The sequence below is a fragment of the Phascolarctos cinereus genome, unplaced genomic scaffold (genome assembly GCF_003287225.1).
Source record: "Phascolarctos cinereus isolate Bilbo 61053 unplaced genomic scaffold, phaCin_HiC Scaffold_4;HRSCAF=312, whole genome shotgun sequence".
Taxonomy (NCBI): Eukaryota; Metazoa; Chordata; class Mammalia; order Diprotodontia; family Phascolarctidae; genus Phascolarctos; species Phascolarctos cinereus.
In genome coordinates this window covers 586,895,796-587,022,623 of record NW_027555847.1, presented here as the reverse complement: position 1 = coordinate 587,022,623, position 126,828 = coordinate 586,895,796, and the positions used below count along the sequence as shown (strand labels likewise).

Genomic DNA, 126,828 nt, shown 5'->3' with positions numbered 1-126,828 from the left:
TCCCGACGCCATTTTGGGCAGGGCTTGAGAATTTCGTCCTCTTCTGCCTTTCTTCCTGATCTAGGTGGTGTCACTGCCGCTTATTATCATCACTTCCACCCCTTTCTGGAAAGGCTTGATTAACTTTTAACGAAGTCAGATAGAGTGAAAAAAGCCTGGTATCACATTTTATGCGTGGAATGTAAAAGCAATGGAAGGCACTTGGTAGAATGTCACCTCGCTGAGGGCAGGGACTATTCCTTTGTGCTGAACAGCACCTGGCACATAGTAGGCACTTCATGGGGCAGTGCTGCACCTGGAGTCAAATCCTGCCTCAGTCACTTACCAGCTGTGTAATTCTGGGCACTTAAACTCTTCCTAAGTTTCCTCATCTGTAAAAAACTGGGATTAATAATAATAATAATAATAATAATAATCAAGACTGTGGAGAGGACAAAATGAGAAATATTAAAGTGCTATGAAAATGATGGTTATCACTAGTACAAATGTTGAATTGGGGCGAAAAGAAAAGAAAGCCTGCGCTCTGGACAATGTGCTGTGTGTGTGTTTAGAAGTGCCTGGCATGCAGTAGACGCTTTGTAAATATTTATTGGTTCATTGATTCTAATTCTGCCTCTGCTGTTTCCTAACCTGAGTGCCTTTTGGCAAGTCTTTTAACCTCTGCCTGGGCCCTAATTTGTCTGCAAAATTAGTTCCTTGGCTGTTGTTCAGTCCTGTTGTAACCCCATTTAGGGTTTTCTTGGCAAAGATACTGGCATAGTTTGCCATTTCCTTCTCCATCTAATTTTACAGATGAGGAAGCTGAGGCCAGGGTCACACGGCTAGTAAGTGTCTTTGCTGAATTTGAGCTCAAGTCTTCCTGACTCCAGGCCAGGTGCTCTATGGGCTGTGCTACCTCCTCTAGGCTTCCCCTCTGAATGAAAAATGTTGGCCAGCATAAGGAAAGGAAATCTATTGACTCCTACAGAGGTCTGAGTAGGCTTGTAGGAAAAGGTTTTAACACCTGTTGGTTATTTTCTTCTCTTTTCCCTACATTAATGGGGGATCCAATAATGGGAGCTGGCCCTTTTAGGGCCTTTTCCATTTGTTGGTTCAGTGAAATGGCAAAACCTTCAAATTAGAGTTAAGTGGAAAGTGGATTGGATGTGGAGGGAGAAAGACCTGAGTCCAAATTTAGACTCTGATACTTACCTGTGTGGCCTTAAGTAAGTTATTTAACCTGTTTCCTTATCTGTAAAATGAAGGGATTGGAGAAAAATCAGGCACTACATTTAAATAATTGACTTGTGCCTCCACCTTTAATTTTACTTGCATAGGGAGGGAACTCCTTGGGGGGGAAACTCCCTCTACCAATGCATATCAGCCCTTGTTCTTTAACATAAGTAGCTTGTCCATAGTCACACAGCAGCCAGAGTTGGTTTTGAACCCAGGTCTTCCTCCAATATGATCTCCATCCAGGACACAGCCACACTGCTTCGAAGTGCTTCATAAATCTTATAATTTACCTCTTTTCCCTATCTGAAAAATATAATGCCATTTATAGTATTCATTGTTAAACCATTTAGGAAGTGACTTGATTCATTCATCAAGCCTTTATTGAGCTTCACTGTAATGGGTAAATACCAAAGAAGTACATAAAAGTACCTCAAGGAATTTACTATTGAGTCAGGAGAAACTAAAATATACATAATTAATTTCATTAATTCATTCAGTAACATTTATTAGCATCTACTATGTGCCAGACTGTGCATATAAAGACAAAAATGGAACAGGACCTCACCTTGAAAGAGCTTATATTTTCTTGAACGAAAAGAAGTACTCAGAAATAAGTACAAAATTTGCTGCATTGCTGACTCACCACCACAGGATTTTCTCTACGGGGTGATAGAAACCTCTTCACACTGGAAGCTCCCTCCATCCCTCTGTCCTCATCTGCTGATTAGCTAGGTCAACCCAGAACCTCCAATTTAGGGAAGAGACCCAGGGCAAAAATGTCTTCATCCCCTCTTCAGGCTGCACTATTGACTCACATCCATGGGACCTTCTCTACCATGCACCCAAGGATACCTTCTTCTCCCCTCCCAGCTCTCTCTTCCTCCATTACAATGCTCCTTGAGGTGCAGGGACTCTGGTTTTATTTGCATTTCTATCATTCAGCACTGTGCCAGGCACTAAATGCTTGCTGACTGACTCATAAAGTAAATGCAAAGCAATTTGTGAGGAAGAGGGCAGTAGCACTTAGGGGGATCTGGATAGGCAGGCTAGGAGCTGGCACAGGTTTCACCTTTAAAGACAGTAAGGATTCTAGAGTTCACGGCATAAATAAAAGTGTTTGGGTAATGAGTAGGCCAGTCTGACCTGAATGTAAAGTGCACGAAGGGATTAATGCAACAGTGAGGGGTAGACTGGAACCAAACTAAAAAGGGCTCTACATTTTATCATAGATTCAGGAGGGAACCAAGAGAGTTTGTTTCTTAACCACTGTATTGAAACCGCGAGACCTGTGCTCTAGGAATATCAATTCGGCAGCTTTATGGCTAATGGGACAGTAACGGGGAGCTAGTGGAAGCAAGAAGACCCCTTAGGAGACTCAGACTATTCCATGGAACTGTGATAAGTGGAAGTGGAGAGGAGATACATGTCAGGAAGACATAACAATAACAATAATAACAAGAGATAATATTTATATAGCACTTACTATGTACCAGGCCCTGTGCTATGTGCTTTCCAATTATTATCTCCTTTGATCCTCACAACAGCCCTTGCAGTTAAGTGCTATTGTTATCCCCATTTTACAGATGAGGAATCTGAGGCAAGAAAAGGTTAAGTGATTTACCCAGGATCATATAAGCTTTTGAATTTAGTTCTTTCTGACTCCAGGATGGACCACACTGATGGGATATCAGGTGTAAACGAAACTGAAAAATCAAAGGTGCTTCCAGGTTTCAACCTGAGTAACCAGAAGGATAAAGGAACTATCAGAAGAACGAAGAAAGTTAGGAAGAGGGTTAAGCTTGGTGAGAATAATGAGTTTTGTTTTGGACTTAGAGTTTGAGATTCAATTCAATTCTGTAGATACTCTGCTAAGCACTAAGGACACAAATAAGGGGAAAAAACAGTTTTTTTACCCTCGAGGAGCTTACAATCTAATGGGGAAAGACAACACATAAAAAGGAAGGTGGAAAGGGGGCAAGGGGCCATCAGGGAGCATGATATTCCAGGAATTCAAACCAAGCAGAGCTGCTAATGGAAAGTGGAGAATGAGTTGGAAAGTTCAAATCCCAGCTTTGGGACCAGTTTAATGCTCTACCTTTCAGTCCTCTATTCAGAGGAAAGAGGAGCCTGAAAGAGTTGAGAAGGTGTTGAGTATCCAAAACTGAGCAGAGCAGCATAATGATGAGATTTCGGGGCATGATGTTCTGGTATTCAAACCTAGAAGACCTGCTGATGGAGAGTTAGCCTTCAGTATGCCTTCAGGACATCTGCTTAGAAACATGGATATAGATGGGTGAGGTATGGTTGATTTGCTCACAATCCAATTGTCAGCCTGAGATGTTAGAAAGAAAAAAAAGGAAGACAAAAAAGAATCATAGAATATTAGAGCTGGAAGGAAACTTAGAGATTATCTAGTCCAACTTCCTCATTTTACAAGAAAAAGTAGGCCCAAAGAGTTTGTGACTTACTCAAGATTGCATTGTAGCTGGATCAGGAAGTGAATCCTGGTCCCGTGTCTTTTGATCTAATACACTTCCCACTATACCATGCTGCCTAGTGATCTATGCATATGTGTATATACACTAATGAACTCTAAGTGCAAACTGAAGTACAATTTTCTTGTTGGTTTGTTTGGTTTGGTTGTTTTGCACTATGGCTAATATGGATGTGTATTTTACGTGATTTCACATGTATAATTGATATATTGTTTGCCTTCTCAGTGGTTAGGGGAGAGGAGGGAAGATGGGAGAGAATTTGGAACTAAAAAAAAAATTTAAGCATGTTATAAGTAAGTAAAATCCCTTTAAAAAAAAGTGATCCAAGACAATTTCAAAGGACCCATGATAAAAATGCTATCCGCCTCCAGAACAGAACTGATGAAGTGCAAATGTAGATTGAAGCATACTTTTTAAAAACTCTTTATTTTTCTCCTTTTTTTGTCTGTTTTCTTTTGCAACATGGCTAATATGGAAATATGTTTTGCATGACTTAACATGTATAATCAATATCAAATTTCTTGCCTTCTGAAAGAGTGGGGAAGGATGGGAAGGAGGGAGACAATTTGAAACTCAGAATTTTTTTAGATGAATGTTGTTGGGAAATAACATGTCATTGGGAAATAACAAAATAAAAGTATATTAAAAAATAAAGAAAGAAAGAAGTTATTAAGAAATTTGTGCTCACAAAAGAGAAAGAACCAAACCAAAGACACATGGTCAGACCTGTTATTTGGCTGGGTTTCATTTAGCTGGATCCTATGAGCCACAGGACTGTTGATTACTAGAAATTGATTTTTAAGCCCAATAATAGCTACTTAGCAGCAAATACAAGTTAATCAGAAGAGGCTACAGTGAATCAGTGAAAACAGAGAGTACGGTGGAAAAGGCACTGGCTTAGGAGTCAAAAGACCTGGGTTTAAATTCCTCTGTGACCTTGAACAAGTCACAGACTCACTGGGCCTCAATTTCCTCAATGGTAAATAAAATTAAGATATTGGACTAGATTTCTGATCTGTTGTCCCTTTCAGATTTAGCTGCATTATTCTAAAACCTAAATTAATATTAGGATTCCTCTCTTAAAAATCCACTCTCAAAAAAGGACCCAGTTTATAGATAAATATTCAACATAAAATATAATTTTTGTTGTTTTTATAGGCCCAGATGCTCAAATCTGTGATTAAAACTGAAACCTACCTAGTCTTGGAGGCAATAAGAAATGGGAGCTGTCCAAGGTCACTTGAATCCTTTAGAATATTTAAAAACAGAAAATTGTGGGTGTCTGCATTACAGTGTTCCACCAGGAACTTTGGCTCATCGAAATTTGCTAGAGCCCCCTGCATGCATAAGATATGGAACAGATGTTGTACATGTCAGAATACTTTTTGTAACAAGAATTATTTGAATAACAACCCCCCACCACCAAATGTAGCAGTATTCATTTTCCACTAAAATAATCATTTGAAGCAGGAAGCTACTGGTTTTCCTATGAAAATAAATTCTTGCCAAGTCCTGTCAAGGAGCCTTGTATTCAATTCTTAGACTTTTTGTGAAACATTTCCTGATATTGACTACAGAACGTAACTCTTGAGCACTGGGGATTCAAAGGTTAGAGGTCAATTGTTGAGTGGTTTGGGGGCAAAAACGTAAACCTATCTTTCTAAAGCATTATTTTATTTAAACTATATATCAAACTACTATTTTATTTGCTAAGCTGTCTTGCTTGAAATCAAATTACAATTTTTTAAATTTAGCAGTATATCTGTATAAAACTTAATTAAAGTTTCCTGGCAGAAATGAGACCCTTAGTCTTATGAAATTTCACCATATGAACCTGTGGGACATGCAAGAATCCCATTAATTGTTTCCAACCACTGCTCTGGCATTTGTCTTGTCTAAGTTCCATAAAATGAGGCACTGTAAATCCCAACAGAGATGTTATTAACATTTGTAGTGTTGAAACTCAGAAAAACTAAAATTTTTATGTTTATCTTACTTGTCAAAAGTATAAAGCTTATCAGTGTTAACTATAGTTCACTTTTTTTTTTTTTTGCTTTTAGGCAATTGGGGTTAAGTGACTTGCCCAGGGTCACACAGCTAGTAAGTGTCAAGTGTTTGGTCTGAGTCCGGATTTGTATAGTTCACTTTTAAATATAAAGTCTACTGGAATCAAAAAGGGCACTGAATGTTTGGTTTCTGCTACAGAATTCTTCTGAATTGTTTTTAAGTTACTGTTACAGCCAGTAGAAGAAGAAGAAGAAAGTAAAACTGAGATTATACAGAGCTCATAAACATAAAATAAAAAAGAGCACAATATTTTTTTAAATGATATCCATATTGAATTTAAAATTTAACCTTTTAATCCAAAGATACATTAATAGAAGACCTATTTGACAGAATTTTTAAATTTCAAAATTATTGGCATACATTTGCCATAAGAATACTCACTTTTTATATCTTGAAAACTTTGAGAATCTGTCTTTACCTTCTGGGCAATGTTGTCATTATCATAAATAGCACCTATCTTGAAGGACTGTTGTGAGGATCGATTGAGATAATATTTGTTTTAAAAAAAAGCATTTAGCACCTGGCAAATAGTAGGTGCTATATAAATGCTTATTCTCCCCCCTCAAAAATAAAAATATGTTTTATTTTTTAAAACCATAAGAGTGGGGGCAGCTAGGTGGCACAGTGGATAGAGTACTGGCCCTGAAGTCAGGGGGACCTGAGTTCAAATCCGGCCTCAGACCAAACACTTGACACTTACTAGCTGTGTGACCCTGGGCAAGTCATTTAACCCCGATTGCCCAAAAAACCATAAGGTTTATTTTATTCTTCAAATGAGAAGATGGTGAAAATGGAGTAACTACCATGCTACACCCCAATGAATTCCTGAGTTCATTCTTTTGTGTACATATGACTCCTATGATTATATAATCAGGTTTAATGAGAAGAAATAATAAAGGTTTTTCTAGATTCTAATAATATACCTTTAACTTTCAGCTTTTCTCACCTATTTTTTTTTAGGCAGTTGGGATTAAGTGACTTGCCCAGGGTCACATAGCTAGTAAGTGTCAAGTGTTTGGTCTGAGGCTGGATTTGAACTCAGGTCCTCCTGACTTCAGGGCCAGTGCTCTATCCACTCTGCCACGTAGCTGCCCCTTTCTCACCTATTTCTACCTGTGCCCCATCCTTACCATTTTATACTCCCCATCAGAATTTTTCAACTGTTAGTGTTCAACAAAGTGTGGAATAGTGGTGCATAATAAAGAACAGAGAATTAAGCAATTTAGACAAGGTAGCTGGAGTAAGACAGTTCAACTTGTATCTTGGAAAATCATTCTTGGTCCAATGGAGCTAACACAGAAAATATTCTTACGTTTATGTACCTTTCCCTGTCTGCTACATTACGATTCATATCAATCGGGTAAGTTATCCTTTAGGAAATGTATGCCAAAATTTGAAAAGCGAACTGACTGACTTGGAGGAGAAACCATGATTCACAGAAAGATGAGAAAAGTGAGCCTGTATTTAGGGAACACAGGAATAATATTTCTTACATTTTAGAGTAAAAATCCCTGAAGGGTAATGAAGGAAATCTCATGGGGTCATGGAAATTCGGTCTCAGAAGCTCTTAAGAGCCTTTTAATAGTGATAGCAGAAAAGTTTTAAATATGACCTCATACCTCCTTGAAGTGACTGTCTTTCCTCTTTTTTTTAGCCACTTAATTAGTTACTTATAGCCTTTTTCTCTTTTCATTTTCTCTCATAGAATCATATCATTGCCTGCTTATGCTTCCCTGCAACCTTTTTTAAATTCCTAAATAAGACAAAGAAAATACTATTATTGTTTTCTTTATCAATTCCTGCTAATGAGTCAGATGGCTTTATCAATCCCATGATCTCAGAATGCACATATCACCTTACATAGCTGTATCATAAAATGTTTATGAAAGGGAACATGCTAGAGTATGGATCCACCATTAATCCAAGCATATTATTAATGTTAATATCATTCATCTCTAATTGGTTCTGCAGAAACACAGAAGTAAATGAAATAATACTATAAATGGGCAGTTTCATAGGAAAAAACAATTGTATAAATGGGTGATCAAATAACGTTACAGTGGGATTAAGACTATGGTACAGGTTAGCAATAATATATTAATAATGTTATTCTTAAAATGTTGTTGGTCATGGCAAACTTATTCCTGTACTAGAAAAACAACTTAGGGTCTAGAGCTTTAAGGAACCTCAGAGATGATTTAGTCCAAGGATTCTTAACCTGGGGTCCACAGATTCCTAAGGGGATCATAGTTAGATTTTAGGGGTCCATGAAATTAGATGGGAATAAAATTACATCTTTATTTCAATAAAATAGCTTCCTTTGCAATTATATATACATTTGTGTATGTGTGTGTATAAAATACATTTAACAACATTATCTGAGAAGGGATCTGTAGGTTTCACCAAACTACCAGAAAGGTCTATAACACAAAAGAGGTTTAAGAACACCCTGATCTAAACCAACCCCTTCATTTTAATGATAAGGAAACAGGTCCAGAGAAGTTAAGTGTGTTCAAGGTCACACAGCCAGTAAACATCAGAGACAGTGTTTGAAGCATCCCAGGCCTTCTGAGTCCAGGGTCCATATTCTTTCCCTTGTACCCCCTCCTGATAGTAGGTTAATATTCTCATCATCACATACATAAAGGGCAAAATATGCTCAGTGGTAATCTTTCTGCTTTTTCTTTTAAGAGGAAAGGGATAGTAGTGGTGTTGGAAAACACAGAAGATGAGAATAGGAGTTGACCAGGTCATAGGAGGAAAAAGTCAAAGAACTGTCTTTTCCAAAAGTTAATTTCTTCAACACTTCAGACGGATGTGAGTTTGTTGCTGTACGTACTTCTTTCACCAACAAAGATGGGAACTTCTCTATTAATTAATAGATGACTTTTAAGACTTATTGTGACAGAAAAGTCCATCATCCTGTCACCAACTTTATGATGAGCCTATCTGAATTTAATTAGACTAATCCTCAGATGACAAAAATTAGCTCATCACTAATAGGCCTATGCTTGAAGCATTTCCAATTTGAATGAATGTGACTCACAGAGCTTGTACTCCTCTGATATAACTTTGAGAGATGAGAGGGTCACCTCCACACCATGATAAGGCATCAGAGTAGTTCTTGAGTTGAAGTTATTGGCTATTTCCAAAAATTATTGGCTAATGGGTATGGTCAGGTTTCCACCAACTACCAAGCCATAATTCAGTCCCTGAGCACTTGACTGTTGAGATAAATGATTATTTCTCTCTGATATTACTAACCAATTACTATTAGAGAAATCCAAGATTTTTTCCCTTCCACTTTCCTCATTCTCTACTAGGTCAAATCAACCCCTGAAGAATATAGGGCTGATAATGAGATTGGATTTAACATTAACCTCAGTCTTGTTTAGACCCCACTCAACTGGGGAAACTCATTGTGTTCCACTCAGGCTGGGGGTGGGAGGGATAAATCCTTTGTCTAGATTGCCTGGGGGTGGTCTGAGAGTATTAGTGACATAATGAAAGTTGCCTCCCCCACCTCCTCATTAGAGTAGGTCCACCTTTCATTATGATATTCATTCTCTCATTAATTGTTAACCAATCACAGTTGATTGCCACCTGTTGGGAATACCTACTTTTCCAAGGGCATATAAGCATCAAGAGGCTTTAATAAGCCATCTTTGGTTTATGAAAGACAGCCAAATGACCATCCTTTTATTTATTCTTTACTAGCCATAATTAATAAAATGATTAATTACCCAGAAATTATATCTCTTGGACTTTTCATTAATCACAGTTCTCTAGTTACTGCATAGAAAAGTTGTAATTCATGTCAGTAGGGCAAGCACCCATGCGAATTAAATTATGAATCTTTGAAATATTGAAATCAATATCTCTATTTGTGTATGTATAGTGGAAAGTGACTCTGTGTGTGTGTGTGTGTGTGTGTGTGTACACACATATGTAAGAGATTGATCAGAGGCATTCCTGAAGCCTGAGGTAGTTAGAATCTTTGACTCTTTTATTTGTGTTTATTATTATTAAATTTATTTATTATGAAATAAATATAAAATTTATTTATTATTTTATTTTCCCCCAGTTACATGAAAAAACAATTTTTAACATTTGTTTTTTAAATTTTGAGTTTCAAACTCTCTCCCTTCCTTCCTCCTCCCCCCACACTGAAAAGGCAAGCAATTTAATATAGGCTATACATGTGTAGTCATGTAAAACATATCCATAATAGTCATGCTATGAAAGAAAACAAAGACAAAAAAACTCAAGACAAAAAAACATAGACAATAGGGCTGTATCCCAACAAGATCTTAAAAATGGGGAAAGGATCCACATGTACAAAATATTTATTGTAGCTCTTTCGGTGGTGGCAAAGAATTGGAAACTGAGGAGATGCCCATCAATTAGGGAATGGCTGAACAAGTTGTGGTATATGAGTGTAATGAAATACTATTGTGCTATAAGAAATGAGGAGCAGGCAGACTTCAGAAAAACCTGGAAAGACTTGTATGGACTGAACCAGAAGAACATTGTACACAGTAACAGCTGCATTGTGCAATGACTAACTTTGATAGACTTAGCTTTTCTTAGCAATGCAAGGATCTAAGACATCTCTAAAAGACTCATGGTAGAAAATGCTATCCACATCCACAGAAAGAACTATGAAGTTTGAGTGCTGATCCAAGCATACTATTTGCTCCTTTTTTTTCTTGTTTTGTTTTGTTTCTTTCTCATGGTTCCTCCTTTTGGTTCTAATTCTTCTTTATAACATGACTAATGTGAAATTTTTTTTAAAAATTGACAAAAAACAAAACCAAAAACAAAACCCCAAGAAAAATAAAGAAAGTAAAAAAAGTATGCTTCAATCTGTATTCAGACAACCATCAGTTCTTCCTCTGGGGATGGATAGCATTTTTCATCATAAGTCCTTCAGAGTTGTTTTGGATCATTGTATTGCTGAGAATAGCTAAGTCATTCATAATTGATCATCTTACAATACTGCTGTTACTTTAAGCACAGCACATTTCACTTTGCATCAGCCCATGCAGATCTTTCCAGGTTTTTCTGGGAGTATCCTGCTCATCATTTCTCATAGTATGATAGTATTCCATCATAATCACATATCACAACTTGTTCAGCCATTCCCCAATTGATGGACATCCCTTCAACTTCTAATTTTTGTCCCCAGAAAAAAGCTGCTATAAATATTTTTGTATATATAGGTCCTTTTCCTTTTTGTTTTTTATCTCTTTTGGGAGACAGACCTAGTAGTGGTATTGCTAGGTCAAAGGGTATGCATGGTTTTGTAGGCCCTTAGGGCATAGTTCCAAATTGCTCTACAGAGTGGTTGAAGCAGTTCACAACTCTATGGACAATGCATTAATGTTTCATTTTTCCCACATCCCCTCCAACTTCTATAATTTTTTTCTGTCCTATTAGCTAATCTAATAGGTATGAGGCAATACTTCAGAATTGTTTTAATTTGCATTGCTCCAATCAATTGTAGTAACAGAGTTAGAGTATTTTTTCATATGCCTATGGATACCTTTGATTACTTCATCTGAAAATTGATCATATCATTTGATCATTTATCAGTTGGGGAATGGCTCTTATTATTATAAATTTGACTCAGCTCTCTATATGTTTAAGAAATGAGGCCTTTATCAGAGAAACTTACTTCAAATTTTTTTTCACAGTTACTATTGGTTGTTGTGTTTCTCTCCATCCTATCCCCCCAAACACACACATACTGTTTATTCTATTCTTGCTCTCCTTTTACCCTGTCCCTCCTCAAAAGTGTTTTGCTTCTCCCTCCCCCAATCTGCCCTCCTTTCTGTCACCCACCCCCTTGTCTTATCCCTTCCCCTCCTACTTTCCTGGAGGTTAAGATATATTTTCATACCCAATTGCATGTGTATAGAGCCAATTCTGATGAGAGTAAGGTTCACTTATTCTCCCTCACCTCCCCCCTCTTCCCTTTCACCATAAAATCTTTTTCTTGTAGGGCAGGAATTCTTAACCTGAAATCCAAGGGATCTGTACATAGATTTTAGAGGTTCCATGAACATGGATGGAAAAAATTACATCTTTATTTTCACTAACTTTCAACTGAAATTTAGCGTTTCATTTAATTGTGAATATAGTCATAAATATTCTGAGAAGGGCTTTACCAGACTGCCAAAGAGATGCATGACACAAAAAAGTTTAAGAACCCCTGTTATAATATAGTCCATGCCCATATACATCTTCACACCATATGCAAGTAAAGTCTTTACCCCTATTGAGTAACAATTATCTTTTTAACTTCCCAATGTGGTAATTTAAATGGAGAAGTGTGAGTCCCTCTTAGTTCAATCTTGTTCCAACCAACGTTGTAATTCAATTCAACATTTGCTAAGCTAAACCTGAGATTTTGTTCAATTTTAGTGAAAGTAGAATTGAGATTTCAGTCAATGTGACAATCTTTTCCTTCCTGCTCTTCAGAATTGACACTTGAGCTGTGATTGAACTCTAGCCTCCATTTTCTTCTCATTTCAGTGGACCCAAATAAAGCTACCAATGCAATATCCTTCAAATACATTTTGCCATATCACTGTAGCATTATTTCTTCTTGTAATGAAATCAGTGCAATTCATGTATTCTATATCTATTTGAATGTTTTATTAACAATTTTATATACAGATAGTTCTCATTTTACATGTAAGTGGACTGTTCCACAGAACTCTACATAAAGTGATTTTTCCATAATCCAGATTTGCCAGGATGTGGAGAGGGGAGGGAGGGAGGAAGGCAGGGAGCAAAGGGACCCTAAGGAGGGGGCTGGCACACCATTCAAGAACACATAGTGACAGAGAAGCAAGAGCAGAAGGAAAAAAACAGGCTAGCTACAGACACAGAGGGGAAAGCTGGACATGCTAACAGAATGCTGACAAAGGTCTCCTCTCTCCCAGCTGGAGGTCTCAAGCCAAGGCTCCCTCTGACTGTGGTGGCAGTAAGTGGTCTCTTTTCCTCTACTGTTTGGCTTTCACTTAGATGTTTGTTTTGTTTCTTGGTTGGTGGGGGAGGGTTGGGAGGCCACAGAGCAGGAGCAGAGAGAGAGAGAGAGAGAGAGAGAGAGAGAGAGAGAGAGAGAGAGAGAGAGAGCGCGCACAATACTGTATAGAAAAGTTAACAGGTGTTTTTTTTGAAATGCAAATTCTTTATGTAAAGTCAAGTTTGCAAACATATCACAAGAAACTCTCTATAGCTGTAGGCTCATCACAACTTGGGGTCCACCTATGTGCAATCCCTCCTGCTTCTCTTCCTTTCTGTCTGCCAAGGAAAGAAGCTCACTACACCAGCAGGAGGTGGGGAAGTCATCAAAGGAATTTTCCTTCTAAAACGTTAAAAATTAAAAAAAAGCTGTTCTTTTGCCTCTCCTTTCATGAAACAGCCAAGAAAAGGGATTTTCTCAACAGTTACTGAGGTTTTGCTTTGGTCCTTCTCTCTGTGAGAAGCCTTGAAGAAAAAAGCCTGTTACCACCAATGATAAAGAAAAAAAAAAAAGGTTTTGCTGTGGCCCTCCCCTTGGTGAAAGGAGTGAGGAAGGAAATGGTTTTTCCCTCACTACAAGATGGAAGAGTGTAATCAGAGTGCTGTGATGCTGGGTAAGGGAATCTAGGAGTGTTCTGCTAAGGAATTGCAAAATAGTACACCTTTCTCAAAATATCTCATTTTCTTGAATTCTTGTGGAGTTCCTAATCTTTCCCTGCTTATTATTTCTCCTGCTTATCACCTCAAACTGGCTAAGGAAAACCGTCACAGGCAGACCCCAAGCTTGTGATGTCCCAGAAAAAATCATGACTCTCACTCCTCTTACTAAGGAGGATGGATGTGTCTATGACTTTTTTCCAGCCTGTGCTTTTATTAAATTTCTATCACTGTAAAGAACATCCATTACAAACAAAGATCAGTCACTAACTTTTTTTTTATATAACAATGGCGTAAACAGTATAGAGAGAATGGACAGTATGTGTGGTAGGGGAAGGGGGGGAGGAGGGGAATGGTGGAAGGGGACCATGAATGGCTGACCAGTATAGTTCATTGGCATTGAACAGCATCAATGCAAAATGCTTCTCACTGCAACTGGGCAACTGTATTGGCTCAGTCTCCATGTACTTGTGGGGAAGATAGAAAGTGAATTTGGAGAAATAGGACAGTTCAATGAGTAATGTCGTTCCCAGCTCTGAAGCAAGAAGGAAAGGAGTTCAGCTCTCAATCTGCTATAGTCTGCAAGAAAGACTTTGGTAGCAGTTATAATGTGGGTTTAAATAGCAGTCTTTGGAGATATTTTTTATGGAAGTCTTTATGGAGCTATAAAGATAGCACAGCGGATAGAGCACTGGGCCTGAAGTCAATGGGGATAATACTAGCATCCATCTCCTGGGATTGCAGTGAGGATCAAATAAGACAATATTTGTAAAGTGCTTAGAACTGTGCCCGGCATGAGGTAGGTACCATATAAATGCTAGCTATTATAACTATTATCACGAAGAGAAGCTCCAGTACTTGACTCAGCCAAGCCTATATCGAGTCAAGATGGAAAGAGAACACAATTCTCAGCCTCTTGACCTGGCTTCCTCTCTTCTTCTTCACCCTTGAATACTTTGCAAACAATATCAGAGATTCAATAGTTCATTACATCAGTGGCTGGTGGAATCATGGGAAAAGTGCATTTCCAACTTTTCTTCAGGTCACTGAAGGGAGAGAAAGACTCTGAGAAGAAGCCAACATGGGAGAAGGTGGCTATCCCTATCGCGAACCTATCCCCAGCTTGCTAGCCTAGAGACTTTGGGGAATTTCCCTTTGGGTAAGATCAGAGACTCTTGATTGAGCTGACATGTCTTCTTCCCAATGAGAGAGCTTCTTCGCTCTGTATTATCTGGTAAATATTCTCCTATATATACTTTCTCTGATCTCTGTTTTGCTATTAACTTGGATAAATGGGTTTATTTGCTCTTTGCTATGTAGATTCTTTGTAGAACTGGCATTTGGTGGGAAAAGGGTCAAAGAGCTTGGGGCACCCTTTTTTTTAAACTAGCATTGGTCCAAGAAGAAGAAAAATCATTGTTCTACTCTTCTGCTCAGCTGATAAGAAAATACTCCCTTTTGATTAGGAAAAACCAAACCTGATGACTTTGTCTTGCCGGCGGTACATGCCACTACATGGTTATTTTTCTCACTCTTTTCCATTCCGTCTGTAGAGAAAAGAAGAAAGGCCTCTGACCCCGGGGATTTTGGGATTAACAAAAAAAGCTTTCTCTGTGCCCAATTCTACTAACCTAGCAAGGGTGAAGAGACCATTTGTAGTTGGGACAGTAAGATGATACCTACCAGCTCAGAGATAAGTGGTTTAGGGCACAGATTCCAAATAAGCCCAGAGTAAGAAGAAACAGCCAGGGAGAGCCTTTGACAACAATTCAAGATTTAGAAGTAGGAAATATAAAAGGGAGCCCAAAGCCCCTTAGACTGAACAAATCTACATATGAAAGGCCAGAAATGTAGCTAGACTAAAGAAGAGAGACAATGACCTGGTCCCCTGAGTTGAGTTTTGCCTCCCCTTTTCTCCCTCCCACTCAGCGGTCTGGGAGAGGGGCTGGGTTTGTAGTTGCGAAACTGAGGAACCTTAGAACCACAGGATGTCTGAAAGCTGCTGGGCAAGTAGCCTTTACATGGATAATAAACAATCAGGTGTAGTCTAGTCTTTTGGCTTCCCACACTTTAAATTTAGCTTGCTAATGTCAATTTTCATGCCATTGCTCATGTTATTACTTTAAACTTCTATTACTCAGCTAATTCTTGCTCTTCTTTCTCAACCAAGGCTTGGCTTCAAATCCCTGGCTTCTAGGAAGCCTCCCTGCATTGGCACTATTATATTCACTTACTAATAGGTTGGTTTGCATTTATTAATGTTGTTTGTTTTTTATTATTCAAATCAGCAGAGGAAATGATTGAATACATAGAAATTAGCATCATGAGAAATATACTTCCCAGTTGGGAAAGATTGAAGGCAAAAGGAAAAGGGGGTGGCAGAGGACGAGATGGATAGATAGTGGCATGGAAACAACAAACATGAATTTGGACAGACTTCTAGCAGTAGTGGAAGGCAGGAGGGACGGGCATGCCGTGGTCCATGAGGTAACAAAGTATCTGACATGACTAAGCAACAATTTCTTAGTGGGGGAGTTTGGTTGTATATACTATTACAAGAGAGTATTTAATGGTGGAGGAGGCATATTAGAAAATGACTGTGATATGTGAAAGCAAAAGGTGTCAGTAAAATTTTTGTTAAGGAAATTCACATCACCACTTAGCTTTTCCAGAAACATCTATCCTGTAAAGTGAAGAAAAGGCCACTTAGTGTAAAACATTTCCTTAGTATAGGACATTTTATGGCTTCCACTCCTGTCCTAAGTCCACTTCTGACTCTCTAGATTTTTTCACCATGTCCCATCTGCCTTCTCACCCTGGAAGACCCCTTTAACCCTACTATCCTTCCTCCCATTGGTGAATTCCTCTCCTAGAACCTTCATTTTGAGGAAGAGCCCAAGCTAACCATCCTTCACTCCTCTCCCAGTCCTACTTCTGACTCTCTGGATTTTACCACCATTGGAGAGTATCTTCTCTACCCCATCCTCCTTTCAGTTCTCTTCTATGTGTTATCTTCACCTATAGAATGTAAGCTACCTGAGGGCAGGGGCTGACTTTCTTCTTGCTTGTATTTGCATTCCCATCATTTAATACAGTGCCTAGCACTTTGTACATGTTTAATCAAAGTTTGTTGACTTGTTGACTATGTCCACAAACACTGAAAGATTTTATAGGGGAAGGAAAGGGAATAAGCATTTATATAGCACCTACTATATGCCAGGCATTGTGCCTTAGCACACTTGAGAAATATTATTTCATTTGATTTATAGGTGTTTCTAAACTGGCATTTATATGCTAAGCTTTGTCTTAGCTTAAGACTATTTTTGGGGATAGTGTTTTCATATTTTCCACTTCTGTGTTGCTCAATGTGCCACATTCCACCCATACCTAAGTATGGCTCGAGCCAGTTACATTTCCTCCAGGTCCTTTTGTCTAAGATACTATGGGACATGTTGTCTAGAACTTTGTAGATGAGTTATTCACTGAACTTTATGCCACCCCCTTGCAAACACTGTCAGAAGCTTGAATGTTCTAGGGCTAAAAGGGGAAAACAGAAACAAAAGTGTCCATTCCATAAGGTAATTTCCTCCTCAGCTCCTGTCACCAGTTTCCGATGGGGAACAATCAAGAATTTGCCACCGTGCTGGTATATGCCATTTGCTGAAGCCATCTGGAGGCTAGTCTGAGTGCTAAAAGCATAGGACGCTATGAAAGGAGAATGGTTTCAATGAATATGCAATAAGGGAGAGCAGATGAAAATGGAGCTTGGGAGCTTTGGTAGTGCCTTCTGGAACTTGGCAAGAAAGTGCTTGAGGGTGAATATGAGGCACAGAGCTTGAGCACTCTAGCCTTTAAGAGAAGCCTGAGTGTGGAGGGAGTGAGAGTAGAATAGGAATACAGACTGTGCTTGGTGGCCTGGTTGTTCATATCCTATGTGTAGTATGATGTATAAAGAGTCGGAGAGACATAGTTTCTGGGTAATTAATCATTTTAATAATTATCCTAGCGGAATAAGTAATGAAAGAGGTCAGTGGCACTTTCAAATGCCAAAGACCCCTCATGGAATCCACTCAATGCTTATATGCCCTTGGAAGAATGGATGTTCCTGAGGGTGGCAATCAAGTCTGATTGGTTAACAATTAATGAGAAGAATTAATATTATAATGAAAAGTGGGCTTATTCTAAGGAGGGACTGGGGGAAGTTACTCTGATCACTTAGTCTTGGACAAAGAGACTTCTCTCTTATCCAGACTACTCTCTCTAGGACAATCTAGACAATTTAGACCTGGCTGACTGAAACACAAATGGGCCAGATTTCAATGGACTAGAATCTCTTTGTAAGGTTTTTCTGGTTGGATAGGGCAACAATTCCACCAAATAAGATGGTCTTGGTGGGGTAAATTTTTGGGCAAAGTCAGAGATCTTCCCAATAATTTGTTATCTAATAATCATTTCTCTCAATAAGCATGTACAAATATAGAGCAAGTAATGATGAAAAGCTGTAAGATCATATTTTGTATAGTAAATATATATAGTAAAACTTACCTGAATCTTGTACTCCCATGTGTTCCCTCCCCCAGGTCTAGGTTCAAAATAAAAATGACTGGGATAGGGTAAAGTAGTATTATCATTTCCATCTTCTCCACATCTGTAACCATCCTGTCCTCTCCACTGACTCTAGTCCCTCATCGCCTCTCACCTGGACTATTGTGGTAGCCTCCTAACCAGTCTCCCTGTCTCAAGGCTCTCCTCTCTTCAATCCATCCTCCATACAGCCAACAAAGTGATTTTCCTAAAGCAGAGGTCTGACAATGTCATTCCGCTCCTCAACAAACTCTAGTGGCTCCCTATTACTTCTATGACAAACTATAAGCCCTCTCTGTTGGAATTTTGAAGTCCTATATGACCCAAACAGCCACATTACATATTACTCCCCTTCCTGCATTCTTAAGCTGAGCCAGAATGGCCTCTCTCTGCTCTTCACATACAATACTCCATCTCCAGGCTGCATGCTTTTGTGGTGGACTTCCCAGTGTTTGAAATGTCCTCCTTCTTCACCTGTGCTACCTAGAATCTCTCACTTTTTCAAGACTCAGCTCAAGTATCACCTTCTTTTTTCTTTTTCTTTATTAATTTTTTTATTTTTAGCTTCCAACATTCACTTCCATTTGAATTCCAAATTTTCTCCCCCTCCCTCTCTTCCCCCTACCCCGAGACTGGATGCAACCTGATATAGGCTCTACATGTACATTCCTATTAAACATATTTTCACATTAGTCATGTTGTAAAGAAGAATTAGAACCAATGGGAAGAACCACAAGATAGAAGAACAAAAAAAGAAAGCAAATAGTATGCTTCAATCTGCATTCAAACTCCATGGTTCTTTTTCTGGATGTGGATAGTATTTTCTATCATGAGTTTCAAGTACCACTTGAACTACATGAAACCTTTCCCAACCTCCCCCAACCGCAAGTACCTACCCTCTCAATTTTACTTGTATTTAGCTATCTTATACTTATCTTGAATTTATTCTTCTTTTTTTTTTAGGCAATTGGGATTAAGTGACTTGCCCAGGGTCACACAGCAAGTAAGTGTCAAGTGTTTGGTCTGAGGCTGGATTTGAACTCAGGTCCTCCTGACTTCAGGGCTAGTGCTCTATCCACAAGCTAGCTGCATCTCTCAGGATGACCAACACTCAAGAAGCAGCATAAGGCATCTCACTGAAGAAATGTCTGAGCGAAAAGGGAGGTAGACCAGTCACACAGAGAGAGTGTAGGACAATAGATGGAGAACCAGAATGTTCCACTGGTACCCAGGAAGAGTACACCCCCTAGAGTAAGGCTTCCAGAATGACAGACGATCATCTGTGGAAGAACATGGATGAACATGATTCACAAAGGATGGAAAGGCAAATTGTGCCACCTCTCTGAGTCTCTATTTCTTCTCTTTTGTAAGGGGGCCAGACTAGAGGATCCTTCCAGCTCTGAATCTATATGCTTTTAAGTCTATCAGCAAAGGGGCTTTTTGATCTATACCAGTGGGGAGAATCCTCACATCTATTAGATCTCAGGCCCATTAACTGTTAAAGTATGAAAAACTGAAGACTTTTGTGCTTTTGCTCCTGAAAAAAAAAAACGTAAGAAAAAGGGAAATATAATTATCACATTCAGGCTTGGTGTAGAAGAATGAAATTGTGGCATATTGGCAGCAAATACATACAAAAAATGGGCAAGATGACTCATGGCTATAATAACTTAAATAGAATAACTTTTATATCTGTTGTGACAGATCTGCCAACACCCAATTTAATAAGAAAATGAATCATTCAGGACTAGATGAAGTATGCCTACATATGTAGGGCTAAAAAAAGTCATGATAATGTAGCCATCACCTTCATCACCTTAACTTCTCTGGACCTCAATTCCTAATCTAAAAAATGAGGGGAGCGGCACTAAATGACTACTACCAGGTCCCAGCTTGCTCTGAAACTCTTACTCTGTGAGCTCGCAAGGGGAAAAAAGGCAAGAAAGCCAATTACGGCAAATTATGTGGCGGTGGTTAGATCCTTACTGTAATCTCTATTGCCACTTACTTACTTTGGGCTACTAGCTATTCTTTGATTTCATCTGATCTCACCTATCTCCCTAGATTCATAAAGATGACTAACAATGTCTGGAAACCCCTCCTTGAACATTTTCACGTTCTTGAAATCATCTTCTTTCAAGGGTCAGCTCCTGGGCCACTTCTGTGAAGCATTCCTAGCTTCCTTCATCTGAAAGCAACATCTCCCCTCCTCATATTTTTTGATAGCATTATGTCTAGACCCCTTCTTTGCCCTTGTCACATTCTGTGTAGTGGGTGGGTAGTGGGTCACCCAGGGCCAATAATTAAGGACACAATTGGTAGAGTGCAATGGGAATCCTCTTCTGGAAGAGGTTAAGCAAGATCCAAATTAGGAGGAAAACAGGGGCCTAGTCTGCTCAGTTACTGAAGTGTTTACAAGTACTGAAATCCAGATGCTCTGATGAGTTATTAAACTAATTGGTAGAGTCAAAGAATTCAGAACTAAAGGAATCTGCTAGCAATTAGGAAGACAAAAAAAATTTTTTTTTCAGTTAAGTGCCATGGAATTAACATTTTAATTCAAGTGACTCCTAAAACTCTATTTCAAGTGGTCTCTTATTTTGGAGGGTTTGAATACCTTACCTATGGCTAGTACTTTACAGCCCTGAGTAATATTTCGTGGGCCAACCACCTATTTCTGAGTCAGCCACTCCCCCTGCATCTTTCCCTGCTTACTTGGCCTGGGCCTGAACTGTCTACTCTGTGTAATGGAGATCTAGGCCAGATCACCTAAATTGGGGTTATCTACATGGAAGGCCCTAGGGAGCTGATTCCAGGAGAGCAGAAGACATGAGCATGTATGGACATTCTTATTGATTTACCATGTGGTTGGGAAGAATCTTTTCCCATTGGCCTAAATGAGCATCAGCCATAACTTTTGCTGCATTTGTGTTTGAGGGAGCAAGGTAAGGCCACTCATAGCCAAATGAGACCATGAAATAAGGGAGTGAGATCCTTGAGGAGCCTTCCTTCCTCCACTGAATCCTTGTGGTCCTAGGTCTTTGGCCTTCTTGTTCATTCTTTTCTGCCCTTAATGCATGGTGTGGTGTCTCTGATCTGGCCAAGAGTGTAAGCCACAGCAATCTGGGCATTCCTGAATCCAGACCAGGTGTTGCAGGTAGCCCAGATATGAAAAGCAAGGAAGCCAGCACTCCAGCCCAGCAGAAGCCAGCAGAGATGGGGGTTTGGACTTCAATTTGGTGTGACCAGTCCTTCATAAGAATTGAGTTAAGGTGTAAGCCTAATTATCATCTTCTACCAAGAGGCCTAGGTAGTTTAAAGAGCATTATGACCCTGAGGTATTGGAGGAAATATCTGTGTCTTTGTTCTTACTATGTCTGTAAAATAAATATTCCTTTGTAAAAGTCATCTGATATTAAGTGGTTAAATGTAATTGGATTGCCAGTCACTAGACACCTAAAAATGGACAGGTTTGGGGGGAATGATAGGGGAGAAGAATAAGACCACTGGTTGGGGAGATTGAGTCAATCAATGGCAGGGAAAAAAAGAGACAAGCTCCTCAGTGCCTCAGAAGGTGGGGAGTCGGGTTCGGGTAGTGGTGGAATGTAACAGGCCTAGCCCTGAGAGAGCAAAGGGTCAAAGTCAACCCTATTGCACTTGTAGCATAAATAGTTATGCACATGTCTTTCCTTTCCTGTTAAATAACAAATTCTTGATGAGCTTTCCTCTCCTCTGTGAAAAAAAATGCTATGATGCTTACACCCAGGATTCCTGTCATTGTACTTTGGCAACTTATTCCTCATGGATAGTCAGAATCAGGTACAGAATAAAAAGTTCCTCTTGTTATTTCCTCCTTACTTTGAAAGATGAAGTCCGACAAAGGCATCAGTCAACTAGCATTTATTAAGCACTTACTCTGTACCAGACTTTGTGCAAAGCACAAGGAATCAAATACAACCAAAAAGAAAAAACAGCCCCTGCCCTCAAGAAGCTGCCATTCCAATGAAGGAAAACAACCCATTGAAGTGAGCTGAAGGGGGTGGGAGGAAGGACAAAGGTACCTTGTGCACAGACATGGTGGAGAAAGTTCAGCGTGTAGCCTGGGGAAGAGAGATGTGGCTGGCCTGAGTACTCTTCTTAAATGGAGGTTCTGGGAGGAGCAGTCCAAGCAGGGAGAGGGACCTTCCAGCGTGTGAATTCCAGGGCTGGAGTGAACTTCCAGATTGAAGAGTTGAACCACAGTGGAAAAGGTCCTGAGTAGATCTGGGAAAGGAATACAAGTCATAAATGTATCCCCTATTACGCTTTTGGGAGAGAGTTTTAGCCAGGCAATGTCCACTGTGCTGACGTTCTCTATTATTACAATATCATACTTTCAAGCCAGGTTTTGTATCTGCTTACCAAACTTTTCATCTAATTCCTCCTGTCCTGATGGTATATGGTGTACCACCCCTACCTCTGCCCCCCCCACACAGTAGCGTTACTTCTCTATCTGCTTCCACTTCTCTTCACCCAAATGCTCTTTGCAATACTTCTGCCTTTGAGTTCCTGATTTCATCACAGAAGCATACTTTATAAAATACTTGATAGGACTTCAGTTTAATCTATTCTGTTTCTTTTGAATAAGGTAAAAACCACAGCCATATTTCAGGCCCATCAAGTCTCAGTAATACATTTCTCTCCTTGGTTAAATTTCCTTCCTTTCATTGGAACCTCTAGTTCAATCTATTTATTACTTATACCTTGTGCATTTGTATGGAAACATATGAGGCCAGGGGGTTTATTGTTAGATCTCTACTGAGATAGTGTCTCTTATGGACTATTGGTCCTTTCTTCTGCCATTCATCTCTTTCTTTTCTGTCTTTCCTTTTAGCATTCCTTTTATTTTCCTCTGTGCATTTTTTTATTTTTTTATTTTTAGGAGATTGGGGTTAAGGGACTTGCCCAGGGTCACACAGCTAGCAAGTGTTAAGTGTTTGGTCTGAGGCTGGATTTGGACTCAGGTCCTCCTGACTTTAGGGCCAGTGCTCTATCCACTGCACCATCTCTTTCTTAATATAGCCATCTGCACCTGTCTTTCACCATCACTGCACAGGACCATCAGATAGTGATCAGCTGCTGGTCCTTAACTGGGAATCCATGGCTAGATTTCAGATCATCCCTAAACTTGGATAGGGAAAAAAAAATTACATCTTTATTTTCACTAACTGAAATTTAGTATTTCTTTCAACAATTTAAAAACATTATTCTGAGAAGGGGTCTCTATCTAGCCTTCATCAGATGACCACAAGGGTTTGTGACTCAAAAAAGGTGAACAACCCTTGGACTAGAGGATACCAGCAAAATAGAGAAGGTACAGAGAAATGGGGAGAATGAGCAATGAAGCAGTAGACAACTTGGAAAAATATGGCAAAACCAGGAAATCAGTCGTGTCTGTTTGGTGACCTCACTATTTCCATTGATACTTAAAGAAAAAAGTATCAAAACTATGTGTCCCATTTCCTTTTTATAAGTGACCCCATGTAGTCTAACAGCATGTAGTCACCAGGTGGATTTGGTGCAAATATGTTAGCATGGAAAAAGATGGTATCACTTGCCTTGATGCTTCTGTAAATCTGTGATCTCATTTATGTGGAACTTCCTCCAGAAGCACAGGACACACAACCCATCCATGCCTTCTCATCCTGCCTAATTTTAGTCCACATGTTTCCATAAACCTGCTATTGGGAATCAATTTGGAATTAGAGGACCTGGGTTTAAATCAGCTTTGCCTGTGCAACTTTAGGTAACTGTAACTCCCTGGGCCTCGTGCCTCATCTATAAAATGAAAGGTTTGGAGTAGATGCCATCTAAGGTCCCTTCCAGTTCTAAGTATCTGACCCTGTCATCCAGTGCTTCCTTTTCTGACTCTTTTAAAATCTTGTGAATATCCATATGTCACTTGGGCGGTCCATTGGTTATCCCCTCCCTCCTACCTACTGTCCAGGCCATGTCCTTTTCTGATCACACATATGCTTAGTGTAACCACAAACTGACAGGTAGCACAACTGAGCAGTGGAGCAGGAAGACTGCAGGTAAGAACTCTGTGTGGCACCACAGGGGAGGACTGGGGAGTTTAATTATCTGGACAGCCTTTTCTGTGTAGCTATGTTCTCCCGTGTTACGTGTCCCCAAGGAGAGTCTCCTGGGGTAGCCTATACTGCAAGCTGCTGGAGGTTTTGAGGTATTACACACAGTAAAGGGATCAGGCAGTAATACTGCTGATAATAACAATAAGTAATAATCTTTAGTATTTTTTGAGCCCTTCCCTATTTGCTCAGGCATGATTGTACCAAAGTTCACAGAATACTTATAATCAGAGGCCACAGGACCTTCACACTTAATAATGGCAAGAGGAGAGCATTTCTTCTTGCAGTATTTATTCCATTGACATTGTATGACACCAAAGATAAAAACAACATCCAGGTGGATGCTATTTTCATGATTTTAAAGAGATGATATATTAAAGAAATATTCTCTGGAAGAATACTACTATTCATGATCATTTTCACACTTTTAAAATCATCCACTCTGAAATATCTTGAAAACTGATCCTCCAAAGCAATTAAAGAATTTTCAACCACACAGTAGCTGCAGAGAAGAGGGCTATGTGGTCAAATGGAAAGAGTTCCTAAGGGCGGTATTTTCAGTAGGACAAAGTTTGAGATCATTACTTTCTTGCTAGCGAAAAGGAAATTTCTTGAGAGTGCCTGCCTTGGGGATTGCCTCAAAAATAGCACCAAGTTTAAGAGCTTGGGGATCCTGCCTTCTACCTAAAGAGGGGGAATTTCCTGGATAGTGTGAGAGATATGGCTTGCAGAGCTGGAAGATGTGTCGAGGGACTAAAGTTACAAGATGAAGGGAACGAGAGATCTGGACTTTGTTATTTTTTATTACTGGAAGATACTTAGAATGGGTCTGACAGTTTCTAGTAGAGTACAAGCCCCCTGGAGATTTTAGGAACTAATGAGCATTACAACTTACTGGAGGGAGAAGAATATTGTGCTGATTGTTTATGGGCCACTGAGAGTCTTTCATATGCTTTCTGCATTCCCTATGAGCCCCTGTAAGCCCTTTACATTTTCTATATTTTCTGTGTTGTAAAATTAAGGTTGTCCTCTATCCAATAAACACATTGCTACCTTGCGCTTCTCTACCTTTACCCTTATCGATCATGTCCCAGACATGAGATATATGTATTTTAAAAAATAACAAACAAAAATGTTAATAAACAGCATTTATATAATGCTTTCTGGCTGCAAAATATCTTACGTACGTTATCTCATTTGATCCTCACAACATCACTGGGAAGTAGGTGCTGTTTCTATCCCCATTTTACAGATGAGGAAACTGGGCTGAAGAAGAGTAAGTGACTAAGTAGGTAAGTAAGCTAGTAAATGTGTGAGAAAGGAATTGAACTCATGTCTTTCTGACTTCAGAGTAAACTTTGCATAGGGATCTAATGAGCTATAGCACATATAGGCTCTGGGGCTTGATGAGGATGGGAGCTAGACCCCAAAAAAGGAAAAACCCTGGACTTTCCCATATGGCCTAATCTCTGGCATTCCCCTGAGGCTATAATCCCATCAACTGGCTTTCATTGTGGCTATGCCCAATCTGTTACCCTTAACCTAGCCTAGACCTTCCTAAATCCCCTGGCCACTTCCCACCCTTAATCCTATCTAGGCTCCATTCTCTCTTGACCACCTCTGGAGTTCTATTACTTCATAGACTACTTGGCCACTCCTAGATCCCTCCCATAGTTTTTCTGTATATAAGATCCATCTTGTCTCCATTAAGATGCTCAGATTCCTAAAATCTAGCCAGGGCTCTGATTCTTATAATCTAGCCACTGCTCAGATTTTCACAATCTAACCAATACCTCATAGATGCTCAGATTCCTTAAGAGTCTGGCTAATCTTCAATAAACCTTGTTTTTGAAAGAAGGCTTGGATTGAATTCTTTCAGACAGGACCCATGTGTCATGATTTTGGGATTCCAGGATCCCTAACCTCTAGACCTCATCAGGGCTCAGTCTCCCAACACTCACTTGAACTAATGGATAGATAGATGGTCCTTGCTATGGTGCTCACGTAGTAATGTGGTTTCACATTCAGCTTGGACAGTACACATGTGGCATTTGAGATGTCCCCGACAGCCTCAGTTTTCATGATACTGTGGGTGACAAACTTCTTGACTGCCTTGTCCTTGGACCTGTGGCAGGTGTGGTTGGTACACAAGATGTGTTACTTGTGGCTCTGGCCTTTTTCAGCATTTCTGTTTTTCCTCTTCATGTTGTAAGAAAAGCTCTTTGTAATCTCTAAAGACCTATATAAATGTGAGCTATTCTTCTTCCTGGCATAATTAGTTTATTAGACTTGGTTTTTTTATGTTTGGAAAACAAATAAGAAATAATTCACTAAATACTAAAAAGAGTGATTCACATAGAAAATGGGAAAAAAAACATCATTTTTTATGTTTTGGTTACAGATCTTATGAAATGTTCATAATGACCCTGAAACTTTAATTACAAAAGATATTTTATGGCATTTCCCCATTAGAAAGCAAATGTTTTATGTAGTGAAAAGATTTATTTCCATTATCATGAAATGAACCAAAAATAAAGTGGTCCTTGGTAATCTGATAAAAACCGTGGTTGGGGGCAGCTAGGTGGTGCAGTGGATAGAGTTCTGACCTTGAAGTCAGGAGGACCTGAGTTCAAATCTGACCTCAGACACTTGACACTAGCTGTGTGACCCTGGGCAAGTCACTTAACCCCGAAAAATCAAACAAATAAACATGGTTGCACCAAAGAGAGTCAAGCCTGTCTATATAGCATCGCATGGGCCTAATCACAGGAAAGACAAGCACAATTACTAGGAGAAAGAAGAACGTAAAGAAAAAGACACAGTGAACATGTTCAACTCAAGGAAAATCTAGCTTAAGATTTTAAAATTTTATTAAGTAGGAAATGTTGATATTAGCAAAACAGAATGAATAAAATTAGCAAAAGTGTTACAAGATAATGAAATTTTTAACAAATACACACACACACACATAATCATATTATGACAACTCACATATTATGACAACTCGATGAGATCTAGATGTTTAGGGATGCTGGGACCCCAAAATCACAACACATGGGTCCTGTCTAAAAGAATTCAACCCAAGCCTTCTTTTAGCCAAAGACAAGGTTTATTAGAACATCTGTCATATTGGCCAGACTCTTAAGGAGTCTGAACATTATTGAGCTATTCGCTAGATTGTAAGAATCTGAGAACCTTAATGGAGACAAGATGGACCTCATATACAGAAAAACCATGGGAGGGATCTAGATGTGGCCAAGTAATCTATGGGGACTGTGAGGTAATAGAACACCAGGGACCTGGATCACAAGGCCAAGGGAAAATGGAGCCTAGATAGGATTAAGAGTGGGAAATGGCCAGGGGTCATAGGGAGGTAAGACAATGGAGGGCTAGGCTAGGTTAAGGGTAACATAGAATTGGGAGATTGGGTGTAACCACAACAAAAGGCCAGTTCATAGGATTATGACCTCAGGGGAACACCAGAGACCTCCTATATCAAGTGAGAGAATTCAAGGACAATCTCTTAGACAAATGGGACCAAAATTCTTTTGGGGGTAAGGGGCAAAGGTCTAGGATTGGGCCCACACCCCATGAAGCCCCCCCAGACAAGACTGTGAGAGATGATCTCTCAAAAGTGAAGCCTCCTCAGGGGATCAATAGTTCTTGTTAATATTTCTTGATTGTTGCTTTCAAAACCCTGCCCCCAACCTGAACTGCTTGCCCTTAGCTTCCTGCCTTCTCTTGTCTCTGGGATAAAGAGGAAGGGGGTTAGGGAGGGGAAATTGCAGTAAATTTCAGTTACCTAGGAATTACCTAACTCATGGAAATTCGGCCCTAAACCCCCTCCTGATCACCACACCACTGCTATATCAGCATTAGGTTTACTAAATAAAGACATGTATGTTTGGATTGGCTATACCCTGTTTTCTTGTTCTTTGTCTTTGAATTTTCACACCTAGAATGTAAACCCGCCTCCCAGCTAATGGAATGGGAAGATTTTTCACACCTAGACTGTGAGCTCTGAAGCCCAGCCAATGGGAAGAAGAGCCAGTGGGGGGGGGGGGGAATTGCAGTTAGGATTTATATAATCTGCTGAGCTGAACATACTTTCCCTCTCTTTGGTCGGTGCCATCTTTTGAGTGCCCTGAGGGAGCCCTTTTCTTGAGAAAGCCAATAAACAAACTATTCTTTTTGCTAATATATCTGAGTCTCCAATTTATTGGTAAGGGCCTTTGTACCCACACAAGGCCATATCAAATTCAAGGTACTCTGGATCTGAATCTGCTTAATCAATCAACAAACATATATTAAATGTCTTCTACATTCCAAGCACTGTGCTCAAAACTATAGCTCACAAGGCACTCTTGATTTGTTTACTTTTCTAGGCAGCCAGAGGCCACAATTACTTCAGAGCAAAGGTTTTTAATGAAATATCATAGGAAGAAAGTGGTGTATGCTCTCTTATAAACATATACACCATCACTGGAAGGAATAGACATCCTTAGAATGGCACATGAGTAGAGAACAGAGGGGGTCAGGGCATGTGCATGGAAGGGAACATATAGGAAATGGCCTATACCCTAAGAATAGCCCTGTCCACAACCTGAACTGCTTGCCCTTTGAAAAGCTTCCCATTCTTGTTTCTGGGATAAGGGGGAAAGGGGTTAGGGAGGGGAAACTGCAGTACATTTCAGTTTCCTAGGAATTACCTAACTCATGGGAATTCGGCCCTAAACCCCTCCTGATCTCCACACCACTGTTACTTCAGCATTAGGTTTACTGAATAAGGACATCTATGTTTGGATTGGCTATACCCTGTTTCCTTGTTCTTTGTCTTTGAATTTTCGCACCTAAGAATGTAAGCCCACCTCCCCAGCCAATGGGAATAAGGGATAGTGGTGGGTGGCGGTTTGTTTGCATTAGGGTATATAATCTCATTTCACTTTCTGTACCTTGCCTTTCTCCTCCTTGAAGTATACTGGGGGAGCAGATGCCCCTTCTCACAAGATGAAGCAATACTCCACTGGGCACAAGTTTGCAGAGCTTTTCTGTGCTTCCAGCTCCTGGCTTCAGAGGTCATCCTCTGAATGGGATATACGTTCCTTGTTTTATCTCCCTTTTAGTGTAAATCCCAAACACATTTTGTCACAAATCTTTTCAAAAAACCAAAGCCCTCCCCACACACGCCCAGAGTTGTAGGGCCCCTTACACTCTGATTGTCATGATTCATTTCAGAGTCTCTGGTGTGTGGTTTCTATGACCTTTCCTTGTTATGTGTGTAAGAATATTTTTGCATTTCAGAACTTTGTAATTTTTGTAATGCAAGTTCAATTCTTTTTTCACTGGGAGATGAAGGTGAATTAATATTGCTTGCTATAGAATTGATAACACACATTTATACAAAGTTATACTAATAATTAAGGCCTTTTCCCCTGGTTAGGATCTTTGGGTATTGCAAGTTTATCCCTAACCTCCTATAGAATGAAGTTAGAGTTTATATGTAAAATCCTAAGGGGATACCCTTTGACCCAGAGATTCCATTACTAGGCTCATACCCCAAGGAGGCCATTGATAAGAAGAAAACTTCAAATACAGCAAAATATTTACAGCAGCACTTTCTGTGTTAGCAAACCACTGAGAACAAAGCAGATGTCCATTTATTGGGGAATGAGTGAATAAATTGTGCTATATAATGTAACAGAATATCCCTGTGCTGTAAGAAATGGCAAATATGATGAATGCAGAGAAGCATAGGAAGATTTACATGACTTGATGCAGAGAGAATTAAGTAGAGTCAAGAAAACAATATATACAATGACTGCAACAATGTAAATGGCAAGAACCACCACAACAAAATCAAAAAGTGAATATTACAAAACTTTAAAGATCAAGTATGGTTCTAAAGGAGATCTACAGTAAAATACCCCTGCCCTTCACTGTTGCTGAGATGGGAGGTCCAGGGAGATGGTACATTGAGTATATTTTCATGGTTTTTTTTCAATTTATTGATAATTTTTGCCAATTTTTTTTCTTTTCCTTTAAAAATATTATTTACTATGTTCAATGGCTCTCTGGGAAGGGGAGGAGGAAGGATAGTGGAGAAAATTTTGGTGACATAGAAAAATAAAAGATATCAATAAAAAACATATTTCTTAAATCCCAAAAGGAAAGCATCTTTGATCCTTACTCAGAGAAAAACCCAAGGCTATCCAGCTATCCTACTGGCTAGACAATTTAGAAGACTCCTCAAGATCACTTATGTTCATATTATTTGGCTACTATGCTGCATACCTGAGGGCAACTAGGTGGTGAAGTGGATAGAGTGCTAGACCTAGAGTCAGGAAGACTCATCTTTCTGAGTTCAAATCTGGCCTCAGACACTTATTAGTAGTGTAAACCCTGTTTACCTCAGTTTCCTCATCTGTAAAATGAGCTGGAGAAGGAAATGGCAAACCACTCCAGGATCTTTGCCAAGAAAACCCAAATGAGGTCACAAAGAATCAGACATATTGAAAAGAACTGCCCAACAACAACATGCTGCATAATTATGTAGTTTTTAATTGCCCCAAAAATCTTCCCTAGTTTCCCTAATTACAATTTCATAGACAATTATCCATCTGGGCCAAGCCCATTACATCTGGGGCCATAGATAAGATCCCCCACATTCCCCCCCAGCCAAGGATATTGAGAAAAATTCTAATCCTATACTCTCATTCTCCTCAACCAATTACTGTGTTCAAAGATCTCAAAACATAGATCTAGAAGTACCTTGTTCCCTACCAAGCATCTCCCTGAAATGCCTCAAAAGGAGGGAGCATTTCTAACACAAGTCAGAGATAAAAGCTCTTCTTATACAAAAGGGAAAGCTGGGAAGCCACCCTAGAGGAGCTGCCACATCATTGCCCAATTTGGACACAGGGTTGGAGGACCACAGCACCCTCTGCCCATTGCCAACTGACTTTAAAAATATCCTCTAGTCTGTTTGGGACACATTAATCTTGTGCATGAGCTTTTTCTTCTCCAGTGCACATTCTGGGTTACCACATGCCACATCACTGCTTTGGAGAAGCATTTACCAACCAAACAGAATTAAATGGGTAGAAGAAACTGATCAGGTTTCCTCATTTTAAAACACAGAGAGCTGTCATTCCAAGGCTAGGGGAAAATCCTCATCAGCTTTTCTTCCCATAACAAAAGTTGGTCTAATATCAAATCTCTGGCTGAAATGGGTGGTTTAATATGCATGTGTGACCATATATCTGGAGAGGAAGCAGATGTTAGCAAAGGAGCCTTTGGTACCTAAAGAGGAGTGTTCCCTGCTCCAGAGATCAGTCTGTCTCCAGTCCCCATCATGTCCACAGACACTCAGGGCATTCTATACTTCCTTCCTTTAGGGTATGAACTCTACTGTTGGGTATCCTCCCCCAAACCCTGATCAGACACTTTTTTTAAAATATAAATTTATTTATTTTTAGTTTTCAACATTCACTTCCACAAGTTTTTGAATTCCAAATTTTCACCCCATCTCCCCCTTCCCCCCACCCCAAGATGGCATGCATTCTGAATATCCCTTCCCCTAGTCTGTCCTCTCTTCTATCTCTCTCCCCTTCTCTTATCCCCTTCCCCTTCTATTTTCCTGTAGGGCAGGATAGACTTCTGTACCCCATTTCCTGTATTTCTTATTTCCCAGTAGCATGTGAAAACATTTTTTTAAACATATGTTTTTAAAACTTTAGGTTTCAAATTTTCTCTTCCTCCCTCCCCACCACCCTCATTGAAAAGGGAAGCAACTCAATATAGGTTGTACATGTGCAGTTATGCAAAACACGTCCATAGTAGACATGTGAAAAACTAACTCTATTTCCCTTAATCCTATCCTGCCCTCCCATTTATTCTATTCTTTCTTTTGACCCTGTCCCTCCTCAGAAGTATTTACTTCTGATTACCCCTTTCCCAATCTGCCCTCCTCTCTATCATCCCCCTGTTCTCTTGTCCCCTTCTCCCCCTATTTTCCTGTAGGGTAAGACAGATTTCCATACCCAATTGAATGTGTATGTTATTCCCTCCTTAAGCCAAATCCTATGAGAATAAGATTCACTCATTCCCTCTCACCTTCCCCTGTTTCCCCTCCACTGTAAGAGACTTTTCTTTTCTGTTTTTTTTTGTGAGATAATTTACCCCATTCTACCTCTCCCTTTCTTCTTCTCCGAGTACAATCCTCTCTCATTCCTTAATTTTATTCTCCAGATATGACCCCTTAATCTTCAACTCACCCTGTGCCCTCTACATCTCTATCTATCTACATATAATACATATAATTTTTTCCTTCCAACTACCCTAATACTGACAAAGGTCTCATGAGTTATAAATATCATCTTTCCATGCAGGAATGTAAACAGTTCAATCTTAATAAGTCTCTTATGATTTCTCTTTCCTGTTTACCTCTTCATGTTCCACTGGAGTCCTGTATTTGAAAGTCAAATTTTCTATTCAGCTCTGGTCTTTTCATCAAAAATGCTTGAAAGTCCTCTATTTCACTGAATGACCATTTTTTCCCCTGAAGGATTATACTCAGTTTTGCTGGGTAGGTGATTCTTGGTTGTAATCCTATCTCCTTTGCCCTCTGGAATATTATATTCCATGCCCTGCGGTCCTTTAATGTAGAAGCTGCTAAATCTTGTGTTATCCTGATTGTGTTTCCACAGTACTTGAACTGTTTCCTTCTGGCAGCTTGTAATATTTTCTCCTTGACCTGGGAACTCTGGAATTTGGCTAATATTCCTAGGAGTTTTCCTTTGGGGATCTCTTTCAGGAGGAGATCTGTGGATTCTTTCAATTTCTATTTTGCCCTCTGGTTCTAAAATATCAGGGCAGTTTTCCTTGATAATTTCTTGAAAGATGATGTCTAGGCTCTTTTTTTGATCATGGCTTTCAGATAGTCCAATAATTTTTAAATTCTCTCTCCTGGATCTATTTTCCAGGTCAGTTGTTTTTCCAATGAGATATTTCACATTGTTTTCTAATTTTTCATTCTTTTGGATTTGTTCACTGTGTCTTGATTTCTCATAAAGTCACTATCTTCCAATTGCTCTATTCTAATTTTTAAGGAAGTATTTTCTTCAGTAAGCTTTTGGACTTCCTTTTCCATTTGGCCAGTTTTGCTTTTAGGGCATTCTTCTCCTCATTGGCTTTTTGGACCTCTTTTGCCATTTGGGTTAGGCTATTTTTTAAGGTGTTATTTTCTTCAGTATTTTTTTGGGTCTCCTTTAGCAAGCTGTTGACTTGTTTTTCATGATTTTCTTGCATCACTCTCATTTCTCTTCCCAGTTTTTCCTCTACTTCCCTTACTTGCTTCTCAAAATCCCTTTTGAGCTCTTCCAAGGCCTGGGACTGATTCATATTTTTCTTGGAGGCTTTGGATGTAGGAGCTTTGACTTTGTTGTCTTCTTCTGGTTGTATATTTTGATCTTCTTTTTCACCAAAGTAAGATTTAATGGTCTGACTCTTTTTGCACTGCTTGCTCATGATCCCAGCCAATTACTTGAGTTTTAAACTCTTTGTTAAGGTAAGAGTCTGCTTCCAATGTGGAGAATGTATTGTCCCAAGCTTCAGGGGTTTGTATAGCTGTTTTCAGAGATACTTGTAGGGACCTGTAAGTTTTCAGTTCTTCCAAGGTGGTATGATAAGGGGCGAGGTGTTTACTGCTTTCCTGGCCTGTGACCACAAGTATTCCTTTCCGTCCTGTAACTGTGAGGAGGGGTTCCTCTCCACAGCCACTCCAAGCTCCACCACGCCAGCGTTCCTCCTCACCCCAGCACCGCAGCCCAGAACTGTGACCCAGATCCAAACAGGGGCAAAGCAAGAGATTCCTGCCTCAGCACTGGCAAAGAGATCCCTGCAATCCCTCTCTGATCAGCCACTGGATTCCCCCTCAGTCTGTGGGCCAGAAGCTTGGGAAGCAGCTGCCCCCCCAGGGCCTCGCTCTTGGGGAATGGAGCTGAAACCCCACCTTCCTGTCTCAGCACTGACAGAAACAGACTTTTCCCACTGACCTTCTAAGTTGTCTTTGGCATTAGTGGATTGAGGAGTCTGGAAACCATCACAGCTGCCCGAGATTCAGTCCTCTGAGGCCTGCTCCAGGTTCCCTGCAGCCTGTGCACCCACACCACGCTGCGCTGCACTCCCAGCCCGGCACGATACACCTTTCTGATCAATCATCCAGGTTGTCCTGGGCTGGAAATTTGTTTCACTCTGTCTTTTTGTGGGTTCTGCTGCTTTAGAATTTGTTTAGAGCCATTTTTATGAGTATTTGGAGGGGTTTGGAGGAGAGCTCAAGCAAGTCACTGCTTTCACTTTGCCATCTTGGCTCCGCCCCTGATCAGACACTTTTGGATAGCAGTTCTCAGACGTTTGTTCTCAGGACCCCTTTAACACTCTTGAAAAACTGAGGACTCCAAAAGAGCTTTTATTTATGTAGGTTATATCTATCAATATTTTACCACATTAGAAGTTAAAGTTGATTATTTATAAAAATATTTATTAGTTAATTTAAAATAATAACAAACTCATTATGTTTTAATATAAATGACATTTTTATGAAAAATATCAAAATAACATATTTTCCAAAACAAACAAGATATGTCAAGAAGAGTGGCCTTGTTTCATGTATTTTTGCAAGCTTCTGTGACTGGCTTAATAGAAGACAGCTGGATTCTCCTGTCTGCTTCTGCATTCAATCTATTGTGATATGTTGTTCTGGTTGACATATTTGAAGAAAATTCAGCCTCATGAAAATATTTAGTTGGAAAAGGAAGCAGTATTTTTATAGGCAAATAATGTCTTATTATTTTGACCTTATAATTTTGACCTTGTGGACCCCCTGAAAAGGATTCCCAAGAGTTCTGGGACCATACTTTGAGAACCGCTGGCACTAGAGTATCAGACATGGTACAGTAATACATGAATAAAAGCATGTACAAAGCACTATGAACATTCACAATGCTAAATACAGGAGATATAAATACAAAAGAGAAGACAGTCCACACTGCCCTTAGGGAGCCTACATTCTAATTGGAGGACACCTCATCAAGGAGAGTGGTGGCCTGGAGAAGGGTATTGCAGTTTGGAAAGTTACCCATGGTGCTGCGTAGAGCCACGGGAGAGTAGATCGACATACCTTTTCCAATAGCAATGTCCGTACTTATTGAATTGATTACATTTCATGTATATGTTCATGATCATGATAAGTGCATGTGTTTGCACTCCATATACTTCTGTTTTGGAATTAACAGATGACTGGATCAGAAGACTAGAAAAAGGAATGACCATCCTCTCTCCCAGTACTCTACAACCCAACCACACTGACTTCCTTGCTGTTCCTTAAACAGGACACTCCATTTCCCAACTCTGTCTCTACCTTTTTTTACTCTGTCTCCCATACTCACCTCTGCCTTCTGGCTTCCCTGGCTTCCTTCAAAACTCAACTCAAGTCCCATTTGCAAATATGCCTTTCCCAGTCTCCCTTCATGTGAGTGCCTTTCCTCTGAGATTACATCAATCTTGTATGTATATAGTTGTTTACCTGTTGCCTTCCCTAGTACAGCACGAACTCCTTGAAGGCAAGGACTATGTTTTTGTCTTTCTTTGCATTCCTAGTTCTTAACATACTGCTTCGAATACAGCAAGCACTTAATAAATGCTTGTTGATGACTGACAGAAAATACACCAAAGAATCATAGATTCATATAACCAAGTGGAAAAAAAAAACAAGATTGGTAACACTAAAATTATTTCTAAGCCCATTTAAAAAATCAAAATATAGATCATATTAGTTATATAGGAAAATAACACACATTTACATAGCACTTTAAGGTTTACAAAGCAGCTCTAGGTGGCACACCATATAGAGCACTGGACCTAGAGTTGGGAAGACCTGAGTTCAAATCCAGCCTCAGACACTTCCTAGATGCAAGTCACTTAATCTCTGTCTGCCTCAGTTTCCTCAACCATAAAATGGGGATAATAACAGTGCCTATCTCACAGGGTTATTGTGAGGACAAATGCAATTTGTAAAGCTCTTAGCATAGTGGCTGGTATATGTTAGGTAGATGCTTAATAAATTACTTGTTCCCTTCTCTTGCCCCATTACCCCAAGTCTATGACATATTATTATCCCTATTTTAAACATACAACTTGAAATGCCTTAGCCAGGTCACCCAACTAGTAAGTCTGGAAGCCCAGATTTAAAACCAGTTAGCCTAATTCCAATTCAATATTCTATTTCACCATGCTGTCTAAAACATCACCAACCAGAAATCATGTAATAGAAATAACATTTGGCCACAAGTATTTATTTAGTGCATATCAGGTACATAGCACTAGGCAAGGTGATTGAATTAACTGGGAATTTATTGAACCAAGAATATGAATAAAATGATATGAATTTATTTAGATTAAACTATTGGGACAGCATGCAAAAGAGTCATCACAAATGCTTTCACTGAAAAATAATTAGTTTTATACAAAAAAGCCTGAGATATCTTGTACCATTAGCTCTTCAAAATCAGGGACTACAACTTCTCAAATTATTCTCTCTAATACCAGTCTCAGCCCTATATGAAAACAAGTTCTTAATAAATGATTTTTTTATTATGATTAAACTATGCATAGGTAATCTTCAGTATTGAACATGAAGACATTTTAAGGAATCCCATGTAAGATAAGAAGATTAAAATGATTCTGGAGTTATCAGATCAGAGAAATGGCAGGATGGTTTTAAGTATCTCCATGTTGCCTAGCTCTCCATACCTGTTAACACCAAAACGTTTTCAACAGTACAGCTTTTAAGTCAAGGAGGCAGCATGGTGCAGGGGACATAGGGCTGGATTTGGAGCAAAGGGATCTGGGATTGAATCCCAGCTCTACCATTTACTACCTATGTGACATTGGGCAAATTGCTTAACCTTTCTAGGTCTCCGTTTACTTATCTATAAAATGAAGAGGTTGAACTAGATGTTTCTAACATACTTCTAGTCCTAAATCTGGATGATATGGCCTAAGTGACACATGTAAATGCTCATCAGGTCAATTTTTTTTTTTGAAGACTGGGTTCTCCTTATCTCATTTGGGCTGGACGTATAGTCATGAGTCAGCCTCATAGTCCCCTGAACCTCAGGGCTCATTGTATTAGTGCCAGACCCCTATTTTAATTTAATTTAATTTAATTAGTTCTGACCCCTAATCAGCTTTAACCTTCCTGTAACTCAGAAGTCCCAAATTCAAGTGATCCATCAGCCTCAACCCAGTAGCAAGGAGTTTAGGAATGTGCTACCATGCCTAGCCAGGTCATCCTAATACAGAGTTTTCCAAGAAGTCAGTTCCCAAGGTTAATTACTCATGTATTACATACAACATTTTTTTTTCTGTACAGTATTTTATCAGACCTCTGCAGCAACAAAAGTAGATCAGTTATAACTATTTGTGACTTGCCTTTAGTTAAAAAGTGATGCTATTCCAGACCTCGTGGCTCTCAAACAAAATACAAGCTGTAGTTCTGTTTTTAAATATGAAAGATACATCTAAGAAGGAAATTCACTACTACCTTGCTGGTCTGGAGAAAATGTGCTCACTCAACCAAAGCTATGAAAGCAATGTGTCGAAATGTCAGGGCAGAAGTGTGCTGATTAAAAAGTCCAAGAGATATAATTTCTGGATAATTTAGTCATTTTATTAATAAGGCTAGCATGTTTATTAATAAAAAGAGGACAGTGGCACTGTCAAATGCCGAAGACTCCTCATGGTGGTGGGCTCACAGTTTATATGCTCTAAGGATAGCAAGTATTCCTGAGGGTGGCAATCAGTTCTGATTGGTTAACAATTAACGAGAAAATGAATATTATAATGAGAGTTGGGCTATATTACAATGAAGGTCTTGAGATACTTGACTTGGATCACTCAAATCTTGGTCAAAGAGACGTATCAATTTCCATATCACCTGTCTGACAAAAGGCAAGATCCACATTTTCCCAGACCTGTCTGAGTAAACACAAGGAGCAGGAAGCCTCCCATCAGCCCAAACTTAGAATTTCTTTTATGCCTGGTTAGATATTAGCCTGAGTAATTCTTTGCCTATGATTTCCCACCCTGGCTGATTTCTGGAGGAGGAAGTAAAAAAGGGGAAAACCTTGGTTCTGATTTCAATAGTTAGTTATTAATACAAGAGAAAAATAATCATTTCTCTCAGAAGGCAGTGATACTGTGACAAGTTGGAAGATCAGAAAAAGCAAAGACTCCCTATAGTCATCCTGCACTATGAAAAAATGTTTGTGTGCTTAGGTGATCATGACAAGTTGTTTAAATTCAAGTGACAATTACTTTTCTTTCTTACAAGGTAAACATGCTTATAGAAAAACCCAAATGTATTAGATCACTGAATTCCTATTTTTCACTTATCTCCCTTTCTCGGGGAGACTGCCCATAATTCCAGAGTGATATCTGCTAATTAGCCAGCTACGATGAAGACATCAGCTCAGTTCGGATCTTAGCTGTGCCTAAATGGAACTCAAGTTTGTATCTTTATCAAATAACAGAATTTCTGGACAGATGAATTCCCTTGGGGATGAACAGGGTCAGCTTGCCCATTTTAAGCAACTTCTACAAAGCCCTGTTTTTCCCTTAGGGAATCAAATGGAATACTAACTCCTTAAAGTGGTATTCTTTGAAAGGAAATTATCTCTAATTCTAGGCTCTGAAGCCATATAACAACCTCAGAGTGGTGGTTTCAGAAAGAATGACAACTCTTCATTTCCATTGACAACTCGCCTTTCCATTCATGGAATTAAAGATCTAGAGTGCAAAAGGACACGTCTCACCCAGGTCATCTCTCTCATTTTCCAGGTTAGGATATGGAGGCCCAAGATGGTTAAGGGAATGCCCAATATCACCCCAGGAGTAACTACCAGAGGTAAGATTGGAGCCTGGGTCTTCTGACTCCAAACCTAGTGCTTCTTCTACTCTACTACACTGCCTCCCATTCCTTTCGAAGCTTTCTTTTCTCTTAAAAAAAATGTGACCACTTTTCTGGTTTAATTACTATAAATAGATTTCCTTCACCTCCAGGATTACCTCACTAAGCAAGATACTCACTGTGTTCTCTAGGTACTGTCAAAGCTGCGTTCTTAATTCATTTCCAATAAGAAGTGCAGCACACCCCTCCCCAAGTATCTATGATTAAAGTGTCAAAGCTTTACATTGTGATTAGTTTAAAATTAATTACCTCATTGCCTGTTAATTAGTCTGCCCACTTCCATCTGTCAGACCAGTAAAAATAATCTATCACATTCTCCTGAGGGAAGCTCACAAATACTTTTTTTTTAAACCAACTCTTCATTTTTAAAAAATTTATTTTATTTTCAATTCACAGAACAAAATAAGCATTTCCATAACACAGTACAACAAAAAATGATGATTGCACATGAAACTGCAAATCTCTCATGTACAACTTGCTATTCCCTCCAAACATCCAACAGTTATCATGTAATTTTTTTCTTTTTTTCTTCCTTCCTTACCCCCTAGAGATGGCTACCATTAGACACAAATACATATATACATATATATACATGTAAAATTATTTTATACATACTTCTATTTATCAGTTCTTTGGATGCAGATAGCGTCTTTCTTCATATGTCCTTTATTTTTAATTTCTGTATTTATAATAGGCAAAATAACTTAGTCACTCAAAGTTGTTCTTCAAACAATACTGCTGTCACTGTACATAACGTTCTTTTGGTTCTGCTCACTTCACTCTTCATCATTTCATGCAAGTCTTTCCATGTCTTTCTAAGATTATTGAGCTTATCATTTCTTATACCACAGTAGTTTTCCATCTCAAGCACACACCACAACTTTTTCCAGCCATTCCCCAATTGATAGGGATCCCTGCAATTTCCAGCCCTTTGCCACCACAAAGTGAGCTGCTACAAATATCCCATTCACATTCAAAGTTACAATTACTATTTGTGAATTTCCCTCCATCTTATTTTTATTCACTATTTTCTTTACCAGCCTTTCTTTTTACCCTACCTCTGTTACCTTAGCTTCTCCCCCCCATCTCCAGCCCCCCCACTTTACCCATTCCTCCAAGAGTCCCCCCAACACCTCCCCCACCCTCCCAAATCCCAATTCACACACCCCTGTAAAAGTCCCTCCCCAACCTTGTCCCCCAGTTTTCTCACCTCTCCATATGTTCAATATATACTTTTAAAAATGGAGGGTAGGGAATAGCTAGGTAGCACAATGAATAGAGCATCAGCCCTGGAGTCAGGAGGACCTGAGATCAAATCGAGCCTTAGACACTTGACACTTGCGAGCTGTATGACCCTAGGCAAGTCACTTAACTCCAATTGACTTGCAAAAAAAAAGAAAGAAAAAAAATTTTCCCCAAAGTGTTAGTTAAGTAGCTTCTATATATGGCAAGGTTTCCCTTAAAACATTCTCAGTATTCCTTGGAGTTTTCTAGAATATTTTCTCATGTCAAATTTTCCTCTCACCTTAAGAGTGGCACAAATCTGACTTTCATCTGGGATTTCTAAATACATGTTTTTCACATTTTAAAGAGGTGTGTTTCAAACAAGTGAACCATAAAAACTCCTAATTACTGTCTAAATGAAACACCTCGTTTTCAGGAAATTAACAGAAGAGCTATTCTCCAGTGGATAGGTGATCAAAAGACATGAAGAAATAGTTTCCAGAAAAGAATTGCAAATTATTAACAAGAAAGACTAATAAAAGAAATGCAAATAAAAACAACTCTGACATTTTTACCTCATATCTAGCAAATTGTCAGAAGTGACAAATATGGGAGTAATTAATGGTGGAAGGGTTGTGGAAAGATGGTACACTAATCTTTTGTTAGTGGAGTTTTGAATTTGTTCAACCAATTGGAAAGCAGTTTAGAATTAAGAGGGGGCAGTTAAGTGGCCCAGTGGATAGAGCACCAGTCTTGGAGTTAGGAGGACCTCCTGGGCAAGTCACTGAACCCCAATTGCAAAAAAAAAAAGAATTAAGTTAAGAAAGTTCATACCCTTCCACCTGGAAATTCCATTGCCAGGTATACACTCCAGGAAAGTCTATGACAAAAAAAAAGTTTCATGTACAACAAAATGGTTATCAGAGTTCTTTTTTGTAATAGCAAAGAACTGAAAACAAAGCAGATGACCATTTAGTGGGGAATGAAAAATTAAATTTGGGCACATGAATGTAATGTAATATTACTGTGCTAAAAGAAACAATGATTATGTAGAAAAGAGGGATCCATGGGAAGAGTTCTATAAAATGCTACAAAATGAAATAAGCAGGACTTGGAAAACTATGCACAATGACTACACTGAAAATGGAAAGAAAAAAGTGCAACTAAATACTTAGTAATTATAAAGACTAAGCTTGGTTCTGAAGAAAGGAGGCCAAGGTGGGGGACTACAGGTGTGAAACTCTGTATGTACTGCCTGACTTGAGTGATGTGATGGTTGGAACTACCTTTTTTTCCTCTTCATTTACATGATCAACACTCTGATTTAGGCCCTCCTTCACCTTTTACCTCTACTATTATTTTGTTGTTCAGTTGTTTTCAGTCATGTCCAATTCTTCGAGACCCCATCTTAGCAGAGATATTAGAGTGGTTTGCCATTTCCTTCTCTAGATCATTTGACAGATGAGGAAACTGAGGCAAACAGGGGTAAGTGACTTGCCCAGGGTCACTAGTGTCACCAGTAAACTAGTAAGTATTTGAGGCCAGATCTGAACTCAGGAAGATGAGTCTTCCTGACTCCAGGCCCTGCACTCTATCCACTGCACCACCTACCTACCCTCTACTATTTATAATAGCCTTTCCTCTCCAATCCATCCTCCATACTTTAGACCCTGGAGAGTTACCAAAACCAAATTTCTCCGGATCCATTTCTAAGAGAGGAACCAGTGTTCTTTTGATGTGCTCTACCACTAATTGCCCCTATCTTCTTGTAATGCCACTGTACGTCAAAATGTTCAAGTCTCAGCTTGCTGCTTAATCTATTTTGGTAATAACTCAAATAGACTGCAATTGGTTCCAAAACATTCGGACACCCAGAGGTATTTGGTGGGTCTGGACATAGCAAAATCATGATGTCTATCCTCTTGCTGACACCAATAACTTCCCTAATAAACTTCAGTCTTTCTCTAATGCAGCTCAGATATAGCCAGTCCTTGTCACTTGAATCACAGTCTTAGCCATTACACAAATTACAAAGATATTTTTCTCAGATGTCTTTTTCAGAGTGACCAGAATACAATGGTCACCAGGGATCCAAGTGATACACAACAAGATACTCCACATCTTCAACATCTTCACAGTAGGGGCAGCTAGGTGGTTCAGTGGATAGAGTACCGGCTCTGAAGTCAGAAAGACCTGAGTTTGAATCCGGCCTCAGACCAGACACTTGACACTAGCTATGTGACCCTGGGCAAGTCACTTAACCCCAACTGCCTAAAAACAAAAAGAAAAGAAAAAAAGGCATTGCCACGTGCACAGCAGACTATAAGAGAGGATTCAAAATATACAGCAATAAATTTCCATTTCAAGAAAGCCTATGTAATAACTAGGCATTGAGTTGAGAGCTGTCCACCTTTTCTTTGCTTCCTTATGAGTTTTCTTTTGTTCTCTGATGTGCATTTTTTACTGTGTTCTTTTTTTCCCCTTCCTTCCCCCCCACAAGGTTACAATTAAGCTCAGAGAATATATGTGTATGTATGTATATATGTATGTATGTACAAACATATATGTGTATGCACACATACATATGCACACTCATATAAATACATACATATATACATAAACATATACACATACATACATATGCTTATATACACATATATACGTAGATATCTATAATCATACTCATATATAGACACATACATTCATATGCATCTATATAAGACCTTACTATACCTGTTTGTCCTCTGTTTCTCTCAGGGTGGAGTCCATGTCCTTTCCTAGTTGCCTGACGGTGGGCTAGTGGATGGCAGCTTCTGTTGGACCAAGTTGAGTTTTCCTCTTGAGTATGGTCAGCATATGAATGGCTACCATTGTATCAGAAGAAAGTTTGGCCTCTTTGGCTGCCCTAAGCATTCCTGCTTTAGGCTGCTATAACTTCTAGCTTCCAATCCTTTAGCTTTTCAAGAAAAAGTTCTGCCTACTGTTCAGTTAGTAGGTTTTCTGTAAGCTCCTTTCTATAAGTTTCAGAAGCTAGTGGTCTCCCTTACCTTGGTTTTGTGGTACATGCATGAGGGAATGAGTCAATCAATGGATGCACAAGCTTTTACTAAGTGCCTACTATGTGTCAACTGTGCTAGGCACTGGCACACAAAGACAAAAATAAAACTCCCTGTTATCAAGGAGTTTACATTCTATCAGGGGCAACAACATATGTAAATATACATAGAATAAGAATATGCAGAATAAATACAAAATAAATATAATGTGCTAAAGACAGAGTAGTTTGGGGAAGGCACTAGCATTGGGGTACATCAGGAAAGGTATGGTGTAGAAAGGGTAAACAATAGCTTGTAGGAAGTTAGTAATTCCTTGAGGCAGAGGTGAAGAAGGAGTACATTCCAGACATGATGGATGACTGGTGCAAAGAGAGAGGGGGGCAGCAAAGTGATATGTTTGAGGAACAGGGACAGGTCCAGTTTGGCTGGACCAGAGATTACAAGAAGGAGGGTAATATACAATGAGGTTGCAAAGATAGCCCAATTTATGAGGGGCTCTCAAAACCAAATAGAAAGGTTTATAGTTTATTCTCTGTAGAATACAAGAGGCAAGGAGAGACGGATTCTGGCTTCTTCAGATGTAACTTTATTGTTGTGTTACAGTCAATGTCAATGTACAAGTTCCATACAGCAGCCACTGGTGTCATATGTCCTCTAGCAAGGGGTCAAAGCATGTCCTTTTCCCAAAACATACATGTTCAGTTCCATAGGCAGCACCTAGATCCAACAGATTAGGTGGTTCCCCAGATCACTATGTTACAATGTTATATTGGGGTCACAGCCAAGCCTGTGGAATAAAAACGAGCAATACAGTCCAGCTCCCCTCAAAACTATCAGACCAAGTAGTCATCAAGAAATTAAGGAGAAACTACAGTGGGTTATCTTTCCAGTCCCAAATCACAAATTTAACCTATGGGCAAGTGACCAGGGCAGGACTGCAGAACAGGGATTTCAGGGATCAAAGAATCAGTGCCTAGAGCTCCAAATTAGGCCAGTATGCAGGGATGCTCAAGCTTACCCTCAGATTCAATCCCAAACCTAGGAGAGTTGCATAGGGATTGCCCAAATGAGTCAGGAATACAGGCTCAGCGTCCAGAGCTCCAGGCTAGACTGGCAGCGCTGAAACACCCAGCCCGGATCATGGATTCTCTTTTGGGCCCAGACAGGCTAACAGCATGGATTCCATATCCAGGACCCCTAGTGAGGGTATCCCAGAGTAGACTGTGGACTCTACCAGAACTGGAGCATAAAGGGGGAGTGTTTCCCTGAGGGACCAGGACACCAGACTCAGTTCTCAGAGCAGCAATACTATCTGCTAGGTTGCCCAGATCAAATGACTGGAAAAATGACTTAAATAAATAAATAAAATAAAGAGGTATTATGAAGCCTGGGATGTCCAAAACACAAACCCAGAAAAAGGGAATAACTCCAAAATATCTATATGCAAAACTTCAAAAAAAAACACAGCTTGGTCACAAGATCAATTAGGATTCCTAGAAGAAATAAGACAAACATTAAAAATAGTATTATAAATGAAATGAGAGTGATAGAGGAAAGAAATGAAAAAGAATCAGATCTACAGAGAGATTTGGGAAGCCAATTTACTGCTTAATATAAGAGATACAAAACTTTTCCCAAGTAACAGACTCCCTGAAAATTAGAATGAACCAAACAGAAATTCATGATTCCATGAGACAACAAGAAATAATAAAACAAAGTCAAAAGATTGGGAAATTAGAAGAAAATGTAAAGCATCTCATAGCAAAAACAACTGATCTGGAATGCAGATAACAATGTAATAGACTAAGAATCATTGGACTATCTAAAAACAATGACCAAAAAAAAAAAGTCTGGATATCATATTTTAAGAAATCATGAAAAGAAACTTCCCAGATTTCTGAGAACCAGAGGGTAAAGCGAAAATAGAAAAAGTCCACTAGTCACCTCTTAAGAGAAACTCTAAAATAAAAACTCCTAGGAACATCCTAACCAAAATGCAGAACTTTCAGGTCAAAGAAAAGTATTGCAAGCAGCCAGAAAGAAATAGTTCAAGTACCAGTGAGCTACACTGAGGATCACACAAGATTTAGCAGCTACCATTTAGAGGAGTGGAAAGTGGGCAATAAGATATTCCAAAAGGCAAAAGATATAAGCTTACAACCAAGCTACTTAACTTCCCTGGGCCTCAGTTTCCTCATCTGTTAAATGAGGCGGAATGAACTAGATGGCCTCTGAGGTCCCTTCCAGCTCTGGATCTATAAACTTATATATATTTCATAAATTTGCTCATGTCCCCTACCTAGACATTCACAGAAACCTCCAGATACTGTATAGCTCATCTTTCTCATTAAGATTCACATCTCCCACCCAACTTCCCATGACCCCAAAAGAAAACACACTCAATGTTATCAAATATTTACTGCCTCAAGTGGAAAGAGAATAAAACAAAGAAATGAGATTCATAGGATCTTAGGTCTAGAGCTGAGAGTGGCCTCAGAGACCACCACATTCAATACCCTCATTTTGCAAATGAGGAATCTGAGGCTCAGGGAAATTAGGTGATTTGCCCAAGGTCACATAGGCAATAAGCATTGCAGGTGGGATTTCACCATGTCCTGACTCCATCTGGGATCTTTCTGCTGTACTGCCTTAGAATCAAGACAAGGTAGGTGGAGTGAGAGTTCAACAACAAACAATACTTTGCTCTTCCCAGTGCTCACAGCTAGTATTTATGTTGTTAAGATTCACAAAGCACTTCAAATATGTTGTTTCATTTGATTCTCATAACCCTGGGAGGCAGGTGCTATGATTATGCCCCTTTTACAGGTAAGAAAACTGAGGCTAAGAGATCAAATGACTTGCCTTCCTGACTCCAAGTCCAGTTCTCTATCCACTATGCCACCCAGGATGATGGCACACACATGGCAATTATCTTCACAATAGTCTATTTGGTTATGCTCATCAACAACATTATGAATAGATAAACCAAGAATCTCAGGAGATGCTATTTCTTCTTTCCTTTCAGTATATGATGAAACCAACATTTTTATTTCCTTCTGAGGAGAACCTGTGAACTCTCTGATTCTTCCCACCCCCTCAAGCACAGTTCCATTTTTATCAGCAGGCTACAGAAGAGTGAGGGAAGGGCCTGGTGACTTTACTCTAGATTACCTGCACTTTTGCATACCCAAATAGTACCTGGCACTAACCAATCCAAATAGATAAGGTTGAATAACACTATCTATACTTCATTCTCATAAGTATTAGTTATGTATTAAGCATTTACTGTGTACAAAGTACTACGTTATGTGCTGAAAGCGTCACAGAGTTATGGTAAATAATATATATATATATATATATCTGTGACATTTTCATTCTGGCCTTTGATTAGTCAAAAATATATTCACTAAATAAAACATGACACAGCAGGCATAAACACTAATATCTACTTTGAAAGGGGATAGAGGAAGGGAAAGAAAGAGGGGGATGGAGAGAAACAGGAGAGAGAAAGAAAGAGAGGAACAGGTTAAAGAAGTTCGAGAGGGGCATGTTACATGTAGGGGCAAGGGTCTATGTAGCAAGGGCCTCGGAGAGGGGTCTTCTGCATTGCCCCTTCAGGATTCTAGAAGTATCCTGAAGAGATCCTGGGGTGTCTCCTCTAATACCATTAACATATGTCACCATTCTGGGTGTGGTTCCCCCCCACAACACACACACACACACACACACACACACACACACACACACACACAGTTAGACACTTTAACCAATTAACATCAATTAGATTTTACAAAGAGACAGTGAAGTTGAAGATACAGCAATACCAAAAGTAAAAATATTTCCCCCTCACCCCCCAACACCTCGGGACACACTCTCTCGATTTGGCCTCTGAGGAAAGTGGACCCAGACTTAACATAGTTTCTACATAACATTGGTTCTACCAAATTCATCTCCAAATGTAGTTTTGCTACAGGTTGAATCCTAATCTCAGCTACTCTTGGGCTGGGTCCCAAAAGTCATTTCCTTGTTCCTCTATACATCACTGCTGGGATGGCTGCAAAACCCATTATGGACTCAACTCCTAGATTCCAAGACTCCCAGACTCATGTCCTCCTGGACTTCAGGCCTTAGGTGGCTCATTCTCCTGGCATTTTGTAACTTACAAGGTCACAGCTCCCAAATTCCTTTACCTAAAATGAAAAAGAATGAATATGGAGGCAGTCAAAAGAGCTGAGGCCTATACAGGACCACATGTTGGCCTCAGAGGGACAAGGCCCAAGATCTATCCTTTTATAGCACTGTCTCTAAGCCATAGTTATTAACAGTTAAACCAAGGGCAGAGTCTAACAGAGAGAAAGACCAAAGCTGAGTAAGGCCTTTTGAAGGTACCTCCAGTTCTTGTTCAACAATTGTAGCTATTCACCGAGAGATTAAAAGACCAGAACCAATTACAGAATGTCTACATTTGCTCCCAACTCTCTCTAAAGCACATCACAACTCTTCTGGATGCAGGCTCCTAATAACTACTAGTCCAAGACGTTGGAGAGAGGATCCATACTTTAGGCAGTAATTGCACTAGATGACCCCTAAAACCTTTTCCAACTCTAAGAGTCGATGGTCTTTTAAGATGCTTTTTTTCCTTTGTTATAAAATCATTCTAAGAGATGGTAAAAGTTGTTAGGTATACATACATATATATCATATACACACATACATACATATATATCACTTTAAAGTTCACAAGGCATTTTACATACATTATCTCATTTGATTCTCACAATGATCCTGTGAGGTAAGTGATGCTATGGGCAAACTCAGGCAGGCAGAGGTTAGTGATTTGCACAAGGTCACATAGTAAGTGTCTAAGGTCCAATCTGAATGAAGATCTTCTTGACTCCAGGCCCAGCCCTCTATCCACTGTGCCACACAGCATAGCTTACAAGCTTTCTCACAGGCAAGTTCAAATTCAGCCGAAGATACTTGGTAGCTGTATGGCCCTAGGCAAGTCACTTAATTTCTGTTTGCCTCAGTTTCTTCAACCGTAAAATGGGGATAATAATAGCACCTAGCTTCTATGTTTGTTGTGAGGACCAAATGAGATAATATTTCTTTAAAGCATTTAGCACAAAAGATATGAACAGGCAGTTCTCAGGTGAAGAAATTAAAGCCGACTATACTCATATGAAAAAATGCTCTAAATCACTAGATCAGAGAAATGCAAATCAAAACAACTCTGAGGTACCACACCACACCTATCAGATTGGCCAACATGACAAAGCAGGAAAATGATAAATGTTGGAGAAGATGTGGGAAAATTGGAACACTAATGCATTGTTGGTGGAGTTGCAAAATGATCCAACCATTTTGGAGAGCAATTTGGAACTATGCCCAAAGGGCTATAAAAATGTGCATACCCTTTTACCTGGCAATAGCACTTTTAGGGCTATATTCCAGAGAGAACATACAAATGGGAAAAGGACCCACATGTACAAAAATATTTATAGCAGCTCTTTTTGTGGTGGCAAAGAATTGGAAGTTGAGAGGATGCCCATCCATTGGGGAATGGCTGAACAAGCTGTGGTATACAAATATAATGGAATACTATTGTGCTATAAGAAATGATGAACAGACTGACTTCATAAAAACCTGGAAAGACTTGTATGGTTTGATGCTGAGTGAAGTGAGCAGAACCAGGAGAACACTGTACACTGTAACAGCCACATTGTACGATGACTAATATTCATAAGCTTAACCCTTCCCAGCAATTGAAGGATCTAAGACATCTCCAAAGGCCTCGTGATGGAAAATGCTATCCACATCCAAAGAAAGAACTATGGAGTTTGAATGCAGGTCGAAGCATACTATTTGCTATTTTTTTCTTCTGTGGTGTTTTGTTTCCTCTTTCTGGTGGTTCCTCCCATTGGTTCTAATTCTTACTTACATCACTAATGTTTACTATGTTTAACAGGAATGTATATGTATAGCCTATATCAGATTTGCTAGCCATCTTGGGAAGGGAGGGGGAGGGAGGGGGAGAAAAATTTTTAACTCAAAGCTTATGGAAGTGACTGTTGATAATTAAAAATAAATTAGTTTTTTAAAAAGTCAAAAAAAAAGTACTTAGCACAGTGTCTGGTACATAGTAAGTGCTATACAAACATTTATTTCCTTCCTCCCTGCTCTTATGAGGTCTAACCACAATGGAAAAAGATAATTACAGCGACAAATACAGCTCTTTCCCTTATTTCTATTCCCTTTATCACCTCTTCTCTTCCATCTCAACATAAGTATATCTCCTTCCCAGTCTGCTATGCTCTCTAGTCCCTAGCCTTCCTTCTTCACTCAACTTCTCCCTCCCCATTCACTGCTATCCTATTTCTCCAGAGTCTTTCTTTGGCACCCCACTTCTACATTACTGTAAAAGCTTCAGCTTCTTTTACAGGGGAATATAGTTGCTAGAGATATTGGAGTGGAGGGGGAGAAGAGAGGGAAGGGACACATGTCAAGGTAAGCAGCCCCTAAGGGTGCAACATAAAGCAGAGGAACAGTGTTACTTTTTTGTAAATGCACATATATTTACAGCAAGCAACTCAGCCCTTCTAGACGTGATGATTCTTTATGGTAATTCAAGCTGCATGTGTTACCCAGGAAGGCAATAAGCCTCAAAGAGATAGTCCAGATATGGTGGGCACAATTTTCAAATTCTGTCTGAAGCACAAAAAAGTTTCTTATGGGCTTGAAAAGAAGTCTACCATCTGGACCTTCCCTTACTCCCTGAGGCTAAAACTGTATAAGTGGCATCTGAAAACACTTACACACACACACACACACACACACCACACACACATTCCCCAGGGCCTCTTATCTCTGCCTTGCCTGGGAATCTCAGAAAATTGGAGAACTAGGAATAGGAGATGGAGAGACAAGGAAACCAGAGCAGGGACATGAAGTTGTCCAGAGATGCCTGAGAGTGAATGTGTGCGTTAGAGGGCCTAGGGTGACAAAAGTGCACACTCCCCAGAATACAGAAAGCCATACCAATAGGCTGGTAATAACCAGAAAGAATCCCAGTTCTTTTCTTTAAAAACAACAGAAAAGCTGAGGTGGGAAAGGCCAGGAAGAACAGGCAGGAAGTTATGGAAAAGGAAAGCAATTTTCCTGGAGTGAATGCTGGAAAAATACATAAGGCAGGCATTTCTCAAACATTTTTTAAAATATCGACTTTTTTTTTAAAGTAAGCCTTGAGGCAGCTAAGTGGGGCAGTGGCCCTGAAGTCAGGAGGACCCGAGTTCAAATGTGGTCTCAGACCAAACACTTGACACTAGCTGTGTGACCCTGGGCAAGTCGCTGAACCCCAATTGCAAAAAAAAAAAAAAGCATCTATCCTTAAAGTAAGTCTTTCTAAAATCACGCAAAAATAATGGCAAACTACAGACAGTGTACAAAACCTGAACTGGTGATAAACTAAACACATTGGGCTGGGACTTACTCCAAAAAAAGTCCCAAGAGTCTTGTTTTTTTGTTTCGTTTTGTTTTTTATCTTGCTTTAGTTAGTACCTGCCGTAAGTTTTGTTGGTTTTCCCTCAAGGTTCATCTGTGTAATATAAAAAGATTACAGAAAGTAAAGCTGCCCTGGGAAACTCCCAACTCACTGAAGCGGAGGTATTGCTGAAAGCAAATATTTTTCTTTGGCTGTCGTTTATATGACAGTAATGGGAAAGGCGAGCTATTCCAAGTTGCCCTGTGAATGGGGGAGGCAAGTGTCTTCTGGCTGAAAGAAAAGAGGGCTGCCTTTCCTGGGTCAAGCTGCTGCTGAGGAACACAAGGTGAGGTGTCCCATTTCTCTGCCATCTCAGAGCAGGAGACAAGGACAAAAACAAACGCGGTGGGGCCAAGGGAACGTGGAATCTCCCCTGAGGGCCAAAGTTTCAGAGCAGCCTCTGGGTCAGAGAGGAAGCTGCCAGAGAGCCGCCTTCGCACCAAACGTGACCTAGTGCAGTCAGTGGGGCAGGTGAAATACGGTTGCTGACTGTCAAGGTCACGGTTCTGCTGGTGCTGGGGATCACACTGGGCAACGGCTTGACCCTGGCCATACTGATGGGCATAAGGCATTTCCGAATGCTCCAGGACCTGAAAGCCTCTTTCTTTGACCACAGCATAGATGGCCCCGGGTGTCCTGGTGGTACCTTTCTCGGTATACAGAAAACTCTCCAAACTGCTCTCCCTAGGAACCTGGGTCACCCTGGTCCAGCTCGTATTGAAGCCTTGCTACGTTCTCGGCCTGCTCTTCGAAGACAGCATGCTGTTGTTCATCAGCGCCATTTTCCTGCTGACCGTTGAGAGGAGTGTAGGGACGCGGTGGTGACCCGGTGAGGGACGCTGCTACTTATCCGCCTGTAGGGGATGGGAAGCTTTGCCCTAGAGCGCAGGGCCCAGCCACGTGGCGCTGTGCTACAGCTCCCTCAGCCGCCCGTGCATTTATGTAGCCACCTGGTAGCCAGTAGCCGCAGTCGCCGCTGCCCTGCCAGAGCCCCGTGTTCTTCCTGCTTTTCCCAGCCTTCGACTTCGACCTGCGAGGTGCGACCCCGGTTATAAAGGTGTTTTTGCTCTTCACCACCCGCTATTCTTCCCCGCTACTGCAGGAAGATGGGGAGCTGCCTCCCGGGTCGGTGCTGCCCTGGCCTGGCAGGCGTCCAAGCTGCCAACCCCCTGGACTTGTGGACATACGTGTGGCTCTGATCGTCGCCACCCTCACCCAGCCGTTCACTGCTTCCTTTGCCCCAGTGTCGGTGTTCTTAGTAAGGGATGTGCTGGGCTGTCGCTGGCGCGATTTTGCATTTCTTTGCCTTCTCATGCCAGCGTACCTGCAACGTGCTGGTCCACACTGACCAAGAACGCTGCTTCCGGGCCCAAGGCCACAGTGTCTTCTGGCAGTTTCGATACTCTTTGCCACCGGGAAATTGAGCGCCAGCGGGTCCCGACTGAACCCAGGCCAGGCCAGGCCACCTGTTGAAGAGACCAGTAATGGATCCTCTGGGAGGGATCACCCGTTTCCCCCCTCCTCCAACTTCATCTCTTATCTCCCGGGCTCACTTTACCTGCCCCCTCATCCTCCTGGGAGGAATATTGTGGGAACGTGGGGAGCAGTTCTATAACACACTAAGGGACTCCACAAGCCTAGGACAGAAGTACAAATCCATTGTCTTCCTAGGTGAGAAGGCTTGTTTGTCCTCCCCGGAATCACACACACACACACACACACACACACACACACACACACACACACGTCCCCTTAGGGAAATACCTAACTTCTGTCTTCTAGGGTGGAAAGGGTAAAAAGGGTAACTACAATACGTCATTTGCCATTAGCAAAGTTTTTCTTAGCCCTCTCCTTGGAAAGTTGGGAACGGTACTTGAAGGACTGGGTCACAGGTTTGGATAGTTTTGACAAAGGAGGCCAAGTTTGTCGTGTAACAATGCCTGAGCAGGCTGGGTGACATCTGTTTTGGGTCACTGGATTTTCAGGGAGTTTGCATGAGGGCAGTCGGTGAGGAGAGAGCGCTGAGAGGAAGACAAAGAAGGGCTAGATGACCTCTAAGATCCTTTCCAACTCAGCCTTTGGAACTGTGAGGTGCTGAATCCTCAAAGTAAGATTTTGAAAGCATATGAGACCTTGAATAGACCTTATTTAGATTTTACTGTCCATGGCCTTGAAGTTAGGAAGACCTCAGGTTACATTCCTGCTTCAGAACCGCTTAATAGTACCTGTTTGGTCCTGGATAAGTCACTTAGTCTTTCTCAGCTTCAGTTTCCTACTCAGTAAAATCAGTATCATAGTAGCCTCTACCTCCTAGAGTTAAGAAAATCAGATGAGATAATGGCTTTGCTTTTTGATTTTGTTTTTCTAGGCAACTGGGGTTAAGTGACTTGCCCAGTGTCACACAACTAGTAAGTGACAAGTGTCTGAGGCCACATTTGAACTTCAGTCCTCCTGACTCCAAGGCTGGAGCTCTATCCACTGTACCACCTAGCTGCCCCTGAGATAATGGCTTTGCAAACCTTAAGACTCCATATAAATGTCAAGGGTCATTATTAATGGTTCCTTCAGGTGGCATTTTCATTATTTGGAGGGGTTCACTTGCTTGTGACACGTTTCCTTTCTCCTGAGCAAGGAAAGGCTTGAAGGAAGTCAGAGGGGGCCCAGAAAAACCACTCTAAGTCTTGTTTGAAACTTCAGCAGGGCTTAAAGATCCATCTGGGTAACCAGGGGAGAAAAAATAAAACTTAGGAGGCTAGTCTGAACCATGACCCCCTTTATTTTTTATACAGAAGCCTTTCTCAAATTACAATTAAACTCCACAGTTCTGAAAGATGCCTTGCCCAGCATTGGAAATAATGCCAGGGGTCTAGGAACTGGTCTGCCTTCCACTGCTTTTTAAATTTCCAACACGCCACATGTACCATTATCCCTCACATGCTCAAGTAAGAGAGACAAATCTCCATCATCATTTAATCGTGACCACGTCTTTTGCTGAGATTTATATTTGGCAACAAATGAGGTATTTTCCCCCTGCTCCCTACTGGGCTGAATGCAGGTCACCACAAACCCTGGGAGGGCAGTTGTCTTTCTTCAGTGACTAAGATGTTGAGTAATGAGGCTGCTAATGAGTCTGACTAACAATGAAAGGCTGCCCTCTCAAGTCCCACTGAAGAGCCACGAGCCACTCCCAAAGTGGTGTCTCCTTCCTGGGCCTCATTTTCTGCTGTAGCTAAACACCAAGCAGCAAACAATGAATAAATAATACCAGAATACCATCAAAATGTTGTGGTCATCAAGTGCATGGTGGTGCCTAGAGAGCCGGCTTCAGAGCCAAAGAGAGTGGGTTCAAGTTCTGACTCTGACACATACCTACTATGTGACCCTGGACAGAGCACAACCTCTCAGTGGCCCCAGGCAATTCTCCAAGACTATAAATTACAGGACAGTTTTGATCTGTCTTGGTTGTCCTTCAAGTACCCATTCCCAGCTTTCCAAGGAGAGGGCTGAGAAAAACTGTGCTAATGGCAAACTACTATTGTAGTTACCTTTTCCACCCTAGAATATAGAAGTTAGATATTTCCCTAAGGATATGGGGTGTGTGTGTGTGTGTGTGTGTGTGTGTGTGTGTGTGTGAATAATTCCAGGGAGGATAGACTATACCAATAACAATGAAATAAAAGGTTCAGTCCACAAAAATAGTAATGCTGGTCCTATGTGTGTGTATATATTTGTATACACACACACACACACACACACACAGGGGGTGGGGTGGCCCTTAAAACTGCACTAAGATTTCTGGGACATTCTGTATATAGCATGCCAAAGAAAAATTGATCTGAATTATTGGGAAAGGAGAATCCCATGGTCCTATGAAAACTCAAAATTGTGCGGTTTATTGATAGATGTGTCTTAGAATAACTTTCTCCTCACTAAGACACATACTATGGAAAGGATGATGGGACAGAAAATAATTGAGGGGTGGGGAAGAGAAAGGATGTGGGAAGTATTTTTTTTTGTAAAAAAGCTGAAAAAAAGAAACAGGAAAATGTAGTGAGTAAAACTGTCTTTCCTTTATTAACTAAAGCTCAATTACAGTATAAAAATGCTATCCAAATTAAAGGTGACATATTTAATTGACTTTGTACTAGAAATGCTCAATATAGCTTTTATTTAATATATTAATCAAAAAGCAGGATGAATTAATTAATTGACTTGGTACCAGAAAAGCTCACTATAGTTGTCAGTTACCTCTATCATTGCCTCACTTTCATGTTTGTGCAAGGTGTTAACAGCTTTTTGTGAATCTATCAGAAGCCAGATAACCATTTGTCAGAGAAGTTATAGAGATGATTATTATTCAGATACAAATTAGACTAGATAACCTGTATATTTTATTCCAAAGCTGAGCTTTTATCATTTCAATTTAGTGATTCTGTGATTTGACCTAATCCAATGAGCAAAGACTGCTGGAATAACACTATAACATTCTGGGCTCTCACTCTCCCTCCCTTCCTCCCTCCTTCCTAAAAAAAAAAAAAGAAAAAGAAAAGAAAAAAGAAACAAAGAAAGAGGGAAAAGCAAGAAAGGGAATTCTGAAAATTACACCCACATGCCATCTGTACTACTTCTATTATTTGCGGCATGGCTATAAACGAGTTTATACAAACAGACATGGAGTAGGGTGAAATATGCCTCTCTCTCATGGGAATATAATAAAAAATGTAGATAAGGTATCCTTTTCTAAAATAACAAATACCCCCAAGAAAGTGAGAAGGGAGAAAGGAAGGAAGGAAGGAAAGAAGGAGGGAGGAAAGAAGAGAAAGGGAAAAGGAAAGAAAAACAGAAAGGAAGGGAGAAAGAAAGTAAAGAAAAAGAAAATGAAGGAAGAAAGGAAAGAAGGAGAAAAAGGAACAGAAAGGAAGAGAAAACAAAAGAAATGAAAGAAGGGAAGGGAGAAAGAGTGAGTGAAAGAATGCAGCATATAAAAAATATTCATAGCAGCAATTTGGGGTATCAAAACCTGAGGGGAAAAAAGCATGCGACCATTGGTTAGGAATGGCTAAACAAATGGTGGTATAAGACTGTAATGAACATTGTTGTACCAAAACAAATTATGAAAATGAGAAATTTAGAGAAATATGGGAAGAGTTTTATGAAGTCAATCAATGAGTTTTAATTAAGAGCCTACTACATGCTCATGCTATGTACTGTGTCAGGGGCTGGGGATAGAGATGAGAATGAAACAATCTCTGCACTTGAGGAGTTCACATTCTCAGTGGAGGCCATGTATATAAATAAGTCAACAACTGACCTGCTAGGCCCAGAAGGGCTAAGGCCATCCATCACCTTCTCCCACTAAGGAGCCCCAGGTCCAGCTTTCACAGATACTGGGTTCAGTCCTGATGGAGCCTATCCTTTAAAGTAAGGGATCAGACATTTTCTCAAATTCTCTGACTCTTTACCCAGAAGCCCCCGGTAAAATTCAGCTGAGCCCTAGCTTCCATATGGATCAGCAGCCATGGGTGAAGGGTGGAAGAAATCACAGCCCCTTTCTTACTCTCCCCCCAAGTCTAAAAGAGAGTTTTAGGCCACATATTCTAGAGAAAGGAAAAAAAGAGCACAGGCAGAGTTGTTTTTCATTTTAAAGTCTGCTTTAAGTGGGCAGTTCTTCCTAGCTCGGTGGCTAGTCCTCTTTGAAGCATCCTCCTTCCCTTGCTTTGGCTGCAGGGACCAAGGGATTACTGCATCATCCCAAATCACCTTGTCCTTCAATAGTGAGCCAAAGTCCGTTTGACTAATACTAGAAGTGGGAGCCAAACTCTGTTCCACACATGCTTCAATGGGGTGTGCTCTAGCCAGAGCAGATGGATGCATGGGCCCTGATTATTCTCATTACATAAATAAATAGAAAACACATATTAAAATATACAGGGGGGGGTTGTTTGTTTTGTTTTGTTTAATGAGAGGAGGTACTACTAGTAGCTTAAAAGATTAGGAAAGGCCTCATCTAGAATGTCCCTTGAACAGAGCTTTGAAGGAAAATAGCGATCCTAAAAAGTAGGGGGAGGACAGTGTATATTAAAGGAATGGGGACTGACTATCTACGCAAAGCTTTGGAGACAGAAGATGCAATGACACATGTGAGGAAGAGCAAGATCAGTCTGGCTAGACTGAAAGGTGCATGAAAGCGTGTAATGTATACGCCTAGAAGACAGGTTGGAGTCAGGTTATAAACAGGGCTTTAAATGCTGAATAGGAGAGTTTATATTTGATCCTACAGACAACATGGAGCCACTGAACTTATTAAGCAGGGGAATGGCATGGTCATCCGTACTTTAGAAATCTCCTTTTGGCACCTCTAGAGAGGATGGATTGGAGGGGAGAGACTTGAGGCAAGGAAATCAGTTAGGAGGCTAGTGGAATATTCACAAATATGCCCACATCTCCTCCATCCTCAAAAAGCCCTCACTTGATCTGTCCATCCCCTCTATCTCTCCTCCCCTTTGTGGCTAAAATCCTGGAGAAGGCTATCTACAATGGATGGTTCTACCTCCCCTCTTCTCATTCTCTTAACTCTGCTGTATGGCTTCTGACCTCATTATTCAACTGAAACTGCTTTGTCCAAAGCTACCAACGATCTCTTATTGGCCAAATCTAATGACCTTTTCTCAATCCTCCTCCTTCTTGGTCTCTCTGCATCCTTTAACACTGTCAATCTCTCCATTCCTGGTACTCTGTTCTTACTAGGTGTTTGCGACATTGCCCTCTCCTTAATCTTCTTCTACTTATCAGATCTCTCCTTCTCTATCTCCTTTACTGGATCTTTATTCACAACATGAGATAATTATGGAGGTCCCTGAAGGCTCTGTCCTGGATCCTCTTCTCCTCTCCTTCTATACTATTTCACTTAGCTCATCAGCTGCTGCAGTTTCAATTATGATCTCTGTACAGATGATTCTCAGATCTACCTGTCCAGCCTTAACCTCTCTCCTTTCTTCCAGTCTCACATCTCTAGCTAAGTTATTGGACTTCTTGAACTGAATGTCCTGTAGATATCTTAAATTCAATATGTCCAAAACTGAACTTATTATCTTCCCTCCCTAACCCTCTTTTCTTCCTAACTTTCTTATTACAGCGGAGGGTTACCACTCTCCTAGTCACTTAAGCTTGCAACCCAGGTTTCATTTATGACTCCTCACTCTTTCTTACTGCTCCACCTCCATATATCCAACTAGTGTCAAGTCATGTCCTTTTTTTGGGGGGAGGAGGGAGGCAATTGGGGTTAAGTGACTTGCCCAGGGTCACACAGTAAGTGTCTGAGGTGGGATTTTAACTCAGGTCCTCCTGACTCCGCTGTGCCCCCTGGCTTTCCCAAAGTCATGTTCTTTCTACCTTTTAACTACTTCTGTATATAACCCTTCTTTCCAACACTGTCACCACCCTAGTGCAGCCCTTATCACCTCACACCTGGACTACTGCAACAGCCTGCCAGCTGGTCTTTCTGCTTCAAATCTCCCTCCACTCCAGTCCAGTCTTCATTCAGCCAGCAAATTGATCTTCCTAAAGTACAGATCTGATCACGTTACAACACACACACACACACACACACACACACACACACACACACACTCAATAAATTCTACAGCATCACTATCACCTCCGTGATCAAATATAAAATCCTGTTTGGCTTTCATAACTTGGCCCCTTCCTGCCTTCCCAGTCTTCTTACACCTCACTTCCCTTCCAAGCATTTTGTGCTCCAGGGACACTGGCCTCCTTACTGTTCTAGCAGAAATCAATGGTGACTGATATTGGTGAGCATAACAGAATGAGGGCTTGAGCATTAGATAAAACACCCAGTGATACTTCTTAGAATCCTGAGAGCAAAAACTTGATATCTTTGCTCTAAGGTCCAACCTACATGTTCTTGTATGGCTTGGAAGAGTTGTACAACTCTCTCCCTACTCCAATCCATCCTCCATTCAGCTACCAAAGTGTTTTCATTTTGTTTCACAAAATGATGTCACTCTCCTACTTGATAAAATTTAGTGGCTCTCTATCACTGCCAGGTGATATATATAATATCTTCAAATGTAAATATGTAATATTATATATAAACAAATATATAATATCCTCAAATATGAAATCTGTTTGGCATTAAAATCTTTCATAAACTTTCCCCCCTACCTTTCCATTATCCTTATACCTTCAATCCCCCTCAACCCATTCTGTAATCTAATGATAGTGGCCTCCTTGCTGCTGGTCCTTCTCCCAACTTGGTGCTTTTTTACTGGCTAGCCCCCATGCCTGGAACTCACTCCCTCTTCATCTCTGCCTCCTGGCTTCTCTGACTTCCTTCAAGTACCAGCTGAAATCCTACCTTCTGCAAAAGTCTTTCCCAGGGCAGCTAGGTGGCACAGTGGCTAGAACACCGGCCCTGGATTCAGGAGGACCTGAGTTCAAATCCAGCCTCAGACACATAACACTTATTAGCTGTGTGACCCTGGGCAAGTCACTTAACCCCACTGCCTACCCAAAAAAAAAGTCTTTCCCAATCCTCCTTAATTCATGTGCCTTCTTTCTGTTGATTATTTCCAATTTATCCTGTACATATCATATTTGTACGTAGTAGCTTGTAAGTTGTCTCCCCTATTAGACTGTGAGTTCAGCAGCTTCAGCTCTTTTACTTTTCTTTGTATCCTCAGCACATAGCACAGACTGTTGACTGAGTGACTGTTACATGTCCCCGTCTAGAATAAATATTAGACCCTTTGCATTTTCAGGAACCCACTAGGGTGACTTTTAGTCTGCACCTAGTACTTTAGTTGATTAGATGCCCTAATTTTAGAGCTACCAGAACAGAGGTTATTAACGGGCAAGCCTATGAACCTTTTCTCAGAATAATGTTTTTAAATGCATAAAATAAAATGCATAGAATTACAAAAGAAACCAAGTACATTGTAACATTGTAATTATATATATTTTTTTAAAAATCACAGACCCCAGGTTAAGAATCTTTGCGCTACAGGGGCAGCTAGGTGGCACAGTGGATAGAGAGCTGGCCTTGAATTCAGGAGGACCTGAGTTCAAATCTGCTCTCAGACCAGACACTTGAAACTGTGTGACCCTGAGCAAGTCACTTAACCCAACTCTCTCTCTCTCTCTCTCTCTCTCTCTCTCTCTCTCTCTCTCTCTCTCTCTCACACACACACACACACACACACACACATACATGAGTCCTTGCACTTGGCAAAAATTAGCAATTATTGCCCCAATATCATTTGCCAATGCCAGTTATATTTTTAATATCATTTCTATTAAGTATCAGTAAAATAATACTATTTGCAATAAATAGGTTAATATGATCTTCATAGATTTAGACCTAAGAAGAACTTTAAAAGGTTATCTAGTCTAACCTTATTATTCTGCAGATGAGAAATTTGAACAGAGGTATTCTGGTTCTAAAGTCAGCTCCCTTTCCACTGTACCATGCTGTTGACAGAAAATATGCCAGAAAACAGGTATGCCATTCTGCCATGGCACTATCACACCTTTCCCAAGCCAGGATTCCAACAAACTCACCTAGAAATTGGCAAAGGCGCTATATGAATGTCAGTTGTTATTGTTATTCATATGGTTGAGGTTTAGTGAGAAATTTCTCCATAAAACTGCAAGCCAGGATTTTAAAAAGACCCACATGGGGAAAACCAGCAAGGCAGAAATGAAACAAAGTATAATTAAAAGAGCATTTTGAGTCATGTTTAATGTTGCATTTCCAAAGTATTTCTGTAGCAACATTAAGATAGCCCTGTAGGCTAAGAAGCTCATGATCTTGTTTTCTGAAATGTGTATTATGCAGAACTGTGCTCAGATACACAAGATATCATTATATAACTAAACAGCTGGGGAGATTAATCTTGATTTAAACAGGAGAAACACACAATCCCACAAAAAGAACTATTTAATGAGATGACTCAAAGGAAAAAATCATTTGTAGAAAAAATAAATCAAATTCTTAAAAAAAAGTCAAATAAAGATAAGAATACTGCACCTTTATTTCTGCCTCACATCTAATTAAGCAATATACTACTTTGGAGATTAAAAAAAAAAGCAACTATGTGTGTCCATCTGGAGAGAAAAGCTTATTTTAAAACAGATCATTTCATTTTTGTACTAATATAGAGAATGCTATCGTTCTGATTTTGTTTAACCTTTCTATTTCTTTTAAAAACAAGCCTTTCCCCAAAACCAATATTCGAACTTCAAACATTATAAACCCACAGCTTACTTGACAACCATTATAAGAATCAGTGGAATAGACTCTAATTTCTAAGTGGCAGGTGGTTAGAGCTTTGGAGTTCAAATCCTGCCTCAGACACTTAGTAGCTGTATAACTCTAGGCTAGTCACTTAACCTCTCTCAGCCTCAGTTTCTTCATCTGTAAAATGAAGATTATAATGGCACCTACCTCCTAGGGTTATTGGGAGGATAAAATGAGGCAACATATGTAAATCACTTTGTAAACCTCAAAGGGCTCTATAAATGCTAGTTATTATTATTATCATCCTACATCTTCTCCCTGCCTTCTTTTTTCTCCCAACATCTACAAAACATAATGATTCAAAACCAGTTTATCATCATAGCTGCCAACCAAAAGTTTACTTGCCTCTTCTTACACCAAAAGTCCAACAGAGTAAAGATAAAACCAAACATCAAAGAATACAGAATTTATTCTGTTTTTATTATTTATAATTACATATTATATAAATAATATGTAATTATATATTATATAAAATAACTTACAGTTTAAAACCATTTCAAAACTTCAAATTTTTTTCCTCTATTTTTAAGCTTTCCTATTGCTGACCTGGAAAAATTAATAATTTTAGAATGAGAGCCCCTTGAAGACAAGGAGTGTCTCGCTTTTATATTGTAATGCCCAGTGCCTAGCACTATGCCTGGCACATAGTAGGCACTTAATAAATGCTCACTGAATGATCAAGAAATAGTTTACATTTGGACCAGTGACTTTCGTTCACTTGTTTATTGTCCAAGGGTAAGGTTTTTGCCTACCTTCGATGGGAGATCTTTGTGTGCGTGCATGTATGAACATACACACATATACACATATGTGTGTGTAATCATAGACAATTGCCTCAAGAACAAAATAGTTTTCCATTAAACAGAACTCCTAGAATTTAACTGAAGTATATCTTAAGTACCCATGTCCTTAGGACTGCAAACTTATTCAAACATCATTTCTCAACATGCTGATACTTATGTGGTGCTTTCTTTGAGCAATGTTAAGTTAACATGCCCAGAATAGGGAATGCTAAGAGAGGATACAAGGGAGCATTACTGTTCCTGCTCTCCAGGAGTGAAAGGGAATAAAATCATCCGTAAATCTAGCTCACTATTTCTGACAGTGGCACAAGTGGACATTTTGTAGTATAGCTTGGTGTTCCTTCATCACGCTAATATCAAATGGTTAGATATAGCCCATAGAAGCTCTGTTCCCCTAAATTACTGTTATGGATGCCTCGTCCATTAATTTATCTAAACCAGGGGTACAGAACCTGTGGCCTCCAGGCCACATGTGGCTTCAAGGCTGCAGGTTCCCACCCTTGAAACTATTCTTGATGTTTTGATTCTGTTTTGAGCCTATTAATATCTGTAGTCCAAACAGAAATTTTCTATGCCTAGAATGTTATTCCCCCTCTTTGCACGCTGAATTTCTATCCATCCTTTAAAACCCAATTCAAATGTTACTTCATGAATCCTTCCTTGACTACCTTCAGTCATTAATGCTTCCTCTGACTTCATAGAAAACTTAAAAAAAAATAAATGCACTTATGCTCTGTTATGGGCATTATATTTATCCTCATGTATGTATTATCCCTCTACTAGATCGTAAACTCCAAGGGGTTAGGACTATCTTGTCTAAACTTTGCATCCCACCTAGCAATTAGTATAGATCTCTGCATATAGCAAATGCTTATTATTTATTGAATTGAATGTCACTATATAATAGTATTTCCTTTCATTTGCTCTGAGTGTGTGTGTGTGTTTCTCCAAACTTCAAGGAGGCCCTTAAGCACCTACTTGAGGATATGCACAGTTTAGTAACTTTAAGGACATATTTCCAACAAAGCAACTTAACTGGTAAATGAAATCTTATATAATCCTCTCTCCTGTGTTCCCCCACAACCCCAGGCCAATGTTAACTCACTTAACTGCATTTAGCATTGTATTGGGGTTCAGAAACTTGGGCTCTAGTCCCACATTGTCCACTTTTTGTGTGACCTTCAGCAAATCACCTCTCTGTGCTTGCTTTCTCAGCTGTAAAATAAGTCAATTAGTTCATTGTACCTCAACCATTGCCCCACAGACCAAAGCTGGTCCACAATAATCATAAGTAGGTCTGCCAAAATTTTACTGACAAAAGGTCCTTAATTCTTAGAAAAAACTCATTACTCCCTGCGCCAGTTCTCCTTTCCACAGTTTCTAGTCTCCATCCCATGAATTGCCAAATTGAGGTCACCAAAATCAGAGTGGTCCTTGTCAATGAATCTAGATATTTTACTGTTCTATATTATAAACTGGGAATCAAAGACTTCATGGTTTTAAAAAAATTATTTTCTAAATTTTTTGTTATTCTGAATTTGAAAAACACCAACAAACATAAAGAGTTCCAAACACAAGGAATATTAATAGTATTGCATGTGAAATTGAGAATGATTGCATAATAGCTTTTTAAATAATATAATCAATTCAGTATAACATTCCCACGTTATGACACTTGTGCTTCCTTCTGAACCTCCTTTTGTTCTCTGTGCATTTTTGAAATATTTCATTAACATCTTTCTTTCTTCCTTTTTTCTTAAAATGTTTCATGACTACCTTTTGTATTTACATCACCTACATTTCTCCTTGTATCTCCTCTTTCCTTCCTGAGAGCCATTCCTTATAACAAAGAACTTGCTTCCTTCCTTGCATCGCTATCACTAGTCTCCATCTTTCCCCCAATATTTTATCCCAAACCTTTGCATTAAAACCTCACTTGTACCAAGTTTGAACTGACATATAAAACAGACTGGTCATGTCTGAAAATGTATGACTCATTCAGTACCTCTAGTTCATCACCTCTTGGTCAAGAGGTGGAAAGCAAGCTTCATCCTTTATCCTCTGGAATCATTTATTTATTATAGCATTGATCAGAGTTCTTTAATCTTTCAAAGCTGATGTTCTTTAAAATGTTGTACTCATAATATAAATTGTTCTCCTGATTGTACTCATTTTATTCTTCATCGATTCAAAAGTCTTCCCAGGTTTTTCAGAATCTATCCTTTCATTTTTTATAGCATAATAATATTTTATGTTCACATACCACATGGGCATCCCATGAGCTTCCAGTCCTTTGTAGAAAGCAAAAGTGCTATAGTGAACAACTGGTACATGTACATATGTACATTTGTACTTTTTAATTTTGTTTATTTTTATTTTGTTGGGGGTATAAACCTAATAGTGGTATTCCTGGGGTCAAAGGACATATTACATTGACTCACAGCTCCAACAACTCACAGTTCAATTAGCAGTATATTAAGAGAGCCTATTCTCCCACATTCCTTCCAACAGTCGCCATTTTCCCTTTTTGTAATCTTTACCAATATAACTAATAAGTATGAGGTAGAACTTCAGTTACTTTAATTTTCATTTCACTTATTATTAGCGATTTAAAGAATTTTAAAATCTAATTGTTGAAAATGTACATTTTTTTTCTTTTGAGAGTTGCTGTTAATATTCTTTTTCTGCGAGGGGGTTTTTTTGTTTGTTTGTTTTCCGTGAGGCATTTGGGGTTAAGTGACTTGCCCAGAGTCACATGGCTAGTGAGTGTTATGTGTCTGAGGACAGATTTGAACTCAGGTCCTCTTGACTCCAGGGCTGGTACTCTATCCACTGTACCACCTAGCTGCCCCTGCTGTTAATATTCTTGAAAAATCATTTGTTCTTTTGTATTTGAATAAGTTTTATCTCAGATAACAAATCTTTACCAGAGAAGCTTCCTACAAAGGCTTTTCCCCCCAGTTGTTTCCCTTCTGGTTTTGTTGGTGCAAAAGCTTTTTACGATTCAAAATTATCCATTTTACCTCCTGTGATCCTTTTTCCCTAATTTAATTCTTCCTCTAGTCAGCTGTTAAAGGTACTTCTTCCTATTCCCCTCTTAATTTGCTTACAATGTGACTTTTCAATTTAGGTCATGTATCTGTTTGGAGTTTATTTAGATATATAGTACAACTCTAATTTCTGCCAGACTGTTGTCTAGTTTTCTTAAGTTTTTGGTTACTAGTTAATTCTTACCTCAGTAATTGGAATCTTTAGGTATACTGAAAACTATCTTGTGTTCTTAATCTGTTCAAATTTTTCTATTTTTTAACCTGCACCAAATAGTTTTAATGATTATTGCTTTGTAGTATAGTTTTAGATGATTGGTATGCCCTCTTCTTTTCCATTTTTTCATTATTTCCCTTAAGACTTTTGACCTTTTGTTCCTCCAGATCAATTTTATTTTTTCCCTAGCTCCATAACCAATAAGGAGTTTTTTGCTATGGCACTAAGTGATTTTTAGGTAACATTGTCATTTCTGACATATTGTTTCAGCCCAAACATAAGCAATTAATACTGTTCCAATTATTTGGATCTATTTCTATAATGTTTCATAGTTGTATTCCTAAAATCCTTAAGTATGCCTACTATGGTGGGCTCCCAAATATATTACGCATTCTGTAACTAATTAGAATGAGATTTCTCTATATCTTTCTGCTGGGTTGTGTTGGCAATATATAGAGAAGCTGATGATTTGAGTGGTTGTATGTCCTGCTACTTTGCTGAAATTATTTCAATTATTTTCAGTTGAATCTCCGGGATTCTCTATGTAAACCATCATATCATCTACAAAAAACCCTAATATTTTTGTTTCCTTTTGTCTATGCTTATTCTCTCAATTTATTTTTATCTATTGCTATAGCTAGCATTTCTAGCAATATACTAAATAAATGCGGTGCATATGGACATCTTTGCTTTACCTTGGATCATACTAAAAAGGCCTATAGCTTTTCTCCATTACATATAATGATGATTTTTGATTCTTTCAGGGTTTCTTGAGGGCCCAGGACCCCTAAGGGGTTCAGAAATTTGAATTAAAAAAATCACAACTTAAGCATCTCCTTCAATTATGAATTTAAACACACACACAAACACACAAACATGAACAAACACACATTGATCTGAGGAGTCCATAGACTTTAACAGACTGCTAAAGTGGTCCATGACCCCAAAAAGGTTAAGAAGCCCTGTTATAGATACTATTTATCACATATATCACACATTTATTCCTATTTTTAAAAATAGAAATAGGTATTATTAAAAATTATTTCTGCATTTGATATAATACTGTGATTTTTATTGTTTCGGGTTATTAATGTAGTCTGCTAAGCCTATAGTTTTCCTAATATTAAGTCAACCATGCTTCCTGTATAAATCCAATCTAGTCTTCAGGCTTTCTAATTTTTAGCTTTCCTACCTGCCCACAATTAATAAAATAACCTCTAACATACCTCACAGAGTTTTGTGGACTTTTAAGAGCTTTTACAGTAGTCTGGGGCTTTAAAAAAAAGATTCTAAGTATCACTGACATAGGTATTGTGGTCACAAAAATAAAATGAAATTTATAGTTGTGATTAGTATAAACATGTTTACACTTCCTTGTTTTAAGGAGGCTAAGCCCCTCTCAGGCTGGTCTGGTAGTATAGATATGTTACTGATATAACGTAAGACGTTCAGAAACCAACTAACTTCCAAAAGTTCACTTAGCCACAGTATGGAAAGGTTATTCAACAAGGATACAGCTTCAATTCAGCTGGACAGAGCTTCTTTTGTTGATCCTGCTAGCACAGAGACATCTATGAAGCAGAGGGACAAGCCTTCATTTCTCTCACACAGGTTACTTCAATGGTTCAAGCCTTAGTCTCTTAGACCAATTAAGTCTCAAGGACACTTTTTAAAGAAATTTAATCTAGCAGTTGTTTTATACAGGGTTTTGACATAGAGTTTATAGTTTTATATATTACAAAATATACATATTTTATATAGTTTTTATAGTGAAAAGAACACTACCTGGCACATAGGAGGCACTTCATAAATGTTTGCTGACTAACACTAGAGCTAAGGTCAAATTCTAGCTCTGTTATTTATTAGTGTATAATTTTGGGCAAGCCTCTTGACTTCACTGAACCTAAGCTGCTTAATTTGCAAAATGGGGTTAATATTTTCAAATGCATATAACAGGAGTTGCTGTAAGGATTCATTGAGAATTCTCTAAGGCAACTAGGTGGGCACAAAGGTTAAAGTGCTGCTAGGCCTGGAGTCAGAAGACCCCAGTTCAAATCCAGCCTTGGATACTTCTTGCCGTGTAACCCTAGGCAAGTCACTGTTAGCCTCAGTTTCCCCCTCTGTAAAATGGGAATAACAATAGCACCTACTTCCTGGGGTTATCATGAGGAATGAAATAATATATGTAAAGTGCTTAGCACAGTGTCTGGCACTAAACAGATACTATATAATGTTGGCTATTATTTTTAAACGTATTAAAGGTCATTGTAAGCCATAAAATGATATGTGTATAGACAGATACCGTATGTGTATATGTAGTAATATGTACATATATGTATACATGCATGTGTGTATATATGTGCATGTATATATACATACTTGTATGTATGTGCAATTTTATCAGTTCAAATGTCACGAATGCAATTTCTTCAACATTTGTCATGCAGAGGCAGTACTGACCTATTCTTCTCAGAATATTATAGATGACCTTTCAATGACGATCAAGAAAAGGGCATCTGTTGCTTTTACAGTTGAGAACGATAAGATAAATTTTTAAACCATTATTCCTATAAAACACAATTAATATTCCAACTCTGTTTCCCTAGTGTACAATGTTGTCATGAATAACAGCTCAAAACATCAAGTTTGTGTTCAGAGAAACCAAAAAAGCAATGTTTTCTCACTCATGAAAAATGAGTATAAAGCCTATTTCTAACTTACTTCACAAGGCTTTTGAAAAGGTTATTGAGAATGAGGCTTTGAGGCTTCAGAGAAAAGATCTAAGTATCACTGCCATACAAGTCTTTTGTTAGTAAAGAAAAGATGAGGTTTGTATTTGAAATGTATGTAGAGATGCTTTTGCCTCAGAGTCAAAAACTCTAAGTACAACTTTATACAAGGCATTAGACCATGCACTCTTTAATTTAACCACTGATTTTACAACCTTAAGATGGTATTTATTAAGTCTTTTATAATTTAACAAGAATAATTTTTCCAAATATTCAAAGAATGTTTATATCACAGTAGGGATATTTGATTAGGAATTAGGAGTTCCAAAGTTACTCATTCCAGTACTGACCTGTTTTGTGAAGACACATGAAACTGTGTTTTAATCATTACGTGAGTACTCCCTTCACTAAGAGATCTCTCCATGTCTTCCTATCCTGTGTGATCCCTGTCCATGCCCTTCTGCAAATCCTTCAGAGCACAGGTGTCTGGCCCATAACACTTCTGAATGTAGCCCAAACTGTATTAAAATGTAATTGGGAAATATTTAACAAAATTAAAAAAACCCCACAGATAATACATTTTAAAACAAAGTCAGTATGTAGCCTGCAGTGATCCTTATGCATGGATTAGTGGGCCCCATTTCTACTTGAGTTTGAGACCATTGCTCAGAGGACCCAGTTAGGGTTAAGATTGCCTTCCTCTGGTTCTTTTGGTATCTTACAGCTACTTAAAGCAACAAAGCACTTGAGCTGTCTGCTATCTCGCACCCTTGCTACATGACTAGCCCCCTCCCTTCCCTGGTCAGATCACAGAATCTCAGAGTCAGAAAGCCATCTATGTTAATCAGGCCTGTATTTATGCAGGGATCCCTTCTACAACCATACTAGTGAAAATCTGCCCAGCTGAAACTTAAAAACCTCCCACAAGGGCAAAGCCCACTAACACCCAAAGCAGCTCCTTCCACTTTGCAACGGCTCCAAATGACTGGGAAAATTGTCCTTCCTTCAAACTGAAATCCACAACCTGTGCCCACTGTTTCCAGCTCTGCCCCCAGTGGCCATGCAGAAGTCTAACCTCTCTCTTCAAGATAACAGCCTTCAAATATTCAAAGACAGCCGAATATATTTAAATCCCTTCAACCAATCCTCACACAGCAGGATGAGGCACCCTCAGTTTGTAGTTTTGACTCTTCCTCATCTGCGAGGGAGAAAGACTAGACTATGCTCTGACTGACACTCAACAATAGGTGTTCTTTCATCAGAAGCACGAACATTTTGTGGGAGCCTCATGCCATAAGTGATACTATTCTACAGAGTTATAGCCTATAGGTTATAGGTTCTCTCCAATTTTTTTCTTCACTGTGATTCATATTAAAAAAAATTTTTTTTTTTGCTTTTTGGTGAGGCGATCAGGGTTAAGTGACCTGACCAGGGTCACACAGTTAGCAAGTGTTAAGTGTCTGAGGCTAGATTTGAACTCAGGTCCTCCTGACTCCAAGGCCAGAGCTCTATCCACAGTGCCACCTAGCTGCCCCTAAATTAATGTTTTTGCAAAAAGATGACTAATAGGTGCTATGGAATGTTTAAATAGCATTTAAATCTTTCTGAATTATCAAGGAAATAGTAAGCCATCTCAGTACCATAAAATGATTTTAATATCTTTTTTTCCAAGACTGAATATAGAGATGCAATGCTAATAATGTATTCTTCTGCTGTAATCGAGGGTGGAACACATCAAAATCCACTCTTTGAATTTTTTCTAAATAGTCCTCTAAAGCAACCTGAAAATGGAGAAGAGAGTTTAGTTAGTACAACATTAAAAACATTAATCATGTGAAAGACACTTGAGAGAAATCACAATGATTATTATAACTGACAGATAGGTAATGTGGATATAGTGCTGGACCTGGCATCAGGATGACTTAAATTGAAAGCCTGCCTCATACACTTAACAGTTGGGTCACTCTGGGCAAGTCCCTCAACCTTTCTCAGCCTTAGTTTCCTTATCTGTAAAACGGAAATAATAACATCTAATTCACAAGGTTAGCACTATATATGTAAAACATTTTGCAAACCCTAAAGCACTATATAATGCAAGCTATTACGATGATGATAAAAACTGTTTCCATGGTAAAAGAACCTTATACGACCCTTCTCTCTGAAATATTATATTAATAAAAAAAATTTTAAATGTAAAAATAACACCAGTTATATGTTTTTCTTTTATTAAATGTCTATTATGTGCATGGCACCAAAGTAGGTACTTGGGTATACAAGCCAAAAACAACAACAAAAATTCCCTGCACTCAAGATTATATTCTACTTCAGGAAAATCCACTTATACAAATAATTTAACAAAAGATACTCATCACCAGCAGGCTGGCCACTAGAAGGTTTTTTTGCCACAGCAATTCATGAAACTATCTAAGGTATAAAGGGATTCTGATCTTTGTTGATGGCAGCACCCCCAAAATGATTAAGTCATGAATATTTTGAAGTACTGTAGTTAGAGCTAACTTGAATTTAACAAAAATACCTTTTTGTTTACAATTTATGGAGTTCCTCTTAATGAATAATCAGCTAAGATGTGAATGCCAATATAACTACACAGTAGCCGCCTGACCTCACTGTTATAACTAAATTATGCTACAGTCTATGAAAAACAATAAAGGAGAAATGTCAGTCATGGGAAAAAATGTGAGATGAAGGTCAATGAAATCTGAAGGTCAATCAATTATGTCAATGAAAAAAGTTGGCAGAACAGATGATAATGAAAGATGGCTCAGGTTTTCTCTATCATAAAGTCAGACAGAGATAGGAGCTAGTTCCATGATTTCTTTGGAAGAGGGAACTCCTGTATGAAGAAACTCCTTTTACTGATACAAGTCAACACCTTCTCTGAAACTTAGTCTTTGAGAGCTCCTTAGGGCACTGAATGATTAAGTGACTTGTTTAGGGTCACGCTGCCAGGATACATCGGAGGCAGGACTACCACCCAGGTCTTCTTGGCTCATAGGCCAGTTCTTTACATACTATATTTTATTCTCCCAGCAAGAACACAGATGATTTACTTTATGATATGAAAGGCAGTCCGGTGTAGGGGATACTGAGCTGGCCTCCGAGCTAGGAAGGCTTGGAATGAAGTCCTGTCTGTGCCAAATCCTGGCTGTGAGATCCCGTCAAGTCAATCACTCAGGGTTCTAAACAATTCTCTAAAACTAGAAGTTGCAGGGAAAATGTTAACCTGCATCAGTAGTAGGAGTTTCTTCTTCTGGGAGTTTCCAATGAAATCATAGGTTTGGTCCTTATTCCTATCCCTGACTACATTCCTGCTAAAAGACTCATTCATGCCCATCAACTGGGGAATGGTGAACAAGTTATGGTATGTGCTATAAGAAACAATGAGCAGGGTGCTCTCAGAAAGCCTGTAAAGACTTATATGAGCTGGTACAAAGTAAAATGTACTGTGTATAAAGTAACAGCAATATTGTAAGACAATCAGCTGTGGAACTCATCACTACAATGATCCAAGACAACTCTGAAGGACGCATGATGAAAAATGCTATCCATGCCCAGAGGAAAAACCGATGGTGTCTGAATACACATTGAAGCATACTTTTTTTCATTTTCTTTATTTTTTCTTGAGGCTTTTCTTTTATTTTTGGTGTATGTTTTCTTTCACAACATGACTGTTACGGAAATGTTGTGCATGACTACACATGTATGATCTATATCAAATTGCTTCTCAATGAGGGGGTGGGGGTAGGGTGTTAGGGAGGAAGGGAGAGAATTTGGAACTCAAAATTTTAAAAACTAATGTTAAAGATTGTTTTTATATGTAACTGGGGAAAAATAAAATATTAAACAAAAAAAATTAAAAAAGATAAGTAAAAGTCTAAAGCAAAATCCTCCTTCACACAAGCATACCAGAGGCCCCTACGCCCCCTGCTGGCTCCTTCCTGCCCAGTCCTGAGCCAGGGCTGCTGTCAGCTCTGGCCTCTCATGCACACTGGGACACACTGGGGTCTTGTGTCTCCCCCCCACCCCACCCCACAAGTTGCCAGGTTTTCTTCTGTCCGATACCTGGGAGGGAATGGAGAGGTCACTGCCTGTCTCCCACCCCAGAAGGGCCCTAATCCAAGATGCTCTCCAGCTCAGTTGCTGTTCCCAGGGCTTTTTTTAGGTCTCCTGACACTGGTCCGATACCTACATGTGATCCTCCTGCCTGCTCCAAGCAGGTTTCCTTGAGCCTTCACAGAACACATCTACATTTGGCATGAGGCTAAGCCTCAATGGAGAATTTTGAAGAGTAATCTTATGCTCCCTCAATGAACTTCTCTCCAATCAATTGATACTGTAGCTGGACTCGCTGTTTACTGCTCCCAGCCTCTTACACTCACTTCAGTACCTATATAGACCACCTCTGTTGCCCATTCTCCACTTGCCACTGCCAGAGGCCTCTTCCCACTTCCCTATCGCAGCCTCAGGGGGAACCAACTACACTGTTCTCCAGCCTCATGATTCCCTTGCCCCCTTGTGCTATTTTCCAATCCTGTCAAGCCAACAGTAGATGATTCCCACAAGCCACTTCTTTGCTTTTAATCACTTATTGATCAACAGAGCTATAAGAAATCACAAAGCCATGCTAACTAGACCTTCTAAAAATTTACATTATCTAATTCTGATTGGCCCACTACAAATTTATATTAATTTCACTACAGTAAGGCAAACATTCTATTCCTCACTAACTGATTCACTACCCTATTCTCAGTGGCTATTCCAAACCTTGTCTCTCCTCAAGCCTCCCACAGCATCTCTCCTCTCAGTCAAGGACTCTGCCTCATACTTCACAATAAAATAAAATAAATAAAAAATTAGATCATTTACCAAGAATTCCCTCTTCTCTCCTCTTCATCTCCCATCACTCAAAATTTTCCTTCTACTATCTCCTCCTTCAACTGTGCTCTCTGATGAAGAAATAGCCCTTCTCCTTGCCATGACAAAACTGTCTACAATTGACCTTGATCCCATTCTACCCAGTAAATTGCATACCCTACAACCCCATCACTCACACTCTCTCTGATCTTCAATTTTTTCCTATTTACTTGTTCCTTTTCTGCTGCCTACAAGTTGATCCAACCATCCTGGCTAGTTATCATCCTACAGGTCTCCTTCCCTCCTTCCTACCCCCTCGAGAAAGCATTCTATAGTCAGTGCCTCCACTTCTTCTCCTCTCACTCTCTTCTACACCCTCTCTAGCTTCTGACTTCATTCAACTGAAATGGCCCTCTCCAATTTATCAATGAAACCTTTCATTATTTGGCCTCAACGTACCTTTTCAGCCTCACCTCTCACTACTCCCCGACCTGTAACCAATACTTACAGGCCAACTAGACTACTCTGCACTGGGAAAGAGGCCACATGGAGATCTGCTGATGAAGTTAGCAACTGATGAAGAGAAAATTTTAGGCTGTCAAGTGGGGAGTACAAAACATAGTAGGTGTTTTCAAATACCTGAAAGGTTGCCATGTGAAAGTAGTATGAGCTTGTGGTTTGGTTTCAGAGGAAGAACTAGGAGCAATAAGCAGATATTCATAGGATCATATACAAATAACTGGAAGAGATCTCAGAAGCTAGCTAATCCAAATCCCTTTTACAGATGAGGCAACTAAGTGAGGCTAAGTGATCTTCACAAGGTGACACAGGCACTAAGTGTCAGAGATGGGATTTGAACCCACATCTTCTGACTCTAGGGCCAGTGCAGAGAAGAACAGAACAGATTTGGGCTTGATATAAGAAAAAGTTCTCAATCATTAGAATAGTGCCCCTCCCCCTCAAATCCTTAGAACAAAATAGTCTCTGCCTTAGGAAGCAGTGAGTCTCTTTTCATCAAAGGTCATCAAGAATGAATGACTATCTCTTAATGATTTTACTGAAATAATCTGTTCGGTTACTAGTTGGACTAGATGATTTTTGAGGTCTCTTCCACTCTGAGATTCTGGGAATTTAATTCTCCAAATGCCCTACAGCCTCGCTTCCATGCCTTTGTTCATGCCAGTCCCTCTACCTGGAGGGCACTTTCCTCTCTACCTCTGCCTATCTAACTCCCAATTATCCTTCAAGATCCAGCTTTAAGTGCTACCTCCTCTCTGATGTCTTCCTTTGAAATCTCATCGTACTCTATATTGTTTGCTATATTTTCATACTATACTTTGTATTACAGTATAGTATTTTGTACCTCCTTCACAATTCCTCTACACTTTAATAGCTGACTTAATGAAGGCTATGGCCAAGCTTCTAGTAATATACCTTTCCAAAATTAACTAGACTGGTCTCTGAACAACCATTTGTTGCTTAGCTTTTCCAGCCAAATGAATAAACCTTCCAGAGTTTGCATTTTACTAACATAGCCTTCAAGAATCCACCTTCCTACCACAATGAGAAAACAGGATTTCAGTGGAGGGTTTTATACATAGTAGGAGCTTAATTAATAGTTAATTGTGGTATATGAATGTAACAGAATATTATTATGCTATATGAAATTATGATTATGCAGAATTCAAAGTAGCATGGGAAGACATGAACTGATGCAAAATAAAGTAAATCTAACGAGGAAAATAGTATATACAATGACTACTACAATGTTATAGGAAAAAAAAACAAGAAAAAAGTGAAACTAAACACTATATTTATGATGAACAAGCTTGGTTTTGAAGAAGAGATAATAAGAAAGTGTACCTCCAATTCTTTATTGCAAGAGTGTGGAATATTAAATATATTGTCAGGCTCAACTGAAAAGTTAGTTTTGCTGAACTGCTTTTCTTTTTAATATTTTGTTACAAGGGATGGCTGTCTGGGCAAGGGGCAGGAGAAGAATTTTTTAAAAATTCAAAAAGAAGGTGATATAAAAACAAAATACATCAATAGAATTTAAATCAAGAGTTGTTATTAATGAATGAAAGGAATGTAAGCTGCTAGGTGGCTCAGTGGAGAGTACACTGGACCTAGAGTCTGGAGACCTAAGTTCAAATCCTGCCTCAGATACTTACTAGCTTTGTAATCTCTTAATCTTAAAATTTAAACTTAATCTCTATAATCTTAAACTTAATCTCTGTTAAATTAAGCTCAACAAATATTTACTAAATAGGACATGCTTTCTATATCCTTCACAACCTTTATTGTTACCTCCTCTAGTTTCTATCCTAGTTTATTAATATCCCTCTTAAAATACAGTGTCTAGCACAAAGCAAAATACTCTAGTGTGGTCAAAATCAGGAGAAGAGCAGAAGAGGATAATTATCTCCAGGTTCCAGAAGAGGATAATTATCTCCAGGTTCCAGACACTAATTCTATTAATGCAGCCTACATTTTCTAAAAGTTATCTCACACAACTAATTCACAATCAATTAATCAACATTTATTAAGCACCTAGTATATGCTAAGTACTAGGATATAAAGATAAAAATGAAATAGTCCCTGCCCTCAAGAGTTACAATCTACATACACACACCCCTATATATATAAAATTAATTTAATTAGGGAAGAGAGGGACTAGCAGCTGTAAGGACCAAGAAATGTCTCATGTAAAAGGTGCTGTTAAGAGCTGAGCTTTGAATAAGACAAGACGTTCTAAGAGTCAGACAAGAGAGCAAAACACATTTTAGCTATGAGACCTACACAAAGGCCTGGAGACAGGAGATAGAGTATCGCATGCGGCAGTCTTTTCTCTGTATTAACAAGCTTAACCTACAATGTAATTAAATATAGTTGATTTTCTGAATCTAAGTATAAGTCTTTACATTTATTCCTATGGAATTTTACCTACTGGATGAGGAGTTCTTAATATTTTGTGTCATGGACCACCTTTACAAACCTGATGAAACCTTGGACTGCTTTCTCAGAATAACGCTTTTTAAATATATAAAATACGTGGATTATAAAAGAAATCAATTATATTAAAATAAATATGTATTTTTTGTTTACTGTCTAAATTAATGGACCCTCTGAAATCTACCAAATTCCTTGGGGGTCCATGAAGCCCAGGTTAAGAACACTTGTATTAGACTGATCCTATTTTTCCAACCTATCAATACAGATCTTACTAAATCTTGATTCCATTTCCCAGCATAATAGTCATCTCTTCCATCTTTGTGTTGCTTACAAGTTTCAAAAGAGTGTAGTCTTCATCTATGTCATTGATAAAAAGATTTTTCTTTAGGCTGAGGACTTTCTGTATTTAAGACTGCTCAGCATTTACTATACCACTTCTTTCATCAATCAATATGCAACTGCACATCCATTCAAACAAACACAATAGAATACTATAATTCAACACTTAAATTATAGATTTCTACACTTATTTTATATATTACTAATGATCTGTATGTGTACTATATACGTATGGTACATTACACACAGCTTGTCTGAAAACAGCAATCTGTGAAATAATTAGAATGTTACTGTGTATTATATTAAAAATTCCTTATAGAAAACCTAGAACCAAATGCTGGGAAACAGGAGGAGGAACTGGCAATATTTTAAAACATTCTGTAGGGAGACAGTTGTTTATTTCTTTATATGCCATAAGAGGATCTTCATTCTTAAAACTTACGAAAACAAAGAAAAATAAAAACCAAAAATAACCAACACTACAGACATAAATTTGTAGTAATTTTAAAACATAAGATCATATATACCTAGTCCCTTAAGTACTGTAGCTCTGTCTGTTATTCTACTTACCGTCTGAAGAAAAGCAGGAAATGCTTTCACAGGAACACTCTTCTGGAAGGATCTGGCCTAAAAAAAAAACAAGGAGTGCAAACTGACTTGATGCTGAAATTCCCCTCAATGTAAATAACTCTCAAAGTGAACAAAAAGCTCCAAACCCACACAAAACAAACCTATCAGAGAGTAACATTTCAGAACTGGGAGGGTAGTAACATTTCCTTTGGTTCAACCTATAAGTAATCCAGAAGCCCCCCTAGAACATCTCTAACCAAAACAGTGACAGCATAGCCTTTGCTTAAAGAGCCCTGGGGCTGGGGAACCCACTGCCACTCAAAAGCAACCCATTTTTGGACAACTACAGTTGTCAAGAAGTGTCTTTTTATATTCACACACCTTGTAACTTCTATCCACTTCCTGGTGAAAAAAAGAAAATTAAACTTTTCTGTTAAAGAGATCAATGAATGCTACTAGAGTTAAAAACTTCTACAGCTACAAAACCCAGAGAAAAAGAGGCGATAGTTTCAGGAAACTCCTTTTGGTTCTACAGACTAACTTTGACATTTCTTATGATTTGTCTTCTCTTGGACAAGTAATTTCTCCTCTCAGGCCTCAGTATCCTCATCTTTTAGATAAAAAAGGCTAGACTCTATAATCACTACAAAGACCCTCCCAGCTTTGGTGTCCCATATCCTAATTATAACACAAATTAGAATATGAAAAGTGCACACAAGTCAGAATGTCATACAACATTTAATGAAATGATCGCTTCTACAGGCAGAATCAAGAATGGCTTCATGGAGAAAATGGTGTCTGTGTTAGGCCTTCGGGGTATAAGGAAAATATTTTAACAGAAGAAGCTTCCATTCCACATATGGCAGACGGCATCTGCAAAGACATGTAGGCACAAGAAGGCAGAACAACAGCAGGTGACAGCTCATTGTGCAGTCTGGTCAGGATACAGAGCCAGGTGAGAGACAGCAAGGCATAGTGGAAAGACTGCTAAACTTACAGTCAGAAGATCTGGGTTCAAATCATACCTCAGAATAACTGTGTGACCCTGGCAAACCAATTTACCTCACTGAACCACTGCTTCCCAATTTTACAAATGAGGAAGTGAGATAACACATACAAAATGCCTTGCAAATCTCAAGCACTACATAAATGTCAGCTATTAGGGTAGAAAATTAAGCTAGACTTCAAAAGACTGATGACGAAGCATACCTCTGGCCTCTTGGCAGAGAAATGATGGACCAGATGTGTAAAATGAGACATATGCTTTCTGGCATGTCAATATGTTGATTTATTTTGCTTAATTAACTATATTTATTGATACAAGGAAAATCTTCTAAAAGGAAGGTTACAATGTGGAGCATGAGGTCATGTGTGTATACAAAAAATACACAGAAGAAAACAAAAAAGTTCAGAAAGGGAATATAAATAGGGTAATTTTGTTATAACCTTGCTAAATTTAACATACATGTTTAAAAAATAAAACATATAAAATAACTGTTCATGATTTCATATATAATCTGCATTTTTGTTCTTTGTACATTAGAATATACAATATTCAACTCTGGTGCAGTGGGAGAGAGCCCTGGGCTTTGGAATCAGGAAGGCTCATCTTCTTGAGCTCCAATGAGCCTCAGACACTTACTTGCCGCATAACTGTGGCCAACTCACTTCACCCTGTTTACCTCAGTTCCTCATCTGTAAAATGAGCTGGAGAAGGAAATGACAAACCACTCCAGTATCTTTGCCAAGAAAACCCCAACGAAGAGTTGGACGTGACTAAAAATGACTGAACAATATTGGAATATCTGGTTTTGTTGATGATTAAGTTCATAATTTTTAAAAAAGGAAAGAAAAAAGCAACTGTCGGGCAATGGGATGTATATTTTATGTCTGAGACAATAGAAAGCTACTGAGGGTTTTTGAGCAGAGTGGTAACGTAATCCGACTTATGTATAAATATTATGTTGTGGTAAAAGAAATGCAAACTATCAACAAACATATTTTTTTAAAAATAAGGCTTCCAAATCAATAAGAAAAGAAATGCAAATTAAAACAACTGAGGTTTCCCACTTCACACCCAGCAAATTGGCAAAAAGTAATTAACATAGGATGAGCTATAGGAAAATAGGCACACTAATATATTGTTAGTAGAACTGTGAAACTCTTCAGCTGTTCTGAAATACAATTTGGAATCTTGCTAAAAGAGTCACTAAAGTGTTCAAATCATTTCACCAAATGATCCCACTGCTGGGCATATACTCCAAGTGGGTCAAGAACAGAAAGTCACCAAATACAGCAAAATATTTATAGCATCACTTTTTGTGGCATCAAAAAGCCTGAAATAAAGTGAGGGCCCACTGATTACAGAAGAGCTGAACAAATTACGGCATATTAATGTGATGGAATATTACTACACCATAGAAAATGACAACTTTGAGGAATTCAGAGAAACGAGACGACTTGTATAAAATGAGATAGCGTGATGTCAGGAGAACAAACATACACAATGACTAAAAATGTTTTCTGGTAAAACAGAACAGTAGCCTGAAAAGAACCTATAGAATTAAACAAAAGTTTGTTTGCTTGTTTTCCAAGTCAGGGAAAAACCTCTGCTTGTATCAGGGTTAAAGAAAACAAGTCAGTGGAAAAGGTGCTATTTAAGTGAACTGGCTGTCATTCAGGAATACTACTAACGGATCAAAGCTGTCAAGGAGTCAGGTGGGATGGACTTGGTAGCATGGTTATAGAGAAATTAGCCTCAGAGAGAAAATGACATGTCTTCCCTGAAATAGGATAAATAAGAGGATAAACATAAAGACAGCTACTTTAAGGAAGAGGGGAGGATAGAGAGAATTAATGCTAGCTCTTCTCAATGAAGACTCTCCTCTTGAGAGTAAGGGAAAAGCAGTTAAAACTGGGAGCTTGAAAAGCATGAAGAATAGCTTCCAAAAGGAGCTGTGTGAAGGGCCACTCAACACAAGATGAATCTAAAAAATTCCAAGCAACAGATACCAAAACAACATTCTAGAAAATACTATATCTAGGGATTAAAATGTAGTATATTCATTAGTCCAAAAAAAAGAAACTTACCTGTTTTAAATGAAGATGTCCCTGGCTGGCAACATCATAAATTACATTCCTCACATTTTTATTTTGGTTCTTACGTAAAAAATCTTCTTGTGAAACACCATGCTGTAAAAGAAAACTCAGATTAGGATGTTCTTAATACACTTAAACATAATTTACCAGCTTAAAATAAGCTCCTGGGATAATAGGTGGGTAATTATCCATCATACAACAATAACTTCACTGAACAAGAAGACTACATTAGAAACAAAGGCTTAAGAGAACAGATAGCAGCCATTTCTTTCCCAAAAATTAAAGCTCATTACATTTTTTTTAAACAAAGTAAAATGCTTTTGTTAATTTTAAATGTATTTTTCCCTCTTGACTACTTGCAAGCAGCCTTCAGGAAAAGCTGACCCACTAGAAAGATTTCTCTGACTGCTTGGTGTAAGGGAGACAAGACAGACGGAGAGAACTGTCTTTCTTTACTTCACCACCATCACCAATAATAAATGTCTGATACGATAAAACTATGATTTGAAGATATGTGTGAGATGACATGGAAAGAAGCATGCATTTTTCTTTCAGGCTAAATCAACTGTCTTTGTTGAACATAGAACTAAAGAAAACTCACATTACATTCACATTTAATTCTTATAAATTCTCAGAAGAGAGAAACATTCATCAGTTTGCAATTTATTGTTAGCTCCCCTTTTGGATTTTCTTACCAGCATGCAAATGTCCATGGGAAGAAACACCTTTCGTCTACTAATATGATAGGGCGTTGCTCTCAAACACGTGACAATGCCTTGTGCTTTCCCAATATGACTTGCAGCATGATCTGCATGGAGGTCCCTTATACCTATTTTTTTTTAAATTAGGAACAAAGTTTGTTAGCTTTATTTGCGTGTTATAAGTACAGGTAACGTATATATTTTATGTATGGAAAAAAAAAGACTGAACAGACTCAAAGAATAATCATACAAAAGGGGTAAAGCAGATGATCATTTTACCACATAATGGGTTTCAAAACTGAAACAACTTAATAAGTTTCCTCAGATTACACTACACCAAGAGCACATCTAGGATTTAATCACCTTTTAAGAACTCCATACCAATCTTTCCATTCTCTTCTTTTCAGTATAATTTCCACATGATCTCATTGTAAGGAATATGCTTTGCAAATAAACAATTCTATTCTTTTCATTATTATAGTAAATGCCTCTAGGTGTGTTTTTAAGAGAAAACAGAATAAGAATTTTTATTACTTAGAGTGCCATAATGACAAAGTTTTCTTTAAAAAATAATTATAATACATTGTCTTTGGCCTAAAGAACTTACTAATTATAATAAGAACTCACTAATCTGGAACATAAGGTTAAAGAGAAAAAATCCTGCCTAAATTGATAAGAAAAAAAAAAAGACAAAATGAAGAAATATTTTACGAAATGCTCTTCTGTTACACATAAATGCATGCAAAAACATTATTAACAAGGCACAAAGAGGAGTATAAACCAAATTGTGGGTCTCTGAAAAATCTTATAAAAATACTTTAGTGATTAAGCTGAGATGCAACATATTAGAATAGAGTAAACAGAGTCCAGATGACATGGATTCAACTCATTCCTCTGACAGGTATAGATTTAACTTTTCCATGTTCTAGGCAACTATAACTATAAGTTAGGAATGAGCTGCTGATTCACATTGACAAAAAATTGGTTTTTCCCCTCAAAAAAAGATTAGTTACTAATCATTTATAATGAGCAGATTGCTAACTACAAACAGAAATGATGATGCCAAAGCACTTTTACAAGTGCTTTAATATTTTTGGTCTTAAACTACTGAAAAGGCTATTCTAGCAATTTGTTCAGCAAACCTTTTTCTTGTTTTTTTCTTTTCTTTGCCTTTTGGTGAGGCAATCAGGGTTAAGTGACTTGCCCAGGGTCACACAGCTAGTAAGTGTCATATGTCTGAGGCTGGATTTGAACTCAGGTCCTTCTGACTGCAAGGCCAAACCTTTTTTCTCCACAGATAATACTAAGGCATATACTTTATTACTAATCCTACTAGGATAAATTCTCAACTAAAATAAAACAGGTTTTATTGGAAGGAAATATCAAGACGAAAGTGCACATACCCAATACTTCCAGCATCAAGTAAAGAAGGGAACTTTGTGTGTTTTCAGCATATGTTTCTAGTTCTTGGATGTTTTGATATGCTTTGTCATCCAAATTTTTTTCCTAGAGTCAAACCACAAATATAAACAAAGTTTGCTAAACCATCAGTATTTTGTTTTCATTCTAAGTAGTATTTTTTTATTTTTGACAACGAGGTTGACGCATGCCTTGCCATAGCTAGCTCAGTGTTTGGGAGGCTCCAAAGGAAAGTATGGGAGAGAAGAGAATTAGACTAACAAACTGAAGGTCTACAGAGCCATTGTGCTGGCCTCATTGTTGTATGCCTGTGAAACCTGGACAATATACCAGTGCCATGCCAGGAAACTGAATCACTTCTATTTGAATCGTCTTAGGAAGATTCTGAAGATTGACCTGGCAGGATAAGATACCAGACACTGAGGTCCTTTCTCCAACTAAACTGCCAAGCATTCAAACTCTGCTTCAAAGAGCACAATTCCAAAGGGTTGGCCACGCTGTTCAAATGCAAAACATATGCTTGCCTAAAAAACTATTTTATGGAGAATTCACACAGGGCAAGAGTTCACATGTTGGTCAGAAGAAGCAATACGAGGACATTCTCAAGGTCTCTCTTAAGAACTTGGAATTGATTGTGTGACATGGAAGACACTGACATAGGACCGCCCAGCATGGTGTGCCCTCATCAGAGAAGGTGCTGTGCTCTATGAGCAAAACAGAATTGAAGTAACTCAAAAGAAACGTGAGATGCATAAATTTAGAGGATGCACTCCAAGTGTTCACATGGACTATTTGTGCCTGCCCTGTGGTAGTGCATTCCAAGCTTGTATTGGTATGATCAGCCACAGTTGGACACAATGAAATTTGACTCTAGCATAGTGTGTCACTTTGGTCCTCTTTGAAAACGAAGGATAACAACCAAGTAGTGAACGATAAAGAATAAAAATTCTATTTCACTTACAGCTCAATTCTTAAATAAAAATTTAAAGTTTCCTTCTAGTCAATATCATATACACTTTCCCCCAAAACAATATATGCACAATTATTTCAATGTACAAATCACCATGACAACACAGGGCTTCATTTCTATTTCTTTCTAAAGATCAAGAGATGAAGGAGAGCACAAGTTTTAGGGTTATTTTTTTTTAAGAGGGGAAGAGGAAAAGACGAAAGGGGAACCATAAACATATGAAGAGAAGAGACAGAATTCTAAAAATGATATAAAAAACATAAATGGTTATACTTAAAACACTATCATGTTTAAAGAATACAACATATTTGGAAAACAGAAAACAACAGCCACTGGTAGCTTACAGTAAACACAACCAACTATACCACACATATGCAGAAAATAAAAATACAGACTGAATAAAGCCAGCTCAACTAGTATATATATAAGATACAAGTGTGGGCCTTGTTAAGCTACGTCAGTTAAGTTACTTGGTCAGCAAAAGAACAATTTACACAATAACAACACTGTAAAGAAAATGAACTTTGAAAGACTTAATAACGCTAATCAACGAAATGAGAAACCACAATTCCATAAGATGGATGACAGACTCAAGGTGTAGAATGAAACACATGTTTTTGGACATGGACAATGTAGAAATTTGCTTTGCATGACTATTCTTTATAGCTAGTTAGAAGTGTTTTTAAATTTTTTTTACTGGAGATATATAGTTGAGAGAAGGTCGTTAACAACATCAAGAGAGAAGGGCAGAGGAATGGAAGAGAGAAATAGCACAGCTTTGAAAGTTGTATATTGAATTTATTCTATGCTTAAAGAAAAAAAGAAGCTATATGTAATAGAGTTGCAGTTTTAAATACAATCCTCTTTTTCATTTTTACTCTATATATGAAAATTATATGGCATTTTGTTATGTTCAGAATTTTTAAAAACAATTTAAATGACAAAAGTTACTTGGTTAGTATATGGCACTAATGAAGCCGAGGTTGCAGACCTAATCCCAGAGAAGGTCTAACACAGAAAAAATTCCTAAACCCTATCAAGCATTTCACAAAATGCAAAACACACAAGGACTGGACAAAAACACATGGAAGATTCTGCACAACTTATTACCATATTTGGAAAAAACTTTCCTCCTCGTGTCTAACTGACTCAGAGGATTGTATCTTCTAGTGTTGTTTTCACAAGAAAAGAATACGTTTCCTCAGTAGACATTTGGTAATCAGTAAAACAGGCCTCCTTTGAGACCATTACTGCTTAAGGGAACCACCAGCGGTAGGCCATAAGTTGTTTCTAAGCAAATACCTATGACTTAATAGTACCTATGACAATATAGGAAACATCAAATTAAGAAAAAATCTGAACTGAGTGTCAAAAAAAATCTAAATCTGTTCTTGCCCCTAACAATGATTGTGACCCTGAGCGCTTATTTAATTGTACTTTACTTCAATCATCTTATTTATTATTCAAAAAGGGATAAAAATATCTGAACAAAACCAATCTCATATGGGTATTCAAGAAATTTTTTGAAAGATATATGGGATGTGCTCTGGGCTTCTCAGCAGAAAAGTATACTAATAAAGGCATCATTAGTAATTACTGGAATATTAAAATACAAGTTAAAGGAAAATTACAATTATTTCAAGAATCATATTCTTGCTTTCATAATTTGTCCATCAAAACCATCTTTTTCAATGTAAAAGTTGTTTCTTCAATTAGCTATGTTTTACTTTAAGAAAACTGGATCCACAAAAATCTAGGTTTCCAGAAGTGAGATTCAACAAGCATTTACTAAACATGTACTCTGTACAGGCCACTAAGAATACGAAGGTAAAAACAAAAATCAGTGCTTGATCTGAAGGAACTTTGTTTTCATTTAAATTGAAGATTGCCTTTAAATTGCAAGTCATCCCAAGAGCATTTTAAATAATTCAATTTACATTATTTTTTAGTTATGATACATCAAAAATTATATTTATACAAAGTTTTCAAGTATTAAGAAAAATATATTCAAAGTCATACATGTAGGTAGAGATTATTTCCTGACAGCCAACTGTTAATCTGGCATAGAGTTGGGTAACAAATAGGTCCTTTGTCAGCAACCTGAAAATCTTGAAAAAGAAGGAAAAGTTCAAGATATGATATGGAATATTTTATATAAAGTAAGTTTTATATGTAGGACACACAACTGTAATCAAGTTTTGATCTTTTTTTTCTTTCTTTTTTTTTGGGGGGGGGCAGGCAATGGGGTTAAGTGACTTGCCCAGGGTCACACAGCTAGTTAAGTGTCAAGTGTCTGAGGGCAGATTTGAACTCAGGTCCTCCTGACTCCAAGGCTGGAGCTCTATCCACTGTACCACCTAGCTGCCTCCTTGATCATTTCTAGTTGGTAGATTTGTTTTCTTCCTTTAATTGTCCAGCTTGGCAATATGTTTAGCATAAAATACACAACAAAAATGCAGAATGGACAAAATCTTTTCTATTTTTAGGCAACTGAGGTTAAGTGACTTGCCTAGGGTCACATTGCTAAGTGTCAAGTGTTTGGTCTGAGGCCGCATTTGAACCCAGGTCCTCCTGACTTCAGGGCCGGTGCTCCATCCACCGCGCCACCTAGTTGCCCTCGACAAAATCTTTTCAATCCTTCTTTTGAACCAGGAAGAAGTGGTCCCAGGGTCTGTCACTAGAGGTCCCAGAAAAAAAAATTATTTAAGTGGCAGTTTCTAAGATACTAATTTCAATTCAATTTAATACTCACTTGTTAAACAGCTACTCTGTGCAAATACCTGTTCTAGAGGTAGGAATACAAAGTTGTAAATGATAAAGACCTTGTATTCAAGAAACCTTCATTCTTCTGAAGAGATATAACATGTAAAAAGACAAGCAAAAACAAGATAATCTAAACAGGGAGATTGAATACAAACAACTAGTTAAGAAAAGGCTTCCCATAGAAGCCAGTACCAGCACTAACCCCTGAAGAAAGCTAAGAATACAAAGAGGCAGGGATGAGGAGGGAGGGCATTCCAGGCATCAGAGGACAGGCTGTGCAAATGCATGAAGGCAGAAGATGGAATGTTATAAGAAAGGAGGGATACCAAGTTCAGGGAGTAGCAAGTAATCCAGTCTGACTGGGACCCAGTGAAGAAAAGAGAGTAATATATAGTAAAGCTAGAAAAGGATGCTGGGCTATACTATGAAGGGATTTAAATGTCAAGCACAAAAGTTTCATATTTATCCTAGAGACAATGGAAGTCACTGAAGGTTCTTGAGCTGGGGACATAATCAGATGCATTTTTTTTTCAGTTTAACACTCATCTCATTAATAATATTTTCACTATATGCTACATAAATGCATAATCTACATAAAAGAAAAACAAGTTTCATGGGCACAACAGTTAAAAACAACATGGTGGAAGCAAGATAGCAATCGCTGGAAAGAACCTGGGGCAAAGAGTTTTCACTGCACTCTAAATTAGTGTCTGTAAAAGCTATGATGAGGAGAGATTATCCAGCACGATGAAGCCAGCAAATTTGCATTTATTGCAATCAGATATACTTTTAAGACTATTTTGACAACCATGTGAAGGACACATTGAAAAGGAAATAACTGTTTTGGCAGAGAGATGATCAATCGGGAGGCAACAGTCAAGGTGAAGGGTGATGAGTACCTGAATCAGGGTGACAGAAAGGACAGATATAAGAAATGACACAGTGGCAGAATCAATGAGACATGGTAAACACTGTACATGAGAGAAGAGGTAAAGTAAATAATTGGGGACCTTAATACAAGTAAATGGAAGGATAGGGGTACCCACAAAGAAAGAAAGAAGCTTTGAGGCAGGAGGAAGTTTAAGGCAAAAGAAAATAAGTACCATTGGAATATGTTGAGTATGAGAAGCAATGAGATATTCAGGTAGAGCTGTCCAGCCTGCAACTGATGATGTGAAAAAGGGAGAACAGTGATATGAGTTCAGAAGAAAGATGGGGACTAGATATATGAATCTGGGAATCATCCGCATAGAGATGATATTGAACCAATGGAAGCTGATGAGATCACCAAGAAAGTACATAGACACAGGAAAGATGAAGACCCAGTCCACCCAAGGTTAGGAGCAGAATGTGGAAGATAATCCAGTGAAGGAAGGTCAGATAAACAGAAGAATCAAGAGAAAGCAGTGTCATGAAAGCCACGGAAGAAGAATACTCAGAAGGAGCAAATGGTCAGTACTGTCAAACACTGCAAAGGGATAAGAAAAATCAAGCCTATGAAACTGCTGTATGCTACTACATATATGAAAAGGGACTGTCTTATTTCTGGCTCACAATCCTTCACCTTCAACTGTGTATAAAGTTAGGAAATGTTACACCCAAAAAATTGATTTTTTTTTTTTAGATTTGGTGATAGAGGACTATTCTGTATATTGAATCTGTTACTAGTGCTACAACTATATAGATCTTGCATAATGAACCTCTTACTAGTGCTACAACTGCATATTTGTGAATGGATTTTTTTTCCAGATAAAACTCAATTTAATTTAGTTTTAAATTAGCACAATGAGAAAAAAGGAGACTGAAGAGAAAACCCAGACAATAATGAATCAGAAAATTTAGATATTTTAGCCTAAACTACAGAGCAATTTGGAATCAGAACTGAACCTAAACCCAGTTCCACTGACTCAGCAGAGATGGACTCTATCAACTGTGACTGTTAAACTGCTGCATCTGTGCTTCTATTATATTACTGAACTACAGGCAGAAGCATTACCTTTATGATTAGAAAAGAAATGAAGATTGTGGCATTTTCAACTTACTCTTTCATCAATGATTTTCATAAGCCATCTTTTAGTTAAATTATGTCTCTTGACTGCCTAAAAAAAAAGAGAAACATTTTAAAAATCCTGACAAATTAAAAAACTTGTGAAAATCTGAATGAAATAAATCCAACAAAAACAGTGGTTAAGGGAGCAACATTTGCAACAGTACATTATTAAAGAAACAGCAGTGCTAGAAAAGACAACAGGGAAGAAGAAAACGTCAATGGAAAATATTTCAAAGCATTTCCAAGTGAAGAATTTTCCTAGTACTTTTCCACTAACTGGCTGCTTCCCTGAACTATTTAATAATTTAAATGGTTCAATTACTATTGAAATCCTCCCCCCAAAAAGGCTTTTTTATTTACCTGATGCACCCTGGCTTTGCTGTAGCTGACATTTTAAGGCTATCCTGTTATTAAGTACTTCACTTCTAAAATAATACAGATGGTCTCTGAAGAAAAAACCATTTCCTTAAAAATGAAAATAGCACATCCTAAAGACCCAAAAGAAAAATATGAATTATCTATCACTTCATTTTACCTATAAAAGGAGTTTTAAGTATTTCCTAGCCATAGACTATTTTAATAACTAATCCCTTTTCAAATTACCCCTCTTCTAAACGTACTATAGTCTTTCTTTCCAAACTTGATCTATCCTCACTATAGTCTAAGTGGCTGTCATGGAAGTCAATGTCTCATTGATGCATTCTCATAGTGACTAAGAGAATAGATAAAGCTAAGGCCCTTGGAGCACTCTTGTCTTTATTTAAGGCTCTTAACACTTATAGGTTAATATTTTTCCATAGCCAATAAGAAATTTTAAAAGCTAGACCACAGACCTCTTATTTAAAACAGTCTGATAATGACTTATGCTAAGGAGAAGTGTATGCTGTGAGACAGGCCCCATGCAGCTGCCTCAAACCTAGAGGGAAATGTAGTGCACAGACCACTGGGGCCCAGCAGTTACAAAGATTACAAGAGTCATTTCAAGAGCTCCCACTCTAACCCTACTGTGACAGGAAGAAGAAACCTTTCTAAATGGGTTCAGCTCCTGATGCTCTGGGATTCATCAGCCTAACCCCAAGTTATAATAGCTCTGTTTTCATTTGAAGGAAGTAAACAATAAATATTTTTTTAAAACAAATTTAGAATATAGCAATTACAAATAACTTTGAGAAATTATAGAAAGAGAAATAAACCCTGACTATGCACAATTACCTAAAATGGAAATTTAAATTCATCTACAAATTACCTCCAAAATACATTCAACAGAGGAACCCCTATATGGAATACATATAGCAATTACGTTATAATTGTTGTTCTATTCCTAATTTTACTGTTGAACTATCACCATCACCATTTGACTTGTATAATGTTTTACAGTTTATAGAACACTTTCACAAATATTTCCTCTTTACAACCACCCCGTGAGATAGGTAGGGCAAGTATCTTCCCTATTTTATAGATGAGAAAACCAAGATTACAGCTAGAAAAGCGTCAGGGTGTACCAGATCTTCTGACCTCTAGTCCATAACTGTTTCAATGACAAGGAAGAAATTAAACAATGACAGGAGCAAACTCTGGTATCTAGACAATACATCTTCACTGCTTCTATGCTACACTTTGAAAAAGAATCTGACATTCTATTAAGGAATAATGAAAAGGTTTGGAACAGCTACAAATGAAAATATATAAATTGTACCTAGGCAGTACAACTACTCTGAATGCCAACAATTTCTTCCAGATACTCAGAATAACCTTCAAAATTAGTCACACTGCAAAACTGAAGAAACAAGCATGATCACAGTTTAAGTTGCTCTAAAGAGAACTTGATAAGCCAGCAACTATAAATTGATACAAAGAGTAACATTTTATTTTCTATTTCAGATACACCTTCTAGCTTTCTAAGAAAGGCAGATACAAGAATGATTCACCTCCTAAAGCAAATTCCCATCTCCACTATGTTTTCAGAAAAACTGACAAAGGCTAGAATACCCTGTACAGTAGCTTAAGCATGAGCTAACAAGTATAAGGAGTCTTCTAGAGATTGAAGAGTCAGTGCTCTACTGGGAACTGATTCCAGGGGTGGAGAACCTGCGGCCACATGTAGTCTTCCAGGTCCTTGGGTGCAGCCTTTTGACTGAGTCCAAGTTTTACAGAACAAATCCTTTTATTAAGGGGATTTGTTCTGTGAAGTTTGGATTCAGTCAAAGGGCCACACTTGAGGAACTAGAGGGTCATATGTTGCCTTCGGGCCACAGGTTCCCTACTCCTGGTTTAGGCCAAGTTTCTTAAAAGGAGATAAACAGGGGGGTGAACAACTAATCTAATACCTACAGTTTTCTATTCATTTTTTTCTTCTCAGTCCCCCAGTGTGAGAAGACCTGGGTTTCCACTCCTTAGTGGGAAATCAGCTATGGCTTGCCCTTGACGGTGATTAGACCTAAGGAAATTTGTGCCAACATTGCTTCTATTGTAGAATAGACATCTAGCTCTGGTTACTTTAGTTATAACATTAGAGGTAAGTAATACAAGTCATTGGAATTTCCTTTCTCTTTACATAGCTTGGAAAGGTACTCAACCAGGGGTTCTTGTGTATTAAATGTGTTGTACAAGCAGGTGCTGCTAGTTGGTGCAAGAGATCACTAGGTCTGGAGTCAGACAGATCAGAAAGACCAGAGTTCAAATGTGACCTCAGACTAGCTGTCACTTAACCCCAATTGCCTATTACCCAAAAAAAAAAAAAAAGAGAGAGAGAGAGAAAAGAAAAAGGAAATAGCAAACCACTCCAGCAACTCTGCCAAGTAAACACCATGAACAAGTTCACACGGTCACAAAGAATTAGACACGACTGAACAGCAACAACGACACAGAGGTGGCTCAGTGCAGAAATGTTCGAGAGGCCAGTAATGAACACAGTAAGAGATAGCACGTTATCAACAGAACCTGGATCCAAGAATTTCCTTTGTATGATACCTAGAATTTATCTTTAAATACATAGTTTTTAGTAACTGTGTAAAGTGGCTCCTGTCTCAAATCCATGATGAAAGCAAATTAGTCCTATCATAAATAACTAGTACACATTTCAACATTAAAAAGCTTATAAAAGGGGGGCAGGTAGGTGGCGCAGTGGATCGAGCACCGGCCCTGGACTCAGGAGGACTGAGTTCAAATCCAGCCTCAGACACCTAACACTCACTAGCTGTGTGACCCTGGGCAAATCACTTAATTCCATGGCCCAACCAAAAACAAACAAACAAAAAAACGAACAAAAAAAAAGCTTATAAAAGGCGATAATGAACCATGCGACAAACATTTCCCAGGATTTAAACTCTACAACCAAGCAACTGTAGAGTCACAAAATGTGGAGTTGGAAGGGACCTCAGAGGCCACGTAGCTCAACTCCTCCTTCTAAAAGAATCCCCAATACAGCACACCCAACCAGTAATCATCCAGCCTCTGCGTGGAGACCTTCAGTGGAGGAGGGCTGCAGTGCCTCCCAAAGAAGCTCATTCAACTTCTGGATAACTTCGCTGGGATTTTTTTTTAAGGCAGTTGGGGTTAAGTGACTTGCCCAGGGTCACACAGCTAATAAGTGTCAAGTGTTTGGTCTGAGACTGGATTTGAACTCAGGTCCTCCTGACGTCAGGGCCGGTGCTCTATCCACTGCACCACCTAGCTGCCCCGAAATCATTAAGGCTTTTTTTTTTAAGGCAACTGGGGTTAAGTGACTTACCCAGGGTCACACAGCTAGTAAGTGTCAAGTCTTTGGTCTGAGGCCGGATTTGAACTTAGGTTCTCTTGACTTCAGGGCCGGTGTTCTATCCATTGCGCCACCTATCTGTCTCTGGGATCTTTTTAAAAAAATAATATTAAACATAGATTTGCTGCTTTGCAATTTCCATTATGTTCCAACCTTTGCCTCTAGGGCCAAGCAGAACAGATAATCTCCTTTTATATGACAGCCTTTCAAGTACTCAAAGTCAGCTATCCCAAACCTTCTCTTCTACAGTTTAACGTGCTTGGTTCCTTCAACTGACTTCAGAGGGCGCGTCCTCCTGGACTCAACCTTTCACACTCTGCTGGGAACTTAACCTTTCTCACTCTCCACCAACCTGGACCACAATCCTTCAATAACTTATTTCATCTACTAAGTATGTCTTCCAACAGTTGTTATGCCCAAAAATTTTATCATCCTGCAGTCAGCCTGGTGATGAGCCTCTCTGAACTTAGCCAGTCTGGTCCTCAAACCACAGACAGAGTTCATTGCTAGAACTATATCTGAAGTTGTTCTGGCATGGTAAGACCTGCCAGATTAGTACAGACTTCAAGAACCCAACATTCCCCTCATACCATGATAAACTGAGGAAGCATTTGGAAGACAGTTCTATGGTAGATTTGTGATAGCTTAAAAAAATAACAACCACCCAGGTCTGTGTTAAAATTCCTCGTAGTGAGAAGGATAACAACAGCAGCAGATTTATGTTGTAATACAGTGGATGATTTGAAGCCCTTTGCTACAGTTAAGAGATCTCAAGCTAACAATTGCCTAAAAATTTAATTTATAATAAAGGACTATGAAATAACAGGTAGAAGTCTCTAATACTTTCTTCCAGACAACACTAAAAGAAACAAGAATTTTTTTTTCACCTTCCACAGTTCAATGGCTACTGGCTGATGAGGTGGACTGCCAGAATATATATCTTCCACAGCTTTCTTCCAAAACTGCATTCTCATTTGGCCAATCGTTTTCTGAGAGATTGAGTCTTTAACCTATGAAGAAAGTTTAAAACTTTAATAAATGCACTGTTTATACACATATTTAAGTATGCAGTTGTGGAGGGAATCAGATAATGATTCGGGTCAAAATTAGGATTGCTTCTACACATCTGTTTCTGATTTCACCTAAAACTCATATCAGTTAAATTTTTATCACTTATTAGTCATCTAGAGCCCTTGGCTTGAGATTATTTTGTTTTCTACCAGAAAAATCATTGAAGTCTTTATTTTATAATAGAAACAGTGGGGAGGAAACATGCATTTACCAGCTGCTGGTAAACGCATTTTTAAGTCTAAGTAACAGCCCTAAGGAATGGTACCTGATGCTCTCTAGCAAACTGTATTCCTTGGAACTGTTAGCCTCATTGCTTCCAGGGCACTAGAAAAGAACCTAGCCCACAAGTAAGAGAATGCTAGACTCTGTCCTCCTGCCTTAATTGATTAGAGCAGCAACTGTGGTAGATAACTTTAGCAAAATTACTCTTCAGGAAAATCAGATGGGAATCTATTCAACTGACAGTTTGGTGCAGTTCTCAGGTATATGTGAATATATACCAAGATACCAATAATCAAATGTGTCTGAGGATTGAATATGAAGCCCAGAGATTTATTTATTAACCTGTAAATATGGGCCCATCAATTGGGGAAGGGCTAAACAAGATATGGCATATGAATGTGATGGAATACTACTGTGCTGTAAGAAATGATGAAGGAGAAGGTTTCAGAAAAGCCGGGGGATGACTTTTATGAGCAAAACCAGGAGAACAATTAGAAGAACAATTGTTGCTTACCGTCTCAGGGAGGGAGGAGGTGAGGGAAAGAGACAATTTGGAACTAAAAAAAAATGTTAAAAATTGTCTTTACATGTAACTGGGGGGAAAAACAAAATATTTTTAAAAAGAAGAACAACTGAGCAGAACAGGAAAATAGCAACGTTGTGAGGATAACTTTGAATGACTTAGTAACTCTGATAAAACACAATGATCAACCACTATTCCACAAAGGATTCAGGATTGAGGACAGACTCAGAGTACAAAATGAAGCATGTTTTTTTCTCTTTTTTTTTTTGATAGGGCTAATGGTATTTGTCTTGTATAACTAACTCTACATATTTACAATATGTTTTGTTTTTCTTGCCTTCTCAACAGGTGTGAAGGGAAGGGAGAAGTGATACAATTCCGAATTGAAAATAAAATAAAATTGAATTAAAAATAAAAAACAAAAAGAGAAAAAAACAAGCATTTAAATGTGGGATGACTGAGTATTTCAAATGTCTTAATGGGAGGAAATAGGGATCTCCCAAGAACAAATGATTGGTCTCTCTCTCTCTCTCTCTCTCTCTGACCTCATTAGTTCCTATGGGTTTAATTTACCTCTATTCAGATGACTTGAAGATTTAGCTGCCCATTTCTAGTCTCTCTCTTGAAATGGAGTCCCATATCACCAACTGCTTATTTTACATTTCAAACTGGATGTCCTACAGGCATCTTAAATTCAATGTCTAAAACAACTTTTCTTTCCCCCTGAATTTATCTATCACTTCCTCCATCAAATTTCCCCATTCCTGTCAAGGGTACTACCATCTTTCAAGACACCCTTGGTGTCATCTTCATCTTCTCCTTCACCCCACAAATCTAATCAGTTGCCAAACAATTTCATTTCTACTTCCACAACTTCTCTTACATCCATTTACTTCTCTCCACTCACACATCTACCATATTAATTCAGGCCCTAATCGCCTCTGGCCTGGACTACTCTAAAAGCCTTCTAATAGGTGTCTCTGTCTCGAGTCTCCCCTTTCTCCAATCCAGCCTCCACATAGTTGCCAATGTGATTTTCTAAGTGCAGATCTGACCATATCACTCATAGCTCAAACTCTAGCAGCTCTCTATTAACTTTAAAATCAAAAGCAAACTGTTTTTGGCGTTCAAAGACAACAACCTTGCTCCCACCAATGTTTACAGATTTCTTATACGTTACTCCCCTTCATGTACTCTTTGATCTAGAAAAATTGGCCTTTTTCTTCCTCAATCACAACACTATCTTCCATCTCTTTGACTTTGTACTGGCTATCCAAAACATCTGAAATACGTTCCATCCTCACCTCTATGTCTCCCATAAGTATTTTATATTTATTTGGTACGTTTGTGTTACTTGCCTAATAAGTTGTAATCTCCTTAAAGGTAGGGACTGTTTCATTTTTGTCTCTGTACCAGCAGCACCAAGTACAATGCCTGGCACAAAGTAGGTACTTAATAAATACTTACAGACTGATGGCCAAGACAGGTGAAAATAGAAAGCAAGATTTCTAGAATAGCCTAAGAGATACCAGCTAAATTTGTCAGGTGGGCAGCTATTCAGGAAGCAATCTGGACCAGAAACCAAATGGATTAATTTAGGTCCCAAAAGAAAAGGATAATAGAGGGAGGGGAAGGGAACAAGCATTTCTATAAGATTCTATAAGATTCAGCAAATTACCATGTAACATCACACCATAGTGAGAAGACGTTATGTTGGAAGGGAAGTTATTCATTCATAGGCAGCTATTTATTTGCAGTTGAGCATATTAGCCCTTGTCTTATGTACTGTGTGCCAGGCACTGAGCTAAGCACTTTACAAATATTATCTCTTATTTGATCCTCACAACAACCCTGGGAGGTAGGTGCTATTATTATCCACATCATTTTACAGTTGAGGAAACAGAGGCAAAGAAAGGTTAAGAGATTTGCCCAGGGTCATACAGATGGTAACTATCTGAGGCTGGATTTGAACTCCAGTCTTCCTGATTCTAGGTCCAGCACTCTATCGGTCACACAGCTGCCTTCAGATAATCCTCTGTAGTTCAAACAGGGACTAAAGCAAATGGTTCAGTCTTGAACCGGAGGGTGATTGCAAGATAGTGAGGAATAGCATTTCAAGGAGCTGGGCCTATAAGGAAGGGTCTGTGGATTAAATAACAATGATTAAAGAGGGCCTAAAGAAGACTGTTCAACGGTTTAAACCCATAACACCACATCTGTAATTTATCAGTTATCCTATAGCTTATTCCTACATATCCTCTTACATGGTAATAGTTCTGTTGTAGACTTTAATACACTATGTGTACTGGACTATAGCTGTAAAGTAAAAGTTAAAAAAATAAAAAATAAAAAGCTGTCCAAGGCAGAGAACCTACCCCCTTCACTTTATGTCTTTAAGTTGCAACAACAAAACCTTATCTGAACTAAGCAGCAACAAAAAGGGGGAACCAGCTGGACAATCCTGCAATCTATTTTGGGTACAACTCATCCCTTGGTTGTAGCAGATTAAGTCTTCCTATCAGATCTTGAGAATCCAAAAGTCTAGTCAGAACAATATTTCATCTTTGCCTGTGGCACCAATGGGACACTAGAGGGACAACCTAAGAATTGTATTCCTGAATATCCGTCCCTGAGATATCCCTAGCTTTTCTAATCTACATCCATTTCTAATGCTAGGGTGACTACAAACTTTGTGGGAATAGAAAAGAAAGGACAAGAAGGGCTAGGACACATTCTGAGGAATGCAAAGGATAATATGTTAAAATAAATATCAAGTTCTAAGACTTAAGTACTACAGCCAGGGCACGGTCAAAGAAAAATTTAAGTAATACTTTAGTGTATACAAACAAAATTCTCCCCAAAATGCTTATCCCAGGTCAGAGTCTACTTAGCACCTGAATGAAACAAAGATCTCTTTTTCATAAATTCAGAGACACTATTAGCAAATAATTAACATTTGGCATTATGTGTCATTTAAAACTGGAAAAAAAAAACAACCCTACTCATTTCAATTGCTTAGGACAAGGACTAAAATGCTCAACGGCAAATAAATAGCTACCTATAAATGATAACTTCCCTTCCAATATAACGTCTCCTCACTATGGTGTGGTGTTACATGGTAATCTGCTAAATCTTGGTAGGCAGGCTGCTCTCCCTATAGCTTCCCATTTTTACTATGTTTCTTTACATCAGTCACTACAGCCTCACGGTCAGGGATGCATAGCATAAAGTTCCACTGAATTAATAATCCTGGTTAAAACTGCAAATAGTTATTGGCATGTTAAAAGCTTTTTACCACACAATCTGGGGAACAACCACAAAAGCAACATCACAGGATAAAAACAGGTCTTTAGCTAAGCTCATTTTATTGTATTCTTTCTTATTTTCAAACAATTCCTCAGCACTATTCCCAAGATGAAAGGAAGTGTGGTATAGTGGATACAGGTCTTACCCTAGAGCCAGAAAGACTTGGGTTCAAATCCTACCTCAGACACATATCAGCTGCATGATCCTGGGCAAGTCACTGGACTTCTCAAAGCCTTAGACAACTCTCCTAGACTATAAAAGCACAGAATTAGCATTTAGAATAGCAGAAGAAGCTTCTTCACCAGAAGCTCCAGAAACTGCTAAAATCACAGGTCTGGGAAAAAAAGAAATTCCAGGTCATATGCCTGACAGGAACTATGAGAGCAAGCAGATCCCAGATAGACACTTGCCAGGCTACAAATCACTTATTTCTAAAACATCTCCATCAACCACTAGTAACACTGTCTTGCTAAACTGAATGATTAGAAATAAATTAGCAGCTAGGTGGTGCAGAGAACAGAGCACAGGCCTGGAGTCAGGACGACCTGAGTTCAAATCCAACCTCAGACTATTTCTGTGTGACCCAGGGCAAGTCATTTAACTTCTGTTTGCCTCACTTTCCTCATCTGTAGAACAGGAATAATACCACTTACCTCCCAGGATTATTGTGACAATCAAATGAGATAATTATTTTAAAGTGTTTAGCACAGCTCCTAGCACATAGAAAATACTATAAAAATGCTAGATATTATCCTTGTAATTATTATTGTTGTGACACCTAAGAAAAGTTCATTAGTAACTTTCATAATTTTAACAATTTACTGGCAAACACATCACTTGGGAGAATAAACAAATACTGATAAAGCGACTTTGGGTTTTCATCATTAGGCTCATTAGCTTTCTAGTCTATCTTTCTTTCACATTTAACTTGAATGAATATTTTTATAAGTAATGAAAACTGATTTATCTCCCCTTTAGTTCACACCAAGTTAGGAAATAAGCACTAAGCAATTCCTAAACCAAACTTTAAACTGGTTTACTATCTTGGAATTATTGCTGGTTTATGTGAAAAGTGAATTGAAGAACTAAAATTATCATCTAGATTATTCAATTCTCTAAGCTTAGGCAAAATTAAATCCGGTAAGTACCTGAGCACCTATTATGTACTTGGACCCAGCTACTGTTAAACATTCTGGGAATTACAAACAAGCATAAACATAGCAAAGTAAAATAAAGGTTGTATGGCCTAGGAGAGAAAGTGAGGGACCTAAAATGGGGAAATCCCACTTCTTTGAAACTTTCTGTATCACCCCATATTCAAAGTCCTTCACAACCCAGGCCTCTTCTACCTTTCCTGTCTTCTTATACCTTACTCCCTGACGTGGATTCTTTGATCTGGTAATACTGGCCTCTTGGCCATTCCATGAACAATACTCCATCTCACAGCTATGGGAATTTTCGCTGACTGTCCCCCGTTCCTGGAATGCTCTCTCCTCAACTCTGCCTACTAAATTCCCTAGCTTCCTTTAAGTCCCAACTAAAACCCCTTCTTACACTGAAAGCCTTCCCCAAACCCTCTTAATTCTAGTACCTTCCTTCTGTTAATTACTTCCTGTTTTCTGTATATATTTGTTTGAAAGTTGTCTCTCATGATAAATGTTGGAGAAGACGTGGGAAAATCAGAACACTAATGCATTGTTGGTGGAGTTGTGAAATGATCCAACCATTCTGGAGAGCAATTTGGAACTATGCCCAAAGGGCTATAGAAATGTGCATAGCCTTTGACCCAGCAATAGCACTTCTAGGGCTGTATCCCAAATAGATCATAAAAATGGAAAAAGACCCACATGTATAAAAATATTTATAGCAGCTCTTTCTGTGGTGGCAAAGAACTGGAAATTGAGGGGATGCCCATCAATTGGGGAATGACTGAACAAGATGTGGTATATGAATGTAATGGAATACTATTGTACTATAAGAAATGAGGAGCAGGCAGACTTCAGAAAAACCTAGAAAGACTTGTATGGACTGATGCTGAATGAAGTGAGCAGAACCAGGAGAATACTACACACAGTAATAGCCACTTTGTGTGATGACTAACTTTGACAAACTTAGCCCTTCTCAGCAATGCAAGGATCTAAAATGTCTTCAAAAGTCTCACGATGGAAAATTCTATCCACATCCAAAGAAAGAACTATGGAGTTTGAATGTAGATCAAAGTATACCATTTGCCATTTTTTTCTTCTGTTTTGTTTTGTTTCCTCTTTCTTGTGGTTCTTCCTATTAGTTCTAATTCTTCCTTACAACATGACTAATGTGAAAATTAAAAAAAAAACAAAGTTGTCTCCCTCCACTCAATTGTAAGCTCCTTGAGGGAAGGGACTATCTTTTGCTTTTCTTGTATCCCCAGGACTTGGCATAATATCTGGCATATAGTAGGTGCTTAAATGTTGACTGACTGATTAATTTATTCAACAGAAATTTATTGGGTCCCTAATATCTGCAAGGTGCAATGAATGCTATAAAAGTGTTATGAAATATCTTCAAAGAGCTTACAACAGAATTAGATATGTAATAATAAGAAGCAAAATATGATTAATTGGCAAGATTAAGCTGACACTGACAATAAATAATAAGTATTCTAAGTGTTCAAAAAAGAAAAATTAATGTTAGCTAGTGTGGTCACAAGAAGCTTTAAAATTGTGCTGCAAGAAATAATAAAAGGGGTGGTTTCAGAAAAATCTGGGAAGACTTACATGGGCAGAACTAGGAGAACACTGTAATTGGTAACAGCAATACTGTAACAGTAATCAACTGTGAAAGACTTAGCTACTCTAATCAATAACAATAATACACAACCATTCCAAAAGACTCATGAGGAAAAATACTGCCCACCTCCAGAGGGAAAATGGGTGAATTCTGAGCACAGAGTAACATATGTATTCTTTCACTTTATTTTTCTTGCTTTTTTTGCAACATGGCTAAAGTGGAAATACTTTTTACATGACTTTATATGTATAATGGATATCGTATTTCTTGCCTTCTCAATAGGTGAAGGAGGGAGAGAATTTGGAACTGAAAATAAAAATAAAAAGGTCACTGATATTAAAAAAAAAAGCAGCAGCTTTAATAGAAATAAACCCACCTAGGCTTTGAAGAACCGAAATAATCTGAATAGGCATAAAAGAAAAAGGACAGCATTCTACATAGGGAAAATAACATGGAAAAATACAGAAAGAGTAATATTGTAGGGCCTGAATTATCTATCTAGATCACTGGTATCAAACTCAAACAGAAATGAGAGCCATTAAATGAGACATAAGGATCCCTGGAGGCTGCATATTGACTTGATTTTAAAAAGTAATATTATTTATTTTTTATATTTTTATTTATTGTTAAATATTTCCCAATTACATTTTATCTGGGCTGCACTACGGGCTGCTGGCCTGCATATCTGACAACTCTGACGTAGAGAATGGCCTCCAATGTTCCCTTTACATGCAGAGATACAACCTTAACTGAGACAATAAGTTTGAAAGTGCTTTGGAAATTCAAAAGTGCTATATAAATAAAAGGGACTAATTAGGCAACTGTTTCATAAAACTCAACAATTACATACTAATTTTTTATTATACAAACAATAGACAAGTAGACCATAATATCTCTCTGGTTTTTCTATTATTTTTCACCTTTTAATCTTTGAAAAAATAACTAAAAGCCCCAAACTGAATGTACAGAACTGGAAGTTTACCAATTAAAATTCGAGATGGGTTCTTAAAACTAATTTTACTTCTATATTTAGCATCTAAGTAATTTAAAATAATATTTATCCAGAAAAACAAACTTTCTAAGATGTCACAGAAACAGTAACTATTAATTATTTCATATTTAACTAATTTTCTTTACTATACAGACTTTAACCTTAAACTCAAACATTAACATTTTCAGCTGACTATTTTAATTATTTTAATACCAGCCTGAGCCAGTTCCACATTGAAGGCTCTCAATGCAAAAGCAGAGCTTCGGGCTTCTGCAGGCAGTAACAGGCAACATAAATATCCTTCATAGTCTCGTTTCCTACAAACAAACAAAAACAAACAAAAAGTTATTAGTTGCATTTTAAATTCTGTATAAAAATACATTTGGCCTGTTAATTTATAAACAGCAAACTTCCAATTCTGAATAGGCTTGAAGGTCAAGATCAGCATGAAAAGAAGTTTTACTTTTTAATTCAGACACAAATTAGCTATCTTACAATCTTTTTTAAAAAACTGCTGTACCGAAGTTTCTTATTTTACTGCCTCTCAAGGCCAAATACAGAGAAACTATACCATAGGATACTTTCTGAGGGGATGTGGCCAACTTTTCAAAACATTAAGAAAAAATTGTCAGGAGAATAGTACAAGTGTTTTTTGTTTTTGTTTTAATAGCCAGATATTTTACAATTTAAAAAAATACATAACCCCGAAAAATGATGAGGCCCATTTTTTTAAAAAATGGCAGCTAGGTGGTACAGTGGATAGAGTGTTGGGCCTGGATTCAGGAAAACCCATCTTCTTGAGTTCAAATCTGGTCTCAGACACTTACTAGTTGTGTGACCCTGGCTAAGTCACTTAACCCTGCTTTCCTCAGTTTCCTCATCTGTAAAATGAGCTAGAGAAGAAAATGGCAAATCACTCCAATACCTCTGCCAAGAAAACCTCAAACAGGGTCACAAAGAGCTGAACATAACTGAAAAGCAACTAAACAACAACAAAGTTTTAAAAATAATAAACTACTCAACATATATTGATTTGTCCTAACAATACAATGTCTACAATTTAAATTCTTTCAGAACTACTGTTGCTTTAAATAGTCATATAGATACAGATATAGAAATCAAATTACAAAAATAATATGCTACAGTGTTCTTAAAGCAATTTACACACTATGAATTTTTTTTTAAATTTCAAGAAAAAAAAATGATGAAATATTCTATGGACTTGGGGGCAGGGGGTTAGTAATCTTTGTCCAATTCTGGAACCTTCTTTTGGAATTACGACTTTAAAAGTTTTCATTGACAGTATTTTTACCATGTCGCAAACAAGGGATCTAAAACAGCCATGTGGCTTCTGCCACTAGGGGGCACCTAGAAATTAAAAACCAAAATGGCCAAGTAAAATACATCAAAATGTTATACAGATAAGAATCAGGCCAGCTGCTTTTCTCTTGTGGAATCTAACTTGCCCTCAGTTCCAAAAATATTTCTGGGTTGTTTTCTAAAATAAAGAGTCTTATTTGATTACAACTATCTAAACCAAAATAACTTTTATGCTTTATAAGGTACAACACGTCCCCAGGATTTGAAAAGTTATTTTCAGGACTGGTTTATATCTTCATCCCTGCTAAGACAGGGCATAGGGAGGGTATACATGTAAAATCACAATTTGCTGGGCTCATTCTCATTCCAAATATGTCATTTCAGGAAGTTCATAGGACATAAATAAAAACTTCCCCCTGGCCAGTGAATTCAACAGATATTTTAAAGCTTCTGGTTGCTAATAAAAATACATGTTTTTGCTCAGAATCCCCATTTCATTTGTACAAACAAAAATCAGCTCATATCTCTGGAAATCTTTTTCTGCTTTTTGATATAAGCTAATTATTGTTTCCCAAGAGTACTTATATTTCATACCACAGTCACGTGCATATGCCCTTCCACAATATAGAACAAATAACTACAAGAGCACTAGTCATATTGTATGGCTTCATGCTTTTTCTTTCTTCTACTATTTTCTTTAATGTGATATAATTATAACAGAAGGCTAGAAAAGGTGAGTCTTACAAACAGTAAAGGACTTTTTCCCCTTTTATTTCACTCATTATTCTAACACCGTTAATATTTAAGACATCCAATATGCAGCAAGAAACAATTTACAATAAAGTAAAAACTATATTCATTTAAATTGAATCTGCTGGGTACCACCAACCATAAGTTATCTGTGGAAGACCAATCTCAAAATATTCCTTTTTCTTGAAGTTTTCTATTTCCCTTGACTTTTGTTTAACTCACTTAGCACAATGTCACAAGCAGGGAATGATTTAATGCTTAATGACAGGGTTTTGTTCATAGTTTAAACAACCTAATTTCTTGGTTAAGAACACAAATTCCATATAGTCTTAGTACAGAAAGGTTAATGTAATGATTGCTTTTGCAAAATGTTAACTACTGTCCTCGTAAAAAAAAAAGCCTTTTATTTGGGGAATAAAAAAGTGTGTGTGTGTGTGTGTGTGTGTGTGTGTGTGTGTGTGCACGTGCTTGTTTAGGGAGAGGAAGGGAAGGAGGGACAGAAAGAAACAGAGAGGGAGGGAGAACTTACACATACGTGTTGTACCCTAAATGCCTTCAGTGATCTCTTCCTCTCCAAATTTCTTACAGAATATTTCCTGAATAGTTTTGTTCCTTTGTTCTTAATTCATCTTTGTGTAGGACTTAGTTTCCAATCTGATCACAAGCTCCTAGAGAGCAAAGGTTGTTTTTCATCTTTTTGTCCTCTGTGAATAATACCCTGTAGCCATTTAATACATATTTGTTCAATCAATCAGCAAACATTTGTTAATCCACCTACTACATGTCAGACACTGTGCAGTGGGGATACAAATAGAAAGTATCAAACAACTCCTGCTCCCAAAGAGCTTTTGAATTGAATCGAACTGATTCAAGGGAACTATGTTCTCAGTTTATGGGCTTTTCTTCTTATGACATTCTAAAAATTTCCTGATCTCTAAGCCCCAATTTGAAGCGGTCCCTTACACAGGCCCTGGGGATAATGGGCTCATACTTCTAAATTTCAAAAATGTTTAAAGCACTTGAGAGGCAGAATGACCTGGGAAAAAAATATATTGTCCCAGGGGAAAAAAGACTGAAATCTTGCCCCCAGCTTGGCTGATCACACAGGTCTTTGTTTTATTTACCAAATGAGAACTGTTCTCTTGCTCTCCAGAAGGTTAATGATACATGTGAAGCACTTCAAGTTTCTCAAAAGAAAACAATGCATGAATTCATGTCATTGCTATACTACTGTAGTGATAATCTTTGACACATTTTAAGTGTGAATCCGTCCAAAGATGTACAGCATTTGACTGAAGATCAAATGGTCTCTGCTTCAAATCTAGTAACCATCTTCAGCCACCTCAACTTTTTAGTCACTCAAGTTACTCTAGGAATTTCAATCCCCTTCTCTTCTCAATCTCATCCCAGCAAACCTGCTGGGTGACCAAAGATAGAAACAAGTGGCTGCTCCCGGCCTCCATTAAGGCTTCCCTCAGCCATTTAAAGCTAACTGAATGAAATTTCTAGCAAATTCCAACTTCTCCATGCCACGTTAAAGTAGTCTCTTCTCCTCCTCTCTTAGAGCCAATGTTGCCTTGATTTGCTGGGCCATTCTTTCACTATGAGCTCTAGAGATCCCAGTTCATCTCAAAAGCTCAAAGATGCCCAGATGTTCCCCTTCATTCTTATGTAATAGGGATAGAATGCACTCCTATGGAACATTCTTGAACTTGACCTGGGATCTTAAACACTTTTAGTGACACAGGCTTAGTGCTAAGAGACTGTGATGACACACATAACAATTCTGTGACAGCAGTTGGGAGGCGGCTTTGTCAAAGAGGATTGACCACTGAACCAGGAAGAACCACTCAGAAAACTTTAAGGAGTGACAAGATCCCCTCTCTATCTCTTCTCTCCAGAAAGTGTGGCATGAAACTTTCTCTGGGACTTCTTGGGAGGAGGGAAGGTGGGAAATGTAGCTGTAATGGCTGCTTGCACATGGCAGAGTACATTTCACTTAACTCCAAGTTAATGGGTATAACTCTACCTTCACTACTTTTTTTAAAAGCTTTACTTAAACCCATCACTCCTTCAGCCTAGCATCTACATTTCTCTTTCTCATCACAACCAAACTCCTAGAAATTGTCATCTGTGCTCTTTGCTTTTCCTTACTCCCTCTCCTCCCACTTAATTCTCAAACTCTTGAATTCTGGTTTTAGATCTCACCCTTCAGGAAAATTATCTCGACAATGTTACCAGCAATCTTAACTGCTCCATCCTTCTTAACCTCTCCATACCATGTGACCCTCCTGATTATCCTCTCCTTCTACCAGGGGCGAACAATCTTTGGCCTCAAGGCTGCAGGTTCCCCACCCCTGGGACACTCTCTTCTCTCTTGGCTTTCATGAAGCTGCTCTCTCCTGTCAGAACTTGTCAACCTTTCCTGGTAGATCATCATTCATGTCTCATCTCCTAACTCAGAGCTCTGTCTTGGTTATTCTTCTCTTTTCTTTCTACTCCCTCTTGTTGCTGCCAGCTCCCATGTGCTCAATTATCATCTATATACCTAGTCCGAGCCTCTCTCTTAAGCTTAATTCTCACATCACTAGCTACCTCCTGGATATCCTATAGGCATCTCAAACTCAACATGTCCAAAAAGAACTCTAGGTCTTCTGTAAAACCCATCCCCTCCTCCAAACTTGACTTGATTTCTGTTAAAGGTATCATAACATTTCTACTCTTGAAAGTTCTCAACCTCCTTTCCCTCTCCCTTCATTCCAATATTCAATGATCTGACAAGTCTTGTTGATTCTACCTTACAACATCTCTTTCATTAGTTCTCTTCCCTCTACTTATGTTGCCACTACCTTATTTTAGGCTCTCATCACATATGACCTAGACAGCATGACAGAGTGAAAATAGTGATAAACACAGAGTCAGGAAAACCTGGATTTGGATACCATCCCAGACATACTAGCTATGTGACCACTGGCAAGCTGCTTAACCCTTCTTGGCCTCAGTTTCCTTATCTGTAAAATAAGGAGACTCAATAATCTCCAAAATCCATTCCAGTTCAAATCTATGATTGTATGGTCTATGATCCTGTGACTATTAAGGCAGTCTCCTAATTGGACTCCTCCCTTCCTTATCCTACACACAGCTGCAAAAATAATCTTCTTAAAGCACAATACTAGGTCAGTCTCCTGATGAAAGATAAAATATAATTCCTTAGCTTGGAATTTAAAGCCCTTCAGAATTTGGCTCCAGCTTACTTTTCTAGCCTTATTTTACAATACTTCCCCTTCACATACTCTTGTCTCAAACTGGCCATCTGCAGTTTCCCACCTCTGTGCCTTGCATGCACATCCATCCTGGAAAGTACTTCCTCCTCTGAGAAACTCTAAATTTCCTCAAAGCTCAGCTCACGTGCAATGTCTGAGACAAAGCTTTTTTCTGATTCCTATAATTATTAGTACTTTCTCCCTCCTCAAATTATCAGGGAAATATTTACCTATGCTAGGTCATATTCCACCTGCCTAGTTCCAGTGGCATTACAAACTCCTTGATGGCTGAGTACCTCCTCATGTCCCTGCTGGCCCTGGATTCAGGAAGACTCATCTTCCTGAGTTCAAATCTGGCCTCAGGCACTTCCTAGCTGTGTGACTCTGGGCAAGTCACTTAACCCTGTTGCCTTACTTTCCTCATCTATAAAATGAGCGGGAGAAGGAAATGGCAAATCATTCTAGTACTTTTGTCAAGAAAATCCTGAAAGCGGACATGAAGAGGACATGACTGAAAAACACGACTGAACAGCAAAAAAGTATCACCTCACTCTACCCTTCTGTTTTATGGAGGGAAGGAGTAAGTCAGTTCAAAAAAGAATATATATATATATATATATATATATATATATACACACACACCACACACACACACATATTATATAATATATAATACACACACACACACACACACACACACACACACAGAGAAATAGAATGGAGGGAGTGGGGGCCATGAACAAGAAAGGCTTTTTGTAGGAGGCACTTTTTAAATGCTTGTTGAATTAAAATGAATTATCCTAGAGGCAAAAGGTTGTCACTGAAGTTTACTTAGTAGGGGAGTGAAATGGTCAGATCTATGTTTCATGAATGTCAATTTGACAGCTGGGAAAAGAAGCAGAGACAGATTAGAAGGCTACTGCAGTAGTTCAAATGAAAGAAAATGATGGCCTGAACTGGGGTGGCAGCTGTGTGAATAAAGAGGGAAAAAAAACTATTATGAGAGCATGTACAAGTAGAACCAACAAGATTTAGTGATAGACTGGACATAAGAGGTAAGGGAAAGGAAAAAGCCATAACTATAAAGTTGTGAAACTGGGTGAAATAGAGAAATTATAAAGAGAGGTGGGTTTAGGAGGAAAGATAATGAATTTGATTTTAAACATCATATCTGAAAGACCTATGGAACATCTAGGTGGAGTTATGCAGCAGGCAGCTGGTAATGACAAACAGGAACTCAAGACAGAATTAAAGACTACATGCTGGCTTAAAAGTCACTTGCGTGGAGATGATCATTGAATTAACAGGTGCAGATACCAATTAACAAGCATTTATTAAATATCTATTACCTTCCAGGCACTGGGATTACAGAAACAAGTGAAACAATGCCTATCTTCAAGAAGCTTATGTTCTATAGTAATTACATTCTATGGCAAAGAAAAACATATACACATGTAAGCATATACAGAAGGTCCAGGACGAGTTCTGGGGTGCAAAAATGTATGACAGGTAAAATATGGATGATGAAGTAACAAAGGAGGCGAAGAAGTGATCAGATACGTAGAAGAGCAATGTTTTGAAAACCAAGAGAAAATAATGTCCAGGAAGACTGTGAAATGTTGCATAGAGATCAAGAAGGTCAAGGAATAAGAAAAGCAATTAAGAGACTGCTGATAAACTGAGTGATATGGTTGGACACCAAATAATAAGGGGCTTAGAGGTGAAGAAATAGAGGCAATGAACATAGATAGTCATTAATGGTATACTGCCATATTCTCAGTCACCTAGATTCAAAATCTCCACTTATAAAAACCTGTCCATCTAAGCCCCAACCGAGGTATCACATTTTCCATGAAGCCTTTCATGATCCCATCAGATGGAAATGATGTCTACTCAAAATCTGTCATAGTATTTTGCTTGAACATACATCTCTCTTGTATATCTCATATACCTTGTGTTAAGTGTATATGCCTAATCCCCTCCTTTGAAGCAGATTTATTTCATCTTTGCTTATTATACATAATACAATAGCACTTAAATGTCAATTGGATTACAGATTCTATACAGGCAGATGACAACTCATCCTAGTACTTACCCCAGAAGTTAGCACACTGAACTGCACTTAGTAAGCATATGACAAAATAATAATAATAAGATATATTCAATTCAAAAAGTATTTTTAAAAAGGACTCAGGAAGGAGAATATGTCCAGGAAGAGGGCAATTTTTAATTAATATTAAATGTTAATTTTTAAAGTGAAATGAACCCCGCTATAACACAATTCCCTATAAAAAGGCATTCATTTTAAGAAGGGTAGTATCTTACAGTTAAGTCAAGAAGCATTTATTAAGGGCTTATTACGTGCCAGGCACTGTACTAGGTACTAAGTATACAAAGAAGTGCAAAACTATGGTCCTCAAAGTTCATATTTTAGTGGGAAAAACAACATGTAAATAACTATGTACATAGATACATACAATATAAATGGAAAATAATCTCAAAGGGAAAGCACTAGCAGGAAAGGTCTCCTGCAGAAGTTAAGATTTGAACTGAGTCTTGAAAGAAGCCTGAGAAGCTAGAAGGAGTGTTAAAGACAGAGATCATTCATGGCAATCAGGACAGCCAGCGTAAAGACAAAAAGGTGGGACATGTGGTGTCTTATGGGAGAAGAAACAGGTAGGCAAGTGTAGCTAAATCACAGTTTATTAGAGTGAAGTATAAGAACACTGTAAAGGTAGGAAGAGGCCAGGTTGTAAAAGACTTTAAATATCAAAGAGAGAAGTTTATATTTGATTCTGTATGTAATAGAGAATCAATGGAGTTTACTGATTAGGGGAGGTCACATTATCAAAGCTGCACTTTAGGAAGATTACTCTGACTGCTGAGTGGAAAATGAACTGGAATGGGGAGACATGTGAAGCAGGGAAACCAACCAGAAGGCTACAGCAATAATCTAGGTATGACATGATGAGGGCCTCCACCAGGGCAGCAGCTGTATTACTGGAGAGAAGGGAACATATATGAGAGATGCTGAGAAGGGAGAAACAACAAAATCTGGCAACAAACTGGCTATATGGAATGAAAACAAGGATTCATAGATGACACTGAGGTTGTGAGCCTACAGGCCTGGAAAGGTGATGGTACCCTCAACAATAAGAAATTTTGGAAGGGGCTACACATGTTATATTTAAGATGCCTATAGGACATATAATTTTTTTCTTTTTTAGGCAACTGGGGTTAAGTGACTTGCCCAGGGTCACACAGCTAGTAAACGTCAAGTGTTTGGTCTGAGGCCGGATATGAACTCGGGTCCTCCTCACTTCAGGGCTGGTGCTCTATCCACTGCGCCACCTAGCTGCCCCAAGGACATATACTTTAAGACATCTAAAAGTCAATTGGTAATTTTGACTATCAATCAGGAGAGAAATGAGGGCTAGATATATAGATCTGAAAATCATCTGCACAGAGATGATGGTTGAACCCACTGCAACTGATGAGATCATTAACCAAGATAATATGAAGGGAAATGAAAAGAAGGGGGGGAACCACAGTGGTACAGCTAGGTGGTGTAGTAGATAGAGCACTGGCCCTGGAATCAGGAGGACCTGAGTTCAAATCTGGCCTCAGACACATGATACTCACTAGCTGTGTGACTCCAGGAACATCACTTAACCCCAATTGCCTCACCAAAAAAAAAAAAATTTTAATTGTTTAAAAAAAAAAGAAGGCACGGGACAAAGCCAATAGGGATACCATGGCCAGTGGATATGATTTAGATGAGGATACAGCAAGTAAGACTGAGAAGCAGTAAGGCAGGTGAGAAAAGAACCAGGAGAAAGTAATGCCATGAAAATGTGGGAGGGAGTATCCAAAAGGAAATGGTGATCAACAAAGTCAAAGGTTACAGAGAGGTCAAGAAGGATGAAGACTGGGAAAAAAAGCTATTATATTTAACAATTAAGAAATCATTAGAAACTTTGCAGTTTCAAATGTGTGAAGTTGGAAGCCAGACTGCAAAGGTTTTAGAAGACTGAGAAAAGAGGAAATGAAGGCACTGATTGTAGACTGCTTTCTCGAGTGTAGCCATGATGACATACTCAGAGATACACATGACAACATTTACAGGAGAGATTTTAGGGCAATAGCTAGCAGAAATGGTCAGATCAAGTGAGGGTTTTTATGGACGGTGTAGATACGGACATGCTTACAGAAAGCAGAAAAGGAGCTAGTCAATACTGAGAGATGGAAAATTAGAGAGAGCAGGGATGATAGTAGGGGCAGTTTGATGGAGAAGTCAGGATGGAATGAGATCAAGGACACATATAGAAGGGTTTGTCCTGATAAGGAGAAAGGCTACCTGTTCATCAGAGAATGCAGTAAAAAAGGAGATAGTGAAGGGAGATGTTTGAGTAATATAAGATGAAGGAGGGAGAAGGGGAAGCTCTAGATGAATGGTCTAATTATTTTGGTAAAGAATGAGGTCACCTGAGAGCATTGGAGAAGAGGTATTAGGGAAGGCTGGAGGAGAGATGAAAAGGCTTAGAATTATTGTTGCAGGTGGGTAGCAAGGTAGCGCATGGACAGAGCTCCCGGCCTTGGAGTCAGGAGGACCTGAGTTCAAATCCAGTCTCAGATACTTGACACTTATAAGCTGTGTGACCATGGGCAAGTCACTTAACCCTGATTGCCTCACCAAAAAAAAAAAACATACATATATATATAGTTGCAAAGAGTAGAAACAGCAAGAGATTAACAAGGTGTAAAAGAACTGCTTTACTGCACTGAAGGCCGAATTGGAATTATGTAATATACATTTGTAGAGGACCAGATTAGCAAAGTTTTGTGATTTTCTCCAACTCTATTCAGCAGCACTGTGAATAGATACAAAGGAGGCAGATGGTGGGAGTAATTCTTGGTCTGAGTTTAGCAAGGCATGATCAATGAAAAGAAAAGAAAGGAAGGGATTTGAGTGTAGATGATAATGTAGAGTTGAGCTAATTCACCAAGAGGTGGAGGTAGACAAGGGAGCTGAATGTAGTCATGCAGGGGTGAGGCTTTGCACATTCTCACTGCTTAAAAATGTTGACTCGATGAATGAGTAACCATCCAAAAGAGTTTAATTATTTCAGTACCCAAAGGATCTTACTATAAACTTTTCATTTTTATGGTGTCCTCTCAATACATCAATCAAGTCTACATTTTTATCAGGGTAACAAAGCAGTGGTGGCAAAATTAAAAGATGATGTAAATAATGGATCGAGCAAGAAAAAAATATATAATGCTAAAGTTAAGCAAACAGGAGAAGTGACAGGTGTCATCATCATGAATTTTGGTTACTTTTACTTCTTTATGTGAATCACTCAGTTCCTGCTACAAAATAAAAGTATCCATGAACAAGATATTCCATTTCTCTGTTTCCAGCATTTTCTCTAGGTGTTTCCCATGCCTGGAATGCTCTCCTTCCTCATGTCCCTCTTGTGGCTTCCTTAGCTTCCTTCAAGTCCCAATTAAAATACCATCATCTTCAGGAAGGCTTTCTTAACTCTAGTGCCTTCCCTCTATTATTTCCTATTTATCCTGTATATAGCTGGCTTGTACATATAAGTTTGATTTTTGTCTCCCCCATTAGATTGTGAGCTCTATGAGACCTGGGGCTGTCTTCTGCCTCTTTTTTGTAACCCCACTGCTTAGCACAGAGCCTGGCACATAGCAAGCACTTTAAAAGTGTTTACTGACTGCCTGATTTTGTCTCCCCCACCAAAAAATGATCATTGTAAAGTAAGATCTCAACATGGATAACCTGGCAGTAGCAAACAAGAGTCCTGCTTAAATCCATGGAAGCCACAGCCACCCACATTCAATCAAACACTACATCTTCTAAATTCTACTTCTACAACAACCTTCATATCCCAACTTTCTCTCCACCCATCCCACACTAAAAAATCTAATTCAGCCCCTCATAATCTTTTTGCCTGGCTTACAGCAACAGTCAATAAACTGCTATGCCTGCATTCAACCTCTCCAATCCATCACAACTATCAAAATGATATTTCTGAAGCAAGATATTGACCATGTCAGTCTTCTATGGAGAAAGATATAGTGGCTCTGTTTTGACTCTAGGAAAAAATACAAACTCCTCCAGCATTTAAAACTCTTTACAACATGACTCCAACCTGTCTTGCCAGGTTGATAATGTATCATTCCCCCTTACACTCTTGTCCCAGCTAAAGTGATTTATTTGATGGTCCCCAACCACATAGCTCCACCAATAAGGCATAATGAAGAGAGGCCTGTGTCTGGAGTCAGGAAGACCTGAGTTCAAATCAAATCTAGGATACTCAGTAGCTGTGATCGTGGACAAGTCACTTAAACGCTGCCTGCCTCAGTTTCCTCAGTTATAAATGGGGATGATAATAATAGCACCTACCCAACAAGGTTGTGATAAGGATCAAATGAGATATTTGTAAAGCACTTAGCATAGAATCTGACATGTGGTAGGTGCTATATAATTGCTGGCAATTATTATTACTAGCATCTTCCAAGTCTTTGAACAATTCTCTCCCCACATCTCTGTGCTCCTGCCCCCATACCTAGAAATGCACGGTCTCTTCCTTCTCAACAGATTCTTAGAATTCCTAGTTTCCTCCAAAGCTTAGCTCAAGCCACTTTCCAGGGGAAGCCTTTTCCTGATCTCCTTCCCCTTTGTATATATTTTGCATTTACTTGTTCTTATGCACTGGTATCTCTCCCGAGGTCCCCTTCCTGCTAAGAAGGAAGTTTATTGAGGGTCGGAGCTGTTTGTTTATTTTTTGCCTCTGGTTTCCCAGTGTCTAACGAGGTGGCCAGACATACATTGGGCACTTAATAAGCGTTTGTTAAATTAGATGCCCATCAATTGGGGAACGGCTAAACAAATCGTGGCATATTGCTGTAATCCAACATTACTGGGCTGTAAGAATGACAAACGTGAGGAACGGAGAGAAGCATGGAAAGATCTACAAAACTGATGCAGAATGAAGGAAGCCCAGACAAGGAAAATACACTTAACGATTACAACAACTGTAGAGGGAAAGAACCAACCTCACAAAACAAAACCGAAGTGAATGCTGCAAAATCATCAGGACCAATGGAAAGAAAGGAAATGAGAAGGCCCTCCCACTCTTCATCCTTCCCTCTGCAGAATAGGGTAACCCACGTGTACTTTTGGGCGATGTAATGATTAGCGATGCCCGTTCTTTTCTTATTTTTTTTTCCTAATCTTTAAAAATATGGGAAAACACTGGGAGGAGGAGAGGGAAAGACACCGCAGGGAACTGTGGTGATGTGAAAAAAACAAAAGGCAGCAGTAAGAACTTATTCTAAAACAAATGCGTGCATCTTCAACTGAGGTGAAGCAGAGACCAAGGTCACAGGAGACGCGGCGAGGGGGTCATCCCCGGGGCCCCGCCGACCCCTTCCTCCAGCCCCAGGGCCTGTTCTCTCTCTCCCCTCCCCCTCTGCAAGCCCGGAGGACGGCGGGGCCTCGTGCCAGAGCTCACCGGAGCAGCTCCACGCAGTACAGGTCACTGCCGGGGGCTTCGGTCCGGCTGGACGCGGTCGCGCTTCGTCCCAAAACCACGGGAGCCGGAAGCCCACTCCCGCGGGCACTCGGGCCCCGGGGCGTGCGGCCACGAAGGCAGCCACTGGAGCCGAGGCGGAGCGGACCCCAGCCCAGCGCCAGAGCATGGGCCGCCATGACACCTGGGTACCTCTGACCCTTTACCTTTCTCACCGGCCCAGTGCGCCTGCGCAGCCCCGCCCTAGAGCCGCCTTCTCCTTTTCTCTCCTCCCCTGTCCCCGCCCCTTTCCTTTTTTTCTGCTTTCCGCCAGTCTTCCTTCCTTTTCTGCCCTGCCTCTCGTCCCCTCACACATTTGTCTTTCTTCTGAATCTCCTCTGCTTATCCCTTTCTTTTCCTCCCACCTTTCTTCCTCACCTCATCCCCCCTTTCGTCCTTCCCTTCTGTGAATCCTATGTCTCCTCCCTCTAATCCCACCAGTCCACCTCCATCCCTTCCCTCCCTTGTTCCTCTGCTTCTCACCTTCCTTTATTTTTCTCCCTTTGATGCCCCTCTGTCCCTCACTACTTGTTGACCTCATTTCTTCTTTCTCACAAGTCAAGCCAACGGGCATTGATTAATCAATTACTATATGCCAGCCCTACTATGTGCCAGATACTGTGCTAAGAGCTGGGGATAAGAACAAAAGTCAAAAACAAGCCAAACAGAAGAAACAATCAGTAAACATTTATTAAATGCCTATTGTGAGTCGGGCACTGTGCTGAGAACTAGGGATAAAAAGAAAATCCAAGAAGTAAAAAGCCAAATGAAAGAAACAATGGTTCAATCAATAAACATTTATTAAACACTTAACTATTTGCCAGGTACTGTGCTAAGCATTAGGGGATACAAAAAGAGGCAAAAGACAGTGCCTGCAACTATAAACAATCTCACATATGCAGCTGATACCACTCTGATGACAGAAAGTGAAGAATTAAGAAGCCTCTTGAGAGTGAAAGAGAAGTGAGGCAGCTTGATGGCTAAGTGGATAGAACTCCAGCCTTAGAGTCAGGAAGACCTTAGTTTAAATCCAGTCTCAGACACATAATACTCTGGGCAAGTCCTTTGATCCCATTGCCAAAAAAAGAGAGTGAAAGAGAAGAGTGTAAAAAAACACCTGGCTTGAAGCTTAATATCAAAAAACAAACAAGCTAGGATCTTGTGAACTCGGTCCCATCACTTCTTGACAAATAGAAGGACAAGAAATAGAAGCAGCGTCAGATTTTATATTCTTGGGCTCAAAAATCACTGAAGACAGCAACTGCAGCTATGAGATTAAAAGACACTTGCTCCTTGGAAGTAAAACTATGGTAAATCTGAACGGTATATCAAGAAGCAGAGACATTACCTTACAAACAAAGGTCCTTATAGTCAAAGCTGTGGTTTTGCCAGTAGCAATGAATGGCTGTGAAAGTTGGACTATAAAGAAAGCTGAACTCTACCAAATAGATGCTTTCTAGTTGTGGTACAGAGAACATTTTTCAGAGTCCCTTGGACGGCAAGAAGGTCAGATCAGTTAATACCTACAGAAATTAATTCAGGTTATTCACTGGAAGCAAATACCAAAGCTGAAACTTGAATAATTTGGCTACATAATGAGAAGACAGAACTCGTTGGAAAAGACCCTGATGTTGGGAAAGATTGAAGGCAAAAGGAAAAGGGAATGAGATGGATTCGATAGTATCATGGAAACAATGAACATGAATTTGGACAGACTTTGAGAAATAGTGGAGGATAGAAGGACCTAGTGTACTATGGTCTAGGGAATCATAAAGAGTTGGACAGGATTGAAGGACTGAACAACAAGAAGCTTACAGTCTAATGGGGGAGATATCATGCAAACAAATATATACAAAATAAGATATATACAGGATAAATAGGAAATAATTAAAAGAAGTAAAGCTCTAGAATTAAGAGGATATATGCGGGAGAATTAATATGCTCTTAGGTTGTTTATAGTCTAATGAGGAAAAAACATGCTAACAACTATATACAAACGAGATATATAGAGGATCAATTGGAGGTGATCTCAGAGGGAAAGCACGAAGGTTAAGGAGGACTGGGAAGGACAGAAAGTAGAACTTTAGCTGAGGCTTGAAGGAAGCCAAGGAAACTGTCTCCTCCTCCTTCCTTTTTCTCCTATCCATTTTTTTACTTTCCTGCCTCTTCTCTATGTTGTTCTTTCAGAACCTGAACAATATATTTGTGTGCCCTAGGCAAGACTAGAAAGTCACAACTCCTGTACATTGTTTTCTCCCACAGACTCTAAGCTTTAAATGTAGCATATACAATTTGACAACACAAATTCTAGTCTCATAGAAGCAGAATTTTCTGGCATCGAAAATATGTCCATTTGTAAAAGGTAGTGACACCCATATAACCCTAGTGGCTTCTTCCCTGGAGTTCATGGGTCCAATAATTCAATTACTGACTGATAAAAGCTGACCTAAAGGCTGTATATCACTGTTATTATCCACCCATACTTCTTAAAAGATTGCAATATCTCCACTAGACAGCAGAAGATGCTCAGCTAGACTGTTCCCCCACCCTACATTGGTGGCTGCAAGCTATGGCACCAGTCAGTGTTAAGCACTTAATGCTAAGAATTGTGTGACGTTTTGGAGATACAAAGGCAAAAGTGAAACAGTTCTTGCCTTCACGGAGTTTTCATTCTAATGAATGATATGGAATGTTACTGAAAATATTAAAATATGAAATATACAGTTTGCATATAACTCATAAGCCCCAACTCTACATTTCCAAACTCTTCTCTCTAGTCACAACTTGCTCCACATCCACAGGACTCAGATGTTCAACATAGTTTACTGAATGTAATGAAAATGAAAGGAAATAGGTCCCACTCATCTGCATGCAGTCTTTGCCTAAATTCTCATATCTCCCTCTATTTGCCCAGGGACTGTCTCACCTTGCATCAGCCTTCTATCATCATAGCCCCATTTCCCATTGATTAGTTCCAATAGGAGCCTCCATTTTGGCCCCAGTGCAGCCATGCTTCATTCCCCTCTCAGCTGTGCTTCTGATTCTAATGACTTTGTTACTATGCCCCCACCCAAGTATCCTTTTATCTTCTCTCCCCTTTCCCTTCTGCCCACTTTAATAAGTTGTCTTCCCTTGTTAGAATGTGTACTCCTAGAGGGGAGGGATGGAATTTCTTTTTGTTTCTATTTGTATCACTAGTGCCTTGCAGGTAGTAAGTACTTAAAAAGTTTATTACCAACTCACCTGGAAGTGAGGAAAAGGAACGTCCAAACCCCTCTTGTGGAAAGGAATAACAGAAAGAGTTATGTATGTCTCTCATCCCATCTTAGAGTCACAGACTACAGCCGGGGAAAGCAGTGGAGGAGAAGTTAAAAAAAAAAAATCAGTCTTTCCCTGCAGCTCACCAGCCCAACCAGATTTGTAATAGCTGGCAGTCTGGGCACTCAGGGTGGTTCATTGTCTCAGCTTCTTACTCTGACTTTTCAGGATCAGAATGTCTTCCTCAATGATCATCTCCAGCAGCCCACTCAATGGCTGAGAGCCGTTGGTCATAGCAACAGCCACCTTCTAGGCAATCAGGAAGTCCTACTGTCAAGGCCAGTGAAGGAGAATGAAGCAGCTAACCCTATGCAGACGGTGTCACTTTCTGTCCCCAAACACTTTCGGGGCATTGTAGCTTCCTTCCCTGTCTTCTTTCTACTGTGAAGATAATTTTGATACTTCTACTCAATTTAATTAGTATTTAGTCAATTCATTGTGATTTAATGGGTATCAGTGATTGGGTTAGGTAGAATAGAATTAAGTTTGATTTAGTTAACACTCTTAGCATAAGAGTCATGTAGGTTAGAATTAATTAACCCACTATGTATTGATGATGGTTATGCCATTTATATTTAGGTTAGGGGCTAGATTTATACTCTGTTAGCTAGACCCTTATTAATAGAGATAAGGATTTGCTGTACTATGTTTCCCTCAGCTCCTTTGAGAGCAATGCTGAAAAAAACCACAGCTTCCTTATACCTCTCTGTTCTTTTACACCTAATGTTCATAACAGCTTGTGGGAAGGTCCTGCCAATCATCCTTCCACAGGACATTGGTCACTGATGTTTGTCCTGTGGAAAGCCCCTCTTAAGATGGACTGTTGAGGCCCAAGAATGCTGCTGACAAAGTAATGATTGATGGACATCTCCCTGAACCAAAATAGGAATTTCTTCCTTTGGCCAAACATGGGATGAATTTCCTCCACTTCTCCCCTTAGCCAGTCATATGAGTCTGCCACTTCTGGAACTGACCAGTCATGAATTGTACCACTTCATTCTATTTTTAATGGCTGCTCAATGTCTATAAAAAGGAATGGAGTCCAAGTAGAGGGATCTTTGACCAAGAAAAAGGTTTTATATCCAATTGCTTAAGAGCTACGAGTCTCCTTAATAAATGGATACCTGCTAAGAGCTCTGCCTCAGTTACCTTTTGCTGCAGATTGGATTTTGGGGGTCCACATTGTCTTAGAGAGAGGATCAAGGAAGTCTCACTTTCCAGTACCTCACAAATTCTGTTAAGCCTGTTTTCCTCTGTGGTAACTTCTGGGACCCTCAGATCCTCATGGAGATAAAGTGGCGAAATATAAATACAGTTGTTGCTGTTCAGCCAGTTTCAGTCATTTCTGACTCTTCATAATCCCATTTGGGTTTTTCTTGACAAATGTACTAGAATAGTTTAACATTTCCTTCTCCAACTCATTTTATAGATGGGGAACTGAGGATAACAGAATTGAATGATTTGTCCAGGGTCCCACAGCTAGTAAGTGTCTGAGGCCAGATTTGCACCCAGAAAGATGAGTCTTTCTGATTTCAGGTCCAGTACTCTACTGAGCCTGCACTACCTAACTGCATTGAAATACCTCATACCCACATCAAAAATGATCTGGCCTTTTCATTCAAGGCCCTTCTAAGGAATCTGATAAACTAATTTATTCTAACATGTTACTGGCCTAATTGTGCCTTTTCATTCAGAAACGAATTTCATCTATTACAGAATTACAGAATTTTAGAATTGGAAGGGCTGTTTAATCCATGCCATACCCAGAAAGAAATCCCTTGCTATACCATACCTGATAAATAGTTACCAGATGCAACCTTAGCTTGAAAAAAATCCAGTGAAGACCTCCCTGAGTACCTTATTCAGCTGCCAAACTGATATTCCTAAAGCACAGATTTGACCATGTCACACCTCTGTTAAACAAACAAACAAACGAAACAAAACTGCTATGGCTCCCTATTGCCTCTAGGAAAGACAACAGAGTTCTTTGATATTTAAAATCCTTAGCAATCTGTTCCAATTATTACTTATTACTTATTATACCCTTATTACTCATTATACCCTTCATACTCTCCATGTTCCACCATGACTGGCCTACTTTCTCTTTCTTCTATGGAAGAGCCTCTCTTTTGTCTCCTTACCTATTCACAGGCTACTCCTCCGAAATTCATCCTTTCCTCATTTGCACCTGACCTCATCAGCTACAAATGTTCCCTCCCAGAAATTCCTTTGTGTCTATGTCATATTTATATGTGTCTCTGCTGTTTACTCTAATAGAAGGTAAACAAACCCCCTGAAGTTAAGAATTGTTTGTCTCTTCAATACCAGTCAGTTCTTTGTATATACTAAGAGCTTAATAAATGCTTGTTGATTCATTGAAGGGTGTCCTTAGGTGTAGACAAGAGTATTTAGTAGAATTATATAGTAGGCCCTTAATAGATACTTTCTCTCCTTACTATATTGCCTATCAGGAGGCTTACATACCCCTAATCCCAATTCTTTTCTCCCTAACCTGCCTTTTTTTTTCTGCCTCCCTTACTTTCCATCCTAAGAAATTAGTCCTAGGTCCAACCTAAAAGAAGGAGCTTCTATTGTATTTGAAAAAAATCTTTTATCAGTAGCTGAGCTGACTCTGGTCAAAATATTGCCTAATTACCTAATCCCTTGTAATGGGACAATGATTTTAAGCCCTTCCTATATTCAAATTAGACTAGGTTTTAATTTTTTTTTTCCTAAAAGGTTGCAAAGATGTCCATGGAACTTGACTGGCCCAGAGGGTTAAGGTTCAAGCTGTTCCTCCTTTGATGAAACTTCCTGGTAGCCTCTGGCCATATTGTCATGGCTTCCTGGTCACCTAAGGACATAAAAGGCTCACCCACGTGGAGTTGGGGCCCTTCAAACTTGGCAGACCTCCCAAGACCTCAGGATTCTCCACACCCTATCCTTCTGACCAGAGGCATTTCCATATGAGGGAGGCAGTGTCTACTCAAGCTAAGTATTATAGTATCCTCATTGAATAGCCTTTTTATTTACTGGCTATGTAAACTTTCGTTAGTTAATTGGTGAATGACCTACAAGTGCCTCATTTCATTCCAACTTCAAACCTGAACAAAGAAAGTATGGGCGTGAATCAGGGTCTTCTTCCTCATCATTGCCTCAATTATGCTCCTTCCTTCCTTTGGTTGGTTGGTTGTTGTCCAGTCATTCTCAAAGAGGACCAAATGGCATCCCTATGTTAGGGTCAAGTTACACGTAGACCAGTAAGAGCTTGGAAAGCTCAAGCACAGGTCAGGCACAAATAGTCTACGTGAACACCTGGGGTGCATTCTCTAAATTTGTGCTTCTCATGTTTCTTTTGAGCTACCACAATTCTGCTTTGCTCATAGAGCGCAGCATCTTCTCTGATGAGGGCCCACTATGCTAAGCAATATTGTGCCAGTATCTCTCTCCCATATCACACAATCAATTCCAAAATTCTTGATCCAATCATTTTTTAGAATTAGATTATTTAGTTTCCAATTATTTTTTAGTCTATCTTTCCATGGCCCTTTATTACATATAATTTTTATTGCATCATGATCTGAAAAGGATGCATTTAATATTTCTGCCTTTCTGCATTGGATTGTGAGGTTTTTATGCCCTAGTACATGGTCAATTTTTGTGTATGTGCCATGTACTGACAAGAAAACAGTATATTCCTTTCTATCCCCATTCAGTTTTCTCCAGAGGTCTATCATACCTAACTTTTCTAATGTTCTATTCACCTCCTTAACTTCTTTCTTGTTTATTTTGTGGTTAGACTTATCTAGCGCTGAGAAGGGGAGGTTCAGGTCCCCCACTAGTATAGTTTTGCTGTCTATTTCTTCCTGTAACTCCCTGAACTTCTCCTGTAAGAATTTGGATGCTATACCATTTGGTGCATATATATTTAGTAATGATATTACTTCATTGTCTATGGTGCCTTTTAGCAGGATGTAGTTTCCTTCCTTATCTCTTTTGATTAGATCTATTTTTGCTTTTGCTTTGTCTGAGATCAGGATTGCTACCCCTGCTTTTTTTACTTCAGCTGAGCATAATATATTCTGCTCCAGCCTTTTACCTTTACCCTGTATGTGTCACTCTTTTTCAAATGTGTTTCCTGTAAACAACATATTGTAGGATTATGGTTTTTAATCCATTCTGCAATCCTTTCCTTTTATGGGAGAGTTCATCCCATTCACATTCACAGTTATGATTACTATCTGTGTCTTTTTCTCCATCCTTTTCCCCCATTTATGCTTTTCTTTCTCCTTTTTCCTTTCCCCTTCACTAGTGTTTTGCTTTTGACCACGCCTCCTTCAGTCCCTTCCCCCTTTTATTATCCCTTTCCCTTTTCTTCCCCTTTAGTCTTACTGCTGCTTCCCTCCCTTCTTTCCCCCCTCCCTTTTCTTTCCCCTTTTCCCTCCTACTGCCTATAGGGCAAGTTAGATTTCTATACCTAACTGATTATATTATGCCCTTCTTGAGCCAAATCTGATGAGAGTAAGGTTCAAACAATGCTCCCCCCCCTTCTTTCCCTCTGCTGTAATAGGATTTTGTGTCTTTTCCTGTAATGTAATTTACCCTTGTCTGCCTCCTCCTTTCTCAGTACTTTTCTAAGATCAGATTGATCCACTTATTTGGATCCATTTAACCCACTTGATTAGATTTTTTTTTATCATTACATCAAAGTCAACTAATATCCACCCTCTTTATGTATACTCCTTTAACAAGGTGTAATAACAATACAGTTCTCAAGGGTTGCAAGTCTCATATTCCCTTGTAGGGGTTTAAACAGCCCCCCCTTATTAACAACATATTGTATCCTTCTGTCCCATTTACCTTTTTAAGTCCTTCTCGAGTCCTGTACTTGAAGATCAAATTTTTTGTTGAGCTCTGGTCTTTTTTCAGGAAAGTTTGGAAGTCTCCTATTTCGTTGAATATCCACCTCCTCCTTGAAAAATGATGCTCATTTTTGCTGGGTAATTGATCCTTGGCTGCATTCCAAGCTCCTTTGCCTTATGGAATATCATGTTCCATGCCCTGTGGTCTTTTAATGTAGAAGCTGCAAGGTCCTGTGTAATCCTGACTGTGGTTCCATGATATTTAAATTCTTTCTTTCTGGCTGCTTGCAGCACCTTCTCTTTCATCTGGTAATTTTGGAATTTTGCTATTATATTCTTGGCATTGTCAATTTGGGATCTCTTTCAGGTGGTGATCGGTGGATTCTTTCTATGGTTATTTTCCCTTCTGGTTCTAGGACTTCTGGGCAGTTTTCCTTTATGATTTCCTGAAAGATACTGTCCAGGCTCTTTTTTTCATCATGATTTTCAGGTAGTCCAATAATTTTTAAATTGTCTCTCCTGAGTCGATTTTCCAGGTCGGTTGTTTTACTGATGAGGTATTTTACATTTTCATCGATTTTTTCATTTTTTTGTTTCTGTTTGACTGATTCTTGCTCTCTCATAGAGACATTAGTTTCCATTTGTCCAATTCTAGTTTTTAACAGATTGTTTTCTTCTGTTAGTTTTTGTACTTCCTTCTTCAACTGGCCAATTGTTTTTTTAGGACTTGTTTCTTCAGCATACTCTTCTGTTAGATTTTGTACTTCCTTCTTCAACTGGCCAATTGTGTTTTTTAGGGACTTTTTTTCTTCAGTGTATTTTTTTTCCAACTGGCCAATTGTATTTTTGAAGGACTCTTTTACCTCTCTCATTTGACTATTAAAATCCTTCTTGAGCTCTTCTAAGAAGGCTTTTTGGGCTTCAGACCAGTTCATATTCCCTTTTGTTGTTGCAGATGTGGGTTTGTTGACAATGCTGTCCTCTTCAGAATTTCTGTCTTGATCTTCACTCTTCTCATAATATGAATCTATGGTACGTTTCTTTTTACTCGTGGTGTTTCTTTATTCCCTGGCCTTTAAAGAGATTGAGCTCTCCTGCTGGGGAGCAGAAGGCACTGACCCAACCTTCTTGTGTTGGGAGCCTAGGTCTTGGTCACCGGCTTTGTGTGCTGGGGCTCTTATGTTGGCAATTGAAGGCTGTAGGTTTCTGGCAACTTACCTTGTGTTGGGCTGGAATCAGGAAAGCTGGAACTTTCAGGCAATTCTAGGTTGCCTGCTTTTCCTTTCCTTTAGCTTTCTTCTGCTCCTTTTAGATGGCTGCTGCAGGATGTTTATCTGCCTGGGGCCCCCTGCAGTGTTGTCTCCCTCTTTTCTGCTAATGCACCGGGAGATTCCTTTGCGGTGGAGTGCCGAGACTCCTGGTGGTTTTCTGAGCTGGTTTCCACCGGTTCCCCAGCCCTCACTGAGGCACTCGGAGGTCCAGGTGTTGGTGTTTGCCTGCTCTACCCCCTGGGCTTCAGGATTTCTTCACAATTGGAGGCTTCAGGGCTCCTAAAGCTCACCTGGTGTTGGGTTGGTTGGAATCAGCAAGGCCAGGGCTTTACGAAGCCTTTAGGTTGTTTTCTTCACCTCCTTTCAGATGAATGCCACAGGGTACTTATCCACCTGGGGCCCCTTGTTTTTACTAAGGCACTGGGAGACCAGTTTGCTGGGCTACTGCACTGCTGCTCCTTGTCTTTCTTCTAGTTCAGGTGATCCAGGGTTTTTTTTTTTCTGGGGTGATGTTTTCTGGGTTTTCAGAGGTTGATAGGGGAGAGTGAGAGCAACTACCTTTTCACTCTGCTATCTTGGCTCCTGGAAGTGGCAATTCCAAAATTCTGAAGAGAGACTTTGAGAGTATCCTTGTATCACTTCTTTGGACCACCATGTGAACTCTTGCCCTGTGAGAGTTCTCCATAAAATAGTCTTTTTAGCAAGCATATGTTTGGCATTGGAACAACGTGGCCAGCCCATCTGAGTTGCACTCTCTGCAGGAGAATTTGAATGTGTGGCAGTTTAGTTCAAGAAAGGACCATAGTGTCTGGTATCTATCTTATCCTGCCAGGTGATCTTCAGAATCTTGTTAAGACAATTCAAATTGAAGCAATTCAGTTTCCTGGCATGGTGCTGGTATACTGTCCAGGTTTCATAGGCATACAACAATTAGATCAGCACAATGGCTCTGTAGACCTTCAGTTTGGTAGTCAGTCTAATGCCTCTTCTCTCCCAGGGTTGTCTTTCTAGGTAGACAGAATCTCAGATTGGGAAAGGACCTCAGAGATCTGCCTATGTAACTGTAGCTCCCAAAGTGAATCCTCCTGTCCAGTCACACTATTCTGCTCATTCTTGTCTGAACTCACCAAACTCTTTTCAGCCTCCAAACCTTTGATGGTGTTTTGCCTACCTGAAATGGTCTCCTTATTTCCTCACCATTCTAGACCCTTTGCTACCGGGGTTCACTCTCCCTTTGTAGTCTTATCTTACTCTACTTCCCACCACATATGCTAAACTCTGTCCTAACTGCACTATTTACTGTCTCCTTACCATCAGTGGAGGCAGCTAGATGGTTCAGTGGATTAAGCACTGTGCCTGGAGTCACAAAGACTTCAATTTAAATCTGGCCTCAGACACTTACTAGCTATGTGACCCTGGGCAAGTCACTTAATTTATGTCTTAATCCATTGCAGAAGGAAATAGCAGATCACTCCAGTATCTTTGCCAAGAAAGCCCCTTGGACAGTATGGTCCAGGGGTCAAGGAAAATTGAACATGACTGAAAAACTACTCATCAAACCTATCCCCACTCATTCCTCTCCTTCTCTGATCTGCCCTCATTGTGCCATTTATTGGGAACTTAATCATAAAGTGTTTTGAATCATCTTGCTTCCCCCAATAAGATTTTAAGTTCCTTCAGGAATGGTATCATTTCTCATGCTTTGTTTTATCCACGGCATCTAGAATATTAATAGCTGGCATTTATATAGATTTATGTAGTTCTTCCTCATATAACACATTCCATCTCTCAGCTCCAGGAATTTTTTCCAGCTATTCCATCATGCCTGAAATGTTCACCCTCTTCAATTTTGTCCAGTGATTTACCTGGTTTCTTTAAATCCCAATTAAAATCCTTCTTTTACAGAAGACTTTCCCAACCCCTCTTAATTCTAGTGTCTTTCCTCTATTAATTATTTCATATGTATCTTATATTTAGCTTGCTTTTTATATAGTTCTTTGCATATTTTCTCCTCCATGAGATTGCAAGCTCCTTTGAGGGCCAAGATAGCCTTGTGCCTCTTTTTGTATCCTCAGCCCTTAGCAGAGTGCCTGCCACATAGCACGAGCATAATATCTTCTTATTTATTGATTGATTAATGTAAGGAAAATTTTCCTAGCCACTAAAGTGAAATAGGATGTCTCAAGAGGTCACAGATTTGACTTTAGTAAAAGTCTTTGAGCAAAAGCTTGAGGACCACTCATGAGATTTGTTCTAGAAGGGCTTCTTGTTCAAATGTTGGTTAGATTACATGAATAAATGAATGAAGCATTTACTAAGCACTTACTATGTGCAAATCATTATGCTAAGCTCTAAGTTGTTGTTTGTCTTCATTCTTGAAGAGGACCATGACATCAGGAAGATGATGTCATGACTTACAAGTGAATTGGATTTAAGTGAGGAAGTGCTGTGCAAGGTCACCAACCTCACTTTCTCCTCTGGAGCTGTCTGGGTCCAGTGGCAAGATATAGATCAGGACTACTGGAGATGCCTCTCCCTCTCCCCATATGAATAGAAAAGCAGAGATAGTCCCCAAGCTCTAGAAATTCATATTCTGGAGTTCTCCTTTGTAATCAAAGAGGATCATTCTAATGGAGCAGGAAACACATATGGAAGGTTTCACCTGCAAGTCATGGAAAAATCCCATGATCCTTAGGGTGCAGTAGCAAAGCAAATAGATGGTAATGCCTCTTCTTTGATGGCATTTCCATTGATAAAATGGTATTGGTTTCTGATGCAGAATTATTTGACAGTGCCAAAGACTTTGGTGGCAAGAAATTTCTTTTCTGGGTCTTCAGTAGGTAAAGATGTGGCACATTGCCAAGGTAGACCTCTACAGGGGGTGCTTCCCACAGTGATGACTGAGGACATCAGGCTGGAAGCATTGCCATTCCTAAGGCTCTCAGGCTTATGGCCCTGGACTGTCTCCATCAGGATCAGAGGGGAGATAGTGATCAAGGTGGTGATGGTGGTGGTGGTGGCCTGACTTGTCCAGCTTTTGGGGTCCTAGTCAAGTCTGAAATTCTGCAGTTCTATGATACTATTTGGCCTTCATAACAACTATATGAGGTATTTTTAAAAAGAAAAAAAAATTATCTCAAACCCTCTCCATGTCTTTTGACAAGACACCACTATAATCTATATCATAGGGCCTGCTTTGAATTTGCTCTATTGTAAAAAGGATTGCTTATTTAATTGACATAATAATAGAAGAGACAGTAATAAAATTTCTTTAACATACCCCAGACTCCCTGGGAATCCCAGACTCACCTTGTTCTCTAAGTGACTATCAATTAATAATTATTAGCTGAGTATATACCTGTACCATACCATTCTAGGACAAAAAGACTTAATATTTAGAGACCCTCAAAATCATCTGATCCAAGCCCCAAATTTAACATATGAGGAAACTAAGGCCCAGAAAGTGACTTACCATTATGTAAAGAAGAATCAGGATTTTAATCCACTTTCTGATTCCAAATCCATTGTTCTTACTATTCTCTCATAGCTACCTTAGATCATTTATAGTTGTCACATAAAGACCTGAGACATACTTGTGTTAATGTTCAAATGCCTAACATCTATCTATTACAAAAGAATTATGTCCTTGTTGATGCCTTCATCTTGACACATTATCTATCTAATTGATTGATGCTGGCTAATTTAGAAACATGGCACATTAAAATAGTGGTTTTTCACTCTGAACAGAGTGGTCACTTGTACTTACATTTACTTTTTTCCTCATAGGGACCCTTTTAAAAATTCCATTTTTGGCTCAGATTCTTAAAATCTAGCCACTGGCTCAGATTCTCAAGATCTGGCCCACTTGCATTAGTGATACAAATGCTTAGATTCCATAAAAGAGTCTGACCAATATGGTGAATGTTCTA

The 126,828-nt window shown here is 38.9% G+C and overlaps 1 protein-coding gene across 7 annotated transcripts; it reads right to left on the bottom strand.

Annotated features, from left to right (window-relative positions):
- Nucleotides 1-21,935: 21,935 nt before the first annotated feature.
- Nucleotides 21,936-113,635, bottom strand: NDUFAF6 (NADH:ubiquinone oxidoreductase complex assembly factor 6). Of its 7 annotated transcripts, none has more exons than XM_020968771.2 (9): nt 113,392-113,635; nt 100,738-100,837; nt 92,526-92,648; nt 87,874-87,930; nt 82,083-82,185; nt 80,674-80,807; nt 79,970-80,071; nt 76,880-76,936; nt 21,936-22,313 (listed from the first exon to the last, which is right to left on the bottom strand). In XM_020968771.2, exons 1-9 carry the CDS (start codon nt 113,586-113,588, stop codon nt 22,188-22,190), a joined length of 999 nt encoding a protein of 332 aa, XP_020824430.1. In that variant the 5' UTR covers nt 113,589-113,635; the 3' UTR covers nt 21,936-22,187. The 7 variants fall into 7 exon arrangements, with proteins under 7 accessions (XP_020824430.1, XP_020824420.1, XP_020824435.1 ...); XM_020968761.2 differs by lacking the exon at nt 21,936-22,313 and adding an exon at nt 69,774-69,921; XM_078153666.1 differs by lacking the exon at nt 21,936-22,313 and adding an exon at nt 69,928-73,711 and having other exon boundaries at nt 113,392-113,634.
- Between the last annotated feature and the right edge of the window lie 13,193 nt (nt 113,636-126,828).

Excerpts from the sequence above, each read along its gene's own strand:
- NDUFAF6 (XM_020968761.2), bottom strand. The coding sequence starts at position 113,588 with ATGGCGGCCCATGCTCTGGCGCTGGGCTGGGGTCCGCTCCGCCTCGGC. Across the intron at positions 80,072-80,673 it reads CCATGGACATTTGCATGCTG|CATGGTGTTTCACAAGAAGA; the intron begins GTAAGAAAATCC and ends TTTCTTTTACAG. Across the intron at positions 76,937-79,969 it reads GACATCTTCATTTAAAACAG|GCCAGATCCTTCCAGAAGAG; the intron begins GTAAGTTTCTTT and ends TTTTTTTTTTAG.